The sequence below is a fragment of the Nuphar pumila genome, chromosome 1 (genome assembly GCF_984573655.1).
Source record: "Nuphar pumila chromosome 1, dmNupPumi1.hap1.1, whole genome shotgun sequence".
NCBI lineage: Eukaryota > Viridiplantae > Streptophyta > Magnoliopsida > Nymphaeales > Nymphaeaceae > Nuphar > Nuphar pumila.
Genome location: NC_143249.1, coordinates 73504134 through 73648312, shown reverse-complemented (window position 1 = coordinate 73648312; position 144179 = coordinate 73504134). Strand labels below are relative to the sequence as shown.

The window sequence follows — 144179 nt, the reverse complement described above, 5'->3', positions numbered from 1 at the left end:
TATGTGCTTGTGTTTTTCCATTGTTTGCCAGCCTCATATACCTCTCTGTGATTGAATCCATTATCTTAGGAATCGTGTAGATCTAATCTTTCTTTTCTAGGTATTTTTAGATTTAGAATGTGAACATTGATTTATGTTTTATAGATTTCTTGTTTGATGTTTGTCGTCCAGTCATGGCATTCCGAATTTTTTTAATTTTCGTTCAGCACAGAGGTTCAATTAGGTGTCTTAAGTTTTATTTACATTAAGCTTTCATTTTAATCCATTGAGTGTTATTGAAGATCAATATTTATTAAGTGGGTCTAAATTAGATAACTTAAATTTCTATCTTGATGTAGTGTTTTTTGTTGATAGAGTAGTTTGATAGATTAAATTAAATTAAGTAATTTGCTGTGTAGAGTTAGGTTTTGTTAGCCGTGTATTCAATTTAGATGATCGTTGTAGTTTCTGTTTTAGTTTAGATTAATCGATTGTAATGTAAATAATTAGAATGCATTTTCTGTTTTGGTTTAATTCCCAGCATATTCATTAGATGAGTAGTTGTGTTTCTGATTCTAAATGTCCATAGATAACCATGTGTTAGTGTAATGTAATTTAGATGCTTGATTAGATTTATGTTGTTAGGTGTCTTTAGTTTAATTTGTGTTTTCGTGTAGATTCAATGTAGTGTTTTGTCTAATTTTGTTTGGTTAAAATTCTGTAGGTAATAAAAGGTTAGTTTAATGTTGTATGCCTTATAGAATAGGTTTAATCATAGGTTAATATTAGCATGAATTAGTGTCTAGGTGTAATATAATTAGTTGTAGGGGTTTTAGAATTAAGTTGCTAATGTCGATGTTTGATGTAGCATTTAAATTAGTAGATTTTTACAATTCGTGTTTTATTATTCATGCCCTTTGAGTTGTGTTTATAGGTTAAATTAACTAGATTAATATTAGAGTAGATTAGTTCATTAGGTAGTTTTACATTTTAGATAAGGGACAATGTGGTCTTTATGTTTGAAAAGACGTTTTTAGTAGAATCGAAAACTCTCCAAATTCATGGATGGCATTTAAGGAAATCTTTAATGATTTTTATCCAGCTAATTTAGAAGGATGTCTTTCTTGTACATGTTTGGAAACAAAATTTGCTTTTAAAGCCATTTCTAAAACTCGTGTACAAGAGTTTGGGAAAGAAATTCAAAAAGAGATTTAATGTTTTAATGAGGAATCTAAAACCGTGTGGGTCCCATTAGCTGGACGGTTTTCTATTTTCTAAGCCTTCCAATTGAGTGATTAAGGTAATTATGGAGGATTCTTTATTTTCTAAATTCGTTGATTCTCATCTTTAAGCCCTTGTAGCTAACTTTCCTAGTTTGACATAACCTAGATAGGATAGTATTAATGTAGTAAGTTGAATTAGTCTTAGATTAGGTTTGAAAAAATCATGGGTTTTAAATTAGTTAAGTGTGTTGTCTTCTTTTAATATTAGCTTGTATATTATTTAGTTGTTTAAATTAGTTAGAGTAATTTTTAGTAGTTAGTATTTATTGACTAGAGTTAAGTTTACAAAATCGTGTATGACCCCTTTAGGTAGGTAGTAATATTAGTTTACAATTCATTTAGGAGTTAACTTAGGTTTGCATTCTTGTTTCAGTAAGTAATATGTATTTATTAGGATAGCTTAGTCAACTTAGGGTGGCGTGGACCCAAGTCAAAGCCCTATCCTAAACCGCCACCCTAACTAACCCTAGGCAGTTAACCGGCCCCTAGTTAAACCCTAACTACCATTAGTTAGTTATTAACCCTAGCTAACCTTAGTTAGTCACTAAACCTAGGTAGTTTATTAACCCTAGTTAGTTAGTTATTAATCTTAGTTAGTTACTAACCCTAGCCAAACTAACATTAGATAGTGTTTGTGTTTTAATTAGGTTTTAGAATTAAGTATTGATTAGCTAGTTGATTAGTTAGTTAAATTAGTTAGAGTATATTAGGATTAATTAGATTCAATTATGTAAGTGCTCTAATTAGAATTAGTCCTTAGTTTAGGATAAATTAAGATTGACGGTTTGTGTAGATTGGAGTTAATATTAGTTTGTTTAATTTAATTCCAAGTTTTGTTAATTAGTTTAATGATTTTCATTTTCTGTATTTTAGCAATAGATAAGAGTAGTTTAGGACTGTTTTGAAGTGTGAGTTAAGTCAAAGTGTCAATAGTGGATTCACATATAATGAATAGTGCACTGATTTCAAAATCTGATTTTTACCGTATCGTGCACTTGTCATTTTATGTAAATATTTTTAAAGTTTTCTAAAAATTCTTTTTCTATTCTCTCCATCTATGTGTTCACTGTCTGCAGACCAAAAATCAACAAATTTTGAGTTGATTTGGTGTGACTTTTAAGTGTTTTCCAAAAATAGCTTTTTCGGGATTTTCAGTTTCGGGTCCTGCGATTTCCAGATTTATCCTAAATTTGAAACACTTATATCTGAAGTTCCAGAAAGAATTTTTCAAATCCGTAAAAACTGTCAGATTTTTGGATCTGTCAAGAATGGAACAGAGGTGATTACGGGAAATTTGGAATTGGTTTGACCCTTCAAATCATATGTTTGCGAAAAGCTGTCAGAATCCACTTTTGCAATATTTCGGGACAAAATAGTCATTTAGTTAATTGTTTGATTTAACATAGTTCTCAGTATTTTATAGCTTGTAATTAGTGAATTAACTGTAGTTAGACTAATTAGGATTGATTTATTTAGTTAGTTTAGTTAGAATTTGTAGTTTTGGTTTTCTTTAATTGTTTAATTATAGTTTAATTTCAGAAATTAGTTTAGAAATAATTGTAGATTGTAATTTAGATTTAATTAGGCATTGTTAATAACTTTTTCTTTTCATTGTGTAGGTTGATAAGTTAGACAGATTTACAGGTGTATTTCTAATATGAAGTGCAGGTGTACATGTGGTGAAAAGACAGAATTACCCCTGGCGATTTGAAGAAGACTTAAATACTTATTTTAGTTTATTCTCATGTTTTTAGATTGTTATGAAATTAGAATTGTAATCTTAACATAGTTATAAAACTCTGTTATATTAATTAATTGTTATTTTAGATTTAATTCAGAATGTATCTCGTTCCCTGTGGATTCGACCCGTACTCGCCACTTCTGTGGAAAATCGGTTTTTATTATCTTTGGTTGACGATTTTCCCATTGTTTTTATTGAAAATATCTTTTAAAAATTACCACTCCAAAAGTCAAACCAAATTTTTTGGCGCCGTTGCCGGGGAACGGCGATTATATTCTGATTATTTCTGAGATGCCAGTTTATTAATATGTGTTTAGCTAGTGTTTTTGTTTGTTTTAGTTAGTAGGATTTAACATAGTTAGAAAATATAGGATTCACATGCTGTTTTTCCTAGGATTCACAGAATTTCATGATTCAATGAGCAATTAGACAGGTGAGTCTTAGAGAATATATTGGTGGTTTCCTGTATTTATTGATTTTGTGATTTAGAGTAGAATTGTCTTTTATTTCAGAAATTAATTAGATTGTTCTGACATAGAGTAAGATAGAATATTTGCTAAACTGATTGACTTAGATGTTGATTGATTTTCATAGAGTAATTCTGACATAGTTTAGATGTTTAATGTGTTAGATATTTTATTTTATTCACTGTTTTTTCTTTGTGTATCATATGTATACTAGAAATAAATTAGTTAGTTGTTTATGTGTTGTGTTCTAAATTTTGTTTTGATTTCATTATGGATTTCATTGTTGACATGCATGAATATCATTCCATCTGATGCTTTAATGAATGAGTCCAAGATACCAGACACCAAATAAGCCTTCAGGAGTAGACATTGACCAGATCAGCAGAAAACTATGCATTTGTACATGCATACTGGTGGTGTAAAGTCCAGTCAATTGCCAGCTTCAGAGACTCGAGCATACCAAGTTGTATCTATCCTTTCTCCCGTAGTTATTTTATTATTCTTTAGTGTGCATCTGCATTGCATGTTTGCATATTTTGTATGCCACTAGGGACAGTGTCATTCAAGCATGGGGGGTGGTTTAGATGCACAAAATTTTTAAATTTTTTTATGTCTGATAGCTAAAAACTCATAAAAATAGGTCTTTAAGAATAAGTTGTAGCACATATATGATTGTTTTCTGCATGATCTGACAATTTAGAAATTTTTTAAGCTCCATGTGAAAAAAAATTCTGATCTGATGTAAATAGAATAATTATTTATGAAATAATTCAAAGAAAAGATAGTATTTGAATGTTAGAAAGTTTTGAATCACTTTAGTATAAGTATGCATAGTATGTTTTATGAAAAAAAGTAAGCAACTGAAAGATGTTTTGAAATATGAGCTTAATAGAATAGAGCTACGTTTAGTTGTTGATGTCGTCGTGATTCCTAGTAGTGGAACTCAGACACGAGTTGAAGTGTTTGAGTCTCTTGACGAAAAGGATAACGAAGAAGATCATCTTCTTGTCTAGTCGATATCTGTGGCCTTTGTGGTTCGAGTAAGTAGAGTCTAAAGGGTGTTTTACACCTGGTGCCCTAAAGTCATCTGGTTTGGGAGCCACCGATTCGAAAGCTTGTTACATGAACTGCATAGAAAGCCTAAGAGATAGAGACATTGCACATGATGAGAAAAAGACTATACGTAACTCAGTCAAATAGAAGGTCTAGTGACTCGAGCAATTAAGTCTGAGGGATACTCAGTATCTGGTGCCCTAAGGTCGTCTCGCCTGGGAGTCACTGACCCAAAGCTCGCTACACGGGTCACGAAACTGGATATTTGAAATAGTGCTCAAGTGAGAAGAATGATCAAGAGAGAAAAATGGTGAAAAATTGAAAATCAAAAGAAAAAGAATAAGCTTAATGAGAAAATTTTCATTGCTTAAGAATAATTGTGAATTACTGTGCAGAAAAGATACAAGTGAGGATAAATGAATAATAACATGATAATACTTGACTTTCTTAGAAAATTCATAGATAATTACAGTTTTAGAAAAGTGAAAGAAAAAGATTTTTTTTGTGGTGGCAGAAAAATTCTAAATTTGTTATGAGAATGTAGATTACATGAAATATTTGTTTACAATGAGTTCTTAATTTCCTAATATTTCTGAAAAATTATTCTTGCATGACATTGATGTTTGTGGGTAGCGTCTCTGCAAACCCTCACGAGACCGTACTCGTCCACTGGGGTAACTCAAAGGTTTAAAGGGCTTGTTGCATGTGCTAAATGCAATCCTGATTCCTACGAAAGTGAGTTAGTTATTTAATAAGAGTTTGCATGTTAATTGGGTAGTCCATATTCTAATTGTGAGGGTAGAGTATATTGCTAGGGACTAGCAATTATTCTAGCATAGGGGTATTTGATGATGCATTAAATATACGTAATATTAATATATTTTCACTGCATAAATGCATCATTTACATGTTTAGCGTCCACACTTAGATGTATATTGATGTTTTGAAGTTATGGTTTGAATTCCGTCCAAATCGGACTTAAAACGAAGAAGTTATTGCATTTACAGTGTAACGGGTCAAACCTCAAAGCAGAGTTGGTTAATTTGGATCCAAACCGCCCATCTCGGCCTTGGATCTGGACTAAAATGAATCAAAATCCACTCCAGCCCAACCATTCACGTTTGTCTATAAAATATTTTCTAAAAAACCCCTATCACATGAGGCGCCCAGAAGAAAAGTTGTTTTTAATCCTTGTTTTGGAAATTTTTAAAACAAGGGCTATCGTTTAAAAGGGAAGTGACGCCCCACATGGGGGCTGTCTTTGCTTAGGTTTTCGTGCCCTAGGGGCACGAATCTTGGTCCACCATTGTCTTCCCCAGCCGCCCCTCATATCCACTCTCTTCCTCATCCATGGAAGTGCAGCAAATCATCACCTTCAATGGATCGGCCAGCCTTTTCCTCCATTCTCTTCTTTACATACCATGTCTTTCTTCTCACCCTGCTAAAACTAATCATCGAGGTTGTGTGCTTGCAGCTGCAGGTGGAGTGCATCCGCCGTGGTAGAGGTGCCGCTCTTCCATGGCCGGCCGGCCCTGAACCCCGGAACACCACCACCTGTAGATCCCAGCAATCATGCAGCAAAGAGATGTTAGACAGCATCACCGAGGTCCTTCGTGGCGCGAAACCATGGCAAAGTCCGCTCACCCACTACCTCCCTATTCGTCGAATCGCCCTTGAGGTAAGATCTTCTCATCTCTTGCTTCTAGATAAAACCTATTGTGTTGTGTGTTGTGTAAATGTTTGTTCTTTTCTATTTTTCTTTTGTCCAGCCTTAGTGTAGAATCGTGCCTAAACCAGCACTTAGATGTGTTTAGGTGTTTTCGTTTTAGTTCATTGGAATTTGCACTATAGCATTGATTTTTGGGTGTATGCGTGTGTAACTGAATTTTCTGTTTTGTGTGCTTGTGTTTTTCCATTGTTTGCCAGCTTCATATACCTTGTTGTGATTGAATCCATTATCTTAGGAATTGTGTAGATGTAATCTTTCTTTTCTAGGCGTTTTTAGATTTAGAATTTGACCATTGATTTATGTTTTTTGGATTTGTTGTTTGATGTTTGTCGTCCAGTCATGGTATTCCGAATTTTTATAATTTTCGTTCAGCACAGAGGTTCAATTAGGTGTCTTAAGTTTTATTTAGATTTAGCTTTCATTTTAATCCATTGAGTGTTGTTGAAGATCAATATTTTATTAAGTGCGTCTAAATTAGATAACTTAGATTTCTATCTTGATGTAGTGTTTTCTGTTGATAGAGTAGTTTGATAGATTAAATTAAATTAAGTAATTTGCTGTGTAGAGTTAGGTTTTGTTAGCCGTGTATTCAATTTAGATGATTGTTGTAGTTTCTGTTTTAGTTTGGATTAATCGATTGCAATATAAATAATTAGAATGCATTTTCTGTTTTGGTTTATTTCCCAGCATATTCGTTAGATGAGTAGTTGTGTTTCTGATTCTAAATGTCCATAGATAACCATGTGTTAGTGTAATGTAATTTAGATGCTTGATTAGATTTATGTTGTTAGGTGTCTTTAGTTTAATTTATGTTTTCGTGTAGATTCAATGTAGTGTTTTGTCTAATTTTGTTTGGTTAAAATTCTGTAGGTAATAGAAGGTTAGTTTAATGTTGGATGTCTTATAGAATAGGTTTAATCATAGGTTAATATTAGCATGAATTAGTGTCTAGGTGTAATATAATTAGTTGTAGGGTTTTTAGAATTAAGTTGCTAATGTCGATGTTTGATGTAGCATTTAAATTAGTAGATTTTTACAATTCGTGTTTTATTATTCATGCCCTTTGAGTTGTGTTTATAGGTTAAATTAACTAGATTAATATTAGAGTAGATTAGTTCATTAGGTAGTTTTACATTTTAGATAAGGGACAATGTGGTCTTTATGTTTGAAAAGACGTTTTTAGTAGAATCAAAAACTCTCCGAATTCGTGGATGGCATTTAAGGAAATCTTTAATGATTTTTATCCAGCTAATTTAGAAGGATGTCTTTCTTGTACATGTTTGGAAACAAAGTTTGCTTTTAAAGCCATTTCTAAAACTCGTGTACAAGAGTTTGGGAAAGAAATTCAAAAAGAGATTTAATGTTTTAATGAGGAATCTAAAACCGTGTGTGTCCTATTAGCTGGACGGTTTTCTATTTTCTAAGCCTTCCAATTGAGTGATTAAGGTAATTATGGAGGATTCTTTATTTTCTAAATTCGTTGATTCTCATCTTTAAGCCCTTGTAGCTAACTTTCCTAGTTTGACATAACCTAGATAGGATAGTATTAATGTAGTAAGTTGAATTAGTCTTAGATTAGGTTTGAAAAAATCATGGGTTTTAAATTAGTTAAGTGTGTTGTCTTCTTTTAATATTAGCTTGTATATTATTTAGTTGTTTAAATTAGTTAGAGTAATTTTTAGTAGTTAGTATTTATTGACTAGAGTTAAGTTTACAAAATCGTGTATGACCCCTTTAGGTAGGTAGTAATATTAGTTTACAATTCATTTAGGAGTTAACTTAGGTTTGCATTCTTGTTTCAGTAAGTAATATGTATTTATTAGGATAGCTTAGTCAACTTAGGGTGGCGTGGACCCAAGTCAAAGCCCTATCCTAAACCGCCACCCTAACTCACCCTAGGTAGTTAACCGGACCCTAGTTAAACCCTAACTACCATTAGTTAGTTATTAACCCTAGCTAACCTTAGTTAGTCACTAAACCTAGGTAGTTTATTAACCCTAGTTAGTTAGTTATTAATCTTAGTTAGTTACTAACCCTAGCCAAACTAACATTAGATAGTGTTTGTGTTTTAATTAGGTTTTAGAATTAAGTATTGATTAGCTAGTTAATTAGTTAGTTAAATTAGTTAGAGTATATTAGGATTAATTAGATTCAATTATGTAAGTACTCTAATTAGAATTAGTCCTTAGTTTAGGATAGATTAAGATTGACGGTTTGTGTAGATTAGAGTTAATATTAGTTTGTTTAATTTAATTCCAAGTTTTGTTAATTAGTTTAATGATTTTCATTTTCTGTATTTTAGCAATAGATTAGAGTAGTTTAGGACTGTTTTGAAGTGTGAGTTAAGTCAAAGTGTCAATAGTGGATTCACATAAAATGAATAGTGCACTGATTTCAATATCTGATTTTTACCCTATCGTGCACTCATCATTTTTTGTGAATATTTTTAAAGTTTTCTAAAACTTCTTTTTCTATTCTCTCTATCTATGTGTTCACTATCTGAAGACCAAAAATCAACTCATTTCGAGTTGATTTGGTCTGACTTTTAAGCATTTTCCAAAAATAGCTTTTTCGGGATTTTCAGTTTCGGGTCCTGCGATTTCCAGATTTATCCTGAATTTGAAACGCTTATATCTGGAGTTCCAGAAAGGATTTTTCAAATCCGTAAAAACTGTCAGATTTTTGGATCTGTCAAAAATAGAACAGAGGTAATTTCGGGAAATTTGGAATTGGTTTGACCCTTCAAATCATATGTTTGCGAAAAGCTATCAGAATCCACTTTTGCACTATTTCGGGACAAAACAATCATTTAGTTAATTGTTTGATTTAACATAGTTTTCAGTATTTTATAGCTTATAATTAGTGAATTAACTGTAGTTAGACTAATTAGGATTGATTTATTTAGTTAGTTTAGTTAGAATTTGTAGTTTTAGTTTTCTTTAATTGTTTAATTATAGTTTAATTTCAAAAATTAGTTTAGAAATAATTGTAGATTGTAATTTAGATTTAATTAGGCATTGTTAATAACTTTTTCTTATCATTGTGTAGGTTGATAAGTTAGACACAGATTTACAGGTGTATTTCCAATGTGAAGTGCAAATGTATATGTGGTGAAAAGACAGAATTACCCCTGGAGATTTGAAGAAGACTTAGATACCTATTTTAGTTTATTCTCATGTTTTTAGATTGTTATGTAATTAGAATTGTAATCTTAACATAGTTGTAAAACTTTGTTATATTAATAAATTGTTATTTTAGATTTAATTCAGAATATATCGCGTTCCCTGTGGATTCGACCCGTACTCACCACTTCTGTGGAAAGTCGGTTTTTATTATCTTTGGTTGACGATTTTCCCATTGTTTTTATTGAAAATATCTTTTAAAAATTACCACTCCAAAAGTCAAACCAAAATTTTTGGCATCGTTGCCGGGGAACGGCGATTATATTCTGATTATTTCTGAGATGTCAGTTTATTAATATGTGTTTAGTTAGTGTTTTTGTTTGTTTTAGTTAGTAGAATTTAACATAGTTAGAAAATATAGGTTTCACATGCTGTTTTTCCTAGGATTCACAGAATTTCATGATTCAATGAGCAATTAGACAGGTGAGTCTTAGAGAATATAGTGGTGGTTTCCTGTATTTATTGATTTTGTGATTTAGAGTAGAATTGTCTTTTATTTCAGAAATTAATTAGATTGTTCTGACATAGAGTAAGATAGAATATTTGCTAAACTGGTTGACTTAGATTTAGATTGATTTTCATAGAGTAATTCTGACATAGTTTAGATGTTTAATTTATTAGATATTTTATTTTATTCACTGTTTTTTCTTTGTGTATCATATGTATACTAGAAATAAATTAGTTAGTTGTTTATGTGTTCTGTTCTGAATTTTGTTTTGATTTCATTGTGGATTTCATTGTTGACATTCATGAATATCATTCCATCTGATGCTTCAATGAATGAGTCCAAGATACCAGACACAAAATAAGCCTTCAGGAGTAGACATTGATCAGATCAGCAGAAAACTATGCATTTGTACATGCATAGTGGTGGTGTGAAGTCCAGTCAATTGCCAGCTTCAGAGGCTCGAGCATACCAGGTTATATCTATCCATGCTCTCGTAGTTATTTTATTACTCTTTAGTGTGTATCTGCATTCCATGTTTGCATATTTTGTATGCCACTAGGGACAGTGTCATTCAAGCATGGGGGGTGGTTTAGATGCACAAAATTTTTATATTTTTTTATGTCTGATAGCTAAAATCTCATAAAAATAGGTCTTTAAGAATAAGTTGTAGCACATATATGATTATTTTCTGCATGATCTGACAATTTAGAAATTTTTTAAGCTCCATGTGAAAAAAAAATCTGATCTGATGTAAATAGAATAATTATTTATGAAATAATTCAAAGAAAAGATAGTATTTGAATGTTAGAAAGTTTTGAATCACTTTAGTATAAGTATGCACAGTATGTTTTATGAAAAAAAGTAAGCAACTGAAAGATGTTTTGAAATATGAGCTTAATAGAATAGAGCTACGTTTAGTTGTTGATGTCGTCGTGATTCCTAGTAGTGGAACTCAGACACGAGTTGAAGTGTTTGAGTCTCTTGACGAAAAGGATAACGAAGAAGATCATCTTCTTGTCTAGTCGATATCTGTGGCCTTTGTGGTTCGAGTAAGTAGAGTCTAAAGGGTGTTTTACACCTGGTGCCCTAAAGTCATCTGGTTTGGGAGCCACCGATTCGAAAGCTTGTTACATGAACTGCATAGAAAGCCTAAGAGATAGAGACATTGCACATGATGAGAAAAAGACTATACGTAACTCAGTCAAATAGAAGGTCTAGTGACTCGAGCAATTAAGTCTGAGGGATGCTCAGTATCTGGTGCCCTAAGGTCGTCTCGCCTGGGAGTCACTGACCCAAAGCTCGCTACACGGGTCATGAAACTGGATATTTGAAATAGTGCTCAAGTGAGAAGAATGATCAAGAGAGAAAAATGGTGAAAAATTGAAAATCAAAAGAAAAAGAATAAGCTTAATGAGAAAATTTTCATTGCTTAAGAATAATTGTGAATTACTGTGCAGAAAAGATACAAGTGAGGATAAATGAATAATAACATGATAATACTTGACTTTCTTAGAAAATTCATAGATAATTACAGTTTTAGAAAAGTGAAAGAAAAAGATTTTTTTTGTGGTGGCAGAAAAATTCTAAATTTGTTATGAGAATGTAGATTACATGAAATATTTGTTTACAATCAGTTCTTAATTTCCTAATATTTCTGAAAAATTATTCTTGCATGACATTGATGTTTGTGGGTAGCGTCTCTGCAAACCCTCACGAGACCGTACTCGTCCACTGGGGTAACTCAGGGGTTTAAAGGGCTTGTTGCATGTGCTAAATGCAATCGTGATTCCTACGAAAGTGAGTTAGTTATTTAATAAGAGTTTGCATGTTAATTGGGTAGTCCATATTCTAATTGCGAGGGTAGAGTATATTGCTAGGGACTAGCAATTATTCTAGCATAGGGGTATTTGATGATGCATTAAATATACGTAATATTAATATATTTTCACTGCATAAATGCATCATTTACATGTTTAGGGTCCACACTTAGATGTATATTGATGTTTTGAAGTTATGGTTTGAATTTCGTCCAAATCGGACTTAAAACGAAGAAGTTATTGCATTTACAGTGTAACGGGTCAAACCTCAGAGCAGAGTTGGTTAATTTGGATCCAAACCGCCCATCTCGGCCTTGGATCTGGACTAAAATGAATCAAAATCTACTCCAGCCCAGCCATTCACGTTTGTCTATAAAATATTTTCTAAAAAACCCCTATCACATGAGGCGCCCAGAAGAAAAGTTGTTTTTAATCCTTGTTTTGGAAATTTCCAAAACAAGGGCTATCGTTTAAAAGGGAAGTGACGCCCCACATGGGGGCTGTCTTTGCTTAGGTTTTCATGCCCTAGGGGCACGAATCTTGGTCCACCATTGTCTTCCCCAGCCGCCCCTCACATCCACTCTCTTCCTCATCCATGGAAGTGCAGCAAATCATCACCTTCAATGGATCGGCCAGCCTTTTCCTCCATTCTCTTCTTTACATACCATGTCTTTCTTCTCACCCTGCTGAAACTAATCATCGAGGTTGTGTGCTTGCAGCTGCAGGTGGAGTGCATCCGCCGTGGTAGAGGTGTCGCTCTTCCATGGCCGGTCGGTCCTGAACCCCGGAACACCACCACCTGTAGATCCCAGCAATCATGCAGCAAAGAGATGTTAGACAGCACCACCGAGGTCATTCGTGGCGCGAAACCATGGCAAAGTCCACTCACCCACTACCTCCCCATTCGTCGGATCGCCCTTGAGGTAAGATCTTCTCATCTCTTGCTTCTAGATAAAACCTATTGTGTTGTGTGTTGTGTAAACGTTTGTTCTTTTCTGTTTTTCTTTCGTCCAGCCTTAGTGTAGAATCGTGCCTAAACCAGCACTTAGATGTGTTTAGGTGTTTTCGTTTTAGTTCATTGGAATTTGCACTATAGCGTTGATTTTTGGGTGTATGCGTGTGTAACTAAATTTTCTGTTTTGTGCGCTTGTGTTTTTCCATTGTTTGCCAGCCTCATATACCTTGTTGTGATTGAATCCATTATCTTAGGAATCGTGTAGATGTAATCTTTCTTTTCTAGGCGTTTTTAGATTTAGAATGTGACCATTCATTTATGTTTTCTGGATTTGTTGTTTGATGTTTGTCGTCCAGTCATGGTATTCTGAATTTTTATAATTTTCGTTCAGCACAGAGGTTCAATTAGGTGTCTTAAATTTTATTTAGATTTAGCTTTCATTTTAATCCATTGAGTGTTGTTGAAGATCAATATTTATTAAGTGCGTCTAAATTAGATAACTTAAATTTCTATCTTGATGTAATGTTTTCTGTTGATAGAGTAGTTTGATAGATTAAATTAAATTAAGTAATTTGTTGTGTAGAGTTAGGTTTTGTTAGCCGTGTATTCAATTTAGATGATCGCTGTAGTTTTTGTTTTTGTTTGGATTAATCGATTGCAATATAAATAATTAGAATGCATTTTCTGTTTTGGTTTAATTCCCAGCGTATTCGTTAGATGAGTAGTTGTGTTTCTGATTCTAAATGTCCATAGATAACCATGTGTTAGTGTAATGTAATTTAGATGCTTGATTAGATTTATGTTGTTAGGTGTCTTTAGTTTAATTTGTGTTTTCGTGTAGATTCAATGTAGTGTTTTGTCTAATTTTGTTTGGTTAAAATTCTGTAGGTAATAGAAGGTTAGTTTAATGTTGGATGCCTTATAGAATAGGTTTAATCATAGGTTAATATTAGCATGAATTAGTGTCTAGGTGTAATATAATTAGTTGTAGGGGTTTTAGAATTAAGTTGCTAATGTCGATGTTTGATGTAGCATTTAAATTAGTAGATTTTTACAATTCGTGTTTTATTATTCATGCCCTTTGAGTTGTGTTTATAGGTTAAATTAACTAGATTAATATTAGAGTAGATTAGTTCATTAGGTAGTTTTACATTTTAGATAAGGGACAATGTGGTCTTTATGTTTGAAAAGACGTTTTTAGTAGAATCGAAAACTCTCCAAATTCATGGATGGCATTTAAGGAAATCTTTAATGATTTTTATCCAGCTAATTTAGAAGGATGTCTTTCTTGTACATGTTTGGAAACAAAATTTGCTTTTAAAGCCATTTCTAAAACTCGTGTACAAGAGTTTGGGAAAGAAATTCAAAAAGAGATTTAATGTTTTAATGAGGAATCTAAAACCGTGTGGGTCCCATTAGCTGGACGGTTTTCTATTTTCTAAGCCTTCCAATTGAGTGATTAAGGTAATTATGGAGGATTCTTTATTTTCTAAATTCGTTGATTCTCATCTTTAAGCCCTTGTAGCTAACTTTCCTAGTTTGACATAACCTAGATAGGATAGTATTAATGTAGTAAGTTGAATTAGTCTTAGATTAGGTTTGAAAAAATCATGGGTTTTAAATTAGTTAAGTGTGTTGTCTTCTTTTAATATTAGCTTGTATATTATTTAGTTGTTTAAATTAGTTAGAGTAATTTTTAGTAGTTAGTATTTATTGACTAGAGTTAAGTTTACAAAATCGTGTATGACCCCTTTAGGTAGGTAGTAATATTAGTTTACAATTCATTTAGGAGTTAACTTAGGTTTGCATTCTTGTTTCAGTAAGTAATATGTATTTATTAGGATAGCTCAGTCAACTTAGGGTGGCATGCACCCAAGTCAAAGCCCTATGCTAAACCGCCACCCTAACTAACCCTAGGCAGTTAACCGGCCCCTAGTTAAACCTTAACTACCATTAGTTAGTTATTAACCCTAGCTAACCTTAGTTAGTCACTAAACCTAGGTAGTTTATTAACCCTAGTTAGTTAGTTATTAATCTTAGTTAGTTACTAACCCTGCCAAACTAACATTAGATAGTGTTTATGTTTTAATTAGGTTTTAGAATTAAGTATTGATTAGCTAGTTAATTAGTTAGAGTATATTAGGATTAATTAGATTCAATTATGTAAGTGCTCTAATTAGAATTAGTCCTTAGTTTAGGATAGATTAAGATTGACGGTTTGTGTAGATTAGAGTTAATATTAGTTTGTTTAATTTAATTCCAAGTTTTGTTAATTAGTTTAATGATTTTCATTTTCTGTATTTTAGCAGTAGATTAGAGTAGTTTAGGACTGTTTTGAAGTGTGAGTTAAGTCAAAGTGTCAATAGTGGATTCACATATAATAAATAGTGCACTGATTTCAAAATCTGATTTTTACCGTATCGTGCACTCGTCATTTTATGTGAATATTTTTGGAGATTTCTAAAAATTCTTTTTCTTTTCTCTCCATCTATGTGTTCAATGTCTGCAGACCAAAAATCAACTCATTTCGAGTTGATTTAGTCTGACTTTTAAGTGTTTTCCAAAAATAGCTTTTTCGGGATTTTCAGTTTCGGGTCCTGCGATTTCCAGATTTATCCTGAATTTGAAACGCTTATATCTGGAGTTCCAGAAAGAATTTTTCAAATCCGTAAAAACTGTCAGATTTTTGGATCTGTCAAGAATGGAACAGAGGTAATTTTGGGAAATTTGGAATTGGTTTGACCCTTCAAATCATATGTTTGCGAAAAGCTATCAGAATCCACTTTTGCACTATTTTTGGACAAAAAAGTCATTTAGTTAATTGTTTGATTTAACATAGTTTTCAGTATTTTATAGCTTGTAATTAGTGAATTAACTGTAGTTAGACTAATTAGGATTGATTTATTTAGTTAGTTTAGTTAGAATTTGTAGTTTTAGTTTTCTTTAATTGTTTAATTATAGTTTAATTTCAGAAATTAGTTTAGAAATAATTGTAGATTGTAATTTAGATTTAATTAGGCATTGTTAATAACTTTTTCTTTTCATTGTGTAGGTTGATAAGTTAGACACAAATTTACAGGTGTATTTCTAATATGAAGTGCAGATGTACATGTGGTGAAAAGACAGAATTACCCCTGGCGATTTGAAGAAGACTTAGATACTTATTTTAGTTTATTCTCATGTTTTTAGATTGTTATGTAATTAGAATTGTAATCTTAACATAGTTATAAAACTTTGTTATATTAATTAATTGTTATTTTAGATTTAATTCAGAATGTATCTCGTTCCCTGTGGATTCGACCCGTACTCGCCACTTCTGTGGAAAGTCGGTTTTTATTATCTTTGGTTGACGATTTTTCCATTGTTTTTATTGAAAATATCTTTTAAAAATTACCACTCCAAAAGTCAAAGCAGAAAGGTCTTACTCAACAGAAGAGATTTCAGAAGGTGAACAAGAGATATTTTCTTACCCTGTATCTAAGAGGCAGGATAATGAGTTTTACAGAAAACCTAAAGAGCAGCCAATTGAAGATCCAATCCAGGCGCAATTAAAGGAAATGACCAGGATGGTCAAGGACTTACAAGCTCGAGACAAAGGGAAGAAAATATATACCCAGAAGGATTTCTATGTTGGATTGGATAGGGATGACAGTTTAGAAAATCTCCCCAAAAAGTTCATTAAGTTTGATGGATCTGGCAATCCCAAAGCCCACCTCTCAATGTTCTTTACAGAATATGCCAGATACATGAAAGACTATCGTGCCCTTTTCTTATGCTTCCCTCGCAGTTTTGAAGGCACAGCTGCCAAATGGTACGCTGAGCATATTACCCCATTGAATTGTGAGACTTTGACAAGGCTGTCAATCTATTCATTGAGCGATTCTTATTCAACATAGATGCCCTACCAACACTCAATCATTTGTGCAGTATCAAGCAGGAGAGCAATGAGAAGGCCAGAGACTTTATTCACAGATGAAGAACAACTTGCAATCGAATGAGGGATCCGATATCAGAAGGGGATGCATTGTTAGTGATCCTGAATAATTTATCCCAACCTTTGAGGGGCCTGATCTCTACTTCCACATTGCGATCCTTTATTGAATTTATAGAACGAGCCGAATGGCTCGAAATAGGGATAGAAAGTATGTTTATGAAAGCCTGACTCTCTCAAAGAATAGCCAAGATGCCAAAAGGAAAATGCAAGTCACTTGCGCAACAAACTCCATTGGCCAAAACAACAACAACTGCATGAAAGGCAAAAGGGGTGATGCCCTTAAGCATGATAACAAGCCTTCTGGCTCCCAGCAAAAGTGAAACACTCGAGAGAAGATAAAACACGATGGTTGAGGTTATGATCGCAAGTTCACTCCTTTAGATCAACCGCTCGAAGAAATTCTTGGATACCTGCTCGCAAAAGATATGATTAAACTTCCAAGGCTTGCCGATCCTCCAATCACCTTAGAAAAATGGAAAGATCATTTCTGCAAATTCCATCGAGCAATGAGGCACGATACTAAATGTTGATTTGTCCTCAAGAACACCGTTCAAGATTGCATCGACAAAAAGCTTCTTGTGGCAGATGAAGAGGAGGACCAGTCGGCCATCTTATCTCAGCCTTTCCCAGATCACTCTAAAGAATGACAATGCCAATGCCCTCTCATCTCTCTTATTTCTGTCATTTTGCTTTCATAGGGATGATGTAGTTCCCGTTGCTTTCCTTTTTCTCAATTTGTCATCATTTTCTCAATGCATCAATGAAATTGTCAAATTTCTCCATGTTCTGTCATCATCTTCTTCATGATTTATTGTTCAAGTCTCTTGCAATGTGTCTTTGGTGATGAGCGATTATTTTCTCAAAAATCTTTTTGGCTTCTAAAAGCTCATTACCAATCCTAATTTTCTCTTATCATCATTATATTTCTTTAAAAAGCCTTTTTTAATAACAATGATCTTGTATTATTCTTTTTTACCCGCTAAATGGGGCATTTTTTTTTTATTCATAAAAATTCATTTTTCAGAAACCTTGTATGCAGACAGGATCAAATAAAATATTTCATCATTAATTTTTGTCAAATCTACCCATTCAGGATAAGGTGTAATCTTGAAAGCAGGCCACATACAACTAACTATGATGGTCTATTCAAATCATGAATTAAAAAAAATCATCAAGAATCTTCATTTTTCCAAATCCAGCCTTAGAGTTGGTCCTTTCAAACCCAGTTTAGCACTGATCCTTTCAAACCCAGTTTAACATTGGTCCTTTCAAACCCAGTTCAGCACTGGTCCCTCCAAACCGAGTTCAGCACTGGTTCTTTCAAACCTAGTTTAGCACTGATCCTTCCAAATCCAGTTTTCATATTGGTCCTTTACCAAAATCCAATCTTCGAATTGGTTCTTCCAAATCCAGTTTTCATATTGGTCCTTTACCAAAAATCCAATCTTCGAATTGGCCCTTCCAAATCCAATTTTTCAAATTGGTCCTTCCAAATCTGGTTTTTGTACTGATCCTTTACCAAAATCCAATCTTCGAATTGGTCCTGCCAAATCCAATCTGCAAATTGGTCCTTTAACCAAATCCATTTTAGCACTGATCTTTCCAAAATCCAATTTTCAAATTGGTCCTATCAAAATCCAGTTTTTATTGGTCGGGATTATCAAAATCCAGTTTTTACTGGTCGGGATTATCAAAATCCAGTTTTCACTTGTCAGGATTTCCAAAATCTAATTTTCACATTATTTCTTCCAAATTTTAGCCAAAAGTCCCATCAGATTCGATGTTGAGTAATTGTTTCATAAAAGATTCCTGAACATTTTGCCAGTTTATTGAAATTAATTGTTTATTTCAATATTTTACTACACAAAGAATCACCTCAGATTACCTCTAGTATTCTTTCCAAAAAAGTAAAGCTTTTTGTGAAGAAGGATAAAATTTAAATATTTTCCATGTTGATCAACCAAAAGGATGAAAGAAATATCCTTGGTATGATTAGCAAAGAAATATTTAATGATGTTGAAAAGTCAAAAGCGAATTGATATTGATCATAACTATGGTGCATTTTAAAAGATGATTCTTTTGGCAAGAAAGTAGCAGAAATATCCTGAGTAATATAGAATCCACTCAAATTTCTTAATAAAACAAGTATAATTAATTATCTGCAAAAGGGATCTCTCAACTATCGTCAAGTTGAAGACTGATATGCGAGTTAGACCCCTGGGGATAAAGAAGGTTCGGATCATCTCCAAGTTGAAGGAGTGTGTGATGTATCCTTCCAGAGAAAGTATTGATCATCGCCAAATTGAAGGCCGATGTGATGAACCTCCCGACCAACCCTAAAAGATATTTGATTCATACTATCAAAAGATTTCAATCGAAAGGGACATCTTTATCAATTTCTGAGACCAAGGAAGACCTTGATCATCTCTAAGTTGAAGGAGTGTGAAGTGTTCTTGTAGGGAAAATCAGAACATCTCCAAGTCGAAGGCTGATGCGGATGAAGATATTGCCCTTATTACAAGACAATTCAAAAGATTCATCAAAAGGGGAAGATTTCAAAGAAGGGTAAAGAAAGCGGATTCTTCCAATCCCAATGAAGTCAAGTGCTTTAACTGCAAAAAGGCAGGACATATCAAGAAAGATTGTCCTCTTCTCAAAATCAAGCCCAAGGACCAATTCAAGAAGAAAAAGGCATTTCAAGCATGTTGGGATAATAGTGACTCCTCTTCCAATGAAGAATCAAATGAAGAAGTCGCCAACATGTGCTTTGTAGCACAAGAAGATTCGGTAAGTCAATTTGACTATGATGATTTATTAGAAGCATTCAATGATTTATATGCTAAATTTAAGAGTCTAAATCCTAAAAACAAAGAGTTAAAAACTGAGAATTTAACTCTTGACTCTCAAAATAAAGTGTTACTTCAAGAGATAGAAGATCTCAAGAAGGAAAACTCTTGTCAAGAATTTGAGATAAAAGAAATTAGAACAAGAACCAATATCTTACAAAAAGAAATAACTAGTCTAAAAGAAAAATCAAATGATCTTCTTTCTATAGTGACCAAATTCACAAATGGTCAAGAGAATCTAGAAAGACTTCTTGGTTCTCAAAGATGTTCGATTAAGAAAACCGGATTGGGATATAGCTTCTTTGATACTCAAAATAGACCAAACTATGTTGTGAAAAATCAAAGACAATATTCTCAATCATTTGTTCAAAGAACTAAATTTTCTAGTAGAAATGCATCTAATCATGAAACTTATAATGCTTATAAGCCTAGACATGATTACTCTAGAAATGCTAAAGCTTGTTATAGAAAGAATACTTTTTATCAAAGAAAACCAAAAATCCAAATGGATATGAGTTCCTAAGACTAACTCTCAAAGACCCAAAAATAGAAAGGGGTCAAATGTTTTGTCTTCTAATTTTGTTGTAGGTACACAAAATAAGGAGCAAATGGATATTGGACAGCGGTTGTTCCAAACATATGACTGGAAGGCCGGAGTTATTTTCCACCCTCCAAAATAAGGATAGAGAAACCGTCACCTTTGGTGACAATAACAAGGGAAAAGTAATAAGTATTGGTAATATTGGTAATCTAAAATTTTCCTTGATAGAAAATGTTCTTTTAGTAGATGGTTTAATGCATAATTTATTATCTATTAGTCAATTATGTGATAAAGGTTTTCATGTTTCTTTTGAAAATGATTTATGCTTAATTTCTGATTTTCAATCTAAAAAGATCATTTTTAAAGGTAAAAGAAGGAACAATGTGTATGAACTATATCTAGATGAGTTACCCACTTTTAATGAAAAATGTCTTATTGTTTCAAATGAAATTCAATGGTTATGGCACAAGAGACTTGGACATGTTAACTTTAAAATTATTTCCAAGTTATCCAAGAATGATCTTGTTAGAGGCCTACCTAAAATACCATATAAGAAAGATCACTTATGTGATGCTTGCCAAAGGGGTAAACAAATCAAGAATTCTTTTAAAGCAAAAGATATAGTTTCAACAAAACGTCCTCTTGAACTTTTACATTTAGATCTATTTGGACCATCTAGAATTCAAAGTTTGAATGGTAGCAAGTATGCTTTTGTTATAGTAGATGATTATTCTCAGTTTACATGGGTGATTTTTCTAAAAAGCAAAAATGATGCTTTTTCGGAATTTTCTAAACTTTGTAGAAGAATTACAAATGAAAAATCTACATCTATAATTAAAATTCGTAGTGATCATGGTGGTGAATTTGAAAATGAATATTTTCTAAAGTTTTGTGATTTATATGGTATATCTCACAACTTTACTTTTCCTAGAGCGGCTCCACAAAATGGAGCTGTTGAAAGAAAGAATAGAACTTTGCAAGAATGTGCTAGAACCATGCTTCAAGATAAAAATTTACCAAAATACTTTTGGGCCGAAGCAATAAATACAACATGTTATGTTTTAAACTGTGTTCTTATTCGACCAATCTTACATAAAATATGTTTTGAATTGTATTATGATCGTATACCAAAAATCTCATATTTCAAAATTTTTGGTAGTAAATGTTTCTTGTTAAATACCAAATATAATCTTGATAAGTTTGATTCAAAATCAGATGAATCAATATTTCTTGAATATTTCTCTAGAAGTAAAGCTTATCGTATTTTTAATAAAAGAACATCTTGCATTGAAGAATCTTTACATGTTGCATTTGATGAGAATTGTGAGCATGTTATACCTCTAAGCGAAGGAGAAGAAGTTATACTTCAAGAAGAACCCTTGATAGAGAATTCTTATCAAGATAATGTTCCTCTTCAACCAGTTTGGAAAGAAGATCCTAATCATCTACATGAACAAGTTATTGGAGAAATAAAGAGTGGTGTCTAAACTAGAAGGCAATTAGAAAAATATATTGCAAATGTTGCTTTCATATCTAAAATAGAACCAAAGAATATCAATGAGGCTTGTGATGATGCATGAAATGCACATCATGTTAACGAGTTATTCATGCATTTTATGGTGAGATTAAGGTTTAAAACCCATGTTTAGATGCATTTTGATAGTAAGGGATTGCGGTTCGAATTTCAGAGAAATTGGAGTTAAAATAAGAGAGTTATGGCTATTTTAGTGTTTGGGCACGGATTTCGAGGTGGATCGAATCCATATCCGACCCAACTAGGCTGTTTTGGACCTTGGATCAACTTTTAGAAAGCCCAAACCCCAACAAAAGAATTCATTTTCATGTCTCAAAAAGTGCAAAAAGTATATCTCAGATATCAAATTGCCAAAAATCATCTTTTCTTATGCAAAATTCTTTTATCAATATCTTTTCACTACTTGCTTTTATGAAATTAAGAATATTTCTTTCCTCTTCATATCAAGGAAATGGATAGCTTTCTTAAAGAAAATTAACAGCGTTAAAATTTGAATTTGACTCTCGAATCCATGGAGTTAACCTTGTTGGAGGAAATACTCTAGGTAAAAGAGGAAATATTTTTCGCACATACGTGCACATTTTTAAGCATTTGAATCAATTACAATTTCATCTTATTGGAAAAATTTTCTTGCTATCTAAACATGAAATAAATATTCAATGCCTATTTTGATGCAACCTAGCATTGTTTACCTACCTTATTCATTTTTTCAATTGCTCTTACAACATTATATTTCTTTCCCCTTTTCATTTTAGAGGTATTTTTGTCCCATCCAGGTCAAGGGCTAAACCTGAATTTTTTTGCATTTCAAAAGCTTATTTTGCCTCAATCTGTGAGACATCTTATACATTTTCCCCTTTTCAAAAGCTTTAAGGATTATATTTCTACAACCTCACTTCGTGAGGAACATTTCTCAAGCCAATTTTCTTTCTTCTAAATTTGGTGTGTTTTGTCTTTACCACTAAGCTCGGCTTTCAAACAGCTTAGCAGCAAAGCGGGGCATTTGTAAACACCCTAAATTTTTCAAGTTCCAAAAATTATCCTTTTTGACCTTAGGTCCCACCTTCTGAGTCATTCAGAAGGGAAATTTGGTCAATTTCTAATCATTTCTCGAATTCACTTTCTTGTTGAAGATCCAAAATCCAATTTCATTTTTTATACTAGACCTAACCTCGGATCCAGATCAGACATCCAAATCCAATTCTGAGCTCGATTCTTCTATTTTCAATCCAAATCTAAAAATCCGAAATCAATTTTCTGTGTGGCTCAAGTATTCAGATCCAATCTCTATTTGGATCCATTCCTCTCATTCTTCCTCAGTTCAAGATCCAAACTCGATCTTTACTCAAAATCTCAAATCCAGATCCATTTTTAAAATTCAATCTTTAAAATAAATCCATCTATTTCAAAAGCTCTCCTTTACAAAATCCTCAAAATTCAAAATCAATATTTTTGCAAAATCTTTCAAAATTCGATCTGGATCTCATCTCCTGAGTCACTCGCATTTTTATAATATTTTAGATTTTCTTTTAAAAAATAAAAAAGAAGAAGAAAAAAGACAAAACTCTAGAAAGATTTTTAAAAAATGGCTTTAGGTCAAATAAAAGAGGATTTTTGAACAATCTTTGCAACTAACCCCCTTTTCTAAAATTTTAAAAACTTAGAAGGGGCATTTCTAAAATTTTTAAAACTACCCTCTCCTTTAAAAACCCATGTAAAGAAGAGGGAAAGGTGTGGGAATTATTAAAAAAAAATGAGATCGATCTTTCAAAAACAAAAAGAAAAAAATGAATTCTTCTCCCTCTTTCCCTCCTCTCTTCTCCCTCTTTCCCTCCGATTTTTTCCTTCGTCCTATCTTCTTCTTCTTCTTCTTCTTCTTCTTCTCTTCTTTTCTTTCCCCTTTCTTTCTTTTGACTTTTTTTTCTTTCCTTATGGCTGAAGAAAATCGGCTGATAGGAACACAAGGAAGAGGGGTTCCTCTTCTTTCTTATCGATCTAATCAAATCCAGTAAGTATTCCTTCCTCCTCTTCTTCTCCTTCATACCTCTTCTCATCTTCATTCTGCGTTTTAGGATAGTTGATTTGAAGTAAAAAGAATGAAAGAAAAAAAATAGATTTACTTTTGTTCATTATAAGTTTTAATGTAACTCCGCTTGTGTATAACTGTTTAGTTATACACTGCCGGTCCCAAGCCCGGATAAAGGAGGAGGGTTGCGGTAGGCCTATGACAGCCAGCATAAAAACTTAGTCATACCCTATGAATATGAACCAATATAAGAATTTCGTTGGGGCGTTCCCTACTGAGCGACGCGTTGTACTCTATAGGCCCGGAGGCAGTGATAAATGGACAAGGGTTGCTAGGTCATTGCCCGGAAGCGACGCGTCACACCGGCGCCCGGGTGTGGTGTCAAATAGGCAAGGGTTCCCTCACTTTATTGGACGGGTGGGGGTAAAGAAGTTAGTCCAAGACCATAAAATTAGGTTAGCCACTTGGAACATAGGGTCTTTAACTGGTAAGTTGGTAGAGTTAGAGTTAGTAGATGTAATGTGTAGGAGAAAGATTGATATTTTATGTCTACAAGAGACCAAATGGGTAGGTGAGAAAACAAAAGTGATAGAACCTTGGGGATATAAGATTTGGTATACATGAATAAATAGGAATAGGAATGGAGTAGGGATTGTTATGAGTCGTGAGTTTATAGATAATGTAGTTGAGGTTCGTAGGAAGGGTGATAGGATTTTACTTATTGAATTAGTATTAGGTACGGATATTATTAATATTATTAGTGTTTATGCACCTCAAGTAGGTTTAGATGATTCCATTAAGCGTCAATTTTGGGAAGATTTAGATGGAGTAATACAAGGGATATCTTATGAAGAAAAGCTTTTCATCGGCGGTGACCTTAATGGGCATGTAGGCATTAGTAGGGATGGATTTGAGAGTATCCATGGAGGCTATGGTATAGGAGAAAGAAACGAAAGTGGAGAAAGGATTTTAGATTTTGGTTTGTCCTATGATATGATCTTAGCAAACACTTGGTTTAGGAAGAGGGAGTCTCACCTAGTAACATTTAAAAGTGGAGTTAATACGAGTCAGATAGATTTTTTCCTACTTAGAAAGAGAGATAGAGGTTGTTGCATCGATTGTAAGGTTATACCGGAAGAAAGTGTAGATACACAACATAGAGTCTTAATTTTAGATCTTAGAATTAGACAATGCCGCAAAAGGGATAGACATAGGATAGATCCTAGAATTAAGTGGTGGGCACTGAAAGGAGCTAAACAAGGAATGTTTGTAGAGCAAGTAGTTAAGGAAGTTGATTGGTGTCTCAAGGAGGATTCAGAATCAATGTGGAATAAGATAGCGGGTGGCATGAGAAAAAGGGCTAAGGAGGTATTGGGTGAGTCTAAAGGCGGTGCACCGCTAGGTAAGGATACATCGTGGTAGAACGAGGATGTCAAATTAGCTATTAAGGTTAAAAGAGAGTGTTATAGAAATCTAAGTAAGAGTCATGATAATGAGAATTTGGAGAAGTATATGATAACAAAGAAGGAAGCTAAAAAAGTTATTCGAAACGCGAGGGATAAAGTATATAAGGAGGTTTATGACAAGTTGGATACCAAAGAGGGCGAGAAGGATATTTATAGGCTTGCAAAGATGAGAGATAGGAAATCGAGGGATTTGGGTATGGTTAGATGTATAAAAAATGAAACGCAAATGGTTTTAGTCAAAGATGAGGAGATTAAGGAGAGATGGAAAGATTATTTTGATAAGCTATTTAATGAAAGTCATGCTCAAGATCTTGGAGACTTCTCCATTCCTTTTCATGAGATGAATCGTGACTTTATGTGCAAGATTCAAAAGAAAAAAATTGCAGAGGCTTTGAAGAAAATGAAATCAAGAAGAGCAGTTGGCCCAGATGATATACCTATTGAGGCTTAGAAATGCTTGGAAGAGAAAGGTTTAGAATGGTTGAAAAATGTTTTTAACAAGATTTGGCGGACAAATAAGATGCCTAATGAGTGGAGGAAGAGTACTTTGGTGCCTCTATATAAGAATAAGGGTGATATACAAGATTGCACAATCTATCATGGTATAAAACTCATGAGTCATACTATGAAACTTTGGGAGAGGGTGATTGAGTCTAGGTTGAGGAAGGTTGTCATGATATCGGAGAATCAATTTGGTTTTATGCCTGGAAGATCAACTATGGAAGCTATACATCTTCTTAGACAACTTATTGAGAGAAATAGAGAGAGGAACAAAGATTTGCATATGGTTTTTATTGATTTGGAGAAGTCATATGATAGAGTACCTAGGGACATTCTCTGGTGGACAATGATGAAGAAAGGTGTTTCTCTCAAGTACATTAGTACAATTAAGGATATGTATGAAGGAGTAGTAACCAATGTCCACACTTGTGGAGGGGTGACAACCAATTTTCCTATAACATTTGGGTTACATCAAGGATCTGCTTTAAGCCATTTCCTACTTGCTATAGTGATGGATGAGCTTACGAGATCAATTCAAGAAAATGTGTCGTGGTGTATGTTGTTTGCTGATGATATTGTTTTGATTGATGAGTCTAGAGCTGAGGTTAATGCTAAGTTAGAATTATGGAGACAGACATTAGAAGCAAGAGGTTTTAAGTTGAGTAAGAGTAACACAGAATACATGGAATGTCGGTTTAGTAAGCAACGAAGTAGTGATGGGAGTGTAGTGAAGCTTGGTGAGCAAGAAATACCGGTGGATGATTGTTTCAAATATTTGGGATCTATCATTCAAAAGTATGGAGAAATTGATGGAGATGTAAATCATAGGATAAAGGTTGGGTGGATGAAATGGAAAAGTGCAACTAGAGGGTTGTGCGATCGTAGAATGCCATTGCGGTTAAAGGAAAAGATTTATAGGACGACTATTAGGCCTGCTTTACTATATGGTACGGAATGTTGGGCTGCCAAAAGACATCATATCCAAAAAATGAGTGTAGCTGAGATGCGTATGCTGAGATGGATGTGTGGAAATACAATAAAAGATAAGATTCGGAACGAGGAGATACGTAAGAAGGTAGGCGTTGCACCCATTGAAAATAAGATGAGAGAGAATCGTTTACGGTGGTTTGGACATATTCGGCGAAGGTCTAATGATGCACCAGTTAGAAGGATGGAGAAATGGGAAAATATATTAGTTAAAAGAGGTCGGGGTAGGCCTAGGAAGACATGGATGGAGGTGATAGGAAAGGATATGAATGCTTTGAACCTCACCGAGGACATGGCATTGGATAAAAATGATTGGAGGAGAAGGATTCATGTGGAAGATCCAGAATGATTTTCTTTTTTGGTTCATATCGCCGACCCCAATTGTTTTGGGATGAAGGCGTAGTTGTTGTTGTTGTTATATTATAAGTTTTAATGTTTGTTGTATTTTCATTTTCTGGATCTGATCTTTGTTTTAGCATCGTGATTTCATTCATGTAATTGTGCTTCATCAAATTCATTTTGTATATGTGATTTCCTCATGTCATTGTATGCTTATGTTTCATTCATCCTCAGATCAAATTCATTTTGATTTGTTATTCACTGCATCTAAGTTATTCATGCTTCAGCATCTCAGTATTTACATTGCGATCTTCATTCGCATTGAAATTGATCCATAATCAGGATCGCATTCTCTGTTGCATTCAATTTCATCAGCTGTATTTTCATTTATATTCAATTTCAATGATTTATACATCTGTTGTGCAACAAAATATCCTACAATGCATTTACATTTTTTTTTATTTCCTGCACATTTTACAGAATTGCATCGCTTTCCTTTGCCTCTTTCATCTTTTATTGTTCATCAATCTGCATATAGCAGCATCAATCTAGTTGTTGCATATCATATTCAGCACTCCAATATATTTCATCATCTGTTTTCAACTACGTTTGATTTCAACATTATATTTTATCGGATTCACTTCTGGATCCTGTTGTTTCTGCATTTCACTCTTTGTTTTCTTACACATCTCCTCTTCTTTTGCATTTTCCCCTTTTCTCTGCAACTTCATTGATTCAACATCTACATTGTTTAGTTTTGTGGCATTTTAGTGTTACATTTCCTGTGCATATGCTTCATCATTTTAACTTTAGTTTGAGAGTCTGCATTTTATTATATCAAATAATGTTTTCAATGACTAGTTACCCAGCAATTAGCATTATTAGCTTATGTCTGGCACCAAAATCCAATCCAGCATTGGATTTAATTTAGCACCACAGTATTTCAGCATAACAATTGCACTGATTTCCTGCACTTTGTTTTGATTTCTGGTTATGTGCATCGAACTCAATCTGCACCTTCTGCAACTTTCTTTGATTTCATTATCCGCATTGCTTGTTTGAGTTAATCATTCTACATCATCTCTACATTTGATTATCATCTTCATCCTGCATCAGATCTGGTCCAGTGTCATTTCTCCACTTTGCATCTGTGTGTTCACCTTGTTCATTACATTTCCTGTAATTATATTTGTTGCATTCATTTCATTTTCTGTTTCACCAGCATTGCATTTTCACATGCCATTGCATTCCACTTGCATCTGATCTGTTCACTGAATCTCACAACACCTTGGCACTACATTACAACATTCATTCCATCTTCCATTTCACAGCATCTTCAGCACCTTTGCATTTCCTGTTTCACTGTATTTCTACACTGTATCTTGGCATTTCCCATTTCACAACATTTTTACACTTTATTACAACATCTTTACATTCTCTGTTTCATAGCATCCTTACATTTTATTACAACATTGTTACATTCCATTTGCATCTTTGCATTTTATTTTAGCGTATGCATCTGCATATGTATATGCATTTCATCTTAGCATATGCATTGCATTTTAGCATACGTATATGCATTTCATTTTAGCATATGCATATGCATTTTACCTTAGCATATACATATGCATTGCATTTCAGCATATGCATATGCATTTCATCTTAGCATATACATTGCACTTTAGCATATACATATGCATTTTACATGTTATTCATATTATATTTCTTTTATTTTACTCTGTCATTTCATTTGTTATATTCAATCTTTTATTTCTTGCAATTTAGTAGTTCTTAATCATAGTTTTCATCTTCATTCAATCTTTCATTTCTTGTATTTCGTATCTTTGCTGCTTGTATTACTTCATGTTTTACAAGGAAGCGCGGAAGATCTTGGTTTCGTTTTTGGATTAGAAGATTTGAATATTCATTTTAAATTTGAAGATTGTAATAATTTCATTTAATGAGAATTTTTATTTTTCTGTTTAGATTAGAATGGATGAGCATGTAATTGCATTTTGAATCTTCGTAATTGATTGTAGCATTTCATTTTATTTTTATTTTTCAAAAAGAGCATTATGGTGAAACACGAATGGCATGTGCATTATTCTAATAAGAGGTAAATAACCCAAAGTAGACGATTCACATTTGTGGCTATAGTCAGAATACGAATAATACTTAGGATTTTTATCTTTTATGGAATAAAATTTGACCTACACTTTAGGTCCTTTTCGAAAAACATCATATTTTCTAAAATAAATTTCCTTTTCTTCTTTTATCAGAATTTAAAATAAATTAATTTGAGATACATTTGTGGCCATAGTCATGGATGTATTAAAGATTAATTTTGTTTTAAATTCTGTAAAAATACAAAATCATCTTTTAAAATAAAATCTTTTAGATTTCTTTTATTAAATATATTCATCATAAAATTATATCATTTCATTATTTCTCATTTTCAAATTATTTTAATTTCGAAATATTCTAAATTATTTTCGAAATTCATTGTCAAAAACTTGTTTTCAAAATAAACTTAAATTTATCTTCAAAATCCAAAATTTCAATTTCAATTTCAATTTCAATTTCAATTTCAATTTCCAATCTCAAATTCTAATTTCAATTCAAATTCAAATTCAAAATCTAATTTCAAATTCTAATTTCAATTTTGGAATCTAATTTCAAAGTTTACTTTTAAATTCCAAAATTTCAATTTCTAAATTCATTTTTAAATTCTAATTTTAAATCCAATTTCAAATTCTAATTTAAATTCTAAATTTCAATTTTCAAATTCATTTCCAAATTCAAAGTTAAATTTCAATTTCAAAATCTAAACTTAACTTTCAATTTTTAAACTTCAAATTCAAAGTTCAAATCTCAATTTCAATATCAGTTCTAATTTCAAATTCAAATTCAATTTTTATTTCTATTTTCATTTTCCATTTCAAATTTCAATTTCAATTTCGAGTTTTACTTCAAATAGTATTCTAAAGTCATTTCAAAACATTTATAAACATTTTTCAAACTGTATTTTTAAACTCAATTTCGAAGTTCACTTGGAATTATAATTTTGAAATATTTTCTAAATATTTTCAAATCAAAATGATTTTAAAGCATGCATCCTATCTTAAACCTTCAATTTTCAAAGTTCATAACACAAGCATGATTCAATGTGCATTTAGGTTTTTGGAATAATCTCTTAGTCAAATTTAGGCTAGGCAAAAGGCATTGATTCGATCCTTGGTTCGATTACCTCTGGTAAAGGCGCCAGGAACGGTTGAACCTTGTACCGATGAGCGAGTCCCTATTTCTCATCTTTTTAAAAAAATGGAGGCGAGTTATTTTCTAAAAAGATTTTTTACTCAAAAATATTGAAATGCGAAAGGATCCCGCTCAAGGGAAAATTTTGCATGGACAACAGTAGTGGCTCTTTGTTGTTATATCTGAATTAACTTGCTCGAGTTGGCATATGCTGGAAGAACCATGATTGCAATGCGTAGATGCACCCTTCCACTAAGATCAAATCTCTGAGCATGAAGCGGGTCAACCCATGGTACAAGAAGGCAAGTGTGGTCATGGTGATCGAGAGACGGTTAGTCTGCCGACTTCCCCATCTTCGCAAAAGCTGCACTATTCTGATGTCAACATAGTTCTGTCTGTCCTGGATAAAGGCTAGTCCTATTGTGTACAAGGCCATTGCATGCTAAATTCTTTCTCACACGGCTCAGGATAAGGAGTCAACTTCTTTAAATGTGCCAAATTATCGGTATAACTAGAACAGGTCGGCACACTGACTCTCATATACGTCTATCAGTGGCCAGAATTTGCTTCCAGTCATGCAAGCTAAATCATCTTGGGGTGAGTCCCTTGACATTGATCAAGAACTGCTACTATAATGAATCTTTAGGCTGACTGGCTGACTCATGTAGACCCATAATCTCTGAAAATTCATCCAATAGTAGAGTCATCTCTCCCCACGGGAACCAAAAGGTACAGGTGCGCAGATTTCACTACTCTGTCAGTGCTTGAATCAGATTGCCATTAATGATCTACTTGCCAACTGTCGCTGTCAGCTCTAATCTGCAGTCGCTCAGATGGTCTGAGAACATACACGAGAAATTGTTAAGCCAGGAATAGTACTACTGGGGAAAGAAAGGTCTGGTGTTCAGAGTCTGATGTTCAAGGAGACCTTGTTGCACCTCGTAACAGATATAGCCCTCAGAAAAGACTGAATCAAGCTGTCTGGATGTCATCAGGATAGACGGAAAATAAATAAGAAATCAAGACCAGACTTGAAGAATATACATGATTTTTTGAAGAAATTGCAAGCAGGATAAAAATGAGGCTGGTAATTCGAGATCCAGGGGAACGGAAGGATGAAAATCGCTTGGAGTTTTGAGAAAAAATAGAAGATTTTTCTGAAAAATCATCCAGGGTTTGAGAAAATCTTTATAAAAATAAAGGGGAATGAAAGAAAATACATGGAAAATAAGGGATTTTGAAAATCATCTAGGATTTTCAAAAAAATATAAGGAAACAAAAGGAATAAAGAAAAATAACATTCAATCACATCCTGCACAATCAAGTATACGCATACAGCATTCCCTAAAAGGCTGACTCTAGATGCATAAATTTTGATATGGTTGTAGGACCCTAATCCTAACTCTAAAGCTTAGATCATCTGTGTTCAATCATGCTATGCTGATATACTCGAGCCGAAGCATGATGTATGTGGTATAAAAAGAATTTCTCTGATTCTAGGCTCTTATTTTTCAACATCTTTGAGCGTCTGCCGATATACTTTGAACTATGGCCCTCGGTACGTGGCAGGGGGTTCGACCCAAATAGGTGGCCCAGTTGTGAGGCTTTGTCCTGAACTATGGTTATGGAAGAAAGCCCAACAACATGGTAGCCAGGTAAAAGTAGGTGGGGTTGTTTTTGAAACATAATCAACATGCAAAAAAATAGAAGGCTCTAATGACCTAAAGAAGTAGAATTTTTTTAACATTTATGAGAAGCGCACATTGTTTTCAATCAAGTCCTAGATTGAGGAGGATTGTATTTGACCTAGGTCTAAGTGAGCATGAATAATGTCTCATCAATCGGTCCTACCAAATCACGCCTAAGGCAATCCATGTCAGTTGGGTTTGATTCTAGGCTCCTAGGTTCACAAGATATAAAGTTGACATTGTAGAATACGATTTTGACAAGTTGAATAGAGCAAAACATCAGATTAATCAGGCAGAGATATGTCTCATCACGATCGCCAAACTTGTTATCATCTCAAAATTTTACTTTTGCAAGTCAAACTGACCTTTTGAAAAAGTTTTTAAAATAATTCGTGTCCATTTTAAAAAAATTGCAGGAAAAGAGACTCGCTTGTCGGTATGAGGTTCAACCATTCCTAGCACCATAACCAGGGGTAATTGAACCAATGATCAATCTAATGCTTTGTTCTACTCAATTGTCTAAATCATGATTTTATTCCTAAATGCACAAAGAATTGTTATGAACTTTGAAAGATGCAGAATGAAAATATGATGTATGCTTCAAAGATTTGAAAGTACTTGGAAAAAAGAAGATACTTTAAAAATCGTGAACCATATCTGAGAGATATTTTGAAGGAAAATTGATTTTTGAAGAAATCCTTATGTTTAGAGAAAATCAATTTCTGAAGGAAACTTGGGTAATTTTTGAGAAAATCGATTTTTCTAGATTTAACCTCTAAATTTGAGAAGTATTGAAGCTTAGAAAATCGTGAATCTGGACTTAGAAAAATATTTGAAAAGGGAAACCATATTAAGATAATCGATTTTGAGGAAAAGCTAAAATAACATTAAAATTTGATTTTTCTAAGATTGATTTGTGAAACAACTCAACAGAGATGGGCGTGTGGCCCTATAAAATCTTTTAATGATGCAGTCTAAACCTAGATGATACATGAATATAACTTGTAAAAATATTTTCTGAAGAATTTGAGAAAAATCATTGATAAAAAAAGATTTTTTGTGCCTTATAGAATTTAGATGAAATATATTTGCCATGTATCCCTGACTATGGCCACAAATATGTATTGAATATAGTTCATTTGATTCTAAAAGGGGAAATATTTAGAAAACTTTTAAGAATATGCAATGTTTTCTAAAGATAGCCTAAGAGTGTAGGTTGTTTGTGGCTTAAAAGAAGATGATAAAACTGGATATTGTTCATATTCTAACTATGACCACAAATACAAACTCAATCGAGTTTATTAACTTCTTAGAAGCGAGTGCAGGTGTTATTCGTGTAGACCATTGTTATTTGAAATATACATGAATCATCATCCATCATACAATTAACATTATTGAAAATAAACTATATGCAATGCAACCCTAATCTAAGCAGAAAAAGAAATTCTTATTCCAATATTTACAATTTACATCAATAATAAATTAAAAAAGAGAAAAGGAAAATAAAGAAAAATACAATCTTGAGTATCCCTGCAAAATTAGCAAACTTGTTAGTGGACAAATGTTGGCTTTTTGAGATTCATCTAACATCTTAAATTAAGGGATTGATCAGGATATAAGCCTTTTTTTCATGCTTCTCTGAAATAAAAATCATTGAATAACATAGTAAATAATGTATAACTAAATAAATAACAAAAATAAACAACTTTGAAACTCAAAAATTTGGGTAAAATAACCAAAATACCCTTAAAATTGACCTTTATTGCAAAACATGGTTAAAAACAGGGTTTTTTAGAAAAGATTTTTGTAAAATGCTTAATTCAGGGATCAAACGAATTCAAAAGAAAACTAAATCGGGTGGAGAGCACCCTAATATGATTATTAATATGATCAAACCCTAAAAATATGATACTTTTCATAAAAAAATTGAAATATAAAAAAAAAAATTGCCCGTATTTCAGTTGAATCAGGACTCCGTAGGCATCCTGTTTTTATGAAATAACTAAATAATGCATCAAATGAATTCCAAAATTCATAACAATTGGCATGGACACTTCTAATAACTCTAAAATTAAAATGCAATCAAAAAATATATTTTTGGGATTATTTTAAATATGAATATTAAATAAAGAAAGAAAAATATACAATTTTACATGTGGTCACATACTTGTCACAGTGTCAGACCCTGATTGGATATCAAACAGTCATGAAAATTTATGAAATTTAAAAAACAAAAACTAGATAGATTAATGAAGATAACCCTTTTTACAGATCTGAAATATGATCTTTGGTTAGGGAGATATGATTTCAGCAATACATGCCTGATTTTGGCTTATGCATAACAATACAATAAGGACAGATCTAGTTTCAAGCACAAGAAAATATAGCAAATAGTCTTCAAAATTTATAAATTTTTACAGAGACAAACTAGAAATTACAGCAAGAAAAAACTTTTTTATGGATTGGCGATACAATCTCTGGTGAGGGAGAAATCATTCTGGCAACATGACCCTTTATTCAAATCAAGATTATCATTCAAGAAATACAGGTTCTGATTGCAAGATTCAAGAAAATAGAAATTCATAATAAAAATTTATAAAAATCACAACATAGAAAGTAGACATGTAGAAAAATTTGTTACTTTTTACGGATTATCAATACAATTTTTGGTTAGGGAGAAATCATTCTGCAAAGTTGACCCAAACCCTGAATCAAGTCTGTCGGTTCAAGAAACACAAGTGTTGTTGTTGGGTCAAAGAAACAGAGAAATCTAGAGTAGAAATTTATAAAAAATTCAAAGATTGAAGTAAACATCATGATAAATATGTTTCTTTTTATGGATCATCGATACGATTTCCGACGAGAGAGATATGACCTCAGAAAAATGCTCATAGATTTTCACAGTGTTTTTCCAACTTAGAAAACAAGTTCCGACTTTGATTTTTGAACACAGGGTTACAGAGCTCAAAAAATTACAATTTTTTTATTGAGAATCGTAGGCATATGAATGATTTCACCATAAAAAATCAGATTTTATTAACGAACGTAGACAGGTAAAATAATTGCATTAACATACGGCCAAATTTGCAAATATGTAATCTAAAACCCTAAAACAAAATAAAATTGTTTAAGCATGCTAAAAACATAAAAAAACATGCAAACAATGATATGAATCATGATTTGATGCATGAACAACTAAAATAAACATGAATATGATGAAATAAACAAAAAAAATCAGGGAAGCATGGTTGGAAATTTCAATTTAGCCATTAAAAGAGAGATTCGACCTATAGAAGGTCGAATCTCAATCTTTTTCAAGCATTTAGCATATTAAATGAATTACCAATGATTCTAACGAATCAAAAATGTGTAAAACAACATGGATGATTAATAGATCATCATTTTGAATCATTTTTAAGGATCTTGAATGGAAAGAAAGCAAAAATCCCACACATGAGGGGGCGGCAATGGAGGTTTTCAATGGGAAAGCATAGAAAACAATAAATAAAAGAGAGAGAGAGATGCTCAACTTGAGGCTGCTGTTGGAGCTTGAGGGGCTTAAAGGAGATGAGAGAGAGGGTGAGAAGACATGGGTCGACCTCCCCTATTGATCCCCTTTTATAATTTTTTTAAACTCTATTAATTAGAGAGTTCCGATTTAATCTGAACTCTATTAATTAATTAAGATAAATCAAATGGGGGCGATTTTCTAAGGATTTCTAACCTAACCAAAACACTAACTACTAACCCTAATTGAACTCTAAAAAAATCTCAAATGTGGCACCACCTAATATGGGCCCACATTTGGTTTTTCAGAAAATGATTTTAAAAACTTGAAAATAAAGGGGTTAAAAACATTTTTTTTTGAAAAAAAAAAACTTCAAAAGGACACCTAGACCCATTAATATTTTTGTATTTTTGAAATATGTAAAGTAATAAAATGAGATGAAATCAAATAGAGATAGAAAAAATAGGGTTTTCACCCCTGCGGGGTGGGCCCCACATTAAGAAAGTTGATAAAAAAATAGAAATTGATTTAGAAATCAAGTTTAAAACAAATCCAAATCATTTTTCTAAGAAAAATGTTTTTGAAATAAGGAATATAAAGCCCTGGGGGTTGGCCAAATGGCAAATGTCGATTTTAAACCCAGGTTTTTGAAATTAATTTTGAAGTAAAATTTTAAACCTCGAATCTGGATTGGAGATTTTGAAAAAACAGAGTGTTGGATCTTGAGGATGACATGCAATGCGATGAAATGACAAGAAATGACATGAAGTGATACGAAATGATATGAAATGATTACAAAATATAAACCCTAAGCAAGGGATTTGAAGTCCCGAACCCCTAGTAGAGACAAAGGATTGAATATTCTTGTTCAAACATGAAAATTGAGGATTGAACATCAGACTCGATATTGGATTTGATCCAAATGTGAATTGAGTCTCAGATATAACTAAAATTTTCAGGAAATGTATTGATCCGAGCCCAGATTAGCAGTTGTACCGGCTTAGGAAATAACAAAATGATGTTTCGAACAAAATGATCCAAGAAATGATTTTGCCCCTGCAGGGCATGGAGTGACACTGGAGAACTAGTTTGAACTGGTCTCGACTGGTTTACACTGAATCCTTGGGTTTCTAAACTCAGAGAGACTAAAAAGGCATTAACCCGACTGAATGATTGAGAAATGGTACAATTCTCAGAGAAATAGTGAGAAATATACACTGAAGTGAAGTGGACCACGAAAATGCACTAGGTTTGAGCTGGAATAAAGGTTGGTAATACTGATATAAACTAAATTTGAAGTTCAAACACTAGCTCAAATGACTAGATTTAGCTCAATTTCAGATAAAATGAGCTGAAATGGGCTAAAATGGGCTCCGACAATATGAGAAATGGATTTAAACTGGAACTGCACCACTTGAACTCCTGGTGAGCTCAAGCTAAACTCAAAGAAAAATGGTTGACTGGAATTAACTGGCTCGGAGATAATTAACTTGGATTTGAGCTAGAAATGAGCTCATTTCTCAGGAAATGAACTAATTTTAGCTAAAATGGTCGGGAATGAATGGGATTTGCTCATTGTGAGCTCAGGTGAGCTAGAAATGACAAACGTTCTAACTGTTCTGAACTTAAAAATAAGTTTGGTTGATTCTTACTCACTAGGATCTAAAGTTACCTAGGGGTAAAATGGTAAATTTTCTGACAAAATCAGGTGAAATGACACCTAAACTTGGATCGACCTAGGGCTAGACTCCTACAATGACCCACAGGAGTTGGCATCTGTTGAAAGGGGGGTGTTTGAAGATGAACGAGAAAATTTTAGGGTGTTTACACGCATAAAATAATATATTGATCCAGCATTTTATGTTAACTGCAAATATTTGTTAGGGGTTAACGTCAGTCATGTTTTAGCGTGATTGACACTAACCATTGGTTTTCTATAAGGCGTCTTGATTCAAGTGTTGCAGATCTTGTGCCATAGCAAGTTCACTAACGTAGGCAGCGTTGAGTCACTTGAAGAATCTCTGATCTGCAATCACCATTCGACCTGGATTAGGGTTGTTCATCTTGTTTCTTTTTGTTTTAGAGTCCAATGTTAAGCACGCATATGCAGTTCATGAGTGATTGACGCTGAATAACATCTATTTGGTTAACATTTTTTTAGTATTTGTTATTGCATTTATTAGTAAGTATTTTATTAGTTGTTTATTTCATGAGTCATGGACTGTATTAGTTGTTTATTTCATAGGTTGTTGTTTTGAGTAATTTATTATTTCAATAGTTTGTTTAGTAGTGTCTGAATGTTTTAGTCTGTTTGCTTTAGTTTATTCTAGCACGTTATTTTTGCACTTAGTTTAGAAAGTGGTAGTTAATTTCAATTCTCATTTTGTGTACTTAGATAAGTGTTCTTGTTATTTTGCAGTGTTAATTCATAAGCATTCTTAATTTTTTTATTCTTTTCAGCAATTAGGTTGATAACATTTAATGTTTTTTAGACCAGATTAGCTTAATTAGAACTTAGTGTAGTTAGTGTAACAATAGATTTAGCCGAATTAGCTTAATTATTGAGTTCTTTTACTTATTATTGCTTTCTTTCTAATTATCGATTTTCTTAATATTGCTTATTTGCTTAATTCGTTTCTTTATTAGTTTAATTGTTAATACATGAATTGTTTGTCATGGATTTGTCTTCTTTCTTGTTAGTAGTTTGTTATCTAGTTTATAATTAGTTTCCTGTACATAAAGTAGTTAGTTTGTTTTACTATTTTGTCATTTAGTGGTCTAGTAGTTACATGTTAGTGTAAACACCCCAATTTTTCCTCATCCATGCTCAGACAATCCTCCTCGTGCAGTGTCAACCCTGTTAGGTTAGTGTAGGAGTCAAACTCCGAGTCTGTTTCAGAAAATCACCACTTTAAGTCATCCCGGACCCTAGTCAGTCGGAGTCAACCAAGCTCGTTGGTCAGTTCAGAACAGTTAGAATGTCAGTCATTTCAAGCTCATCTGAGCTCACAATGAACAGACTATTTCTATTTCTGCCAAAATGGGATCATTTCTTCATAAATGAGCTCATTTCTCACTCAAATCCAAGCCAATTGTCTTCGAGTGAGTCATTCACAGTCAGTCATATTCCTTTGAGTCTAGCTTGAGCTCACCAGAAGTTTAAGTGCTCCAGTTTCAGTTCAAAACTATTTCCAAGTGTCCAAGAGCCCATTTTTAGCTTGTTTCAACTATTTCAGGTGAAATTGAGCTGAGTCGAGTCTGTTGAGCTAGTGTTTGAGCTTCAATTTTAGTTCATGTCAGTATTACTGACCTTTGTTTCAGCTCAAACCCAGCTCAGATTCGAAATTCACTTCACTCCAGTGACCATTCCGTGTCATTTCTCTAAAATTGGCAGCTTTTCTTGAAAACTTAGTCGGAAAGGTCAGTTGAGTCAGTGTCTTGTCAGTCCAGTTGAGTTTTGAAACTCTAAAACCCAGCTCAATCCAGCTTAAACCCTAATTTTCAGTATCACTCTAGCTCAGTAGAGCCTCAAAACCATTTTGCAAATTTTAACACTTTTTTAACTAGTACAACTGACAATCGGGGTCCAATATCCAAATTTCTTCATTCAGGGTTAGCATTTCGCATGACATTTCATATCATTTCTCATCATTTCATATCATTTCTCAGCATTTCATAACATTTCATCATATTTCATTTCATTTTCGAAGTCCGAACTCCAGTTTTATAAATTTCAATCCATATTGAGTTTTAATAGTTTTCAGACATCAATTTCAAACCCTAGGTTTCCAAAATTGATATTTTTACCCCTAGGATTCTAAATTTGGAAATATTTTCTCGAGAAAAACAATTTGGATTTCTTTCAAACTCAAATTTTCAAATTCTAAACTGAATCTCCTTCGCAACGGGGTATTGAACTTCAAATTCTGAGCTCGTTTCAAAAACTGCCAAAAAATAGATCATTTCGTCCAGAAATTTTCTAAAAAGACCATTCTACCCCTATGATTCTCAAAACGAATTTCAAATTTGAAAAATGGGCTCACTCTGGGATGGCTTATTCATTTGCATTTCTTTTTTATTAAAAAAAAATTGTTTCTTTTATTCCCTTTCAATTTTCTTTTTTATTTATTTGTTTTTTTTTATTTTATTTTGTGTTTTTATAGAGGTGGGACCCACAAGGTGGTCGACCAAACCTCCAGCCCCCTCTCCCTTCCTTTTTTTCCTTTTTCTTTTTCCCTTTCTCTTTCCTTCTCCTTCCTTTCTTTCCTTTTCTTTTTCTTTTTCTTCCTTTTCTTCTTCTTCTTTCTTTCCTTTCTTTTTCTTCCCTTTCTTTCCTTCTTCCCTTCCCTTCCTTCCTTTCCCTATTGTCCAGCCCATTCACATAAACAGCCTCTCTCTCATTTTTTAAAACCTATCACTCATTAAAAACCTAGGGATTTTCCCTATTTTCCTTAAGTTAAAACCAAAAACAAGAAAAAGACCCTCTCATTTTTCACACGGCTGTCCCCTTCTCTCTCACCTATTCCCATCTCTCTCTCTCTCTCTCTCTCTCTCTCTCTCTCTCTCTCTCTCTCTCTCTCTCTCTCTCTCTTTTCACCTCCTTACACAGCATCCCTACCACCCCTTCCAAGGCATCTCCTCCTCCAACACCATCACCTCCATAGCTCTAGCCGGTACACAAGGTGCATCCAGCCTTCCTTCTTCAGCCGACGCCATCTCCACCAAGATCAGCGGCATCTCCATCCTTCCAACCACCTGCAGCAACACCATTAGTCACTCCTCAAATCACAGCAAGATCAAGGCTACTTACCTCCCTTTCCAACCGGCCAAGGTAAGATATCCACTTTACTTTTTCCCGTTTTCCTTTGTTTCATACTTTTGCTATTGAGAGAGAAGGATCTGTCCAATCAATGGACTGAACCCCCCTTTCTCATAGCCACAAAAATAAAAGAATATGATTCATATCTCCTTAAGTTTTCATGTTTTATTCCAGCTTTTAGATAAACTTTTATGTTTTATGTTACTTATTTTAATTTATATTTATAATTTGTTATGTTCTACCTTAGGCATCTAGTCCAGTCATAATTTCATATTTGATTTCCCACCAATAAATCCTAAAAATTTTGTTGAGAATGCCTCTATTTATCTGTGATCTACTGTCAAAAATTTGATTCAATTTGGGTTTTGAAACTCTCTCAAACAAATAAAACTCCAAACTGAGATTTCATACTTCTGGAAATTCCAATTTCTGTTTTAACAGACAAAAACCTCCGGGATCTCCTAGATGGACAATCCGAATTTCCCTCAAAAAAAATACCATGAGTCGCTATAGTAATCTACTATTTTCAGTAAATTTTTAGGTTTTTTCAGCAAGATTTAAGTTCTGCCAAAAATCGATTTTCCCAGACCCCTGGGAAAATCTCACCTTTTCCTTGTCAGGGTCTAGACCGACCCTAACCTACAATGTCCGTTCAACCCATAGGCTGTCTGTCAAAACTTACAACATATAAGTTGTTCCTAACCTTTTCCTCTGTCATTTTCCAAAATTTGGAAATCTTTAGAATAGTGTAGGTATTTTTCCTGAAATTAACTTCCCTGTCTGTCAGATTCCCATGTCCGAGAATTTCAGAGATTCAGGTCTCTGATAATCATGTGCTCATTTCCAAACCATAACCTAGATCCTAAAACTGTAAAAATAGGAAAACTTCCTCTGTTTGTCAGGGATATTTTTCCATAATTTTGGCCATTTTCTCATCTTTCTGCCATTTTTTCCATAATGTTTCCTGAAACTTGTCTGTCTGCCCTAAATCCTAGAGTCGTCGGATTCTGATCCAACTTGCCGGAGCTGTCTAGCTCCGACCATAGGTCAAAATCAGAATCTATAAAAGGAAAAAATCTTTGCCTAACTATTCTCTGTCACCCCATAAAATTTGAGAAATTTTTATGGAAGTTCAGTACCCGAAATCCAATTTAGAATTAGCATTATAGGCAAAATCTTGATTTTTAGGATTTCTAGCTAATTTTCTATATTAAAAAAAAAACAAAAAATAGGTTTTCAAGCTTTATTCTATTTTTAGGGTTAGTCTAGGTGTCCATGCTAAATTTGGCTAAATTCCAAGTTCATTTGCTTTGTATGTTAGTTTATTTTTAAATTCAGAAGCGATAATCAAGTTAAATTTGATATTTTGTGATATTTTTGCTATTTTAGGGTTTTTATCATGTAAATAAGCATGTCATATCACATTAGGGTTAATTTCAATGTTATTTTCATTTCATATTTCCCATTTTTGCAAAACTTTTTTCAAAAAAACCTGGTTTCAAGGCCATAGTTTTGTTATCAGGGGCATTTTGGTCACTTTGACCTCAATTTCGAAATTCCAAACTTCAATTTTCCAAATTTTCATGCATATCATCATATTGCATCATATTATGTTTAATTTTACTTTATTTTATTTTCAAATTTTATAAAAATCCTTTTAGAAAACCCTGATTTCAAGGTCATCAGGGGCATTTTGGTTATTTTGAACCCAATTTCGAATTTTAAAGTTCATTTTCAAAATTTATTACTTATTTCTCATGTTTATATCAAAAGAGGTATGAATTTGGGTTTATATCTGAATAACATCCAATAATTTCCAATATTTTCGGATAAATTCAGAAAAACCTACATTTTTATGCTAACATTGTTTTCTAGTTTTGCAGAAACATCCAAGAAGAAGACTTAGCTATTTTCTTTTATTTCAATTCAATGTAAAGATGTAATAATTTGGAATAAGAGTTACATTTCAATTTAGAATAGGATTGCATTGCATATAGTTTAATTTCTGAAAAAATCAATATCTGATGTATCATTCATGCACATTTTTTACAAAATCACTATGGTTGACACGAATGGCACGTGCACAAGCTCTTATGGAGTTTATAAACTTGGTGGAATTAGTATTTATGACCATAGTCAGAATACAAAGAAAACCTAGATTTGTGATCTTCGTATTAGCCACATTCAACCTACACTCATACGCTAATTTCAAAAATGCACTACATTTCTCAAAGTTTCAAAAGGATTTCCCAATTCTTCAAAAAATTCTCTTTCAAATTCATTCATTCATTCAATTTGCATTATCTTCAAACTCATTTCCCAATTCCATTCCAGAGAAATCGATTTTCTCAGAACTTTCTAAGCCTTTCTCAAGAATTGACTTTCTCAATAATTATGGGTTTTCAAATGAGATCCCAAGTATTTCCAAGTTCAAATCATGATTTCCCAAGATTTCCACATTCTCAATTTCATTTTCAAATCCCAAAATCGATTTTCCCAAAGTCCTTGAATTATCTTTAAAATTGATTTTCCCAGAATTCCCAAATCCACTTTAGAAATCGATTTTCTCATAAAAGTAGTCCAAATCTCAAAATCGATTTTCTCAAAGTCCAAGTTTTCTTGAGAATCAATTTTCCCTTCAAGAATCCATTTTCCAATACAATTTCTGATTTCTAATGAGATTTAATGATTTTCTCAAGAATTCCATTTTCAAACACTTTTCCAAGCATTTTCGAAGTATATTTCAATTTTCCAAGCAAACATCATATTTCTCAAAAGCTTGCATTATTTTCAAAATTCCATAGCACATGCCTGATTCTCTATGCATTTTAGGAAAATAGAGCATAATTTAGATATCTGAGTCAAGTCAAAGCACACATTTGATCCTTGGTTCGATTACCCCTAGTAAAGGCGCCAGGAATGGTTGAACCTCGTACCGGCAGGCGGATCCCATTCCACAAATTTTTCCTGCAAATTTTCAAAATGGAGGTGAGTAATTTTTAAAACTTTGGTCGAGTTTGACTCGCAAAATCGTTTCTCTCACTCTCGCAGAGGGAGGGGAAATTTTTTTGCGATGATAAGAGTTAGTTCACGTTGGATTCATGTTAGTAGTTTGTCCCTAGATTGGTTAGATTATTATTTTGCTGAATTGGTTATTCACTAACCTCTTAGTTTTTATTTAGTCTATTTATTTTTGTTGCGTTGATGTTTGTGTGTTTTGCATGAAAGCGATTAGACGTACAGTGAGCCCCTTTTTGTACCCTCGAAGAGCCCTTTGAGGTCCTAAAAATGCCCTTCGAGCCCTTCAGAGAGCCCCTTGGGAGGACCATAATGTGATATGCAAAGAAGAAAAGCAAAACATCAAGGGGACTAAAGACTCGAAGCACTGAGGACTTTTTTCTTCTTTCTAGCTTAGGATTTATTTCATTTTATTAATTGGGTTTGTAATAAGGCACTGTTATTTTATTTGTCTCAGCCCTTCGCAGAGGGACACACTCTCTTAGTTATTTATTTAATTAATTCTTTTTATTTTTGGCAATAAAGAGTAGTTAATTGTTTGCTTGAATACAAAGTATTTTCCCATTCTCTGAGTTTGACCCGGACTCCACCACTCGTGCAAGCTGGTTTTTATTATTTGGTTTCTGACTTTCACACTTGTTTTGACTTAAAATATCTTTTAAAAAAAATGTTTTCCAAAACTCACACCAAATTTTTTACGTCATTGCCAGGGAACGACGATTGAAATATGAGTATTCACTTTATTGCCTCTTGTGTGTTCTCATTTTACTTAGGATTGTTAATTTCTTTTTTGCATAATATTTAGGAGTGCTAGTTTATTTTTCTCTTTTCATTAACTAGGCCTGTTAGTTTGCTTTTATATTTAGGATTTTTAGAACCACGTTACTTGTGAACCCTAGAGACCAATTTACTTTTCCTGGACGGCCCCCTATTAAGTTTCCCCTTAGGAGGTGACTATGCATGTTTGGTATTGTGCTTATAGTTTGCTTTTCCACAAAATATATGTTTGGGTGCAAGTAAGTGGTGCGTGTTTTCTGCTTTTTTGTTTTCTTTTTCTTTACCTGCTTTGTGGTTTGTTGTGGTTTGGCCGCACTGCACGTTAGGTAGGTAGAATGCCTTTTACTTAGGATGGTTGTTGCACCGGTCTTTCCTTAAGTGTATGCAAGGGCGACGCTTGCTTAACCCCGAGCTTGCTAAGTTAGTTGAGGATCCCGAGTCCTTTATTAGGAGAGCATGTCGATCCAGCCCCATGGTTGAGGATCAGCAGTTGACCCATCCCCTGAGGGAGTATTTCATTCCTAATGAATATACTTTCGCCTCCTACATCGCTAAACCCATTGTAGGAGCTCCACATTTTGAGATAAAGGCCAGCATAATCCAAATGCTTCCATCTTTTTATGGCCTGAGCAACGAAGACCCCTACCATTATCTCAATGAGTTCATTGATATTTGCTCCACTGTGCAGATCAATAATTTTGAAGATAATGCATTGACGTTGACGTTATTCCCGTTCTCCCTCAAGGACAATGCCAAGCACTGGCTGAAGGCCTTAGATACAGTTCAAATGACTACTTGGGAACGCATGCGACATTAGTTTCTCAAGAAGTATTTTCCAATTGGTAAGACGAACCAATATCAAAAAGGCATTACCAGCTATTTTCAGATTAAGGGAGAACAGTTTCACGAGACCTGAGAGAGGATGAAAGATCTTCTCCGGAAGTGCCCCCACCACCAGGTGCCCTGTTGGCAACTAGTATAGTACTTTTATGATGGCCTGACCGAGAAGAATATGCAAATGGTTGATTCTTTGTATAGGGGTACATTTATGCTCAAGAGCGAGGATGAGACATGGACCCTATTCAACACACTGAGCAAAAATGCCATGCACCATGCCCTATCTTTGAGACTTGATAAGACCACACATGTTCCTAGTAGTCCAAAAAAGAGAGGGATTTTCGAAGTTGGGTCTAGATATGATTTGCAAATCAAAGTGAATCAGTTGACCAGGAAAGTAGATCAATTACTGGTCAACCCAGCTTCGCTAAATCCAATAGAAAAAGTGTGTGAGCTATGCGCTAGCCCTGCACACTTTGTTTCTGAGTGTCCGACAACACCACTCTATCCTAAATTCATTCAGTAGCAAGTAAATGTTGCCCAAGGTTTCGATAGACCAGTGCACGATCCTTATGCACCCACCTATAATCCGATATGGCAAAATCATCCCAACTCTGCATGGAGAAATCCACAAGAGTCACCGCATCTGCCTCCCCAAACACAGCACAGACAGGGTAACCTCCCACAAGGTTACTCGCGACCCACATTTCCTTAGGCCCCTCCTCAGCTTAGCTTGCCTTCTCTTCAAGAGCCCACATTGAGCCCATCTTTTCAGGAGAAGTTGCTCGAGGTATTTTCTGATATTAAGGACAATCTCAGTTTCCACACACAGTCGATAGCAAAGCTAGAGACTCAGACGGGACAGTTGGTTGAGGCCTTGAGCAGACGAAGTGAAGAAAGCCTCCCTAGTCAGTCGATTGTCAACCTGAAGGGTAAGGAACCCATGTTTCATGACCTCAACCTCATTGAGTCCCGCCAAGAGCAAGTCAACTCTGTTATGACCCTTCAGAGTGGAAAGGCATTTCACCCTACTTAGGAGACGACTGGTGTGCCCACTGCCACACCTATTGACCAGTCGATCTCTTCCACCAGGCCCAAGGAGAATGGGTAGGGCCCACGGCCTGTGCCTTGTTTGTATATCCCTCGAGCCCCTTTTCCTCAAGCCTTAGAAAATCTGATCAATTTTTGCAAGCAAGGGGCACACATGCACGAGATACTTGACATTTTTAAGCAGGTTCACGCCAACCTCCCCCTGCTTGACGTCATCTAGCAAGTTCCTACTTATGTAAAGTTCCTTAAAGAACTTTGCACGCAGAGGAGAAAATCATGGTTGTTGCTCAAGATGATCTTCTTGACTAAGCAGGTGAGATCCATCTTTCGGCACCAAGCCCCACCCAAGATCAAGGATCCTGGGGCACCAATCATCTTGTGTGTTATAGAAAACATGATTATCGAGTGTGCATTGCTCAATTTTGGGGCAAATGTAAAAATATTATCAGGTTTCCTTTATGACACCTTTGAGATTGGGGATTTAAAGTCCACGACTACTGTCTTATAGTTGGCCGACAAGTCTACCAAATATCCACGAGAAATCTTGAAAGACGTGTTATTCAATGTCGAGAACTTCTATTTTCCTGTTGATTTTCTTGTTCTAGACATGGAAAGCATTGACGTCGCTCGCCAGATCCCCATCATTCTTGGCAGATAATTCTTGGCCACTGCTCATGCTCGTATCGAATGTCATATTAGGGAGATGGATGTTTCTTTTGACAACAAGCATTTGCGCTTACATATCTTTGATCTTGCCAATAGAGCAACATGACATGACAACTGCTTCTAGGTGACAGACGTCACAGAAAACCATTCTGATCCACAGTTGGATGCATATAGATGTTCGGTTTATATCTCTCCATCATTTGAGAATAACCTTCACGTGGAGACTAATCTCGTTCTTCCTGCTAGTCCAGAGAGTCATCTTAGGGTACATAGGGGTAGAGTTGAAGGAAACATAGTGTGCCGGGTCATAGATAAAACCATTTTTTATAGACCTCTCGATTGAGCATGACTTCGCGTCCATTGATCTCATGGACAATGAAGGGTCATTAGAGATCTGTCTGGCTGAGGACGTAAAACTTAGCATTTTATGAAAGATAACCCATATTTATGATATATTATTAGTAGTTTTAGTAGTTTGTCTATTTTTAAGTAGTTTTCTTCTTTCATGAGTTATATGCCAGATTATGTATGCATTGCATTTTTGGTATATTTTTATGAGTTATATAATAGGTAGACAGGTGGAATCTATGCAGAGCCATTCACATGCCATATCAGGTAAGGTTCTACAATGTCCTACTTCTCGACAAGATCTTTGCTCATGTCCTACTTCTCGACAAGATCCAAGATCTCACACTCTTCTGCCTGTGATTCATCTGAAATGAAGGGCTTGAGTCTCTGTCCATTGACCTTGAAAATACCTCATGTGTGAGGATTGTACAGGGTCACTGTACCATGCGAAAAGACCTTATGCACCACGTATGGTCCATCCCATCTTGATATGAGCTTTCCTAGGAAGAGCTGAAGACAAGAATTGAAGAGCCATACTTTTTGCCCAGGCTCGAACACTTTCCTAACAATGTGTTTATCATGAAATGCCTTGGTTCGAGCTTTATAGATCTTCACACTCTTGTATGCATCATTTCTAAGTTCTTTGAACTCACTCAACTATAATCACCTCTCCTTGCCAATCTAGGTTATATCAAAATTAAACTTTTTGAATGCCCAATAGGCCGTATGTTCCAACTCGATAGAGAGGTGGCATGCTTTCTCGAAAACTAAACGATAAAGCGACATGCCAATAGGGGTCTTAAAGGCAGTTCGGTTGGCCCACAATGCATCATCAAGGCACTGAGACCAATCCTTCCTGTCTGGCTGAACTGTCTTCTCAAGAATTCTTTTAATCTTCCTATTTAAAACTTTTATCTTTCCATTGGTCTGAGGATGATAAGGGTTGACAAACTTATGGTGAATAGAGTTTCTTCTCAGAAGAGAAACAACCTGCATATTCTTAAAGTGCTTGCCACCATCAATAATCATCGCTCGGGGCACACCAAACTAACTAAAGATATTGTGCTTAATGAACTTAAGCATTACTTTATGATCATTGATCTTGGTTTTTACGGCTTCGACCCACTTAAAAACATAATCAACCATCATAAGAATATACATATTTTTGAACGATGGCGGGAACAAGCCCATAAAATCAATGCCTCAAACATCAAAAATCTTCATTACAAGTATGAGAAGCAAGGGCATCATGTCCCTCTTGGACATGCTCCCTAACTGTTGGCAACAAACACAATATTTTTCAAACTCATGAGCATCCTTGTGGAGGGTGGGCCAATAAAATTCAGATTGCAAAACCTTTATTGTAGTCTTCCTACTATTGAAATGCCCTCCACAAACCAAAAAATGACAAAAAGTAAAAATAGACTCATACTCTTCCTCTAGAATGCATCTCCTTATCACTTGGTCTGCACAATATTTGAATAACTCGAGTTCATCCAAAAAATAGTGCTTGACCTGCGCTAAGAATCAATCTCTCTCATTCTTGTTCCAATGCGTAGGTAGTTGTATGTTCACCAAATAGTTCACAATATTGGCAAACCAAGGCAACTGCAATGATCCTAGTATCATAATCTGGTCATCTGGGAAAGAATCACTGATTAGTCTTTGATCCATTTTGAAATCCACAATCAGCCTAGAAAGATGGTCGGCTACTACATTCTTGCTGCCCTTTTTGTCTTGAATCTTGAGATCAAACTCCAGTAATAGCAAGACCCACCAAATGATCCTAGGTTTGGTGTCTTTCTTGCTCAACAGGTATTTCAATATTGCATGATTAGAATAGACAACCACCTTGGAACCAAGTAAATAGGACCTAAACTTGTCCAATATGAACACTACGGCAAGCAACTCTTTCTCTGTCGTAGTATAATTTATTTGAGCATCAGAAAGAGTTTTGCTCTTATAGTAAATCACATAGAACTTTCTATCAATCCTTTACCATAAAATGACTTCTATGGCATAATCGGATGCATCACACATGATCTCAAATGGGATCATCCAATCCGAAGACCTTAAAATCGGTGTAGTAGTCAAGACATCTTTTAGTATCTCAAATGCCTTTATGCACTCCTCATCAAAATCAAAGAGCTACTCTTTGGCCAATAAAGCACACAACGGTCTAAAGATTTTGCTAAAATCTTTAATAAACAGTTGATAAAATCCTACATACCCTTAAGAAAGAATGCATCTGCCTCACAATAGTAGGTGGGGTCAATCGTGAGATCGACTCTACCTTAGCTTGGTCTACCTCAATCCCTCTCTTGGACACAATATGTTTGAGTACAATCTCCTCCTGAACTATAAAGTGACTCTTTTCCCAACTGAGAACAAGATTTCTCTTAATACAATGTTTGAGCACTATGGTTAACTTATGAAGACAATCACTCATCCATGAAAATCTCTATAATATCATCTACCATATCGGAGAAGATTGCCATCATGCATCGCTGAAATATATTCAGAGCATTGCAAAGCCCAAATGACATACGCTTAAAAGCAAAGGTGGCATAGGAACATGTGAATGTCATCTTCTCTTGGTCATCAGGATGCACTGCTACTTGATTATATCCTAAATTGCCATCCAAGAAACCAAAATAGCTCTGTCCGGCAAGTCTCTCAAGGATCTAGTCAATGAATGGTAATGGAAAGTGGTCATTCTGCGTTTCTACATTCAGCTTCCTATAGTCCATGCAGACTCGCCACCTTGTCGTGGTCCTCATAGGAATATTCTTTCCCTTCTCATTTTCAACTGCTATGAGTTCAGACTTCTTAGGGACCACCTGAACTGGACTCACCTGCTGACTAGCTGAGACGGGGTAAATTATCCTTGCATCTAGCCACTTAACAACTTCTTTCTTGACAACTTCCTTCATCTTGGGATTCAATCTCCTTTACATGTCTCCCATGTGCTTAAATCCTTCTTCATAATAGATTTTGTGCATGCAAAAAGAAGGATCTATCCCTCTAAGATATACCACCACCCAACCTATCGCTGCCTTGTGCTCCTACAAAACCTCAATCAATCTAGTCTCTTGATCCTTTATGAGGTTTGCAGAGATGATCACATGCAAATTTATGGTTGTCTCCGAGATATGCATATTTGATTGAAGTTGGTAAGGGCTTCAACTCAAGCTTTGGGGGACATTCTATTGAAGACTTGACCAGTGTCTCAACTAAAGTAGGGAGAGGCTTGAATCCCATTCTCTAAGGAAGGGTACTGAAAACTAGCGACGACATATTTAAGGACTCTCTATCTAGGCTATCTCCTACTATATAATAAGATTCTACTGAATCTCTAATCAACAACAAGTTAGAGTCTTCTTCCATCAAATCCTGAACAATATCCACTTGGAAGCAATCCTCATCTCCAATGGGTCCCATGGCAGCATTAAAGATATTCCTTCTTACTTTCCTATTGCCAAATGAAACATGCATTGGTTGTTGCCAAGAATAGCCGACCCAAAGTGATCAAAGTCTAGCACTGGCTATCTACACCCTCCATATCCAAGATAATGAAGTCGGATAGAAAATATAACTCATCTACCTTGACTAGCATGTCCTCAATGATTCCTCTCGAAACCTTGATAGAACGATTTTCCAGTTGTAGAGTCATAGGAGTCAGCTTCATCTCTCATAATCCAAACGAATCACAAAAATGCCCTGGCAAGAGATTAACACTTGTCCTAAGATCTAGCAATGCTCGCTCAATCTAGATATTCTCTATGACGCATGAGATAATATGAGCATCAGGGTCCTTGAGTTTAGGTAGAGTTTGGTGTTGAAGCACCGAACTCACCTAACGGATCCCATTACCTTGAAATAACTCTATTTCTCTCATTTTAGTTTGGTTTCGAGTGAAATTCGAATCAAAGACTCTCTGCACCTAAAACATCATAAACATGGATACTTATGCCATAAAACTATATATAAATGTATAAATGTGTGATAAAATGATGTGCATTTAATGTATTATCAGATAACAATTCTATCTCTACCACAATAAGAAACCAAAGTTAAGAATTTACCTCTTCACCTGTAATGTAGTTAGCAACACTAGAATCAAGGTACCAAACTTCTTGCTCATTCTGCTTTAAATCGAGTTCGACAAAGGCAATGAGTAGTAATTTCTTATATATTGAAACTTGACCTTCTCCATTACTTTGACTTTCAAATTGGCTCTTGCCTTGATTATTGCTCTGTGTTTTCCCTTTATTTTTTTTAAGATCGTCCTTGAACCAACAATTCATTTTGACATAGCCTGATTTCTTGTATATGAAACAAGTAAGAGTAGGGCATCTCCTTTGAGAAGCAGTGTTAGGAGCAACATTTGGTGTATGTAGAATACTTCAACCTCCCTAATTACCTCTACGACCTCATCTTCTGCCTCTAAATTAACCACCTATTTTACAACATCGTAAAACATTAGTGACAAGAATTTCTTGAGTTTCACTAGAGGCATCAATAGAAGCCGTAATAGTCATTTCATAATGTAATAATTTAGCCTTCGAATTCGGAAATGTAGGAAGCAAGTCCAAGTATTGTAGGGTGGTAGAGATAATTAGATATCCAAGACCAAGACCGTTGAGTCTTTATCCGATATTTCATAGCCAACCATATCATGCTGATCAATAATGCTCTTCATCTTGTTCAAATACTTTATGATTGACATAGATCCTTTATTCAAATTATAAAATTCTCTCTTCAAAAAGATTATCTTGAATTTCAAAATTTGGAAATGTCTAAACTAGTCTAATCCATAATTGCAGTACAATGCAATCATTAGGCAGTCTAATGAGCATCGCTTGCGACAAAGTGAAAATAAAAATGATGTAGGCGATTAATGCTTCTCGCTTCATCCATGAAATAAAAAATTGAATTTTTGACATGAAAAGAAGAAATCACAACCCCTTTGTCATCATTTTTCTCTTTAAAAATATATTCTCGTAAAGGGGTGATGGACCCATCAAGGTATCTATAGAAATCTTGACTCCTCAAGATATGAGTTATTTGTCCTCTTCAATTTAGAAAATTAGAATTATTTAATTTTTCATATAGTAATTGGAGTAAAAAGGTAGAAGATAGGGATAATTGAAGATTTGATCCAAAACCTTTTGTCCTTGGTTATTCCTATCTTCTTCAAATGTAAGGCGAGAACCTGAACTCGAGACGATGACAAGGCTGCTTCGGTGGCAACAGACTACGGTAAATGATGCATCATCCTGTTACAACATTGCTTAGGGCGAAAACAAAATATTTGGACTTTGAAGAGTTACATTTTTGTTCTTTTCTCTAACCATCATTTCAGGATGAAAATGACGAAAAAAGATATTTAAGTCTTTGCAGTTACACCAAACTCGGATGCTAAGTGATGCCGACAAACACGGGATACGAGCCCCGCGTGCTTATATACGTCGCGCTCATTCTAAACCCGAACACGCATTGTAACAAACAGTGCCTCTTCGGGGAGAACACGCAACACCCTCTCCAAATGTACACTGAAGGCTTGAATGAACTGCCAAGAAAGGTAAGAGACCTTTCGAAATATGGTACCAAGCCATTGCATTGTCGTCTTATAAAAGCACCACTATGCTAGCAGGGATTCACCATTTCTGTTGCTTTGTAATATTGTACCAGCCAGTGTCTGATAACTTTTAGTTTTTCGGTTGCTTCAGGTTGCCTTCAGGACCAAGGTTTTCCATCCAAATATCAACAACAATGGAAGCATTTGTTTGACATTTTGAAGGAGCAGTGGAGCCCTGCATTAACCATTTCAAAGGTTTGTTCGAAGATGCATCTTCAGTTTTGTACCAATTGATTTTTGCTGTCATTTGCCTCTACATCATTTTCTCAGGAATGAGATTTATGAATGCTTCTTTTTGAAATAGTCTGAGCATTCTCAATTTCGAAAATCCAAGACATGTAGATGGTTCTTCCTTGGGTTATTTTTTACCATTCAACACATATTTGCTGATGTGAAAAGTTATTTTTCTTGATTTATTATTTAATCATCATGGGTCAATAAATGTAATGAATCTTCAAAAAGGGTCGGGAGTTTCTCCCAAACGTGAAAGCAGAATCCTGCATAAGGCCCTGGCTATTTTTCTATGTGAGACTCAGGTTAGCTAATTTAATATTAGGACTTCTCTTTGAAAATTCAGTGGAAACCTCAGGTCTCAAAATCCTCTATCTCAAAGAAAATGGACCATTAGGTCAATCAATTTTTTGGTGCGAACTCTTTTGACGAGCATCTATGGTGACTGCATCAATGGGTTCTCTTCTTTTTCTTCATCACAAACTCTCAGAGTGAGCCATCTCTCTCTCTCTCTCTCTCTCCCCCCACTTGAATGATTGTTCATTAATTCTGCTTATGATCATACTCCTGGTAATTTCCCCCTAAAACTCTAGGTTAACAAGATCGATTCACGATTCCCTATCGAAGACACCCTACAATCAAGTAGAGGGTACAAATCTTTCCCTAAAATCGGATATTGAGTCCCTTTTGCACATCAAACCAATTGCTGAAGGGAATCCAGATTCGTTCATGAGGGAAGTTAGGGATTTCTACCTTTGTTGCTCTGCTCTAGCCTCTGCTGATAACAGAAAAGGATCAACAATGTCATGGGTTCCAAAAGGCCTAGCTTCATTGGCTTATCAAGCAATTAGAGAGCTGTCGAAGGCAATCTTTTGTGATCTGGATCAGTGCGAACAGAAGAAAATTGTGAAGCTCAGTGACGAGTTTTCATTAGTTCCTGATGAGGATAAGCTAGTCTTAGAGATGATGCCAATTGTGTTGCCAATAGTAAAAGATGTGATTCGGGATAACTCTATCGATCAGATGGAGGATACAGTTGCTGCTTCTTGTGCTCGGGCTCCTGTTGGTTCAGCCATTGTTGCTGCTCATCGGCTCAGATGGAGCATTGAGAGGGTAACCTTTTGTGTATTTTAGGCTGATTTTATTATTTAATTAGACTGAGTTTTTACCTTTGTTTTGTTGGCTTAACTGATCAATTTGGCTTCAGGTTTTTCATCCTCATCTTGGAAAGTTATGTGCTTTAGTAATTCCATGCGTATTGACTGCTTTGGATCACTGGTCACCTTCCGTTAAAGTATGTTCCTTCTTTTTTTTTGGAGATGAAATTTATGCAATATGTTTGTTTCTTAGTGTATGATTGTTATACACACACACAGATCGGGTGAGGAGGGAGAAAGAGATTAATGTATATTCAACATTCATGATATAAATAAATATAAGCATGTGTGCCATTCTAAAAGTGCAAATTCTTGTAGAACAATTCTTTGCCATTCAAACAATTCTTAGTGACAATATTTTTTAAAGCAAATACAAAAAAATAAAGGATCAATATCATACTAAAACACATGGATTAGGCGTACAATGATTGTATTTATGAAATGTGAAATGTGGTGGCACGTCTATTGTTCATGAGTATCATGTCATGTGAACATCTAAACAGTTAAAAACTAGCATTAAGAGCATGCTCTTCGGTCCCCAAAACACTTTAGAGTTTCTCTAACAATATATATATATATATATATATATATATATATATATAGAGAGAGAGAGAGAGAGAGAGAGAGAGAGAGAGAGAGAGAGAGAGAGAGAGAGAGAGAGAGAGAGAGAGAGAGAGAGAGGATTGTGGTGCCCCTTTTTCCATTAGGTCATGTTAGGACCCTCCAAAAATCATAGTTTCAAGTGTTTTATGCCAGATCTGAACCATTAGATGTGTTTATCATTGCTTATTTATTAAGCATCAAGTTTTTTTTTTTGAATTGATTTGATCGGAAAACATGAATATTTTATCATCGAATTTTAGTACAATATCAATCATTGATTTTTTAACCTCTTTAACATACATATTTGAACATAAAGATGCTTAATCAAAAACATGTTTTCTATTGAATAAACAATGATAGACACATCTAATGGTTCAAATCTACGATAAAATGCCTAAAACTATGATTTTTGGAGGATCCTTACATGACCTAACAAGAAAATGAGGCCGCACAATCTCTATTCTCATATATGTATGTAGAGTAGGTGGTAGCTACCACTTTTTTAGCTTATTGGCTTTGGAAGGTTTTTTTCTATGTTTTCCTTAAATTTGACCATACAACCGTGTTCTACATGCTTGATTTTATATTCCGAAACACAGGCAGGTTTTTATAAGGTTTAAAAATTAATGATCTAAAATTTCATAAACTCTATGTATATATATATATATATAGTAATGATGGGGTGCTCCTGGAGTACCTACTCCCACTTAATATAAGCTTCAAAATTTCAAAACTTTTGAGTTTGTTTTGTTGATCAGACCCTATAGATTTGATCTACAGTCATTATTTAGTGGGGATTTAGTGGGGAACAAGTTTTAGATCATGTGATTATGGCATATATATAGGTTTTTTAAGATCTTCGAAAATCAACGGCTCACAATGTACCAAAATTTCATGACTTAAAAAAACCTTTTTTTATATCTAAAAAACATGATTCCTGACAAATAAACTAGGTTAAGTACATCTATATGGTGATTGAGAAGATACAACCTATAACTATGATTTCTAGCATGTGGGAGTAGGTGCTCCGAGAGCATGCTAGCATTTCTCATATATATATATATATATATATATATATATATATATATATATATATATATATAGAGAGAGAGAGAGAGAGAGAGAGAGAGAGAGAGAGAGAGAGAGAGAGAGAGAGAGATGTATGTATGTATATAGAGTAGGTGGTAGTTGCCTACTACTTTTCTAGCGTACTGAATTTTGAAGGTTTTTTTCTATGTTTTCCTTCAATTTGACCATATAAATGTGTTCTACATGCTTAATTTTGTAAGAATCAACTATTGGATCCTCCGATTCTGATACACTAGCAGGTTTTTATAAGGTTTAAAAATTAATGGTCTAAAATCTTAGGCCGTTAAGATTTTCATAAATATTCAAGCCTTAAAAATCATGTCTTTTATGGAAAAAACATGATCCAAGTGTCGTTTCCTAGCAAATTGACTATGCCAAACATATCTGTAGGGTCATATTTGCAAAAAACAATCCAAAAATACATGTTTGCTCGCGGTAGACAATTACCACATTTCCTATATATATATATATATATATATATCGGGATCTTGTGAGTTTATTGTTCAGGGCTTGATGGAAAAACTTCATAATTTCTAAAAGTTGAGGATACAGATCAAGAAATTAATTTTCAATTTTGCAAATCATATGAATTGGTGGAACCTTTGAAAAAAGAAAGAGATGTTGATGACGAAGGTCTCGGCCCATGGCGGACAAGGTTAGAGAACGCATACGATACATGCGATACACCTATGATACACACTCGTATCGAGATATAGGTGTGTATCATATCGATCTCTTGCATCAATACGATACGGTACGATATAAACAACATTGGTACTAAGCAGAGTTACCGAAAGCACCTAGGCATATGGGGAAGCATGCTTCCCCGAAGCGCATTTCGGAAGCGCAAAACGTGCAGGGAAGCGTTTCCTTTTTTGAGAAGCGCATTGTTAAAAATCCACCACCCGTACCTACATTGAGAAAGAGAGAGAGAGAGGGAGAGACTAAATGCAAGAACTGCGCCTGTCACGATTTCTGTATGAAATCGTGACCTAAAGGAATACATTTATAACTTTATTTTACATGGATATGGATCGGGGTCTGGTGTATCCAAACCCGATTAAGAGTAAACGTATACTCTGTACACGATCTTTACATTACATGGATTGGGTTGGGTCCCGGGTCTCGGATCCTTTTCACCTTTTTTACCCCCCCTCAAGTTGATCATGGTTTTGGACCATGAACAACTTGCCTTTAAGCATCCAAAAATGATCCTTGGTTAACCCTTTAACCCTTTGGTAAATATGTCTGCAACTTGCCTTTCAGTACTGATGAATTCAGGCTCAATCTCTTTTTCTTCAACCTTCTGTCTCACAAAGTGTTGGTCAATCTCAATGTGCTTAGCACGACTGTGATGTACGTGATTGAATGACATGTTGATAGCACTTTGGTTGTCACATAGCAAGGTAGTGTGGGAGATCTTTTCTCCTACTTCAGTGAGTAGATGCCTGATCCATGTGACTTCGGCAGTAGCAGCAACCATGGATCTATATTCAGCCTCAGTGCTCGATCTAGCGATAGCCTTTTGTTTTCTACTGCTCCAAGAGACTAAATTTCTTCCAATGAAGGCACAATATCCTGATGTAGATCTTCGTTCGTCAGGATCTCCTGCCCAGTCAGCATCACAATATACAGTAAGCTTGTGCTCATCTTTGCCATATGACTGTGGTGAATATATCAATCCATCTCCAATAGTCCCTTTCAGATATCTAAGGATTCTCTTGACGACTTCCATATGTCCAGTACGTGGCACATGCATAAATTGAGATACTTGATTGACTGAATAAACGATGTCAGGTCTAGTGAATGTGAGGTACTGTAACATTCCTATTATGCTTCAATACCTGGTGGGGTCATCACACAAATTTCCATCATCAGCGCTAAGTTTCTGATGAAGCACACTCGGAGTTCCTAGAGGTTTGCAGTCTTTCATGCTTGCCTTGCTGAGAACGTCTACGGTGTCCTTATGCTGAGTGAGTGTCAAACCATGAGCCTGGTTATCAACTTCTACGCCAAGAAAATAACGTAGAACTCCAAGATCTTTCATTTTAAACCTCTGACCTAGTAAGTCTTTGACTTCTTGAATGTGGGCTGCAGAGTTTCCTGTGATGATAATATCATCGACATGATTTTTAAAAATAAATAATGAGTGGTCCAGCATGGAACGTGAAAATCTATGTTTCTGAATCTCTAGCGAGAAGCTATCAAACCAAGAGCGAGATGCTTGCTTCAGACCATAGATAACTTTGTTTAACCTGCACACATGGGTTTTACAGTTTTGTTCTTGATATCCAGGAGGTTGCTCCATGTATACTTCCTCCTTCAAATCTCCATGCAAGAATGCATTTTTCACATCAAGCTGACTCAGCTTCCATCCATGTTCAACAGCCAGAGAAATAATAATTCGAATTGTTCCCATTCTTACAACCGGTGTAAAGATCTCATCATAGTCTTGCCCTGCTTCTTGAGTGAATCCTTTTGCCACAAGCCTTGCCTTATATCGTTTAATGGTTCTATCTGGCTTGTACTTTATTTTATAGACCCATTTACATTCGACAACATTTTTTTCAGGTGGTCTGGGAACAACTTCCCAGGTTCTACATTCATGCAAGGCTTGCATTTCATCATTCATGGCTTCTACCCATTTGGTAGAAGTCACTGCTTGATAGTACATAATGCGCTTATCTTCCTTATTGAGGGCAGTTAAAAAGAGTTGAAGATCCAAGGAAAAGTTGTTATAGCTCACCCACCTGTCAATAGGATGTCGTATGCGGTTTGATTTTCTGATCTCAAGAGTATGAGGAGTTGGATTGGTGACTGAGACATGATCTGAATGACTTGATGCTATCGGTCTTTGTCTGGAATAGACAATGCCTTTATATCTACCTGATACTTCCTTTGCATTTTGTGATCCCAACGTCCTAGTGTTCTCAAACATCTTTTCTTCTTGTGTCACGCAATTTGAGGAACACGCTTCATTGGGGCCAACAAAAAGTTTTGAATTCAACCAAGGATAGTAAACTTCCGTTGACATGTTCGTTGCGTCAGCTTCGCGATCAAAATTTTGTTCATCAAAGACAACATTTCTTGAGGTTCTAATGCGTTTGTTGATGGGATCATAACACCTATATCCTTTATAGTCATCTGCATATCCTACAAACCTACACTTCTTGGCCTTGTCCTGAAACTTGTTTCTCAGGGACTGATCAATATGCACATAACAAACACATCCAAAAACACGCAGATCGTGATAACTAGGATGAGCTCCAAAAAGACAGTGATAAGGAGACTTATTTTCGAGAACAACCATAGGTAGTCTATTTATCACATGCACGGCAGAATGAAAAGCTTCTGTACATAGGTTGATGGAAAGATTACTGTCATGAAGCATGCTCATGGCACTTTCAACGATATGCCTATGTTTTCGTTCAATAATCCCATTTTGTTGAGGGGTGTGAGGGCAAAACACCCTTCTTCCTATTCCGTTATTTCAGAGAAAGGAAATAAAATCACGGGATGAGAATTCCCCACCTCCATCACATTGGAAAAATTGAATGGACTTAGAAAATTGATTTTTGACCAAGGAAAGAAAACTTTGAAACAAAGAGAAGACTTCTGACTTATTTTTTATGAAATATATCCAAGTGTATCGAGAATAGTTATCGACAAAGATTAGATAGTATCTACTCCCGGATCCAGAGGCAATCGGGGCGGGTCCCCATACATCAGAACAAATTATCTCAAAAGGTTTTGAAGCTCTCTTATTAATGGAATGGAAAGACAATACATGACTCTTGCATGAAAGACAACTGGAACACTTATGACTGCTCTCATTCCCATTGAGACTTTCTTTTGGAATGAGATTATTAGAGACAAGTTTTTCAATAAAATGACTCCCATAATGTCCTAATCGACTATGCCACAAAAATGGCTTATTACATTCAGAAATAATAAAAACATTAGCATAAGAGGATAAACATGACTCTAATGAAGGCTTCGAATTCAGATGAACAGGGCGAACAACATGACATGGAGCTTCTTCAAAGACATACATATTGCCTCGTCTCTTTCCTTCAGCGAATGTTTCCCTCGTGCGTAGGTTCTTGACCTGCACAGACAAGGGAGTGAATTCAAATGAAGCATTATTATCATCAATAAGTTTGGAAACAGAGACAATATTTTTCTTGATGTCAGGAGCATGAAGAACGTCAGAAAGAGTAAGAGTGAAATATGGCATGGGGATGACAGTTTTTCCAACATGAGAAACAGGATGGTGGGATCCATCTCCAGTGACAATCTTACTTTTTCCAAAATAAGGAATAGGGTTAGAAATTTTACCTGCATCGCCTGTCATATGAGTTGCTGCCCCTGAGTCAACAAACCAAGTGCCTTCATCGCTCTGCCTTAATTTCAACTCTGATAAGGCAAATATCAGCAGATCTTTAATCTCTCCACTGTCTCTGGTATTTGTGAACTTTCTTTTGGTTTCCGTTTGTGGACCATTTCCTTTATTCTCTGGATTATTCCAGCAATTTGCCTTGATATGCCCCTTTTGTTACAAAGGAAGCAAGTAGGAATGAATCTTGATCCCTGCGCATGAGCTAACATGTTTGGAGTGGGAAGCAGACCACGCCCTCCTTGTCCACTTCGCCCTTGTCCTCCTCGTCCCCGTCCTCTACCATAAGACACTCTTGTGGCAAAAACTTCTTGAGAATTTGGGTGAATGTGAGTTTCTTCAGAGAATCCCTTCAGAGTCATTTCGTACTGGATCAATTTGGCTCGTAACTCATCAAAGGTAGGAAGAACAAGAAGGCACAATAGTGAAGTGACTATCATATTGTAGTTAGATCCTAATCCGCTCAGAGTTTGTTGCACCGTGTCATTGTCACTAACGGCACATCCTATAACTGCAAGCTGATCTGTGATGGTCTTCATCTTGTTCAAATATTCCATGATGGTCATGGAATGTTTTCTTAGCAACTGAAATTCGCTTTTTAGAAAAACCATCCTGGCTTGTGAAACCTGTGAATACGTCTGGACCAGTCGCTCCCAGAGTTGCAATGTTGTACAATTGTCGGGAATGACAACAAGGACCTCTTGGGCCAGGGTTGAGGTGATGTATGCAACAACAAATTGATCTTTCCTTTCCCAATTGAAAAATTCTATATTTTTGACATATACGATTGAACTCACACCTTGATCATCTTTCTCTTCTCTCTGAAAAAATTCTGGTGGAACAGGGATGGTTCAATCCAAGTGACCTAAGAGACCTTGGCTCCTTATAAAGGGAATGATTTGTCTCTTCCAAATCAAGAAGTTTGAGGTATTCAACTTTTCAGAAATGAGTTGGTTGAGAAAACTTAAGAAATATTTGATTGAAGGGAATAGGGATCCATAGAGAGTGGATTTCAGCAAAAGTGTTCACGAAATGCTCAGCCTTTTTTTTGTGGTTGTCAGATTCAGAGAATAAGAATAGAGAGACTGAACCTTTTTCTATGCTCTCCAGAAAACTGATATTAAAAGAACTTTTCCACGTTAGATATATTTTCAAACGAGTAGCAATAAAAAAAACTATACGACAAATATATATTTGAATATGTAGAAATGAATGTGTGAAAGGGATTAGACAAAGGGAGATCGAGCGGACGACAACAGTAAAGGGAGACAAGCAGGCAATGTCAAACAAAAAACGAAATAGGGCACACGATTGGTCTGATGTTTCACGTGAATCGATTTTAGCGATTCATGTGAAATACAACCCCTTGTTTTTCACGGTTTGGGTTCACGTGAACAAGATTCACGTGAACAGGATACACAAAAAAAATTCAGAGGAGGGAAAAATGGGAGAAGAATTTTATGCAGACAAAAATAACACAAGTATTAACTTCAGCAAATAAAATATTCAGATCGAGGAAGAGAAAACTGGTCTGCGTCTTTTCACGTCGGCAAATCCAACTGAAAGTCCACTTTGATTCCAGAGCGAATCAGATCGTAAAGAACAAGGAAGAAAAGAGGAGATGTTGACGGAAGAGAAGAAGGAGACGTTATCGATCTTACCAGAACTGAAGAACACAAAGGAAAGGGGGAAGAAAACGCACGCAGACGAGAAGGCGATCTCAGGCCAGGCTTCAACACTGCTCTGATACCATGTTAGAAATCCACCACCCGTACCTGCATTGAGAAAGAGAGAGAGAGAGAGAGAGAGAGAGAGAGAGAGAGAGAGAGAGACGAAATGCAAGAACTGCGACTGTCATGATTTCTGTATGAAATCGTGACCTAAAGGAATACATTTATAACTTTATTTTACATGGATATGGATCTGGGTCTGGTGTATCCAGACCCGATTAAGAGTAAACGTATACTCTGTACACGATCTTTACATTACATGGATCGGGTTGGGTCCCGGGTCTCGGATCCTTTTCACCTTTTTCACGCGCTTCCCATAAATGTGAAGCATGTTTCCCTTTTATGGGAAGCGTGCTTCCCCCTTTTTCCATTTTATTATTTTATTATTATTTTTATTTTTCTCCCTCTTTTTTCGCTTCCCCCTCGCTTCCTAAGTCGCTTCCTAGGTCACTTCCGGTTCGCTTCCGAGACGGTTCGTGATTCACTTCTAAGTCGTCCCATGCTTCCCGCTTCCTAAAATTTTGAAAGTGCCTCGCTTCCCGCTCCCGCTTCCTCGACTGGCAACCATGGTACTAAGTGTGTGTGTTTTGAATAAAATATATATATTTTGGAATTGCTTCTTCTTGTGCGTGTTCTTTGTGAGAGAGATGCTAAAGAGAGAATGAGAGAGTCAATGAACTATGCGCATGAATCCAAGCTGGAACGTCATCACCCCCGAGTGCAATCGTGTTCGTGCACGAGTCTTGGTTGACCCATGTTGGAGCTAGCCGAATCCTATCTTGTTGTATGTTACCAGTTTGTTGCATGGCCGATGTTTTAGTCAATATAGGATCACCTTTGGCGTTGATCGTGTTACTATTTGAGGCAGTGGAACTCGCTACATTAGATGTTGTGTATGAATCAATTGTATACTCATCTGAGTTATATGTACCTGTAGGGCTAATTGGGAGAACTGGAGTTACCGAAAGCGCCTAGGCATATGGGGAAGCGCATTTCGGAAGCGCGAAACGTCGCGCTTCAAAAATGCGCAGGGAAGCGTTTCCCTTTTATGGGAAAAGCGCACTTCCCATTTATGGGAAGCATACTTCCCCCTTGCTTCCCCCTTTTTTCATTTTTTTCCTCTTTTTTCGCTTCCCCCTCTCTAAAATTTTGATAGTGCCTCGCTTCCCGCTCCCGCTTCCTCGACTGACAACCATGGGGCGAACCAATATAAATATGCAACAAACTATAATGTTTGAAACATTCCTCTAATGAATTATGTGGGAACCTTTATTGCAAATGAAATTTACAGAATTGTAGATCTGCCATGGTTGAAATACCCTTAATGTCGACTTAGGTCAATCACCTCTCTCTTTCACTCAAGCTGACCCTATAGATGTGATCACACCTTGGATTGTGTTCATAACAAATTTACACTATAGAAAATGTTCCAACACCACCTCATTTGGATAGAGGCCTTTCCAAAAGAGGATCCTTCTTATCTATGTTGTTAAAATCCCATCTAGGCGAAAGTCTGGTGCCTAGGAGCTCCTAGATGCCTAGGCGAGTACCTAGGGGGGCACCAAGGTGGTCATTTTACATTTTTTTTAATAATGTTTAAAATGTGATAATCATGTTTTGATTTTGTATTTTAAAATATTGAAGTTTTTCAGTACCTTTTCTTATTTTTATGAATTTTTATATTTTTATTTTAAATAATTTTATTCTTTTGTGGGTTTCTATTCACCATAGCTAAACAAATATTTGTTTAGATGGATGTATGTAATTAAAAGCACTAGACGGTGCCTAGCTGTAGATCCCTAACAAAGCTAGTCTAGGACTAGGCATGACTAGTCAGACTAGTCAATACTCCAATTAAAAAGTAAAAAAGTATACAATATATATAAATATGTTTAATTCTTTTAGTAATAAGATGTTTTCATATCACAAGTATAAAATTACACACGCTTTCACAATATATACATAACCCGAATATATATAATTGTACACACACATATATTCAATTATTCATAGCATTTTCAGATAATCAGCAAAATATACTTTCATCCTTTCACAGAAAAATTGATTAACACACATGCACACATATATATTATATTCATAACATAATCAAAATACATATATATACATGTATATGTTTATTTATATATATACTTTCAGGCTTTCACAGAAAAAAATCACAAAATCACATAAACACGTATTACATGATCAGTAATACTAAACATGCTTTCAGGTTTTTATAGAAAAATTCACATAAACTCACACATATGTATCTCACTTTTAGACTTTTGTAGAAAAATTCATCAGAAACAAAGTAGCACAAACATATATAAAAAAACATAATCAATTAAAATTAACCATGTATAGTTTCAATGTTTCATAGAATATATATATATATATATATATATATATATATATATAGCCGTACCCCTGTACCCACAAAATTTTTTTAATTTGCCATGTCGTACTTTTAAACCCTCACCTGTACATGAACTGACACCCCGTACCATGTGACAGATTTTAGTTGTTTAGCTTCATAAACTGTTGATTATTTTGTAAGAATTTATTGTAATTTTTTTAATTATTTCTCTTTTTAGTCCCTACTAGACTGACTAGTCCGCCTAGGCATCGACTAGGCCTTTTAGGGTACTGGCACCTAGGCCCCAACTAGCACTTTTGACTACCTAGCTTATTGGACTCACGTTGTTTTGGGGATTGACTGTGATTGAGTTTGATTGACTGCTGTCTTTGGCTGATCCATATCCTTATCTTGCAAGTAATATCTTGATGGGGTGATTTTATCTCTAATAGTCCCCCTAAAAACTCAATGGGGACCATGCTAAGTTTGGATCTATGTCACATGGGTGCGGGGATGCGGCACTTTCAAAAACCTTGGGTGCGGGGGTGTGGCAAAATATATATATATATATATATATATATATATATATATATATATATATATATATATATATATATATATATATATATATATATAAGGGGGGTCCGTGGGTTCTTCTCATTAAATTCTTGTGATAAAATAAACATGATTTTTGTGATAAGCAAAAATGGGTCTTTTCATGGTTTTTCCTTAACCAATCATTTCTTTTTTATGCCTAAGAGTGTTAAGTTTGTGAAATTTCATATGGCTCGGCCCGAGTTCCAATTAAGTTAGTATTTTTCAATGTAAAAATGATAAAAAATATTATTTTAGCAGGTATGGTTTGGATCTATCATTTATGTAACCTTATAAGGTTCAGGTATGGTTTCTCTTATGATGAGTTCAATTAGACTCTAGTCCAGGATCCTGGTATGGTTCTTTATGATGGATTCCATTAAACTCAAGTCTAAAACCCGGTACCATTATCTCATATAGGGTTTGAGTTTGATTTCACTTAAATCCGAACCAAACCCAACCCAACCCGTTGACACCATGAAATTGAAAGTGGGCCTAACCACGAGCGATAATGTGGCGGGGCCAGCGCTTCGCACTCATAAGAGTAGTGATAATAATCTCTCTCTCTCTCTGACGCGATGATCGAGGTGGAGAGCTGGAGAGGTGAATTTGAAGTCTGTACAACTCATTTAATTCATGCGTGACAGAGCGCAACATTGAACCAGTCATTTAATTCATGCCTGACAGAGCGCAATATTGAACCAGTCTGGGTCACCTTTCATTCATTGCTCTCTCTATGTCGCCTTTGTTTTCGTGCTGCTTGTGATCTTTTTGCCTCCTGAGGAAGAAATATACTTTTGAGTATTTTATAGCTAAAGGAGTCGATCACACAACACTCTTTTGGCTCTCCTTCGTCAGAGAGAGAGAGAGAGAGAGAGAGAGAGAGAGAGATCCATGTTGTGAAAAGCAAGGGTTGAAAAAGGGTCTGTGGACGACTGAAGAAGACGAGATCTTGGTCGATTACATCAATAAGAATGGCCATGGCAGTTGGCGCTCCCTTCCTAAACTTGCTGGTACTCTTTAATTTCCTACTTAAGGATCTCTTGTCGATGAAAATGTTGTACTTTGTTTAGTGTCACCCGTGGTATTTCTTGAGTAAAAAGAAGAAATATATGAAGGGGCTTTAAAACCCCAAATAAGCAGTACACAGTGAATTATGTACGGGTTGTAAAACATCACTTTCACAAACACTGAACACCATAGAGTGGGATTTCTATATCGGTTTTCATTGTAGAGATTTGCAAGCATCCAAAAGGGGGATTTTTAAATTCCGCAGCCCATTTCATAGGGCAATTTTTTTTTTTAAAAAATGGACCAAAATGACCCTGGGTGCGTTGACCGCACCTAGGGTCGGGTTGACCGCACCGGGTGCCTATGTCACATGGGTGTGGGTGCGGCGCAATTTCAAAAAATTTAGACACGGGGACTCGACTATATATATGTATATTAAAAAATATATATATATATATATTTTAAATATATATAATTATATATGTAACAATAAATTAACACATAAAGATTGTAAATTTTAAAGCAAAAATAAAAAAAACATTTCTTAACAAACACAAACTTACCAAAATATAATACATAAAGAAGCTTGTGAGTGTGATAAACAACAAAACTTATCATAAATCTGCCTCATTGTTTGAATTAGAGGGAAGAACATGATCGAGGTAGTCTATGTTGAGAGTATGCAAATTATGTTCTCCTTCCAAGTCAAAATCTTCTGGATTTACATCCCAATTCTTGGATGGTCCACAACTGCATCAAAAAATGACTATATTAGTATCTAACTTAAAACTTTGAATACAAATATTTAAATACAAACTTTGAATACAAAAAAAAAAGTACCTATTACTCTTCTTTGGTGCGCCGAGAAATTAATCGTAGATTAGAGTGAACATAAACCAAATCCCCTGTTCTTTTACTAGTGAGTTTGTTTATTTTAATGTTGTGAATTTGAGCATATGTACTCCAAAATTAAGGGGATCTTCCTCGTCCCTTGCCACGAGTGCTGCTAAAGAATCAAATCTCCTAGTAGAAAACTTGCCAAACTCACTATTTACAACCTTAAACATGTGAGGATCATTAAAAAGTCTTCCTTAACATATCATTCTATTTTTTGATATCTCAGGATCTTCATTTGGAGAAACACGACCAACACCTGCTGTCAACCATTTTTTTGTATAGTATTTTGGATTAAGAGAGTGTGCCATGCAATGCAAAGGTGTATTGCTTTTATCCCATCTTCTCACTAAAATTGAATGTACATTATTGTAAAATTCTGAATCATCAAGTGCAATATCTTTCTTCTCATGTTTAAAAATGATACTTTGAACTTTTTCAATCATATTATCCCACATTTCATAAATTCTATGAAGCATGAATACATCTCTGTCAACTTCTCTCAACATTTCCCAAATAGGCTCTGTAAATTCAACAAAATATGTAATTTTATCCCACAAAAAATCATCACAGATGCATTTTTTGATATCTTGAGCCTTGACATCATCTTCAGTACGATAAAAATCCCAATCTTGATCAGCCACCATCATCATCAATGCATTTTCGAGTTGCTTAATTCTTTTCATCATAACAATAAGAGAAGCAAAACGAGTTTCAACAACTTTCAGTAACTTGAGATTAGAATGCCTATTAAATATAGAAAGGGCATGATGATGGTTTACAACAAAATTTCTAATATTTCAAACATCATGCTCTATTTCTTCAATCTATAAACACATTTCACGTGCATGTGCATCATCTTTTGATGGATTGCATATACTCTTAAGTGCCAAATTTAAACTGTGTGCTGCACAAGGAGTCCAAAAAATATGTGAATATGTATCTTCACTTGCCAAATTCATTCCTGCACGACTGCAAACTGGAGCATTGTCAGTAATGATTTGCACCGCACTTTCTTCATCCACTTCTTTTATCACTTCGATAAATAATCTCTTTAAATATTCAACATCTTTATACTCTCCAGATGTATCAACAGTCTTCAAAAAGATTGACCCATTAAGTGAGTAAGCAATGAAGTTTATCAGTGGTCGCCTTTGTATATCAGTCCACCCATCAGAAACAATCGTCACTCCATGTCGTTTCCATGCAAATTTTTGGGTCTCTAACAAGTCTTCAATTCTATTTTTTTCCTTTGCAAGAATGACTGTTCTTAGTTTTTCTGAACTAGGAGGCACATAACCCCTCAAATTACAATTAGTCAAAGATGTAATCATATATTTCCACTATGGACTTCTAGCTATATTAAAAGGAATTGAGCTTGAGTAAAAGAATCGACCAATCTTTTTATCAATTTCTGCTCTTGCCATGTTTTTGAATGACGCTTGTATTGTTTTATTGCTTTCCATCTTTCTTTTCTTTAAAAGCTCTTCTTGTACATCACTAGTAATAAGAAAAGACAGATTAATCAAATCGCTTCTCATCTCTGCAATTTTCTTCTTTTCAGCTTCTTCTTGTTTTTTCTTTAATTGCTTTAACATGTCTTTGTCAATCTCAGAACATGCCCTAATTCCTTGACCACGAATATGCAAAAGATGTGCTTTTACACGCGTATAAGAACCCGTGAAAACAGTCTTACATAGATTACAATGAAACTGCACATTCCCACCACCACTAGCTTTTATCCCTTTTGTCACAAGCCTCCAAAGTGGTTGAGAATCTTCTAATTCAGGGTTAAAACTTAAACCAAATGTATTAACACTACCGCTAGAACTCACCATTATATCTGAAAAGTGAAAACTGAAAAGAAAATAAGTAAATAAAATAAAGTTAATAAACACTTCAAAATAATAGTAATAGGAGTTCCAGGTTCGTTCCCCCTGTGCAAATCAGGTTCAAACCAGGCCCTCCTTTGCAAGGGGATGATGCAGAGAGGGGGTTCGTTCCCTCTCTGCAAACCAGGTTCGAGACAGGGGCCTACCCCCTGTCTGACGCAAAAAGGAGGGGCAGGGCAAGCCCCTGCTGAACCTTATCAATGGCAGGGGCTTCACCCTTGCCAAAAAGCCAAAGGCAGTAGGGGAGGGGCCGAGCCCCTCTTCTGCGAGCAGAGGGTGGGGGGGTGGGTGGGTGGGTGGGTGGGGGGGTTACCGGAAAATAAGAACGAGGCAGGGCCGGAGCCCCTTGCCTCGTTCTTTTTTCTGGCAGGGTAAGAAGGAGGAGTGGGGGAAGGAGGGGGTTCGGCTAACAGGCCGAGACGAGCCTTGCCCGCAGGATAGAAGGGAAATGAGGAGGGGCCAGGCCCCTCCTCTATGAATCGGAGGCACAGGGAGGGGCCGAGCCCCTCTTCTGCGAGCAGAGGGTGCAGGGAAGGGGGGGGGGGGCTGTCGAAAAATAAGAACGAGGCACAATGCTCCGCCACCTGCCGGAAAATAAGGGGGAGCCCTCTGCCGGACGAAGAGGAGAGAGTGGGAATGGGGGGCATACCTGTTGACGGAGGAAAGGGGGAGACAGTGGCTGGCGTTGTCTGCGGCTACCGTCGTCGGAGTCTGGATCGCCGGCGTGAGGAAGCCCCGGGTGATGGGGGGAGGCAAAATCGATAGGGTAAGCCCCTCCCCCTGTCGTAAACCCCTTTTAGGGTTCGAGATGAAGTTTGGATCTGGGACCCGACCCAGATCCAAAACATATTTTGAAATGGACATTTTTGGACTCAGTCAACGTTGACCGAGTCCAAAACAAGGACGGACTCGGCCTTGATTCGATGACCGAGTCCGACTCGTTGTTGACCGAGTCCGGATTGTGTCCTAAGCCGTACCCGTGTCCGCACCCGTGTCAGGGCATGTCGACTCGGGTGCGGCGCCTCTCTAGCCGAGTCCGTGTGACTTAGGATGCAGCAAGGATCGGAGTTCCGATGCTACTTAACTTGTTTATTGAAAGGAACGAATTACAATGAAGAATAATGGAGAAAATAGGGAATGGAAATAAAGGCTGCAGAAGAACAAATGTTGGCAGCAAAGCAGAAAACAAAAAACAATAAAATAAAAGGGCAAATCTTCAAACTTCTTCAACTGCACGTAACCCTAGGGTTGGGCACTTAATAGGCTGCACACTGGGTCTGGATCTCGGATTTGGAAACCCGGGACCGAGACCCGATGCTCTCAACTCTTGTTGGGGCTGTTGACGTGCGCTGCACAGTTTCCATTCTTAGCTCGCCTGGCATAAGTGCGCAGGGGCACGTCCCTGCATCGTGGCGCCGGACTCGCGCTCGGATCCATCACCTGGGTCCGATCGTCCATCCTATTGGAGCCGGGTTCCCTGGCCGTGCCTGGGTCATGCGGTATGGATCCGGGTCTGTCCTGCTCTGCATCAATATTGTGTGTAGTGTAGCCATGATTGCTGATTCATTGGCCGAATCATCAATAAACTGTGACTAGCCTCATAGATGAGTTGGCGACCATGATTTTCATTAAAAATTGTTGGTTCACCAAATCACCTGTAAGTTTGGTGTGTTTGATGTATGAGAGAGAAGGAGTTTATTCCTAATGCTCAAATAGGACCAATCAACGTGCTTTTACAAAAAAAGGTAACATGTTAAAAATCTATTACTTTATCATATAATAAAAAAAATAGAATTTATACAATTGATTAATAAAAATGATAATATTAATATAGATTCAAAATTAAGAATAATTACACAAAACAATAAAAATATCTCATGCATGGTCACCATTTTATATGGTAATGCTAATTTAATAAAGGTATCTAAATTTTGACAAAATTTTATTATATAATTAAGATATTAACATTAACATGCCATCAATTTTAAGAGCACAACTAGATAACTCTTTATTTATTTATATTTTTAAACTTTAATTGTTTATGTTTATTAATATGAAATTTATGATTTTACTGATTATTCACGATTTGTGATTTTGCTGATTAATCACAATTTTGGCAAGGAGTTCACATGTCCAAAACGAAAGTTGATCTCAATGTGTTTTATATGGGTGTGAAAGACGAAATTGGTGGAAAGATGTATAGCGCTAGTGTTGTCACATCATAATGTGGGTTGAGTGGGTAATTGGACACCACGTTCTTCAAGAAAGAATTGGATCTCCATATGAGTTCAAAGGTGGTGCTTGCAATGGCCAAGTATTCAGACTCGTTACTGGATTGGCACCATGGTTGGTTTTTGAGAGCTTCAAGAGACAAAATAAATGGTATACTTTCTAGTTGAGCATCAATCGTCTAGGCAACCAGCCCAGTGCACATCAATGTAGGTTGAGATGTGAAAGTAGAGAAGACTATTTGAGAAGCTCTTAGGCAAGTATATACTTAAGGTATCATAGAATTCATTAAACAGCATGGCCATGCATGGTAGTGGGCCGATGCATGTACTGTAAAACCTTATTGACAGCAAATGCAAGGTGAGGTCATGTGAGCATAATATATTCGAGGCCCCCTACAACCTTGTGATAAGGAGTCGGATCTAGTAATATATCCCCTTCATATAGATACCGTTTGGTGCTTCTAAAAAGTAACATGATGAGTTCGGCGTTGGTTATGCCTGTGCGAGTAGATCCACAATGTATTTCCTTCGAGTGAGTAAGAGGCTTTGGGGATGAGGTACCACTTCAACAACTAAAAAGAAACATGACTGGCTTAAGAATGTGAGAGAGAATTCATGACCAAAATGGCCCAGAAGCTAACTAACATAGGAGCCAGTAACCATAATGTCGCCAACATAAATAAGAACATAAGTGATTTGCCTAGGTGCTAATAATATCAAAAGGGAGGTATTAGACCTGGCTGCCTTCAACTCAAAATTATATAGGATTAGACTATGCTGTGATACCATAAACAAACTCAGAAAATGATATGGTTTGTGGCTTCATTAAATTCATATAGCTTTGTGTGTTACATATTGGTGTTTGAAACAAATTTACACTGGAAAACATTATATTGCCTCATTTGGATAGAGGTCTTTTCAGAAAAATGATCCTGTTGATTGGAATTCATGTTGATTAAAAGATTTCTTAGGACTGAGTTATATTAGTTGTCGCTTTTGGCTATCCATATCGTGTGAGTAATTTGACTAATTTCCTGGTGTGGAGTTATCCTTGATTTTAGCTCTAACGCACAGGTGCACACCAAAACATGGGGAACCCCTCTCTATATATACAGGCACACACTTAGGTTGTCAAGAGTGATATGAGTTTGAGTCTAAAATGCAGCCACTTCTTGCCAAAAAGTAGAAGCTTAGGGGGGCTCTAGTCTGGCCTTCCCTGGCACCCCATGGGTTGTACATAGAATTTCTCACTTGTATCCATAAATAAACAAAGAGCAAATGGTGACAAGGCAAGAATGACCAACTAACTATGTTACATAGGTGCGGGAGGGTATTTATATAATTATATATATATATATTATATTATATATATATAATTAAGTTTTTAACAGTTAACACTAGTAACACTAATGAAATAAAAAACAATTATCATAATATCATCAAATCAATTCATCATGCATGCATGCAATAAATCAAATTAACAATCTACAATTCGATTCTTCATCATAAAAACTAACACCACAATTAAATCAACCTAAATATATTATAGAAACAATCAAAAAAGTAAAACAAGAAAAAAGTAAATTATACAGTATACTAATAAAAGAAGCAAACAATGCATAATTACATACCAAAAGTATATCCTATACAATGTATATAACGATGACGTAATGGATCCTAATAATTTTCTGTTTCATCATCAAATGCTTCGTAAAAAGGAAGACTAAGCTCAGATAAGTCTATGTTTGTAATGTTAAAATCATACTCTCTCTCTAAGTCACACTCTTCTGAGTTTACATCCCAAAATTTGGATGATCATTGTCTGCATTACATCCAACAATGTCAGCATCTGCTGTGGAATCGACTAGATCCTAGGTATGCTGAGATACTAAAGCATCCATTTCTTCTTGCATGGCCAGCTTCCAGCGGTTATCAAGCTCTGCCTGTTGATAGTTAAGAGGAATAGTTTCAGCACATAAAGCTGAAATAAAAGTTTTCATCTGACTCCCAATTCTGGCATCGGAGACAAAATGAGATATGGGATATAAGGTACATTGTCGTGTCCCCTTGCGTAGAGCAATAGGCCTGTTATCATCATCATGAAGATCACTATTGTCAGTAGAACTTACTTCAGGGGAAGAAGAAGATGAAGGCTCTTGAGGAGGTGGAGCTCTACGCACATATACCAATGGAGGATTATTAAATCTGGAAGAGGATGAAGTTTGGTTCGGTAATGAGGGCACAGATTCCAAAGGAAAATGATGTATAGGTAATGGAAAAGACTCAGCTGGATCAACCTGCAGCGGGGAACCGGTACTGGAGTAATATGGAGTGGATTCCAAGAAAGATACATCCGCACTGACATACTCTTGGCGAGAAATAGGATCATAACATCGATATCCCTTTTGATTTTTGGGATAACCTATAAATATGCATTTTGTAGCTTGAGCAGTTAATTTATCACGGTCAGGGCCAAGTTTGTGTACAAAACAAACACATCCAAATATTTTTGGTGAGAAAGAAAAGAGTGGGGCATTAGGTTTTAGGATATGTAATGGAATTTGATCACCCACAGAAGACGAAGGCATGCGGTTGATCAGATAGCAAGCAGTGGTAATCGCATCACCCCAGTATAACGCAGGAACATTAGATTGAATCATAATGGTCCGGGCAACATCAAGCAGGTGCCGATGTTTTCGCTCAGCCACCCCCATTTTGTTGAGATGAATAGGCACAGGAAGTTTGGGGTTGAATGCCATGATCTTGGTAAAATTGTAACAGACCTTTTGATTTAAACTCAAGAGCATTATCAGTGCGAACAATCTTGACAATAGATTCAAACTGAGTTTTTATTTCAAGAATTAAGGATTTGATAATACTTGAAACTTCAGATCGTTCTTTTATTAAAAACACCCATGACAACTTAGAGAAATCATCAACAATAACAAGATAGTAACGACACTGAGTCCTAGTAGGAATCTTACTATGACCCCATACATCTGCATGAAGAAGTTCAAAAACTTTATTACTAGACTGACTCTGACTCGAAGAGAACGAACTTCGATGATGCTTGCCCAACTGACATGCTTCACACTGAAGTGATGTAGTGGAAGGAATTTGAGGAAAGACCGAACGAAGCTTTGACAATGAAGGATGACCAAGGCGACAATGCCACTGAACAAGACTGAATGAGTGTTCCACTGCAGCATGAACATTACCCACTGGATGATGTAGGTAGTAGACTCCATTTTCTTCATAGCCTCCACCAATCTTCTTCCCCGTCAGCAAATCCTGAAAATGACAACCCATCAGATCAAATATTACTCTACAGTTTTGTTCTTTTGTAAGGCAACTAACAGAGAGTAAACTTTGAGGAAAGTTTGGAGCATGAAGCACATTTTGCAACTGTAAAGAGGAGGATATGAAAATATTTCCCTGACCAACAACCGGCGAGAAACTCCCATCGGCTAATGAGCCTCCTCGATGAACCATAATATCCTTGAGATCTGAAAACACAAGTGAATTTCCACACAAATGTCTGGATGCACCAGAATCAATAATCCACTTACTGTCAGTCGGATGAAGATGATTTCCGGTTGAATAGGCAACACCAGCTACAGGAGGGGTGAAACTCAAAGGACGAAGAGCTATCAGCTCATCATATTCAGCACGACTGAGGGTGATACTACTGTCACTTGCAGAGATATTATCCTGTACATTTGTTGTCTCGAGAGTAGTAACATTTGCTTTAGGAGTATATGACTTTGATGAAGAAGGGGTTGGCCGACCATGCTTATCCCAGCAACAATCTTCTAAATGTCCAGATTTTTCACAGAATGTACATTGAAGCTTTCCTCTGCCTCCCATACCTCGTCCACGGCCTCGTCCTCTGATATTCAGAAAATTTTCACGCCCATAACCAGATGAGACAACTAGAGCAGATGACTGAGTCACAGGCTGAGATTGTGGAAGAGAGATTGCAAGTCTACTCAGACGATTGTATGCATCAGCAAGAGTAGGTACATCTGAACCAGTCAACATTTGGACTTTTGCAACAGAGAATTCTGACGATAAACCTGTAAGAAACCGAGCAACCATAGTTTGTTCTTGATGATCCTTTTGTTTCGAACAACAGAGAGGTCTGTGAGCATTAAGTCTTTCAAACGCAGATTTGACGGAGGCATAGTACTGGGCCAAGGTCTGATCTCCCTGCTGTAAATTATATATCTCCTGTTCAACTTGCAGGATACGACTCACATTAGTCTCTTGTGAGTACGTATCTCGAAGATTGTCCCATATCTGTTTGGCTGTATTATAGTAAATTAAACCATCTGCAATAGGTGGTTCAACACTATTCATGATCCACGACATAACTATGTCATTATCTTCATCCCAAGTAACATATTTTCCCACTTTTTCAATGGGTTCGCCTTCCAACAAGATATGTTTTCTACGATGTCCAGATACCGACATCATAAAAGTTCTGGACCACCTGGCATAGTTAGTTTCATTCAACCTTACAGAAGAGCCGTACGAAAAGGGATTGGCAAATGCCTTATACTCCCCAATATGTTCCATTTTGGAATCACATTTCGAAGTTTCAGCCATACTGAAGATATAATTCTATTTCAGCAGAGATAAAAATCTGGACAGGCTTCAAGCAACACAGGGAATAGCGTGTGACACTCACACATCAACTGATACGACAACCAGCAGCTGTTCACACACACAAAAAAAGACCACGACAGTAATGAACAACAGCCCTCAACAAGAAATTTTTTTTCCAGCACAGCAGGGCATCAAGCCTGCAGTTTCCACGACAGTAATGAACAGCAGCCCACAAACATGAATGATAATTTAAAATTTTTTCCAGCACAACAGGGAATCACGCTTGCTATTTTCATATTATGAAATAAACTACCAACTGAAATGAAACAACCAACAAAGATCCAGTGAATCACGACCAACGATAATATGCAAACGCAGAAAATAAATCACGACAGCTGCTGCTCCCAGATATATATAGCTCGACAGCCAACAAGAATACCAGTTCTTCAGGGCACGGTTAAAACAAATCAGTCATTTTTTTTTCAATCACAAGCAACAACACAACAGGTGAGATTGCTGTTTCTCCTAAACAGCAGGAAATCACAAAAAAAGAGTATCACGACAAATGAGATTGCTGCTGTGCCCAAACAACAGGATATCACGGCAGGAAAACTCGGCAGCAGAAAATCACGGCAGGAAATCCAGGAAATCACGACAAGGCTTCTCCCAAACAATAGAAAATCACGGCAGGAACAAAACATCTGCTCCCTTAGATCTGATGACAGATCTGGGTCATCAAATCCCCGATCTGTTATCAGATCTTACACAAAATAAGAACAACTGACCTGATTTGAAGATATAATTTTTTTTCGTTGGTGTAGATCATTCGAAGATTGATCATGATCGATGATCACGCTCCCACGATCGGCAGCTCTGATACCATGTTGAAGGAAAGATTAGATACACCGAACCCTAGGTAGAGAGAGAGAGAGAGTGAGAGAGAGAGAGAGACGACTGCACAAGAAAAACTCGTTAACTTAATTAGGGCAGCTACTCTCTATGTTAAATAGAGAGAGGCCTAAAAGAATAAATTACATCTAAGTCCATTATTAAATTAAAATTTCAAATAACCTCTAATCTAAGAAGGCTTAAACATAAAACCACCTATTCTCAACAGTACGTAAAATTTTGTGTTGGTTGACAACCAACTAGGGATATAAGTAGTCCGGAGGTGGATCCAGCCAATACCTTGTCCAACTAATCTGATAGAGGGTACTCAGAGTTGGAGTCTGATTTGGATCTAAGATGAGAAAATCTCATTTTTACCTGAATTCTTACAGATAATTGAATATGGATATCCATCAAATCTAATTATCCATCCGATTAGGTAGCAAATTTCAAAACTGCATCCTGATCCAATTATAATCTGATATAGTTTTGCCTTACCGATTCTGACTAAGTGTAACTGGATTTGGTTGGATGTCGGATAAAATCCAATCTGTTGACACTTGACAACAGTACATCACCATAGTAGTTGTCGGAGCTGCAATCGGGGCTAGGAAACAAGATGAGCAACGTGTTGTTCAGCTTGGCTGGGGTTGTGAAAACTCAGTTCGGCTCATTAATTGGGTTCAGTGAGCTAAGCTATAAGCCAACATGTTTAGGTAAGGGCTGTAAGGCCAAGTATGAATTGGGAAAGCTCGGCTCGTCTATATATATTATACATAAATATATTATATTTTAAATGTATATTATGTATAATATTGTATATTATATATGTTTTATACATGTAAAAACTCTTAAAGATAATCTTTTGAGAAAATGAGCCAACTCGTGATCAACTCTTAACAAACTGAGCCCAAGCAGGAATGTATCCTTAATGAGCCAATCCCAAACGGGCCAAGCTCCATTCTCTTACCAGCACTAGTTGCAATCAATATTTTAAATGGACCCTAAAATGGGTAAATATTTTTTCAAAAATGGCATCTGAATGGACCCTAAAATGCAGGCAACCACGGTGTTTTGGATGCCATCCATCGCATGGGTTTAGCCAAGATTGAGAGAGAGAGAGGCACACAGTAACTCAATGGGGAAAGAGATTGAGAGAGATAGAGAGGTAGCCGAGAAGAGCGAGAGAGACGAGGGGAGTGAGATTGAGAGAGAGATATTGAAGGAGAGAGAGAGAATGCATACCTGGGTTGGAGATGGAGAGGAGGCGTAGCCGGAATGTGGGTTGGAGACAGTGATAGCTCATCGCCGCGTTCGGGTGTTGGAGAAGATGGGTCTCAGCGTCGGGGTCGGGAGGAGAGGGCAAAAACTTTTTGCCCTAATCCCCTTCCCAACCCATTTCATTGGTTATTTTTAAGTCCAAAAATTGGACATTTATGACCCTGGGTGTGTTGATTGCACCAAGGGTCAGTTTGACCCAAGGTTGCCAAACTAGGAAGCGGAAGCGGGAAACGCTACGGGAAGCGAAAGCGAGGCATTATAAAATTTATACAAAGCGGGAAGCGAAGTTTCAATTTAAAAGCGAAATATGAATAAAAAATGAAGCAATATGGAATCAAACAAGAAACAAATAAAAATTGAAATAAAATTGATCATTCTTATATTTCATGATTTTTCTATAAAAGAGTTAAATTTTTGTTAAAATCTAACAATGATGGTTACCAATTTAAAGAAAGTTCATGGAAAGTGAGTGAAAGCGTGAGAGAAAACACATGAAAAAGATGAAAAGAAATGTGAGAAAAGTATATAGTATGCATAGACCATGTGTATGAGAAGCATAGAAGTAGCGTGGGGGAATCGAGCTTCCCATGAAGTTTCGGAAGCGAGGAGTATCGCGCTTCCGAAGCGAGTTTCTGGAAAGCGAGCTTCCCACCTACCTAAGAAGCTTCTGGTAACTCTGGTGATCGCACCGGGTGCTGCACCCGCATGTGCACCTGCGTCGCGTCGCATCGACGCGGGTGCGGCATCTGGCTGGCCGAATCTTATGTACATGTATCTACCTATGTATATATATATATATATCTTGTAATAGTCGTAGGGGTATTTTAGTCATTTTGCGCATATTCATATTATTGAATATGTTATAATTATTTTCCTTTTTCTTATTTTATTTTTATCTTTTTCTTTTTAATTTTAGGATATCATGTACCTTGGGGGCCCGACCTTCTAGTCGTTGCCCCCCTTGAACGACTAAAAGTGGAGCCCCTCTAAGGTCTCCACTTCTCTATTTAAAGGGGCTCTCCCCTTGTGTATTTTGAAAGGCTTTGAGACAAAGCCCAAGCATTATCTAATAAAGTTTTTCATTCCTTTTTATGCCTTAGTGCATTTGTGAGATATTGTGAGTTGTGCCTTTGTGCATAAGTGTTCTTATTGTGCACACGTTTTTCATCAAGAACTTTGTGTCTTGATTATAGTATCTTTTTGAAGACACTTTTATATGGTATCAGAGCAAGGTTGAAGAAAGAAGATCGTGTGGTTCCTCATATTTTTTGGGTGCCTCAAAAAATGTGCCCTCAATTTTTTGGTGATTGGTGTGGATTCTTCTCTTCATCTAATATTTTAGAAGCCTCTTTTACCAAGAAAGATCTAAAATTCTTTTGTGGTACGTATTCCTTTCTCTCATTTCTCCTCTCTAACGGGTGAAAAAGACTCCCATTTCACTCTTGGTTTTAAACTTAATGACTCCAATTATCACGTTTGTGCCAAAAACTTGGAGGCCCGTATTAAAGAAAAAGAACTTTGGGGCTATTTCCAAGGCTCTATTCCGGAACCGGAGCCTAAAATCACATTGATGGAAAAAAAAGAAATAAAGATCCTTGAAGGAGAAGAAAGAGCCAAGGCTCTTGAAGACTATAGTAAGAGACATGAAGAATGAAAGATGAGGAATTTCAAAATCCTATCATGGATCTTCTCATTCGTTGAGACAAGGATTAATGCCAACATCATCAAGTTCAAGAAAGCCTCTCAAGCGTGAGAATACCTTGAAAAGATGTACACTTCAAGGGATTTGTCCCACAAGTATTATCTTCAAAAAAGGGCCTTGACCCTTCAACAAAACAAAATGACTATTAGAGAGTATTTCACAGAATTATCTTCTATTTGGGATGATCTTGCTATGTTTGAGCCCAAATGGAGTGGAGAGGCTATTGAACTTAGGCATAAACAATTAGAGGATGATCGTTTTTTAACTTTTTGAATGGGCTTAGACCCGAATTTGAACAAATTCGATCTTCCCTTCTATCCTCTTTCACTTCCTCCTCTCTTGAAGATGTAATTACAAAACTAAGTGGGAAGGAGACTCGTATGGGTATAAGCAAAAATAACCCAAGTGTGTTAAGAATGCATGTTGTGTCTGTATATTTGTTTATGTATGGATCAGATTACATAATCTGATCTTATATCAGATCTGGAGCGGGTCTTATGTATCCTAAATTGTATTATGGGGCGACTGGGTTATGTTTGCATGTGTTTTACTTATTAAGGGCATTATTGTCCAATGTGTAACTCTATTTATATGTTATGAATAGACTACCGCAGACCTAATAGTGTAAGGTCTGAGATGCCGCAGACTCTTTCCCTCTTTCTCTTGTTTCCTGCTGCATCGACTTCTAATGCTCTACCATTTTTACATGGTATCAGAGCAAAGATCCTAAAGGGCGTCAACAGACTCTTCTAGAAAGTGCGTCCAAGAGGTTTCTTCTTCTACCGTCCTCTTACTGTTTCAGATCTGTCCTCAACCTTATTTTCTTCTCTCCTCCCTCTATTTTTGGTTTTACATCATAGTAGTGGGGTGAATATTGATTTCTCTTGGTTAAGTGTTCTTGATCAGTTTCTTCTTTTCTTCCTCTAATATTTCCTTCTCTCAAACCCTTGTCTGTTTCTTTTCTCTCCTTTCTCTTAACGTCTCTATTCCTTTCTTGTGATTCCCAACCTCGTTTTGAAAGAAACCCTATTCTTTGTTATTTTTTATTTTTGCTATTAAATTCACTATTCTTTTGGGTTGCTGTTAAATCGTGATATGACCCTATTTTGGCTGTCTTTTCATTCACGATATTTTTTGGGTTGCTGTTAAATCATAAAATCATCATATATTTGGTTGTTTCTTGGATTCTAGTCTGCATATTTTGTCTTGGGTATCTTTCCTTGATTACGTTTCACATATGTTTCTGCACATGCTTCTTGGTTCACATCACATTAATATATTATTTGAGTTTTTGGATTCTGCTAACAGCATTGTTAGCCTTCAGTTTGCTTGATCTGATCGTCTGCCAAAAAAAGGGGGAACCATTATTCCTATCTTATTTGTTTATTAATTTGGTCTCAATCCGGTCATGGACCCTTCTTTGTCTCAATCTGCTCTTTCTTCTAGTTTTTTGGGTCGACTTGTTTTAGAGAAACTCAATAATAATTTCTTGACCTGGAAAAGGCAGATAATACCTTTTATTAAAAGTCAGGACCTCTTTGGACACTTGGATGGATCTGTCCCAGCCCCGTCAGAATTTTTTATGCAGGAAATTAAAGATGCAGGTGAAGCTACCTCGACCAAACTCACTCGAAACCCTGAATTTGTTTCTTGGATGAAACATGACCAAGCCCTAGTTGCATATATTACTTCCACCTTATCTCAGTAAGTTCTGATTGCCATTTTTGATGATTGCTCTGCCAAGGAGCTGTGGGAAAGATTGGTTCATACATACTCACAAATTTCAGAAGCTAGAATCATGTACCTTAAGCGTGAATTTTAATTACTAAAAAGGGGGACTATGACTATTATGGAATTCCTAAACAAAGTCAAGAGTATCACTGATCAACTAGCTGTGGTGGGGTGTAAGGTGTCAGATCGAGACATGGTGCAACAAACATTGAATGCATTGAAAGCAAGTGGACAATCTGATTCTCATGAAGTCCTTGCTACAGGTTTTGGTTTTGGGCGAGGATGTGCAAACAACTATTTTGGTGGAGGACGAGGAAGAGAGAGCGGTGGGCAAGGAGGACATGGATTGCTCCTCACTCCAAGTGGATCACCTAATCTATTTGCAGGAAGTCAGAACAGCAAGAGTGTTCCCACTTGCTATTTGTGCAATAAGCGTGGTCACATTAAGGCCAATTGCTGGTTTAATCCACACAACAAAGGAAAATTTTAGAAAGGAGATACGCCAAGTAAGACAGAGTCAGAATCACCTAAGTTTGATAGGGATGTGAAGGAACTTCTCCTAGCTGCGTTATCAGGGCTGAATCTTAAACAAAATGATTAAGGAACGTGGTATGTTGATTTGGTAGCAGCTACACATGTCAGAGGTAATGCTGGTAAGCTTTCTAACTTAGTTCCTTATTTTGGTAGAAACAACATTGTCACTGGAGATGGCTCTCATCACTTCATTTCGCATGTTGGAAATGTTTTTATTCCACTCTCAGATTCCTCATTTTCTTTATCTAATGTTCTTCATGCTTCTAATATTAAGAACATCGTTTCTGTTTTCAAACTTGTTGATGACACTAATTATTCTGTTGAGTTCACTCCTTCCTCTGTTTATGTTAAGGATCTACAGACGAAAGAAATGTTTGCTAAGGGAGAGCGTCAAGGAAATATGTACGTCTTTCAAGAACATCTTTCTCGTCGCAATAGTCACATCTTAAAGCCAGTGCCCTCCGTTCTGCCATCATCTTAAAAATGCGTTTTTAGTTTGTCCAAATGTAATAAGCCAGATCTTTGGCATTTACGTCTTGGTCATTGTAGTTCTGTCTTCATCGACAGGTTAGTGTCAAAAGGACTGATTCCCCAGTCAAGTTCTAGTCGTGAGTCAAATGATATACTTTGTTCCAGTTGTCAACTTTGTAAGAATCATGTTCTTCCTTTCAATTCCATTAATAAAAGAGCTTCAAGACCTTTTAAAATTATTTGTTCAGATGTTTGGAGATCAGCCCCTAATTTTTCTCTCTCTAGAAGTCATTATTATGTTTCATTCATTGACAGTTTTCCCGTTATACTTGGATATATTTTATGAAAAATAAATCCGAAGTCTTTGACATATTTTGTCAGTTTCATGCTCTTGTCAAGAATCAGTTTTCTTCCAATATCATACATTTCCAATGCGATGGAGGGGGTGAGTACACTTCTGGAAAGTTTGTTGATTTTCTCCAAAGTAATGGAATTAAGCGCAGAGTGTCTTGTCCGCATACCCCTCAGCAAAATGGCATTCGCTGAGCATAAGCATCAACATATCGTAGAAAGTGCGATGAGTATGATGCATGGATGTTGACTTCCTATTGGGCTATGGACTGAGGCTTTTCATTCAGCCGTCTATGTCATAAATCGGTTGCCTATGTCTGTCTTAGATAACACATCTCCTTATTTCACCTTATTTGGAGTGCATCTTAATTATGATGAATTGAAAACTTTTGGATGTATATGTTATGTGCATGTCGATCGTTCACTGCGTAATAAGTTTAAGGAAAAGGCCCTGCAGTGCAGATTTGTAGGTTATGCAGATGAATATAAAGGATATAGATGCTATGATCCAATCAGTGGGCGTGTAAAAATGTCCAGAAATGTTATTTTTGATGAAGGCAATTTTGGAGATGGCGTGACCAGCCCTGATTGCTCCAATAAAAATGGTTCTTTCTACCATCCGTGGCTTAGTGCAGAACTCCTATCTGAAGCAACACATAATTGTTCTTATGATTGCACTGAGGGACATGCATCCTTAGGAACTGAGACCACTGATACAGTTGAAGGTTTAATGCGTCCTGTTGAGCACTCCACTGAAGACTTGCCACCTTCAGATTCAAGAAGATATAAAGGAAATATATATGTTAGAAGGAAAAAAGGGCCAGTTGCGACTGTTGATGAAGGAGTCTCCTCTACAAGAAGGTCTAGAAGGATTCGTCATCCAATCCAAAAATGGGTTAGTTATGAAAACTTTTCTATGAATTTTCAGTTATTTATGACTCAAATTGGAAAACAAGATGAACTCATCAATTTTCAGCAAGCCGCTCAGTCAAATAAATGGATAGAGGCTATGAATGAGGAAATGCAGGCTTTACATGAGTGTCAGACCTGGGAGATTGTACCACGACCCTCAAACAAAAATGTTGTTGGGTCCCGGTGAGTGTATAAAATCAAACATAAACCAGATGGCAGTATTGAGAGGTACAAAGCCCGACTTGTTGCTAAAGGTTTTACTCAGGAGTATGGACAGGACTATGACGAAACTTTCAGCCCAGTTGTTAAGATGGAAACAATTAGAATTGTCCTCTCATTGGTTGTGGAACATGGATGGGATTTGAGTCAACTGGATTTAAAGAATGCTTTTCTCCATGGGGAATTGAAGGAAGAGGTGTACATGGAACAACCGCCAGGGTACACCCAGAGTAGTCCACGAAAATATGTCTGTCATTTGAAGAGGGCCTTTTATGGATTGAAGCAAGCTTCTAGATCGTGGTTTGAGAGTTTCTCTTTAGAAATCCAAAAACATGGATTTCATCGTTCTCAGCTGGATCACTCACTGTTCTTTTTTAAAGGTGATGGTATTGTTACTTTACTTCTGATATATGTAGATGACATAATTATCACAGGAAATACTCCGAGCCATGTCCAAGAAGTGAAAAAGATGTTGAATAGAAGATTCAAGATGAAGGACTTTGGAACTCTTCGATATTTTCTTGGGGTCGAAGTTGATCGAAAAACAAATCAGTTATCTCTGACACAACATAAGTACACATTGGATTTGTTGAGCAAAGCCAAGATGACAGATTGTAAGCCACTTTCCACACCAAGTGTGATTAATCAAAGGCTTAGTTTGCAAGATGAAGACTTGTATCATGATCCCAGAGAATATCGAAGTTTAGTAGGCATGCTCCAATATCTCACATTCACTAGGCCGGACATTGTTTATGCCGTCAATTAGGTGTCACAGTTTATGCATGAGCCACAGACAAGCCATATGAATGTTGTCAAGAGAATTCTTCGATATTTAAAGGGAACCGTTGTAGATGGACTTTTGTATACTTGTACTTGGTCTGACACGCATGCACTTGATGTCTTTGTTTATACATAGGCTGACTGGGCAGGGGATTCGGATGAACGACGATCTACTTCAGGATATTATGTTTTTATAGGAGTAAATCTTGTTGCATGGAGTAGTAGAAAACAAAAGGCAGTAGCTTGATCCAGTAAAGAGGCATAATATAGGTCCATGGCTACGGCTACTGCTGAAGTAACTTGGATTCGTCATCTTTTGACGGAGTTGGGAGAATCAATTTCATGTTCTTCATTACTACGTGATAATCAAGGCGCTATTCAAATTGTCTTTAATCCTATACATCACAGTCAGACCAAACATATTGAAATTGACCAACATTTTATCAGACCGAAGATTGAGGACAAAGAGATTATACCAGAGTATGTGCCCTCCGAAAGACAAGTTGTTAAGAGCATTATTGTCCAATGTGTAACTCTATTTATATGTTATGAATAGACTGCCGCAGACCTAATAGTGTAAGGTCTGAGATTGCCGCAAACTCTTCCCCTCTTTCTCTTGTTTCCTACTGCAACGACTTCTGATGCTCTACCATTTTTACAAAGTGTTCTAGCAACACCTTCCAACCATGAAGAAAGTGAAGGTGTTAATGTCGTCTCAAGACCAGGAAACAACATGAGAACCTACAACCTCCTCACTTCAAGAATCAAAGCCATGAAGCAAGTGGTCAAGGCGAAAAGAGAGATTATAGCAAGCTTGTATGCCACTTTTGTAAGGAACCGGGATAGATCAAATCGATTTATCCAAAATGGAAGAAGTTGCTAGCTATGACTACCACATCTCAACCTTAAAAGGAAGAGTGCTCGTCATCTTCAAATGGAGCTCTTTCGTTACAACAAATTGTGGATGCACTTCAACCTCTTCTCAAGGGGGCGATTTCCGGAGCCACCATATCAACCTCTTCGCCTCCCGGTAAGACCTCTTGGCTCTTAAATTCGGGTGCTTCATTTTATATGTCCCCAAGTATTAGTACATTTTCCGAATACTCAAACAATATCTTTCCATCCTTTGTTTCAACCGCGGATGAAACTTCTCTTGAAGTAAAAGAAATTTGAAAATTTGAAAAACAAGGGTTCTTTATCCAAAAAATTAGATTTATACCAAAACTAAACTTAAACTTGGTTTCGGTTTCTCAACTCTCGGATCATGGGTGTGATATAAATATTTCATCTAATAAATGTTGGATACATGATCGCCGGTCCAAGAGGTTGATTGGGGAAAGCTCTAGGAAGGGAGATCTATACTATGTCGATTCCCTTCAAATTTCAAAGAATCCTTTTGTAATGTTGTCCAACAAAAATATATTAATGCATGACACAAGAGACTTGGACATCCAAATGTTGTAAAAATTTCCTATTTACCTTTTGTTAAACACCTATGTAAAAGTAATTTCACTTGTAACGATTGTATTTTTGGGAAAATGAGAAAATTACCTTTTTATTAAAGATCTATGTTTACAACAAGACATTTTGAAATTGTCCATTCAGATGTATGGGGACCGACACCAGTTTTATCAAAAGGGGGTTTTGCGTATTATGTAATCTTTGTTGACGACTACACAAGATATTGTTGGATATTTTTTTTTAAGCACAAGTATGAAGTTTTTTCGACTTTCAAAACCTATCATATGATGATTAAAAATCAATTTAATGAAAACTTAAAAATCTTTAGAACTGTCTCTTGGGGAGATTATCTTTCAAGTGAATTCAAAAATTATTTTGAAAGTCATGGTATTCTTCACCAAAGATCTTGTCCGAAAACTTCTCAACAAAATGGATTAGCCGAAAGAAAGCATAGACATATTATAGAGACAACTCGAACCCTTCTCATTTCTCAAAACATCCTGAAAGGTTTTTGGGCCGAAGCTGCTTTAACATCTGTCTACCTTATAAATCGGCTACTATCTAAAATTTTTAACAAAATCTTGCCTTTCAAAATGTTATATACCAAAGAACTAGACTATAGTCAGTTGAGAATTTTTGGTTGCAAATGCTTTGTTCTTACTGACAAGAATGACAAGCTCTCACCAAAAGCCATTACATGTGCTTTCCTTGGATACTCTGAAACCCGAAAAGGGTTTCGATGTTATGATGTTAAAAATGACAAGTTATATGTTTCTAGAAATATGTGCTTTCTGGAAAATGTTAATGGTTTTGAAAGAAGTGAACCTTATAAAAAAATATGGATTATTCCTTTTTATTTGAGCTGTTAGCTAAAAATGATGATAGTGATGATGAACTCACTCATAATGAGGCTAGTGATAATGAAGATGAGAAAAATATTTCCTTCCATCCAGCTACCTACCAACACTGTGATAAAGGACCATCGAGAGATCCTATAACATATACTCATAGAGACAAGCAATTTTAGAAGTGCAATTGAAAAATACAGTAAACCTAGTGGCTCCACTTCATCAAATGAAGAAAACCTACAAAGAACTGAGAGAAATAGAAATGTACCTTCTAGGTTCATCTCATACGATTATTTTACACCTAAATATAAAGCTTGTCTCAGTGCCATTCACTCCTATATAGAACCCAGAAACTTCGAAGAAGCAAAAAAGAATGATGAATGGTTAAAAGCGATGGATTGTGAACTTAGAGCCTTCAACAAGGCAAAAACTTGGGAATTCCAAGATCTTTCCAAAGGTAAGAAAACAATAGGGTGTAGATGAGTATTTAAGGTAAAAACTAAGAGCGACAAATCTCTTGAGAGATATAAAGCTCAGCTAGTTGCTAAGGGATATAGTCAAGAATACGAGATTGACTATGAAGAAACATTTGCTCTTGTGGCCTGAATGGTCATTGTCAGATGCTTCAATGGAACATCTATCAAATGGATGTTAAAAACGCCGTTTTAAATGGTGATCTAAATGAAGAAGTATATATGCATGTTCCGTCAGGAATGAAGACTCTCAAGGGAAAGGTGTTTCGTCTTCGAAAATCACTTTATGGTTTAAAACAAGCCTCCAAGGCTTGGTGTAAAAGCCATTAAAAAACAAAATGGACCTAGGTCGGGTCTGGACCCGACCCGGATTCAGACCCGGGTCCCATCCCATTGGCGGGGGCATACGGGGGGTTTCAAGGGGCGACACACAGGGGGGGAAAGGGAGAGGCCTTCGAAACCCCTCCCCCCGACTCCCGCTTTCTCCTCTCTCTCTCTCGGCTCCGACCCTCCCCGACGCCTCCCTCCTCTCGGGCGAGCTCCCATTCCGGCGACCCTCACCCATTGGCTCTCTCTCCCCCTCTGCCATCTCTCATCTCCCCTCTCCCTCTGTGTTTCTCGCTCGGCTCCCCCTCTCCGGCGAGCTCCCATCTCGGCAACCACCGCTCGACGACCTCCCACCTCCCCGACGACCTCCCTTCTCTCCGGTAGCCTCAGGTGAGTCCCCTCCCTCTCGCTGCCTCCTTTCCCGTTAGCTGCAGGCAAGGGCCAAAGGCCCCCTGCTTGTTTTTCCAAAGCATCGACAGGGGCCACTGGCCCCTGCCTCAATGACTGTCGAGGTCGACAGGGGCCATTGGCCCCTGCCCCCTCCTCTTTTAAGTCCAGCAGGGGCCGATGGCCCCTGCCCTTTTTCTCAATGACCGACAGGGGCCATTGGCCCCTGCCTCCTCTCTTGAAAACCGCATGGGGCCTTTGGCCCCTGCGCTCCCTCTCTTCCTTCTCCTATGTCCGACAGGGGGCCATCGGCCCCTGCCCCTCTCTTTGGTTTTTGGCAGGGACCGACACCCCTGCCCCTCTTTTTTTTTCTCCGGCAAGGGCAAGCCCTTACCCCTCCTCTTTTACGAGTTACTAGGAGCCATCAGCTCTTGCCTCGTTCCGTTTCAAGTCAGCAGGGACTGTTGGCCCTGCCTTGTATTTCAGAGAAGGCAAGTCTTCTCCCTGTCCTTACTTAGTCGTTTAAGTGCATGCTAACAACGTACTTTTGCAGTCTGCGCAACGGAGCTCGTACGTGCCTCGCGAACCGAACCAACGATCACCTACGCTCGTAGATGACTTCTTCCTCGCGATACCCCAAGGTAGGGGAAATTGCACAAGGACTTAAATAATTGAATCGAGCTTAAATAATTAAAGATCGAAATGACTTAATTACATATTTATATACATATACGTATATAAGTATGCATTTAATTCAAGGACGCGGTTTCGCGATCCTTGTCCTTTGCTTTCACATTTCCTGTTTTTGTTTGCCGCCGCGCTTTGCGCCCAGGCTTTTGCTTTCGTATTTACTACTTATTGTCTTTTGCTCAAGGACGCGGTTTCACGATCCTTGTCCTTTGCTTTCGCATTTCCTGTTTCTGTTTGCCACCGCGCTTTGCACCCAGGCTTTTGCTTTCGCATTTACTGCATTCTGTCTTTAGCTCAAGGATACGGTTTCACGATCCTTGTCCTTTACTTTCGCACTTTCTATTTCTGTCATTTTGCTTTGCCGTCGCGCTTCACGCCCAGGCTCTTGCTTTTAACATTATTGTCTTTCGTTTTTGCCTTGCCATCACACATGCTTTTCCCTGTTGCATTCTTCACGTAGAATTTCATGGTTTTGACCTCATGGAATGTGCTTCGGCCTTCACTACTCTAGCTCTCGCAACCGTGGTGGATTTGAGGCTTAAATGACACAACCTCGAAGTTAATTGGGTCCTTTGCGAAGTTCCCAGTTCTTCGATTGCGTAGTTTTGCCGGTAAAGTTTGAGCCCCTTCTTTTTTGAGTGATGCACTATTGCATCTAAGCCTCCTTGACTCAGCGTATTCGGGAGGAGTACCTTTTCTACTATTTTCGTATACCCGATATGTTTCGGGAAAATCCTTGATCTGGGGCAAGATCAAGCTGTTGGGCGATGAGTTCTTTTGCGAAGCTAATTTATCGAGACCAGTGTCGAGACTTGCCTAGCATCCAGACGCTGCGTTATCGGATGCGAGATTCGAGAAAATCGCATGCCATATGTAGGCAAGTTGTTGATCGTTTCAAAAGATTTAGAATGTTAAAATAACTTTCTAAAATATTATATCTTTACGAAACACACTGCTGAGGCTCCTATTGTGGACCTATACCCTTTCCTTGTAGTGTACTCTTGAACATGCGAGTCACGTTAGTACTACGACGATTGGATGAGATGGTCTTATGACCTCGATTAGTGCTTTGTGTACGTTGTTGAAAACACATAAAAAATGGGATCGCCTTCATAGTCAAGCTGCTTATTTGGTCTAATGGACCAGAGCATGAAGAATGAGGCGGCGGTTAAGAAACCCCATCGCGCTCGATTCAACCTAGCTTTGCCAAGAGAGAGGACGAAGGGTACCAACTCCGATGGACATGCCATAAATGACTATTTGCGGACAAAAGGCTCCGCTTCTCCAGTCATCGGAGGTTAGGGGATAGAGGCTACATAAGTTAGCCTAACACTTCTGCAAAAGTTGGATGCATCCCTGTCAGGCCTTTGCGGGCTTACTCTTTCGACCATCGGTCATCCCCTTAGGAATAAGATTCAGTCAGACAACCGAGGTATCTTAAAATACATAGCATAATGAACTCTCGGCTTGGTCTCGACTGTTTTGACTCACGTGCTATGTATGTACCCCGCATGACCTGTTAACAAAAAATAACTAAATTGAGCATGCTCACCTTTCAGTTTGTTACACACTCGGCTTTCTAGCTTTTAATTCGCGTGCAGTTCAACTTATGTGTTAGCTTTCATGCTTGACTTAGTTGCTTAGCTTGCTTCCTCAGTTTATCTGCTTAGCGTGCTTATGCAAACTGCTTGTTTAAGCTTTCTTGATTAACATATTTGCTTGACTTGCTTAAGTGGAATCACTTAGCTTAATTGCTTAGTTGCTCTTTTCGCTTATTGTTTAGTTACTACTTGCTGCATTAATTATTTATGCCTTATTCAGTTCTTTCTGTTCTTGTGCTCACCTACTTGTTTTTCGCGAAACTAGCCCATTTCATGGGTAAATGTGATGAATAGGTGCACAATAGGCGATGACGCGACTGCAAGATGGCCTTAGGATCCACTATTTCTGCTCGTAGTTCTTCTTTTGTACATTTTGGGTTTTTGTTACGGTTTCCCTAGAGGAATCCGGATTTTGTACAAACTTGACATTTTCTTTTTTTTTTTATAAAAGAAATAGTTTCCTAAGTAAATTGCAGATCGTCCATGGTAAATCCTTGTTCCCTTGCTAACGTGCCCAAACTTGTCCTTTTTCTTTTAAAGAAATTGTTTCCGCTGATTTTAGAAATAAGCTCTGTAAAGAAAAGTTATTTTTCAACTATTTCAAAGGGTTTATAAAGTTTGAAATTTTGGGGCGTTACAACTTGGTATCAGAGCTGAAGGAAACAGTGATTCTTGGTCATCGAGCATCCGCATCGCGCTGTAAGTAACTTAATTTCCTATTTTTTTTACTATACTATTAGACTAGAGCATACCTTACATGAGTGTTTGGGGTTTCTTGTTTAAAGAATATGAAGCCTTCGGATGGTGCGAGATTGGGACACAGAAGATGCGCACAGAAAACACGTCGTTCTGTTAGGGGCAAAAGCTCTATGGTAGGAAGACATGAGCGTCCAACTACCTGGTCAGAATGTTGGACTAATAGGCCGCCCCCTCCCACTTTTGCGGACTCTTGGGGCTTTACGCTTCCGAATGTTTACCAAGCACCGCTAGCCATGATGTGGGCAGTAGTGCACTTTCCGGAAGGTGGTCGCTTACCAAAATATGTTTTGCTCAACCGACACGCTTCTTTGGAATCCTCTGAAGCGGAATCTCCCTGGCAAGCCCAGATGGAATGTGATTTCTGTGGTGAAGAAGGGCACACAATGGATAATTGTCAACTCAAGGAAGCGTACGACAAAAGGGCGTCTGCAACACAAGATCTGAAAGACACATCATCCTCAGTCCAGGGTGCTTTAGACGCACCAACGTTTAAATGACAGTTATTTCCCCAAGAGGGTACTCAGGACGCCGCTCCACCCACTTATTTACCTCCACTCGACTCACCAATATACACACCAACCCCAGATTCACCGTAGTACATATCTGATTCTCCGGTGTACACTCCGGCTTCGCCGCTGTATATATCGAATTCTCCGGTGTACACTCCGGCTTCACCGCAGTACATACCCGATTCTCCGGTGTACACTCTGGCTTCGCCGCCCTATGCGCCGAATGCCTCACCACATTACACCCCCACGACCCCTCTTCACGGGCAAAGAGTCCCGAATGAAGATTTGCATCCTTTTCCTCCTTTGCGTGGGATGAGGCGCACAGGTATCGCAAGAGAGTACTTGAAAAAGTACTCTCATCGTCCCTAAAAAAAGAAATAGAGCTTGTTGGTTTTTGTACCCGTAGTCAGTTTGTGTTTTTTTTATTGTAAGTGCCTTCTTGCACTAGTATTGCTGGACTTTTGTAAACTCTATTACTCGGAAATACGATAACCTTTTGATATTATTTTTCTCCTCCAAGTGTTGACTTATGTATCATCTGGTCATTTTAAGGATGGTTAGAGGTTCGAATGAAGGTTCGTCTGACGAATGGTCAGATCAACGGGGATTCATCATGGATTCCCTGAGCGCATTGGCTAAATGTATGACCCGCAATTTTTTAGAAAATTTCTGAATAAAATTCATGAGGCATTTACTGGTAAAAATAACATTTTTTCTCAGAATGCGAAACAAATCAATTTCCACGAACCAGTTATACTTAGGATATTCGTCGATTCGCGAATATATGCTCAAATGCTCTGGAAGTTATAACTTCCTACCTGAACGAAATCAAGAGATTTCCTCGAGCCAACTTTCTTAGTTACGTCAATACGAAGGGAATGACGTACTCAGATTTTTTCGGAAAAAAACCCGCCGAAAACCTGAATTTTTTGCGGGACCCACAGAAAATATCTGGTGGGACCCACAAAAATATCCCATGGAATTTTCATGTGGGCCCCACACAAAAGGAACCTCTTGTCTTTAAATTAAAGCAAGGGGTAGTTTAGTAAATAGGCTAAGCCTTATCCTTTAAGAGGATAAGGCTTATCCTTTAGAAAGGCAAGGAAGGCTTGCCTTCCTTGGCCTATAAATAGAGGAGCCCCCTCCTTGAAAAATCGCCATCCCCTCTCTCTCTCCTAAACCTTTCCTATTTAGCCTAGCCCACCTGACCTGATCTGAGCCTGCCTGACCTGGTCCTAGCCCACCTGACCTAGGTCTGAACCCACTTGACCTAGTCCAAACCCAGTTAACTTGACTTGAACCTAGTTGGGTTTGAAGTCAAAGTCAAAGTCCTTTTTGGTCCAGATTCCAGTTTGGATTTCTGAACCCATACTTAGCCTACTTGGGCTGAGTTCGAACCTGCTGAACCCAGTTGACCTGGACTGAACCCAGTTGGGTTCAAACCACTTAGGTTGAGTAGCTTGACCTACTCTACCTCTTTCTCAACTAAGTCGACTTCATCTGACTTAGTCTGACCTCTCGAAGGAAGGTTCAAATCAAAAGGAGCACCCAGAGTCGTTTCTTCCACGATTTGAAGTAAGTTCACTTCGTTGATCCATCTCTCTCAAGTATTTGCTTGTTTGTATATAGCGTATACTTTCAGAAGTAGTATCTGATCCTAGTTCTTGGTTGAGCCCTTTGGGACACTCCGGTGTTTAACCGCTCGCCTCGTAACTATCGTCGGATATATATGTTGAATACGCAGTATATGCGTTTTAAAAATGGTATCTTACCCTAGTTCTTGGTTGAGCCCTTTAGGACACTTCGGTGTTCACTCGCTCGCCTCATAACTCTCGTTTGATACAAATTTAGGTGTATATCGACTGGATACTGCCGACGCGTCTTATATCACACATGTTTTGTAATTTACCATTCGCCGTCGCGTCGTACGATGCCAAGGCTCCTGCTTTCTGTAATTTCCGATTATGCGTTTACTTACGCCGTCGTGTTGAAAGACACCAAGGCTCCTACTTTCTGCAAATATATATGTAGAATATTTCGTTCAGTTACACACCCTGAACAATAGTATATGCATTTCCTTTACGCTGCCGCTGTATAAAGCACAGACTTCTGCTTATACTAAATATATGGCGCGTAAATGAGCTTTCAAATGGAGATCAACTCCAAATCGCCAATGCGATTCCCTTCTCGCTCCTCGTTCAAAATTCTGCTTGACGAATGAAGCCCCTATTGGAAAGGCTTCACTTTTTGGCAAAATGCTCTTTACGTAAAGACTAAGTCAATTACGTATGGCCTGACTATGGCCCAGGGTTCCCACAACCTTGATGGATGCAAGGTACGCACAACGGTGCACATCCATTTCCCGAGTTAAGCATCGTGATTTCTCGCCAAAGAGGGGAGATGCTGCTGAAATGGATAAAAGAAACGCACACTTTCTCCGTTAAAGAGAGGAAGTGCTGTTGAAATTTCTGAAGAAGCTAAGAATAACTCAGAAAGAACGTAGCAGGATACTCTGTCATACAGCGGAGTGCTATCTAGTTCATGAAACGCTTTCTACGATGTATAAAGGTTTGTCGCACCACTGCCGATAGAGCAGGAGAGGTGCTGATGAAATGGTTGGCAGAAGAGCTGTCGGAACCAGTTAACAACATAATGATGTCCATTGTTGGAACTATGTCAGAATGACTCGTCTCCCAAATACCTGTAAGGGCACTTTGCTCGTAAGGGCCGCTGAGCCAGAGTAGAGGTTGCGCCTTGATTAGGTTTGGACTCGTTGCGTAAAAATACGCCGAGCAGCCGATCTATTTAGATCGAGTCATATGCATGGTCATTGAGAACAGTTACACAACCAGACTCGTAAGGGTCGAAGAGCCAGAGTGTGTTGTTTCCACCCAGAAGAGTTGTGATGCTCGTGATGGCCGCAGTGCCAAGAGCGGTGTTCTGCATGCATATGAATAAGACTTAAGGTCGCACATACCCCATGGTTGAAAATCATGTTAGGGGTACTCCCTCAGTTAATGACTGTGTTGGGGCAGACTAAATGGGGTCAGGTACATACTCCCGTAGTACTGAGGCGCGGGCTACCTAAATGGCATGCATATATCTGTCCAAGTAATTGTAAGACTGACAGACCCCTTCAGGAATTATGCTCACTGTGGAATGACAGTGATGGTACAACCTTGAGTGATACGTATTTTACTTTGAACCTGATAGAGTCCACGATGACCTCAGTCACTTATGGGTTTTGGGGTCGTGGTTATCCTTAAGATCTAAGAATTGAACACAACTACTGCAAGTAGAGGATGCATCCGAATATGGGCCTAGTAGGATTCTCCCGGTTGAAAGACACCGCCCTACTATGGATAGGGTCAACAGACCTCTGAGATATCTAAAATACATAGAATAATCAATCCCCAGAACGTCGAGTTGATGCTCGGACAATTGCTTCGCCTGCATACCAAGGGTGGAAGAGGTTAATTATCGAAACAATGCATTAGCTCTAGGTTCAACGATGCTTAAATGTACGAGTGTATGGACGTTGTTGAGTCAGTCTTGCATAACCTTTGTGAAGGTGTCATGATCGGTATACGATTGGACCGACTGGGCAAAGACCCGTGTTGTATCCGTACGACTAAGCAAAGCTCGAGGAGCCGTCCTTAGATGCGTGGGATACGAATGTGCCAAGTATGAAGACTTGAGCTAGACATCCCTTTGAGACCCGGAAGAGGTCAAGGCTAAGTCGTGGAGACTTAAGCGGTTATTCTAATCACGGCCCTGAAGATGCTTGCGCTAAGTCATGAAGACTTGAGCGGATGTTCAATTCATAGCCCTGAGGAGGCTCTTGCGATATACGCTAAGTCGTGGAGACTTGAGCACCGTTATTGCGAACTGTGACCCTGAGTGATCAACGCTTTTACTTGAGTTAAATGAATATGTGATTGCTTGCTTACCAGAGCATCAGTGGTTCTGACCCCGTTTAATGGGATTTCAGGTGTTGGACCTGCGTTGCGATATGCAGAGCAAGGCGGCATCAAGTTCCAGGGTTTCTCTAGACAGATTTGTACTGTTTCCTTTTATTGTACCTACACTGCTTTTTCAAAGCAGTAATGTTGTAATAAACATGTGGTTTTCAATAAAATGGAACACTTTGGTGGTCAATGAGTTGCTTGGCCACATACCTGCAACGTGATCGGAGTTTTCTAAAACTGACGACTCATTATCGTCTGATTCCGTTGCTAAAAGCTTTTCTAAGTTCCGCTGCAAAGAAAGAAAGAAAAAAAGAAATTCATGAAAATTTCAACTTAGCTTGGTTTTGGAAATCCGAGGCGTTACACTAACGCTATGCGGAATCAAGCACCTACCCCAGAACCGAGCCATCATGCGACAATATCATATGAAAAGTTCTTAAAGTTCGATCCTCCAACCTTCGCAGGCAAGCCCGACCCAGATGCAGTTGAAAACTGGGTTTTAGAAGTGGAGCGAGTATTCCAGGTTTTGTGAGTCCCAGACGACAAGAAGACACTTTATGGTACTTTCAGGCTTAAGGGTGCTGCCCGCCACTGGTGGGACACGACCCAGAACATACAGTTTCCGACAGCTTCGATTATTTCTTGGGAAACCTTAAAAAGAGCTTTCTTGGGCAACTACTTTCCTCCTCATGGAAGGGAGAAGAAGAAGGTGGAGTTTATGGAACTTTGTCAAGGCACGTCAAGTTTGATGGATTACATCGCCAAATTTCAGGAGTTGGAGCGATATTGCCCCAACTTATTCGAAGATAATCGCGAGCGGGCGGGGAAATTCATCCGCGGATTGAAAGGACTTCGACCAAGGGTCCTTAACAGCATGCCATTGACTCTCTCCGCAGCTGTTGCTGCAGCCACTCTCCTGACCGAGGACTGGGAGCACTCCAAGAGCACCCAAAGCAAGAAGCCACCCGCTGCGGGTAGCGATAAAAAAAAATATCCCTCTGACGGTCAAGTCAAGCGGCCACCCTTTTTCGTAACAAGGGAAGGGGGAGGGAAACAATATCCTCCTTCAAAACGTCAGCGGTTAAAGGGCAACCCTCCCGCCTGGCAGTAGGCGGGCGATGTCTGCCCCAAATGCGGACGATCTCACCCCGGGCAGCCATGCCCTCTTGTTACATGCAGATTTGTACTGTGGCAAAATGGGCCACTTTGCACGCGAGTGTCGCAAGAAGGCGACCGATGACCTCAAACGAAATGGCGGAGCACCTCTGCTCCTCCGACCACCGTTGCAGCCGCAACAATAGCAACATTCTTACCAGTCACAACAGCCATAGTCCAGCGGCCAGAAGAAGGCGTTAGGATGCGTTTACACTGCCACGGTCGAACAACTGACCAAAGGCGAGCTCGTGCAAGGTACCGTCTTGATTGCTAACCAAGCAACTTTCGTACTCTTTGATTGTGGTGCCACTCGTTCTTTTATTTCTGTAAAATTTGCTAAACTCTTGCACATACCTCTAAGTTCATTGAATAACGCTCTCAATGTCTATAACCCGATTGGGAAAAACACTATTTGTGCGACCTACGTGCCAACTTTGGACGTGGTCTTGGCAGATCGGCATTTGCCGGCCTGCATTATCCTTCTAGATATGACCGAATTTGACGCCATCCTACGCATGGATTGACTGCACAAGTACCATGCCAAAATCTTTTGCCATGAGATCAAGATCGTTTTGTCTCCACCAGGGATGCCTAAGGTGGAATTCAAGTTCGCGAAGGCGGTCCGTGAAAGCAAGATGATTTCTTCGCTAAATGCACGAAACTACTTGAGAAGGGGATGCACTGCCTTTTTAGTCAGTGTCGTCCAGTCCGAGCCGACGCAAGTTTCGATCAGAGATTTGGAGGTGGTTCGGGATTTTTCAAATGTCTTCCTAGAGGAGCTGCCAGGACTTCCCCCACCACGTGAGGTTGAATTCAACATCGAGTTGCTGCCAGGTACTGCGCCAATTTCTAAAGCTCCATACCGAATGGCGCCAGCCGAGCTCGAGGAGCTCAAGAAACAATTACAAGAGTTAATGGATTTAGGATTCATTCGCCCAAGTGTCTCGCCTTGGGGAACTCCTGTTTTATTGGTTAAAAAGAAAGACGGATCATTGCGGTTGTGCATTGACTATCGAATACTCAACCATGCCACAATAAAGAATCAGTATCCGTTACCACGTATCGAAGATCTATTCGATCAACTACGAAATGCCAAGATATTGTCAAGGATCGACCTTAGGTCAGGATACCATCAGCTCAGAATTAAGGGAGATGATATCTTCAAGACGGCTTTTCGAACCAGATATGAGCATTTCGAGTTTACTGTCATGCCTTTCGGACTCACCAACGCACCTCAACCTTCATGGACCTCATGAACCGTGTGTTCAAACCCTTTTTGGACACCTTCGTGATCGTGTTCATCGATGACATTCTGGTGTACTCTGAAACCTGGAATCAACATCATGAACATTTAATCATCATTTTGGAAACCTTGCGGAAGGAGCGTTTGTTCGCTAAATTCTCCAAAAGCGAGTTTTGGCTCAAGGAGGTTATGTTTTTGGGGCATGTTATATCCGAGAAAGGAGTGTCCGTGGATCCTGCAAAGGTGGAGGCCGTACTAAGCTGGCAGCAGCCGAGGAACGTTCGGGACATCATAAGTTTTCTTGACTTAGCTGGATATTATCGGAGATTTATCCAGGACTTTTCCAAAATCTCTCTACCTATGACAAAACTCCTAAAGAAGAAAGCTAAGTTCATATGGGACGATAGGTGCGAGAACAGTTTTCGGATGCTGAAGGAGCGTCTTACCACTGCTCCTATTCTGGCCTTACCTTCGGGTCAAGGTGGATTCGTAATTTACACTGACGCTTCTGGGACAGGCTTGGGTTGCGTCCTAATGCAGAATGGTAAGGTAATCACCTACGCCTCGTGCCAACTTAAAATTCATGAGAAGAATTATCCGACTCATGACTTGGAATTAGCGGTTATGGTGTTCGCATTAAAGATATGACGACACTACTTGTACGGGGAACAATTCGAGGCTTTTACGGATCATAAGAGCCTCAAGTACTTGTTTTCACAAAAGGAGCTAAATATGAGACGACACTGGCTAAAATTTCTCAAGGATTACGATTTCACCCTTTCCTACCATCCAGGAAAGGCGAACGTTGTAGCTGATGCTCTCAGTCGTAAGACTTCTATCATTTTCGTCAACCTATTATACGTTGGTTGGAAGTTGATTCAGGATTTGGTCTCATGGAAACCGTTTGCAGTCTCACCGAATTCTATCTGTCTTTCCAATCTGATAGCTCAACCTGAGCTATTAGCCAAGATCCTTGCTGAGCAAAAGACTGATGTGTAGTACGAGAAGCTTAAGGCTCGTACACAACAGATCGATATTCCTTTCCGGCTAAAGGAGGATGGAAGCATTTGGCTCAAAAATCGTCTTTGGGTCCTAGATGATCCTGCTTTGAGAGACAAGATTCTCATAGAGGCTCATAAGTCCAAATATACGATTCACCCGGGAGGCACGAAGATGTTCAAGGACTTGCAACGCATATATTGGTGCAGCGGGATGAAGCGAGACGTGGCCAAATACATCTCTAAGTGTTTGACTTGCCAGCAGATTAAGATCGAGCATCAACGACCTGGTGGAGTAATGCAGCAGATGAAAATCCCATAATGGAAGTGGGAAGACATCACTATGGACTTTCTCGTCGGTTTGCCAAGGACGCGAAGAAAGAACGATGTGATTTGGGTGATCGTCGACCGACTCACCAAATCGGCTCATTTCCTTCCTATTCGCATTAGTTAGTCTTTAGACAGTTTGACGGACCTCTACATTCGTGAGATTGTGAGGTTACACGATGTTCCTGTATCTATCATCTCCGATCGTGACCCGAGGTTTACCTCGAGGTTTTGGGGACAACTTCAATTCACTTTGGGTACAAAATTGAAGTTTAGCACCGCTTTCTACCCTCAGACCGACAGACAATCTGAACACACAATTCAGACTTTGGAGGACATGTTGCATGCGTGCATGATGGACTGGAAGGGAGAATGAGATTCTTATACCAGTCTGGCCGAATTCGCGTACAACAACAATTATCATGGTAGCATCGGGATGACTCCTTACGAGGCCTTGTATGGAAAGCCCTATCGATCGCCTGTCTATTGAGACGAGGTTGGCGAGCGAAGGATGAAATCTCCTGTAGTGCTACAACACTACACTCAGTAGGTGCAGATGATACGAGAGCGACTCCGTACTGCTCCAAGTCGGTAGAAAAGTTACGCGGATCGTCGTCGTCGAGAGCTTACCTTCTCGATAGGAGATATGCTTTTTGTTAAGGTATCTCCCACAAAGAGCGTATTCCGGTTTTGAAAAAAAGGAAAGCTAAGCCCTAGATTTGTCAGACCGTTCGAGATCCTGAATCGAATTGGTGAAGCAGCTTACCGTGTGGCTTTACCTCCTCAGTACTCTCAGATCCATAATGTTTTTCACGTATCCATGCTTCAGAAATACGTTCACGACCCGTCATGCATCATTCATTATGATGATGTAGACATTCAGAAGGATTTGTCTTTTGAGGAAAGATATGTCAAAATCGTTGATCGTCGGGATCAAGTACTTAGATCAAAGACGATATCTCTTGTAAAGGTGCGTTGGAAGCACCATGGGATAGAGAAATGTACTTGGGACCCTGATTCTGATATAAGAGAAAAGTACCCTGACTTGTACTTTAAGAAATAAAATTAATCAAATTTCGAGGACAAAATTATTTTAAGGAGGGTAGGATGTAAAACCCATTAAAAAAAATGGACCCAGGTCAGGTCTGGACCCGACTCGGATCCAGACCCGGGTCCCAGCCCATTGGCGGGGGCTTACGGGGGGTTTCAAGGGGCGATACACAGGGGGCGCCCGTCCCCTGTGTTTCTTTTATAAAGGGCAAAGGGGGGGAAAGGGAGAGGCGTTCGAAACCCCTCCCCCCCACTCCCGCTTTCTCCTCTCTCTCTCTCGGCTCCGACCTTCCCTGACGCCTCCCTCCTCTCTGGCGAGCTCCCATTCCGGCGAACCTCACCCGTTGGCTCTCTCTCCCCCTCTGCCATCTCTCATCTCCCCTCTCCCTCTGTGTTTCTTGCTCGGCTCCCCCTCTCCGGTGAGCTCCCATCTTGGCAACCACCGCCCGACGACCTCCCACCTCCCCGACGACCTCCCTTCTCTCCGGTAGCCTCAGGTGAGTCCCCTCCCTCTCGCTGCCTCCTTTCCCGTTAGCTGCAGGCAAGGGCCAAAGGGCCCTTGCTTGTTTTTCCAAAGCATCGACAGGGGCCATTGGTCCCTGCCTTAATGACTGTCGAGGTCGACAGGGGCCATTGGCCCCTGCCCCCTCCTCTTTTAAGTCCAGCAGGGGCCGATGGCCCCTGCCCTTTTTCTCAATGACCGACAGGGGCCATTGGCCCCTGTCTCCTCTCTTGAAAACCGCAGGGGGCTTTTGGCCCCTGCACTCCCTCTCTTCCTTCTCCTATGTCCGATAGGGGGCCATCGGCCCCTGCCCCTCTCTTTGGTTTTTGGCAGGGACCGACACCCCTGCCCCTCTTTTTTTTCTCTCCGGCAAGGGCAAGCCCTTACCCCTCCTCTTTTACGAGCTAGTAGGAGCCATTGGCTCTTGCCCCGTTCTGTTTCAAGTCACCAGGGACTGTTGGCCCTGCCTTGTATTTCGGAGAAGCCGAGTCTTCTCCCTGTCCTTACTTAGTCGTTTAAGTGCATGCTAAAAACGTACTTTTGCAGTCTGCGTAACGGAGCTCGTACGCACCCCGCGAACCGAACCAACGATCACCTACGCTCGTAGACGACTTCTTCCTCGCGATACCCTAAGGTAGGAAAAATTGCAAAAGGACTTAAATAATTGAATCGAGCTTAAATAATTAAAGATCGAAATGACTTAATTACATATTTATATACATATACGTATATAAGTATGCATTTAATTCAAGGACGCGGTTTCGCGATCCTTGTCCTTTGCTTTCACATTTCCTGTTTTTGTTTGCCGCCGCGCTTTGCGCCCAGGCTTTTGCTTTCGTATTTACTACTTACTGTCTTTTGCTTAAGGACGCGGTTTCACGATCTTTGTCCTTTGCTTTCGCATTTTTTGTTTTTGTTTGCCGCCGCGCTTTGCGCCCAGGCTTTTGCTTTCGCATTTACTGCTTTCTGTCTTTTGCTCAAGGATGCAGTTTCGCGATCCTTGTCTTTTACTTTCGCACTTCTTATTTCTATTATTTTGCTTTGTCGTCGTGCTTCGCGCCCAGGCTCTTGCTTTTAACATTATTGTCTTTCGTTTTTGCCTTGCCATCACACATGCTTTTCCCTGTTGCATTCTTCACGTAGAATTCCATGGTTTTGACCTCATGGAATGTGCTTCGACCTCCACCATTCTCGCTCTCGCAACCATGGTGGATTTGAGGCTTAAACGACACAACCTTGAAGTTAATTGGGTCCTTTGCGAGGTTCCCAGTTCTTCGATTGCGTAGTTTTGCCGGTAAAGTTTGAGCTCCTTTTTGAGTGATGCGCTATTGCATCTAAGCCTCCTTGACTCAGCGTATTCGGGAGGAGTACCTTTTCTACTATTTTCGTATACTCGATATGTTTCGGGGAAATCCTTGATCTGGGGCAAGATCAAGCTGTTGGGCGATGAGTTCTTTTGCGAAGCCCATTCACTGAGACCATTCTCGAGACTTGCGTAGCATCCAGACACTGCGTTATCGAATGCGAGATTCGAGAAAATCGCATGCCATATGTGGGCAAGTTGTTGATCGTTTCGAAAGATTTAGAATGTTAAAATAACTTTCTAAAACATTATATCTTTGCGAAACACACTGCTGAGGCTCCTATTGAGGACCTATATCCCTTTCCTCGTAGTGTACTCTTGAACATGCGAGGCATGTTAGTACTACGACGATTGAATGAGATGGTCTTATGACCTCGATTAGTGCTTTGTGCACGTTGTTGAAAACACATAAAAAATGGGATCGCCTTTATAGGCAAGTTGCTTATTTGGTCTAATGGACCAGGGCATGAAGAATGAGGCGGCGGTTAAGAAACCCCGTCGCGCTCGATTCAACCTGGCTTCATCAAGAGAGAGGACAAAGGGTACCAACTCCGATAGACATGCCATAAATGACTATTTGCAGTGGATGTATCCCTGTCAGGCCTTTGGGGGCTTACTCTTTCGACCATCAGTCGTCCCTTTAGGAATAGGATTCAGTCAGACAACCGAGGTATCTTAAAATACATAGCATAATGAACTCTTGGCTTGGTCTCGGCTGTTTCGACTCACGTGCTATGTATGTACCTGCATGGTTGGTTAACAAAAAATAACTAAATTGAGCATGCCCACCTTTCAGTTTGTTACACACTCGGCTTTCTAGCTTTTAGGTCGCGTGCAGTTCAGCTTATGTGTTAGATTTCATGCTTGACTTAGTTGCGTAGCTTGCTTCCTCAGTTTATCTGCTTAGCTTGCTTATGCAAACTGCTTGTTTAAGCTTTCTTGATCAACATATTTGCTTGACTTACTTGCTTAAGTGGAATCACTTAGCTTAATTGCTTAGTTGCTCTTTTCGCTTACTGTTTAGTTACTACTTGCTGCATTAATTATTTATGCCTTATTCAGTTCTTTCTGTTCTTGTGCTCACCTACTAGTTTTTCGCGAAACTAGCCTATTTCATGGGTACAGGTGATGAATAGGTGCACAACAGGTGATGACGCGACTGCGAGATGACCTTAGGATCCACTGTTTCTGCTCGTACTTCTCCTGAACATTTTGGGTTTTTGTTACGGTTTCCCTAGAGGAATCCAGATTTTGTACAAACTTGACATTTTTTTTATAGAAGAAATGGTTTCCTAAGTAAATTACAGATCGTCCATGGTAAATCCTTGTTCCCTCGCTAACGTGCCCAAAGTTGTCAAACTTGTCTTTTTTCTTTTAAAGAAATCGTTTTCGCTGATTTTAGAAATAAACTCTGTAAAGAAAAGGATTTTTTTAACTATTTCAAAGGGTTTATAAAGTTTGAAATTTTGGGGCGTTACACTTGGTATGATAGATTTAATTCTATAATGTTAGAAAATGGATTCTCATCCTGTGACATTGCTTTGTTTGTTAGAAAAACCATTGCAGGGATAATAATACTGCTTTTATATGTGGATGATATGCTAATAACTGGAAGTGATTCTAAAGGAGTTAAAAGCATAAAATAAATTTTAAAGGATAGATTTGAGATGTTTGACGGGATTTCTAACCTATTTTTTGGGTATTGACGTAGCATACTCTCATATAAGGTATTTTTTATCTCAAACTAAGCTTGCCTTTGAGATTCTTGATAGGTTAGGTATTACAAATACTAAAGTTTGTGAAACTCCTGCTATAGTGAGAGCCAAAATGAAAATTGATGATGACACTCCTCTCACAGATCCCATTCCCTACAGACAACTTGTGGGATCGTTGATGTATCTAAATATTATTAGACTAGATATTTCTCATGCAGTTCATACTGCAAGCTAATTTCAACATGCACCAACATCTGTTCACATGAGTGTCATTTTGCGGATCATCAGATACATAAAGGGTACATTAAATAAGGGTTTTTTCTTATCCTCTTCCTCTAAGTTGAAATTAATTGCTTATACTGACTCTGACTGGAGAGGTAACCCAAATAACCGTCACTCCACGATTGGTTTTTGTGTGTTTTTAGAAGATTCGCTGATCTCATGGAGATGTAAGAAGCAACAAAAAGTGTTTTTATCCTCTATCGAAGCTAAATATCGAGTTATGACAACTACTATCATGAAAATTGTATGGATTCATCAACTATTAGAAGACATGAGGATCAACGTAGAAGGGCCCACCAAGCTATGCTGTGATAACAATTGTGCAATTTATGTTAGAAAGTGACTTTGAATATATTAGGTTCAATAATGAACCCATACACATGCACATGAAGTGCGAATAAACCCACTCAATGGAACAACACAACCACATCATGTGCTAATACATAAACCCATAAAAGGGGTAAATATGACTTAAAGTCATAAGTTGAATATTATTGAAGAAAAAGGAAGAAGAGGGTAAAAAACCCTATACAATGGAGCAAACGCTCCTCCAAGGAGTGAAGAATACAAAGGGGGAGACCCCTATTTATAACACAAGAGAGGAGCCACATAGGGGGCTCCCAAAGGAGTCGTTGGGAGCCCCCAACGGTCACATTTGTGACCGTTGGGGGCTCCCCAACGACTCTTTGGGGGAGCCTCCCTAGGTGGCGCAAACCACAAAAAATAATAAAAAAAGAAACTAAAAATAAAAGAAGAATTACATGCATATTCCAATTGGAATATGCGTAAAATGACAAATTACAAGAATACCCTTGAGGGTATTTTAGGAAGAGAAAATATATATATATATATATATATATATATTTATATATATATATATATAAATAGAAATACGTATACATATATATATATATGTATACGTATCTTTATATATATATATATAAATATATACATGTACATTTAAGGATTATATTTCAACATACATATATGTGTACGAGTACACATATTTTAACACCCCCCCTCAATCTTTGCGGGGAAACGAAAAGATTGAACAAAAAGGCGCAAGACTCCAAGTGGCTTCCGTAAGGATGCTATTGAAACTTGTAAATGCCTTCTTCCAATTGCCTTCTAATGGTGAACATATGTCCCGATCCATCCGGGGTACTTCCTTTTATCCTATCTCCAAGATCCCGTGGAATAACAACAAAGAAACAAGTAAAACATATCTTTGCACTTTACTCAAATGGAACATTTCTAACAAGATTAATTGAAACCATATCGGATGACACATCCGCAAAACAATGGTGCAAAAATATAACTTATGCATAGAAATTTGAAGCACATGATAGGATAATTATTTTAGCATGAAAAGTAAATTTAGAAAACCAAAGTTTCAATATCATACATCATGTTAAAGAGTGAGCGGAAGCAAATTATGCGAAAATGAATTGCAAGAATGCATAATGCATTCATAAGGTCCAACATTGGACAACCATAACCCCATAATGGGGAATAACACACTGGTCCCCTAAGGGACACCACAGTAAGCCTACGAAGAGGCATAAGTTACATATGCTTTATTGAATGAGAGCCTAAAAGGCCATAAAGAGCATATGCATATACTATCATGAAATGAATTAATACTTAAAGGAATCATTAATGAACATGCTCCAAACATGTAATGAAGTGCCAAACAAGAGAAACGAAGTCTCCAAGCATACTTTAGACAAAATAAACACAAGAGTTCACAAGGTTTTAAATCCATTTACGAGGCAAAACGAAGAGTGTTATTTGAGTAGAGAATCTTACCCATTTAGGAAAATCTCACTCAATTGACAAAAAACACATTTTGCATACAGAAGTGGCAAGAAAACCATAAGCACTTAATATATAGATTAAATACCAAAAAATCAATTTGATTTTAGAATATGCATATCAAGGATATGATTCACTTGAATATCTTAAAACACAAGTCATGAATGAAATTTTGCAAATTTCAACAATAGTTCATCCATTACAAGCAACTACCTCATTAGTCCTCCAAAACTCATAAATCAAGTGTATAAGCTACTAGACCAAGAATATAAATATAATGTCATTAAAGGCTCAAGACACACACAAAGGTGTGCAAAAGAACCTCTTGTCTACATATAATAATACTTGAAATGAGTGCATCTACGACAAGAACAAGAAAATACACGCCAACATGGACCAAAAACATCTCTTGTCTACGTAAAAATACACTCAAAACCAAGTATGTTCAGCTACTAGAACAAGAGTATCAAGCCAACCATGGGTTAAAACACAATACATCTCTTGTCTACATAAGATGTCACTTGAAATGAGTGAAATAAGCCAACCATGGGCATACATCTCAGCGACTAGAACAAGGACACAAATGCCAACATAGGCTAAAATCACACACCATGGTGTGAATCAACGTGCCTTGTCTACATATAATAACACTCAAGACAAGTGTGTTCAACTACTAGACCAAGAGAGCAAAAACCAACAAAGGGCTACCAACACACGAAGGTGTAATAAAATTCTTGTCTACATATGATGACACTTAGATAAGGGGCATAAAAGGAAAAGACTTTTGATGCAATAAAACTTGTAATAAAAAACATATAAATTAAACCTTGAAATAATATTCTTCAAAAAGAATACCCATAACAATATCATTTTGGAATAAATGTGTGAATATACACACACCAAGAACACTTGTGCACAAAAGCACAAAACATAAATGTGCAAATGCACTCATATGATACATAAACAATAAAAGGTTGGGCAATAATCCCCAAAACCTTGATTTTAATATACCTTAAAACATTTAAGGTTTCAAACACCATATATCCATCACATTTACATGTAAATGAGAGCATCCATTAGATCAATGGCCAAAAGAGAAAAAATGAGTGACACACTCATAATTAGAGATCATATAACAAATCATTTTAGAGTCCCAAGGTGCCCATAACTCACCTCAACAACCATCTATAATATGGTAATTTGGACAAGCTAAAATGACATAACACAAGGTGCCCTTAACTCACCTCAACAAACATCTCTAATATAAAAATAAGGCCATACAAAAAGGATTGATGCATCATATAACTTGTGATGGATAAAAATAAATGTCATAAAAAGGCAATGGACACTTAGGGAATCATTTTTCAAAGAAAAGAGGACCGATTAAAAATTGAATCAAAGGTTCAATATAATCAATCACAATAATATGCTTTATAACAACAATTTTGCATAAACACGAATTATGCTTAATCTTCAAAAGAAGTCATTTATACAAAAAAGACTTATTACGCAACTAACACAATTATGAAATATTAAGCAACATCATGCGTAAGAACCGATTTGGAATAATCAAAAAGTCAAAAACAAGCCTCAACTATGATAAATATAAAGTGCAATTAAATGCACACCAAATGATAATAGATGCACTTTTATGCAATGCAAGATTTTTAAATGACAATAATCTTGAATGAGCAAATAACAAACTTAGGCCAATATAGGCATTCATAAAGATGGTGAAGTTTGAAAATCTTATGAAATCCACTATTGTAACTTAAAAAATGATGCTCACAACCAATCTTCTCACAACAACCATGAAATCTTCATAAAAGAGTATATACTCACAATAAGATTATAAGGACCGAAATGCTCCTTAAAGAGAGCTCAAAAAACACACAAAATTCCCAAAGAAGTGGGAAACTCCACTAAAGTGAGAGAAATCCCAACAAAGAAGAATAATAGATTTGTTAAAAAACCTTATGATAAAGTAAGATTGTACTATGACATAGATCTATAAAATTAAACATTTATTGAGGAAAAATTCAAAAGCTCTTAAGTTTTATCAAAAAACATGACTTAATAGATTATTACCAACTTCTAATGTAATAAGTACGCAACAAACATTAGTGAAGACCATAAATTTTATAATGAGACAAGCTCTTTAAATCAAATTGAACAATCTTTTAAGAGTATAAAGATGCAAAGAAAATCACCATATTCCATAAGACTATTTCAACTGGAATTATAAAAATAAAAAAAAAACTTTCTTAATTAAATGTTGCTCATATAAAAAGGATACATTAGGTAAGTGAATCAAAACTTATTAAGGAATTTTTCATATATGCCAAGCATTTTTCGAAAAACTACATCTCACAAACATTTTAATCTTAACATACCTTTCTTTAAAGACTTATCATATATAAAAGGTATTCTTATAAACAAAGTTAGGTTTAAAATATAAATTCAAGGCTTCAATGGTCATAAATTTTTACCGACCCATTAAGTTTTGAGCAATCATATATCTAATTTTTCGCCAAACAAGTTATCATTTTAAAATTTTTCAAAGAAAAACATACGAAAAAGTATGTATACGAAAAAGATTCAATAGAGTATCAAGTAACTTAAATTTTTATAAAAAGACATAATGACAAAGAGTACACATAAAAAAAGAACATATTAAATTCTTCATACAATACTTAAAGAAATAGAATGCATACCGAATAACTTTAAGAAAGAAAAGAGAGAGAAATGAATACTTCACCATTTTTCTTTAAAAAATTCTTGAATACCACGCTTCCCGATGCACCAAAGAGCAACTCGATCTCAACCTCGCTCTGATACCATGTTAGAAAGTGACTTTGAATATATTAGGTTCAATAATGAACCCATACACATGCACATGAAGTGCGAATAAACCCACTCAATGGAACAACACAACCACATCATGTGCTAATACATAAACCCATAAAAGGGGTAAATATGACTTAAAGTCATAAGTTGAATATTATTGAAGAAAAAGGAAGAAGAGGGTAAAAAACCCTATACAATGGAGCAAACGCTCCTCCAAGGAGTGAAGAATACAAAGGGGGAGACCCCAGTGACCGTTGGGGGCTCCCCAACGACTCTTTGGGGAGCCTCCCTAGGTGGTGCAAACCACAAAAAATAATAAAAAAAGAAACTAAAAATAAAAGAAGAATTACATGCATATTCCAATTGGAATATGCGTAAAATGACAAATTACAAGAATACCCTTGAGGGTATTTTAGGAAGAGAAAAAATATATATATATTTATATATATATATATATATATATATAAATAGAGATACGTATACATATATATATGTATACGTATCTTTATATATATATATATATATAAATATATACATGTACATTTAAGGATTATATTTCAACATACATATATGTGTACGAGTACACATATTTTAACAATTTATATTGAAAGAAATCATACATTTCATGAGCGAACTAAACACATTGAGATAGACTATCACTATGTTCGAGAAGCATATCCGAAATGAGTCATAGATCTTCCGTATGTAACTTCAAAATATCAGTTGACAAATTTCTTCACCAAAGCACTGCGTTCTTCGCAATTCAACTTCCTTCTTAGCAAACTTTCGGTCATCATGCCCTAAGTTTGAGGGGGGTGTTAAATTGTAATACCAAATCATTGTAATTCTATATATATTTTATTTTATATATATAGGAAGATACATGCACATATATATTTCATATATATGTACATGTATCTACCTACGTATATATATAATATATATTTCTTGTAATAGTTGTAGGGGTATTTTAGTCATTTTGCACATATTCATATTATTGAATATGTTGTAATTATTTTCTATTTTCTTATTTTATTTTTATCTTTTTTATTTTATTTTAGGATATCATGTACCTTGGGGGGCCCACATTCTAGTTGTTGGGCCCCTCCAACCGTCCCAAGGACTAGAAGTGGAGCCTCAAGGTCTCCACTTCTCTATTTAAAGGGGCTCTCCCCTTGTGTATTTCGAAAGGCTTTGAGACAAAGCCCAAGCATTATCTAATAAAGTTTTTCATTCCTTTTTATGCCTTAGTGCATTTGTGAGATATTGTGGGTTGTGCCTTTGTGCACGAGTGTTCTAAGTGTCCTTGTTGTGCATTTGTGCACACTTTTTTCATTGTAGTGTCTTTTTGAAGATACTTTTACACTAATGTACATCCAGAGGCAGATACTAAACAAGTGAGCCTTTTCTTCTTGGTACTGACCAGGCATGAAAGCTGGCAGGTCAAGGGATCCCCAACATTGGGAATGAAGTTGTCACTGAAGTAAGCATCCCGGGGAGTGGCTTAGTGGTTAAAAACAACAGACTGTAACTAGGTTGAAGCTTTTCTACATAGGTTTGAATCTTGCTCTCCCACTTGTTGTAGACTTCAAGGAAAGGAGACACGGTGGTTATTTCCCTAGTTTCCAGACACAGTGTACTCTTGCCCAAGTTAAAGTTGCTATTCGACCCTAAGATGGATCAAAGAAGAGTAAGGAGGTCATAGAGTCAGTTCCATAGCATGTTGCATTGTTTTCTTCTAACTTGCCTAGTGGGATTAACTATAAGAATTATTTTCTAGACAAAAGCTAACTCAATACAGCAATAACTAAGCAGTTCTTGAATCCTGCCCCTCCCACTTGTTTTTGGCTACTTCTGTTATCATCTTTACTATTTTCTTGATTAATTGTCAACATTGGTCTTGACTTCCTAGAAGTATGGCTCACAGTTGTTCTTGATTTCAGGGCCAGGCCATGATTAGTTTTGTACATATATCAAAGAACATGAATGCAGCTGAACTTGGTTGGTATGCAGATGTAATACTTGATGCCTGCTGTCGGAATATTGCTGCTAGTGATGAACTTTGGCATCATGCTATTGAGATGTCTGTGCTTTTGGTGACATGTACACAGCAAAAAAATCCTTGCAGCAGTTGGTATGTGCCAACTTTTCATTTTCTGATATTGTTTAAACATATAATTGCAAAAGTTCTCAAGGGACCACCTTAAGCCATATCTATAGACAAAAGCACTTGCATGCATGAGGGGAACATACACCAATACTTTTATCTTCATATTCATATTTCAGGTATTTCCTTCAAAACCTTAGTTCATGCTTTTCTATACACCTTGGCCATTCCCTGGTCTGGGAAATTAAGTTGATCCATGCACTCCCATAATCCACATTAGCTCTGAGTCACATGCACAACAATGCAAGTACTTATTGTTTAGGCCACCTCAAACACTCTTGGAAAAATCAAGAACTTGTATTGGTCATATAACTGAACTTCATTTCTGCTACGACATCATCTTCCTAACATAAAATAGCTGATTCAAATGCATATGATTATGAAGTCAATGAAAACAATTCAATGTTCAGTTGACTCACCATTGTTTTTGGAAGAACACAAGTTGTTCTAAAATATATCCCTATGTGATCTCTGTTAAATTATAGTGTATGTATATATCTATTTACATATATAGAGAGACATTTATACATATATTATATATATATATGTATGTATCTCTCTCTCTCTCTATATATATATATTCTCACTAGGGTAAAAGTGTCTTTTCACACTTTCACGCATTCTTGTATATAATATTTTTTTCCTTTTATTTTTTCCTTTTTCTTTTTTTCTCATGTAAGTGGGCCCACATATGAACGTTGGACCCTCCAGCGTTCATATGAGAGCCCCTCCAAGGTCCTCTCTTGTGTATAAATAAGGGGATATTCCCCTTTGTATTTCAAGCTTCTTTGAAGCTATTCTTAAGTGAATGCTATACATTTTTCTAGCTCCTCTCTCTTTGCTCATTTGCCACTTTGTGGTTTGCTGTAATCTTACCCATTAGTGGCTATTTGTTTGTGTATGCATTTGCTAGTCTCTTTGAGACATTTTTTTTTTCTTAGCATTTCGTGACATGGTATCAGAGCCTTGGTTGTGAAAGCATATCATTGGCTCCCCTCTTGCTCATATTTGAAGATAATTGTATCACTCTTTTGCTCATCATTGATCTTCTCCAAAGATGGCCGACCTGGATTCAAAAATAGATCTCTCATTTAAATTGAATGGGACAAATTATCGTATGTGGGCGGCCGCCATAAAAAATAACCTCAAAGGTAAAAAACTTTGGGGTCATGTGTGTAAAACCATTCTGGAACCACAATTGAAGCTTACAAAGAATGAAGACAATGAAGAGAAGGCCTTAAATGAAGAAGAGAAGGCCAAAGCTATTCAAGAATATCAATCAAAATTGGAAGATTGGGAAAGCGAGCCGGCCAAGATATTGGCATGGTTAATGAATAATGTGGAGCTAAAAATATGCGCTAATCTTGCTAAATTCAAGAAAGCCAATGAAGCTTAGTTTTTCATGAAAGGTACGTACACCCAACGTGATCTTGCTAGACACTTCTTTTTACAAGAAAAGGTAAGAGGAACTAAGCAAGGACACATGAGTATTATAGGGACTATTATAGTGCCATATCGTCATTATGGGATGAACTTGCCCTTCTCAAACCATAATGGGAAGGCAGTGCTATTGCCATGAGGCAAGAGCAAATGAAAAGATAAAGATTTTTCCAATTTATTCATGGGCTTCGTCTCGAGTTTGAACAACTAAGAGAGTCTCTTCTCCATAGGTTTTCTACTCCTCTTAGTGAAATTTTAACCGATTTGTGCCAAGTAGAAACCCACTTGGCCTTGAAAAAGGATATTGGTGAAGTACATGCGGTATCAAGACTGGAAAACAATGTTAGGCCATATAAACCACCTCATTTTTTGAAAAATAATAATGGAGGTGGAAGAAAAATTGTATGTCACCATTGTAATGAACCAAGCCATATTCGGCCGGATTGTCCTAAGCTCAAGAAAATGGTGGTTTTCGTTGGAGAGACTCCAAACAATTCAAGTGAAGATTCTAAGAAAGATGGAGATATAAAAGACTCTATTGCACATCTTACTGAAACTCCAACAATTCATAAGTATGAATTCTTCTACACCTTTCACCTCTGGTGCTGCAATATCTTCCATCCCAAGTATGTCCTCTTGGATTCTTGACTCGGGTGCCTCTTTCCATATGATTTCAAATGCATCTCTTTTATTAAAACCAAGTCTCAATACCTTTGAATCCTTTGTTTCCACTGCCAACGGAACATCTCTAGATATTGAAGGAATTAGAAACCTTGAAAAAAGTTTATAATCGAAACAAAGAGTTTTGGGTTCCAAAAATAAGAATTATTCCAAAATTTAACTTAAATCTTTATTCGTTCTCTCAAATCACCGATTTTGGATGTAGTCTCTTTTTCACCTACCCATTGTTATGTGCAGGATCTCTGGTCCGGGAAGCGGATTGGGCAAGGCCATAAAAGAGGAGACCTATACTATATGAATTTTTTGTCTTTTCTATCTAAATCTTTTTGTAATCATGTTCAATCCAAAGATATTGAGACTTGACACAAGAGGCTTGGACATCCTAGTATTTTCAAGTTGTATCTTTTTTCTTTTTTTGGAAAAATTTTGTAATGAGAACACATTTACTTGCAATGATTGCATACTTGGCAAAATACATTCACTTTCGTATTCACATAGTAACTTTATTTCAAAAAGACCGTTTGAACTTGTGCATTCTGATGTATGGGGACCGACACTCGTTATGTCCAATAGAGAGTATTCTTACTATGTTATTTTATTGATGACTTTACTAGATACACATGGGTGTATTTTATTAAGAACAAATTCGACGTCTTTTCTAATTTTAAGGAATTTCATGTTCTTATTCAAAATCAATTTCAAAACAACAAAGCTATTTTTAGATCCGATTCTGGAAGAGAATACATGTCAAAAGAATTTCAAAACTACCTTAAACTAAATGAAATTATACACCAAAGATCTTGTCCGAAAACTCCTCAACAAAATGGTCTAGCCGAAAGGAAACATTGGCATCTAATTGAAATAACAAGAACTCTTTTTGTTTCTAAAAATATTTCTAAATTTTTTTGGACCGAAGCTATTCTTACCACAACTTATCTTATAAACCGTATGCCCTTTCTTTAAAAAATGTCTCCCTTTATGAAAAATTATTTAAAATATCTGCAGATTACAATAGACTGAGAATTTTCGGATGCAAATGCTTTGCTCTCTTTCGAGGACAAGATAAATTATCACAAAAAACTCTTGAATGTGCTTTCATTGGCTACGGTGAAAATCAACATGGTTATAGGTGTTATGATATACAAAACAATAAGCTTTATGTCTCAAGAAATGTAACTTTTCTTGAAGAACAAAATGGTTTTGAAATTTACAGACCTAAAGAAAATATTAATTACTCATTCCTATTTGACTTAGTACCTAGAACTAAGTCTCAAAATGATTTAATTTGTGACAATTCTTGTAATGATACTTCACATCACAATAATGATGTGTCACATATTATTGATGATTCTCACAATGAGAGTCTTAATGATATTAACGTTTATACCTGACATGAGGGAAATGAACATCAAAATGCTTTTGAAAGATATTCTCAAGATTTCTCCTTAGGAGAACAAGTTGAAGAAAACCAACTTAGGAGATCTTCTCAAAATAGTAGACCTCCACAAAAATTCGTGTCATATGACTCCTTTTCTCCTACATATAGAACTTGTCTCATGATGATACATTCCTATTATGAGCCTTTTACATTTAAAGAAGCTAAGGAACACCTGCATTGGATTGAAGCTATTAAACTTGAGTTAGAATCACTTAACAAAGCAAACACTTGGGCCATTGTAAGCCAACACTTAGGTAAAAAGGTTATTGTGTGTAGATGGGTATATAAGGTCAAAACTAAGAGTGATGGAACTCTAGAAAGATACAAAGCTAGGTTAGTGCAGGGTTACCGGAAGCGCCTAGCTAAAAGGGGAAGCGCGCTTCGGAAGCGCGAAACGTCGCGCTTCCGAAGCGTGGGGGGAAGCGTCCCCCTTTTTTGGGAAGCGCGCTTCCCTTTAATGGGGGACGCGCTTCCCATCACGCTTCCCCCTCGCTTCCCCCACGCTTCCCCCTCGCTTCCCTTGTTTTTTTCATTTTTTGTATTTTTTATTTTTTATTTTTATTTTTTTCGCTTCCCCCTCGCTTCCGAGACGCTTCCTAGGTCGCTTCCGAGACGCTTCCTAGGTCGCTTCCGAGACACTTCCCGAATCGCTCCTAAGTGGTCCCACGCTTCCCCGCTTCCTAAAATTTTGAAAGTGCCTCGCTTCCCGCTCCCGCTTCCCGTATCGCTTCCCACTCCCGCTTCCTCAACTGGCAACCATGGGTTAGTGGCTAAAGGATACGCCCAAGAATATGTGATTGATTATGAAGACACTTTTGCTCCGGTAGCTAGGATGACTAGTGCACGAACTTTGATCACTTTATCATCTATTAAACAATGACCTATTTATCAACTTGATGTTAAATATTTTTTTAAATAGAAATCTTTGTGGAGAAGTGTTTATAGATCTTCCTTCGGGTCTTGAGATTGGTAAAGAGAATACTCTAAAACTTAACAAAGTTCTTTATGGCCTTAAACAAGCTCCAAAGGCTTGGTATGATTTATTTAGTAAAGTTATTCTTGCTAATGGTTTTTCTTTTTGCTATACTGCCACTGCTTTATTTGTTAAGACTACAAGACAACATATAACAATATTATTGTTATATGTGGATGATATGATCATTACTGACAATGATAAAACATACATTGAGCTTATTAAAAATATTGTAAAAGATAATTTTGATATGTCTGATCTTAGTTTTCTAAGGTATTTTTTAGGGATTGAGGTTGCATACTCTCCTAGAGGATATGTTCTTTCTCAGATGAAGCTTACATAAGACATTATTGCTCGGTCTGGGTTAACTGACCACAAGAAAGTCGAGACTCTAGAAATAATCAACGCCAAAATAAGAGCCAATGATGAAACTCCTTTAGCAGATCTCACTCCTTATCGTCAACTGATTGGTTCTCTAACTTATTTATCTATCACCAGACCAGATATTACTTATGTTGTTTACCGTGCAAGTCAATTCCAAACCGCTCCTACTTCAATTCACATGGCAGCAATTATGAAAATTATCGGATATTTGAAGGGCACAATAACAAAAAGACTATTCTTATCCTCCTCTTCATTTCTTAATTTACTTGCTTATACTGACTCTGATGGGCAACCTTGATGATCGTATTTCTACAACAGATATTGCGTTTTTCTTGGGGAGTCACTAATTTCTTGGAGATGTAAGAAGCAACAGAAAGTTTCTCTTTCTTCCACGGAGGTAGAGTATCGGGCAATGACTACCACTACTATTGAGCTTATCTGGTTAAGAAGTTTGCTTAAAAATATGGGCGCCATCTTCTCTACTCCTTTGAAGTTGTGTTACGATAACAAAAATGCTATTTACGTTGCTAGCAACTACACTTTCCATGAACGAACAAAGCACGCAGAGATGGATTGCCACTATGTTCGAGATGAATACTTACGGGGTATCATTCAACTACCCTATGTTACTTTAGGGTACTAGCTTGCGGACTTCTTTACCAAAGCCTTGCCCTCGCCTCGCTTCTACTTTCTCCTCAGCAAACTCTCGGTGATCTCATCGTGTGTTTGAAGGGGGGGGGGGTTGTTAAATTAGTGTATGTATATATCTATTTACATATATATATATATATTGTTGAGAATAGGTGGTTTAAGTTTAAATCTTCTTAGTTTGGAGGTTATTTGATATTTTTATTTAATAATGGACTTAGATGTAATTTAGTCTTTTGGCCTCTCTCTATTTAACATAGAGAGCAGCCCTAATATGAGTTAACGAGTTCTATTTTTGTGCAGCCGTCTCTCTCTCTCTCTCCCTTCCTCTCCTCTCTCTCTCTCTCCACCTAGGGTTCAGTGCATCTCATCTATTCACTTGTTTTTTCAGATCTAAAGGATATTAATGCTCATCGAGGAGTCTTATTAGCCGATGGGAGTTCCTCCCCGATTGTTGGTCAGGGAAATATTTCTATATCCTCCTCATTACAGTTGCAAAATGTTCTTCATGCTCTAAACTTTCCTCAAAGTTTACTCTCTGTTAGTTGCCTTATAAAAGAACAAAACTGTAGAGTAATATTTGATCCGATGGGTTGTCATTTTTAGGATTTGCTGACGGGGAAGAAGGTTGGTGGAGGTTATGAAGAAAATGGAGTTTACTACCTACATCATCCAATGGGTAATGTTCATGCTGCAGTGGAACACTCATTCAGTCCTGTTCAGTGACATCGTCGTCTTGGTCATCCTTCATTGTCAAAGCTTCGTTCGGTCTTTCCTCAAATTCCTTCCACCACATCATTTCAGTGTGAAACATGTCAGCTGGGCAAGCATCATCGAAGTTCGTTCCCTTCGAATCAAAGTCAGTCTAGTAATAAAGTTTTTAAACTTCTTCATGTAGATATATGGGGTCCTAGTAAGATTCCTACTAGGACTCAGTGTCGATACTATTTAGTTATTGTTGGTGACTTCTCTAAGTTGTCATGGGTGTTTATAATAAAAGAACGATCTGAAGTTCCAAGTATTATCAAATCCTTAATTCTTGAAATAAAAACTCAATTTGAATCTATTGTCAAGATTGTTCGCACTGATAATGCTCTTGAGTTTAAATCAAAAGTTTTGTTACAATTTTACTAAGATCATGGCATTCAACCTCAAACTTCCTGTGCCTATTCATCTCAACAAAATGGGGTGGCTGAGCGAAAACATAGGCACTTGCTTGATGTTGCCCGGACCATTATGATTCAATCTAATGTTCCTGCGTTATACTGGGGTGATGCGATTACCACTGCTTGTTATCTGATCAACCGCATGCCTTCTTCTTCCGTGGGTGATCAAATTCCATTACATATCCTAAAACCTAATGCCCCACTCTTCTCTTTCTCGCCCAAAATATTTGGATGTGTTTGTTTTGTACACAAACTTGACCCTGACCGTGATAAATTAGCTGCTCAAGCTACAAAATGCATATTTATAGGTTATCCCAAAAATCAAAAGGGATATCGATGTTATGATCCTATTTCTCACCGAGAGTATGTCAGTGCGGATGTATCTTTCTTGAAATCCACTCCATATTGCTCCAGTACCGGTTCCCCGCTACAGGTTGATCCAACTGAGTCTTTTCCCTTACCTATACCTCCTTTTCATTTGGAATTCGTGCCCTCATTACTGAACCAAACTTCATCCTCTTCCAGATTTCATAATCCTCCATTGGTATATGTGCGTAGAGCTCCACCTCCGCAAGTGTCTTCCTCTTCTTCTTCCCCTGAGGTAAGTTCTACTGACAATAGTGATCTTCATGATGATGATAACAGGCCTATTGCTCTACGAAAGGGGACACGACAATGTACCTTATATCCCATATCTCATTTTGTCTCCGATGCCAGAATTGGAAATCAGATGAAGTCTTTTATTTCAGCCTTATCTACTGAAACTATTCCTCTGAACTATCAACAGGCAGAGCTTGATAATCGCTGGAAGCTGGCTATGCAAGAAGAAATGGATGCTTTAGTATCTCAGCATACATGGGATCTAGTTGATTCCCGAGCAGATGCTGACATTGTTGGATGTAAATGGGTATATACAATAAAGTACAAATCTGATGGTTCTATTGAAAGGTACAAGGCCAGATTAGTAGCAAAAGGGTATACTCAGACATATGGTATTGATTTCTTTGAAACCTTTTCTCCTGTTGCACGGATGGGTACCATTCGTCTTGTTCTCTCAGTAGCTGTTCAGTATGGTTGGAGCTTGTACCAATTAGATGTGAAAAATGCATTTCTATATGGGGATCTATCTGAGACCGTTTACATGCAACAACCTCCAGGATTCGAGGTTGAGGGGGAGTGTCAGAAGGTATGTAGATTGAGAAAGGCGATTTATGGCTTGAAACAAAGTCCTCGTGCATGGTTTCAAAAGTTGTTTGAAGTGATGTCCCGCTTTGACTTTAATAGGTCAGCAGCAGATCATACACTATTTATCAAGAAAACTAACTCTGGCATAGTTGTTATGGTGGTATATGTGGATGACATCATTCTTACAGGAGATGATGTGAAAACTATTGAAGCCACAAAGGCTCATCTTCAAAAACACTTTGTTACAAAAGACCTTGGTTCACTTAGATATTTTCTGGGTATAGAAGTTGCCAGGTGTAACGCCCCAAATTTCAAACTTGCGAACCTTTTAAGAAAAACAGGCAAGAGACTAGAAATATCTCTTTCCTTCAGAGTTTGTTTATGAAATCAGCGGAAGATTTTCTCTTGATAAATCATAAGGCAAGCTGAACACTTTGGGCACGTTAGCTAAAAGAACCAAAATTTACAAGATTCGGATATCCTAAGGGAAATCCGATACAAACCCAAACGTCCAGGACGCGAGCTAAGAGCAGGAAGAAGAAGTCTTGAAGCCATCTTGCAATCGCGCCATCGCCCGTAGTGTACCTAATCATCACCTGTACCCATAGAATGAGTTAGTTTCGCGAAAAACTAGTAGGTGCACAAGAGAGACTAACAGGAAACTGAATTAAGTACATTTAATTCAGTAGGTTACGCAGTTTAAAGCAAATATGCAGTTAAACAGGTAAGCAATGCAAGCTGGTGAATAGTGCAAACACGTAAGCAGTACAAGCGAATAAGGCGTGCGAGCGAGTAAGTAGTGCAAGCGAGTAAGCAGTGCAAATGCGTAAGTAGTGCAAACAGTAAGCAGTTCAACGCAAGTAAGCAGTGCAACTGACCAACGCAGCATACGATCCATTTGATCGTAAGCTGTGAACTACTACGCAACAAGCTTGTCCTCGTTCCTAGAACGAGGTCTCTGCATCTAATCACCACCAGGACATAGTTTGTCACTCGCTACTTCTAACCAACGCTTTGTCCTGAACGACCTTAATCTATCCTCATCTCTCAAAGTCTTACGCGGCTAACCGTCACCCGTTATGACGCACTAAGGCATCATACCTTCTCAGAAAGCTCACCCTTCCATAGAAGGTCCAAAACATGATCCCTAACTCAAATCGCTAACGATCTGATTCTCACACCTGAGTCAAGCATGTAATCATGCTAAAACAGAAAGCCCAAACTATGAATTCATAGTTGGCTATCACAAACAATCTTAGAAGATCGTCACAGCTTACCATAACTTTTTATGGTAAGCAAAAACACAAGATCCATGTCGGATCGTTCGGTCCGAGAGATATACGACCGGACAAAGAATTTCCGCCCTAGAGGGTATACCTGATCTTGGACCCTACACTCCCTCACAGGAGTTCACCGTCTTTGCGGCTACCCGTTCGTGGACAGTGTACATCCTCACAGAGATCTCCTACTCTAGCCGGGTCACCTGATCTGGGAAATGTATAACCTCACAGCGAAACCTTTGGGAGATCAGTCCCTAACAAATGCCATATCCAATGAAAATCATTGCGATACACGCATCCACACAAATGACCGCTCTCAGGGTCGATAGCCACTAATACAAACAACAAGATCAACGCCCGGATCACCTGGTCTGGGACATGTATAACCTCACAAGGAATTCCGCCCTAGAGGGTATACCTGGTCTTGGACCATACACTTCCTCACAGGAGTTCACCGTCTTTGCGGCTACCCGTTCGTGGACAGTGTACATGTTAATTTTACCTATGAACAGACGTGTTCTGTTCAGATCGAGAGAGAGAGAGAGAGAGAGAGAGAGAGAGAGAGAGAGAGAGAGAGAGAGAGAGAGAGAGAGAGAGAGAGAAGCTTTTGCAATCGGCAGCCTCAATTAACTTGTTAGCTGCAGCAATACATCATTAGGTTTAATAGGGTTACAATAATTTTACAATGACGAAGGTGCCCTTCATTAGTTGCACATGTTACATTTAAAATACAAAACAGAACTCGTGAATGGATATGGATCCTTTATCGGATCCATATCCATTCCATATTCTAATACCCTCCCTCAAGTTGTGCATGGGAGTGAACCATGTGCAACTTGTCCTTCAGATTCCAGAAACAGTGCCTGGTAAGACCTTTTGTAAACATATCGGCAACTTGGTCTTCTGAAGGCACATAAACTGGTTCAATCTCTTTGTCTGCTATCTTTTGTCTGATGAAATGTTGATCAATCTCAATATGCTTAGTCCGACTGTGATGGATAGGGTTGAATGCAATTTGTATAGCACTTCTATTATCACACATAAGTGTCGAATTTGAGATATCCTCTCCCATCTCTGCAAGTAGATGCCTAATCCAGGTCACCTCTGCTGTGGCAGCTGCCATAGATCTATACTCTGCCTCTGTGCTAGATCTTGCCACAGCCTTCTGTTTTCTGCTACTCCATGAGACAAGATTTCTCCCAATGAAAACGCAGTATCCTGAAACAGACCTTCTCTCATCTGGATCCCCTGCCCAGTCTGCATCTGTATAGGCCAGTATGTCATGTTTTGGTGTCTTCCATGAAGATTGAATATATATGAGTCCATCACCCACCGTTCCTTTTAGATAGCGAAGGATGCGTTTGACAGCATCCATGTGACCAGTTTTTGGTTCATGCATGAATTGAGACACTTGATTAACAGAGTATACAATGTCTGGTCGAGTAAAAGTAAGGTATTGCAACATACCCACTAAACTGCGATATTTAACTGCATCAGGATATAACTCACCATTACAAATACTGAGCTTTTGGTTGACAACACTGGGTGTGGGTAGAGGTTTACAATCTGTCATTCCTGCTTTAGCCAGAAGATCAAGAGTGTATTTGTGTTGAGTTAATGACATTTTTTCATCTTGTCTGTCCACCTCTACACCAAGAAAATATCTCAGTTCCCCAAGGTCTTTCATTTTGAACCGCATACTCAACAAAGCTTTAATTTGTTGAATGTGGTCTGGAGCATTACCAGTGATCACAATATCATCAACATATATGAGTAAGAAAACCACAGTGGTACTATTCCTGTATATAAACAGAGAATGGTCAAGTTGGGAACGAAAGAAACCATGTTTCTGAATTTCTAAGGAAAAGCTTTCAAACCATGACCTAGAAGCTTGCTTCAACCCATACAAAGCTCTGGTTAATTTGCATACATATTCTTTTGTGTCTCCCTCTGCATAACCTTGAGGTTGCTCCATGTAAACCTCTTCCTTTAAGTCCCCATGAAGAAATGCATTCTTAACATCAAGCTGACTAAGGGTCCAACCATGTTCAATTGCCAAACCAAGAATAATGCGAATAGTTCCCATTTTTACCACTGGGCTAAATGTTTCATCATAATCATGACCATATTCTTGAGTGAAACCCTTGGCAACAAGACGTGCCTTGTACCGTTCAATACTACCATCCGGTTTATATTTAATTTTATATACCCATTTGCATCCAACGACATTTTTATCTGGAGGACGGCCAACTATCTCCCATGTTTGACACTCGTGAAGTGCCTCGATCTCCTCATTCATCGCTTCAATCCATTTGTTGGATTGGATAGCTTGATGAAAACCAAGTGGTTCATCGTGTTTTTCAATCTTGGATAGGAAAATTTGAAAGCCCATAGAAAAGTTGTCATAACTAACCCATTTTTCAATAGGATGCCTTATCCTGCCTGATCTTCTCGGTGCTTCTCTGTTATTGGACGATGCAATGTGTTCTTCAACAGGTTCATTTGTTCGCTCTCTGGGTCTCCTGGTATACACATTACCTTTGTATCTCAGACATTCTGTTTGTGATGCATCATCCGAAACCGTCTCCCCATGTATGCTTTCAGGGGTTAAAGTAGTATGTTCGGCAGTTTGTGAAATAAGTTCTGCACTAAGCCATGGGTCATACCAATCAGCAACTGCACCAATATGTTCACGATTGGCGTCTGCTTCTTTTCCCAGAAAACTATTTTCATCAAAAACAACATTTCTGAAAATTCTTATCTTCTTGTTGACGGGATCATAGCACCTGTAACCCTTGTATTCATCTGCATAACCTACAAATTGGCAAATAGAGGCTTTGTCCTGGAACTTAGTCCTCATGGATTTGTCAATATGTACATAACATGTGCATCCAAAAACTCGTAACTCATTATAATCGGGATGTGCCCCAAAGAGAACATAATAGGGAGATTGATTTTCAAGAATGGGCATAGGAAGGCGATTTATCACATGAGTGGCAGTGTGAAAAGCTTCAGTCCAAAGACTAATGGGTAAGTTACTCCCATGTATCATACTCATTGCGCTTTCCACAATGTCTGTGTTTACGTTCAGCAATTCCATTTTGTTGTGGAGTGTACGGGCAAGAAACTCTACGATGCATCCCATTATTTTGGAGAAAATCAAAAAATTCTTTGGAGAAATACTCACCACCTCCGTCACATTGGAGAATTTGAATATTTTGAGAGAATTGATTTTTAACATAGGCATGAAAGTGACGGAAAATGAGAAAAACCTCTGATTTGTGTTTCATGAAAAATATCCAGGTAAAACGAGAGAAACTGTCAATGAAGGATACATAATATTTACTTCCAGAAGAAGAAGGATTGGGGGCTGGGCCCCAAACATCTGAACATATTATCTCAAAGGGCATGGAGGCTCTTTTATTTATTTGATGAAAAGGAAGTACATGACTTTTGCAAACCTGACAACTAGGACATATTTTATCCTTCACTGAAGGTGAAACAGACTCTGAAAGAAAACCATTTGACACTAACTTTTCAATAAAGACTTGACTACAATGACCAAGACGAGAATGCCAGAGATCTGACTTATTGCATTTGGATGTACTTAGGATGCTTTTAGAGACGAGATCAGACTTGAGCTTCATGATACTGGAGGCTGGATCTTCATTAAAGACATACATGTCTCCACGTCGCTCTCCTTTAGCGAACATCTCCTTCGTTTGAAGATCCTTGACAAAGACATAAGTAGGAGTAAATTCCACAGATGAATTGGTAGAATCAACAAGTTTAGAGACAGAGACAATATTTTTCTTTATATTTGGTGCATGAACAACATCAGATAAAGGGATAGATGACTCAGACAAAGGAATGAGGACGTTGCCTATGTTTGAAATAGGGTGGTGAGTCCCATCTCCAGTTACAATATTAGATTTTCCAAAATATGGAGTCAAAGTAGAGAACTTACCTGCATTGCCAGTCACATGGGTTGCTGCCCCAGAGTCAACATACCATATTCCATCATCATTTTGCTTCAGATTCAAGTTGGCCATTGCAGATAGTAGAAGATCCTTAGCATCATCACTGACCCGAAATGTACCTGCAGTTCCTGATGTACCAACATTTCTAGTGTTTTGCATTCTATTCCGATTTTGTGGGTTGAACCAACAGTTAGCTTTGATGTGACCTCGTTTGTTACATTGGTAGCATGTGAGAACATTCCTTGAAAAACTAGCAGTGGAATTTGGTGGTGTAGGTAGTAACCCACGTCCACCCTGGATAGGATTTCCCTTGCCTCTGCCCCGTCCTCCTCGTGCACGATCAGCTATCACCCCTGTGGCAAGAACCTCATGCGTAGATGATTGTCCTGTTGAAGCTTCAGACATGCTTTTCAGTGTCATCTCATACTGAAAGAGTTTGGCGCGTAATTCCTTAAAACTGAGCAACGTAGGCAAGCACAATAAGGATGTAACAAGAACATGATATTCTGAACCCAGTGCATTTAGTGTCTGTTGCACCTTTTCTTTATCTGATACTGGATACCCAACCATAGCTAATTGATCTGTGATGCTTTTGACTTGATTCAAGAATTTAATAATGCTCATTGTACCCTTTTTTTAACATTTGAAATTCGCGTTTAAGAAACAATACTTTAGCCTCTGATATCTGAGAGTAGGTCTGAGCTAAAGCCTCCCACAAAACTTTAGATGTGCAATCATCAGGAATGGAAATCAGGACTTCTTGTGACAATGTGGAAGTGATGTACGCGACGAGGGCCTGATCGCGCTTCATCCAAGCAACAAATGCAGGGTTGCGAATAATCTTCGGCAATCCTCCATCATCTTTGTCTTCAGTTGTGAAAAATTCTAGAGGCATTGGAGTGGATCCATCCAAGTGGCCTGAAAGATCTTGGCTCCGAATAAAAGGAGCGATCTGCCTTTTCCAAGTCAGATAGTTGTTGGTAGTTAGCTTTTCTGAAACTAATTGCCCCAGGAAACTGGAAGAGAGACCCGAATTGACGAAAGAGTCCATTTGAAGATTTGTTGAATGGAATGGAAAAGAAAAACACTAGTGGCTGAAGCTGGCCTGTTTTATCATAAACTGACAGTTATGACAGAATATGTTGGGACAGACGTGGCAGCAGTAACGACAATCAGATCTTGGCAAGTGAGAGTGAAATCAGATCACTAACGTGACATATAGAAGCAAAGAAAATTTTAGGGCAAGAAACAGAAATGAAAGAATGTTTTAGAATAGGCGTGACGACAAAATCCAGATTAACACTAATGTGAATCTGGTTTCTTTCGTAGGAGAGTGGAACCAGATTCACTCAGGAAGGGACTTGGGTTTATGAAACTAAAGGTGAACCTGACTTTTGCAGGAAAGGGAATCCAGCAATTCCAAAACAGCTGTGACAGAATTCCAAAAACAGCTGAAGATAAAAAGTAAGAAGAATCCAGCAAAAAATGGGGACAGGAAGAAAATAAAAGACAGCAAAGATATTTTCAGAAGAATATCAAGAATTCCAAAGCAGCTGAAGATAGAGAATAAGAAGAATACCAGAAAATGGGGACAGGATGGAAGTAAAAACAACAAAGAGCAGCAAGGAGAAGTCGACTTTTACATCGACTGGGCAAGCCTGTCACGCAGCAGAAGTTTCGTGGCTCATTGACGATAAGAACTCGATCTTCACGTCGACTGAGCAGAACCCTTCACGCCCAGAGGAAAAATCTGTCACGCAGCAGAAGTTTCGTGGCTCGTTGACGGTAAGGAGAACTCGATCTTCACGTCGACTGAGCAGAACCCTTCACGCCCAGAGGATCCTCTGCTCTGATACCATGTTAATTTTACCTATGAACAGACGTGTTCTGTTCAGAGAGAGAGAGAGAGAGAGAGAGAGAGAGAGAGAGAGAGAGAGAGAGAGAGAAGCTTTTGCAATCGGCAGCCTCAATTAACTTGTTAGCTGCAGCAATACATCATTAGGTTTAATAGGGTTACAATCATTTTACAATGACGAAGGTGCCCTTCATTAGTTGCACATGTTACATTTAAAATACAAAACAGAACTCGTGAATGGATATGGATCCTTTATCGGATCCATATCCATTCCATATTCTAATAGTACATCCTCACAGAGAATCTACCACTCTAGCCGGGTACCTGGTCTTGATCATACACGTCCTCGCAGATAATCCTTTGGAGATCAGGTGCTCGACAGACACCCCACTCAGTGATGCATGCATTAATAATCGACTTCTCTAAACCATTGACCGCCTCGGGGTCAGTAGCCACAATATGGGCACAAGCATGCATATCAGCAATGTGCATCGTATCACTTCACATAGAAGCATAATATCCTACGCATCGTGTTATTGCCACAAGGAATATTGCAATCCTCAAATAGGCCCTCAAAGCATGTGTAAACGACACATGAGAACGCACAAATATGGGAATTCAGTTGATTCTATGGGCGAATGGTAACTAACTCTACCCGTCAGCCAAACAAAACAACTGAATAAGACAAGCACTCATAACAATGCTCGTAAAACATATAATTACCATAAAATGGCTCAGTCCATAAACAAGTAATTAAATTAATCGTAAGGCATAAACCATTACATCACAAGCCATTCATAAGTAATCATACGGCAACAGTTATATCACAATATGTAAGCAGCTTATAAGACAAGCAGCCACATCAATCCTAGTTGCCACCAGTTCGTAGATTACGAGCTGTATGCAATCACATCAATCATAAGAGATGCAAGCCAACAAGTGCTACGCTACAATAAGCACCAAACAGTTCGACCAAGGGATAAAGCAAGTCACATGCTAATATGTAGCAACTGGCATAATGCTATTATTATAAGCATTTAACTAGTATGAGAAACTCCTTATTACTCCGCAAAGAACTGCGTAAGCAGTTTAACCAACTAGAGTAACGCCTTGACAGGCGTGCACAGTTTAACGAGTAGCATACTGAACTATCGAGCAAGCAAGCGAATTAGTAGTGCAAGCGAAGCAGTAGTGCAAGTGAATCAGTAGTGCAATCGAATCTCACGACCCACGACCAGTGTGAACAGACCTTATGTTTCGATAATTACTGGCCTGCGGGTACGCGCAGGCAAAACGTAAAAACAACTGAGACTAGTTCGGGCGCCTGTTATTCTATGTATTTTCAATAACCCGAATAGCTAGTTGAGTCCGCTCCAAAGGGGACGACATTAGCCGAGAGAGGATTCTCCAGAGGCTGAAAAACAGTGCCACGGATGCATCCAACTTCTGCAGAAGTGTTGAGCTAACTTGTGTAGCCCCTATCCCCTAACTCCAATGACTGGGGAGGCCGGATCTTTGCCCGTGGGGTGGTTGTTAACAACCTGTCCATTGGAGTTTTTGTACCGATCTGTCCTCTCCCTTGACAGACAACCAGAAGTGAACGGGTGCGTTAGAGGTTGCTTAACTAACGACCCATTCTATGTTGTGGTCTTTAAACCACTCGAGCATCTTGCCTGTGAAGGCGAATGTGAGGCCATTTATGTGATTACAGCATTTTGCATTTAGCGCTGTTCGAGGTCGCACGACCGTCTCATTCGATCATCGCAGTACTAGACGTGTCGTGCACGACTACAAGTACTCTAGGATGAAGGGGGTATAGCTCCTCAATAGAAGCCTTAACAGGAGTGTTTCACAAAGATGTAAAGTTTATCAACTTTACTCTATCTTTTGAAACAACAATACCTTGTGCCAACATTATACATGTGACTATCTCGAATCACATCCGCTATCGGGGTATCTACATGCCTCGCATGACTCGATACCGGCCTCGATAGACGGGATACGAGTTTCTCAACAGGACACCCGCTAAGAAGTTCGGTCGAACCCCCAATTCGGGATCACCCGAGATATGCCAAAAAGGGCGAGCAGAACCGGCCAGTCACATCCTTCCAAATGCTTCGATTTGGAGCAGTCTTTGATGCCTTTGCGCAGCTCCCTAAAATCTCAAGTCGACTCTGTAGGACTGCGTACACGAAGAGCCACGATCCTTGCGAGGTATCCCTCTCCTTAAACGGAGGTGTATCGCCTGCTCCCAACTGAACTCTTGTCGCAAGAGTGAGTGATAGATGTCTCTTGCATCCTCCACGAGGATGCCTTTAAGGCATACGCAAAGAGTAAGAACCTGCACGTCATCTGCAAAAGCAAGGCAATACCAACACATATGCAAAAGCAAGAGCCTAGGCGCAACGGCAAAGTAAAGGCGGTAAGCAGAAGTGCAACGCAAACCCTCGCACAACACGCGACGGCAAGTAAAAACTGTAAGCAGGAGTGCAACGCAGAACCTTTGCACGATGCGCAACGGCAAAGTAAAGGAACTGTAAACAGGAGTGCAACACAAAACCTATGCGCGATGCGTAACGGCAAGTAAAGGATATGGATCGCGAAACCGCGTCCTTGAGTTAAATGCGTACTCGTATAAATATATATGATATATATGCATATATATTTATTTAATTGTCCTTTTTAGTTAATTGAACTCAATTCAATTGTCCAAGTCTTCTGTGCAATCTTCCCCTACCTTTGAGAGTTGCAAGCTTGCTGTCGTCCGCGGATGTACGCGATTGGCGGCTCGGGTCGCGGAGTGCGAGCAGGGTCCGTTGTACGAGCTGCAAAAGTAACGATCTTAGCAAGCTAATACCAAAATTGAAAGTCAGGGGTACTATCGCCGTCCTGACGTAAGGGAAGCAGAGGCAGGGGCATCGTGCACATGCGCACCTGCTATAAGCGCAAGAAGCAGGGGCAGGGGCTGCGAGCCCCTGCTGACTTGCTGTCAGCGGACTCCGAGGAGGCAGGGGGTTGCACCCCTGCCCTCATAAAGCGAGGGCAGGCAGGGTTGCGCCCCTGCCTGACAAAGCAGAAGAGAGGCAGGGTCAAAGCCCCTGCCTGTCAACAACGAACGGAGGCCCGCCTGATGCCAAGGAAAGGCGAGGCGAGGGGGCTTGCCCCGGCCTACCGAAAAACAGCGAAGGCAGGGGCGATGCCCCTGCCTAACGAGAAAAGAGGTATAGGGAGGGCTCGGCCCCCTCCCCGGCCGCAACAAGGAGCAGGGAGGGTCTCGACCCCCTCCCCTGCCAACACAAAGAGCAGGGAGGGGGCTCAGCCCCTCCCCTGACATAACACGAAGCAGGGAGGAGGCTCAGCCCCTTCCCTGCCATGATAGGGAGCAAGGAGCAGGGAAGAGGGGCTCGACCGCTCCCTTGCCGAACAGAGAGGAGGGGGAGGCGAGCCCCTCCTCTGTCGTAACAAGAGGCAGGGAGGAGGGCTCGACCCCTCCCCTGCCTTGACAGAGGAAACAGAGAGGAGGGGAGGCAAGCCCCTCCTCTGCCGTAACAGGAGAACAAAGAGGAGGGGGGGCGAGCCCTTCCTCTGCCGGAAGAACCACGAAGAGGCAGGGGCTCCGCCCCTGCCGAAAAATCCACAAAAAGGCAGGGGGCAAAAGCCCCTGTCGAAAAGATGGGCCGACACAGGGAGCTCCGCTCCCTGCCGGCGAAACAAGAGGGACAGGGGGAGCGGAGCCCCCTGTCGACACGGCAAGTGGCAGGGGGCTGAGCCCCCTGCTGAAACAACAAATGACAGGGGGCAGAGCCCCTTGCCCAAAACAGTAAGCGACAGGGGGTGGAGCCCCCTGCCGACACAGTAAGTGACAGGGGGCGGAGCCCCCTGCCGGCGAATGGCGACGACAGGGGGCTCAGCCCCCTGTCAATCGACCCATAGAGAGGGACAGGGGGGGAAATCCCCTGCCGACGACAGGGGGCTCAGCCCCCCTGTCGGCCGATCCTGAGAAAGGCAGGGGGGTAACCCCCTGCCGATGAGAGGCGACGGCAAGGGGCTCTGCCCCCCTGTCGGTCGACCCCTCACCGAGAAGAAGAAGTGAAAGAGGAGGGGGGAAGGAAGGGAAAAGAGGGGAGATGGATGCGTACCTGGGGTCGTCGGAGCGGAAGGCGGTGGCGGTGGGTCGCCGGCACCTTTGTAGCAGAGAGGGAAGGAGATGGCCGGCACCTGAGGTTGTCGGCTCCCTGCAGCACGCGGGATGAAGGCGGTTGCCGGCGGCGAATCACAGGCGTCGGTGGCCGTAGGGACGAACGAGGGGGAAAGAGTCGGTCGGGGGAGAGAGACTGAGAGAGGAAGAAGGGGTGGCGGGGGTTCTCTTTGAAACCCCTGCCTCCCTGTCTTAAAAACACGGGAGGCGGTGCCTCCCTTTGGGTCTGGGTCGGGTCCGGGTCTGGATCCGACTCGAATCCAAACTTAATTTTTTTTTTCCGTTTATTACACCAGGAGCCGTGAAGGGATGGTTTTGTCTCAACGGAAGTATGTTCTTGACTTATTAAAGGAAACAAGAATGTTAGGAGCTAAACCAGCAAATATTCCCATGGACCATAAAGTTCAGTTGTTTGAAGAAGGGTCAAAACCGGTTGATAGCAAAAGCTATCACTCCCTAGTAGGGAAGCTACTGTATGTAACTGTGACCAGGCCGGATATTGCTTTAGCAGTAAGCAAAGTTAGCCAGTTTATGGACAAACCAACTGAGGTACACTGGAATGCAGCTATAATGATTCTCAGATATCTAAAATCTTCTCCTGGAAAGAGGTTATTGTTCAGGAAAGGTGGAACTCTGGAGATAGTGGCCTATTCTGATGCTGACTATGCAGGATCTGTAGTGGATAGAAAATCTACCACAGGATTCTGTGTGTTTCTGGGAGACAACTTGATTTCTTGGAGAAGTAAGAAACAAAATGTGGTTTCTAGGTCGAGTGCAGAATCAGAATATCGGGCTATGGCCCAAACAACTGCTGAATTGATGTGGGTTCGTACTTTTCTTCGTGATCTTCAGGTGAAGGTTTCCTCTCCTATGACCATGATGTGTGATAACAAGGCTGCAACATATATAGCGAACAATCATGTCTTTCATGAGAGAACAAAGCACATTGAGGTTGATTGCCACTATGTAAGAGATATGGTTCAAGCTGGACATATCACTACCAAATATCTAAAGTCGGAAGATCAAGTTGCAGATATGTTTACAAAACCCCTTGCGAGACCAAATTTCTCAAAATGTTGTGACAAGCTGAGCATGATTGATATCTATGCTCCAGCTTGAGGGGGAGTGTTTAGAATAGGTGGTTTAAGTTTAAATCTTCTTAGTTTGGAGGTTATTTGATATTTTTATTTAATAATGGACTTAGATGTAATTTAGTCTTTTGGCCTTTCTCTATTTAACATAGAGAGCAGCCCTAATATGAGTTAACGAGTTCTATTTTTGTGCAGCCGTCTCTCTCTCTCTCTCTCCCTTCCTCTCCTCTCTCTCTCTCTCCACCTAGGGTTCGGTGCATCTCATCTATTCTTGAACATATATATATATATATATATATATATATATATATATATATATATATATATATATATATATATATATATATATATATATATATATATATATATATATATTCTCACTAGGGGTAAAAATGTCTTTTTACACTTTCACACATTCTTGTATATAATATTTTTTCCTTCTTTTTATTTTTATTTTTTCCTTTTTCTTTTCTTTTTTTCCTTTTTCTTTTTTTCTCATGTAAGTGGGCCCACATATGAACGTTGGACCCTCCAACGGTGCCTGTTGGAGGGGCTCTAACGTTCATATGAGAGCCCCTCCAAGGTCCTCTCTTGTGTATAAATAAGGGGATATCCCCCTTTGTGTTTCAAGCTTCTTTGAAGCTATTCTTAAGTGAATGCTATACATTTTTCTAGCCCCTCTCTCTTTGCTCATTTGCTACTTTGTGGTTTGTTGTAATCTTGCCCATTAGTGGCTACTGGCTATTTGTTTGTGTGTGCATTTGCTAGTCTCTTTGAGACATTATTTCTTTTTCTTAGCATTTCGTGACAATCTATTGTTTCTGTTAAATTGCACACTCATTTGATTAGAGAAGCCCCATATGGTTGAATGTTGGTATAGATCAAATGCATCCTTTTGGTAATTGGTAATTCCTACACCTTTCTTTTAGGTACGAGAAAATGCTGAATGAGATGTTGGGGCATTTAGAGCGCCATCCAAGGAGTAAAGAGCTTCGAGTTTCATGGCTGCAACTGATTGAACCAGTCTTCAATGCTATGGGGCTTGTTATTGTAGCCCATTTTAGGCACATTTTTCCGCTTATATTTAAATGGCTTCATGCTGATGATGACAAAACAATTCTACTGGTGAGTAGCTTCTACACTCAGATGCCGTTAGGCTTTCATTTATTCAGAGATGATGTAAAAAAGCGAGTTCATTCTGAAGTTTCATGTGTGTGCTTCTGAACTTAGTTATCCTGCATAAATAAATCAGTTTTTTCCAGAGTATTTATTACCTAGTCCAGTTTGTACATGTGATGGGCTTTTTCATTCATGTTGTTTTTTTTCTTCTAGGTATATGACTAGTCTATTGTGTTCTTGCACATAGAACATAAATTGGTGGATGGTTTCTGTGGAAAATTATAGATTCAGTCTTTACACAAGATAGATGCAAGCCTTTTTGGTAATGCCTCATTGATCTGTATATCATGCCATCCTTCTCATCAATTGGGTATGGTTGGGTTGAACTGGTGCAATGGGCCTTTCTAGGATCCACATAGGTCTTGATAGTTTATAGTAACCAAGAATCAAATAGAATGATTGCTAGACTAGGCTTGAAAGATCTTATGATTCAATCACAAGCTGATGCTATGTCACAAAGACACGTGGACACGAGGAATGCGTGACACGGGTTCGACTCGCAAGTTCGATTTTTTTTGGGAAAATAGGACACGGGGACACTGAATTTTCAAAAATTATAATCAATAAACAACTAACTTTTTTGATGTTTTAATGTTAAAATTGCATTTTTTTATTGAAATAATATCTTAAAAGTTAAACCATAAAAAAATAATAAAATAACATTAAAATATTATCCATGTGTCAATGTCCATGTCCACGTGTCTGAGTGTGTCTGCTTGTGTCACCGCGGACATGCCACCAAAATGGCATGTCCCTTTCACATAGAGCTGATGTGTACAATGTTTAGATTCAACTTTATAGGACTTCTCTAGCTTATTCCTCTCATTTTCACTGAAATCGATTCTGTTGTGGTTCTAGTGTTGCCTCTTAAACTTTGCTATTAATTATTTAATACCAATTCTTGGAAACTCATAATCCAATACCATTGATCCCATTGGTTTTACTGAGAACTTGTATGGAATTCCATGCAACTCCAACTGGTTAAGTTTTTCAGGGTTGCTCCTCCTGCAAGGTCTGATAATCCTTGATCCAAATTAGGAAGTGTAAACTGTGAAACCAGAATTTCCATATAGCTTTTTATGCAAGCAATTGAGATCTAAAAATAATGAAAATGAAAGAATCCAAGCATGCTGGCATGTCTTATATGGTGTAGCACTTGAGTACAAGCTACAAGCATAGTTGGCAAACTTGTGACTCAGATTCGGATTGCCCAACCCTTGACTCGTGATTCAGTGGGTCGACTCGGTAACTCGGATCAGTTAGGACTATGCATTTTCTATTGTTAAGATATGAAAAAATCAAAATCCATATTGTATAATCACTAAATTTAGTACGCGACATCAATGACTAAGCTATATAAGTATTCAACTATACATAATTGTTAATATTTATGATTTTAAAACATATGATTCTTTATAACAAGTATTCTTTTATGGGCATTATGCATAAAAATCACAAAATGCATGAAATAACACATGAGAGGCTTGTGGATTGGCAGTTTTGAATCAGTGACCCAGTTGGGGTCTGATCCGGGTTGACTCCGGTTATTCCTGGGTCGACTCGCCAGGTTTGCCTACTATGGCTACAAGGTGTTGATATACAAAATTGTAGCTTCATATATGCACTCCGATTTGAAGTTCCTATGATTTCTCAGGTACTTGAAAGGCTTCAGACAATCTTAAAGTTGACTTGGATGCGGAATACATTATATGTGGAACAGTAAGCTTCTGTTATTTTTTTCTTGTATAGATGTATTGGATTTTTATTTCTTGTTAGTAGGCATGATTATTTTTCGTGGCACAAACATGACTAAATCATGAACACTGGGGATTACTCATGACCAGTCACCTGTATTGTTCAAGGTAATTTCTCGCTGAGGGTTTTTCTTTGGGATATTTTCAAATTTTCTTGGGAAAATCTTAGAAGTTTTAAATTTGAAAAATATGAAAAATAATAAAAAATACGAAATAATAGATTTTATAGTATTTTCTTGCAAAAATATAAAGAAACAATTAGAAAATGTTTTTAAAACATAAAAGAAACAAAAAAAGGCGCATACTGAAAATATATAAAAATGTTGTTTTTTGAAAATCTCAGGATAATATCATGATATTTTATCTCAGGAAAATATTGGCTGACCTTGAAATTCCATTAATATTATGATATTTTCTAAATATCAATGACTATGCTCAGGAATAGAAGGGGGCCTATATTGTGTCAGCCCCCCTTATTGCTGAATCTTTCAGCTTGACACCAGAATGTCAGTCCACTGACTTTGTTGGGCATCCAAACCTGTTATGTCCTTGGTGTAATTTGTGTCAAAGTTGATTTTGCAAGGCTGTGAGTATCGTACAGAGTTACCAGTCGGGGAGGCAGGAGCGGGAACCGATACGAGAAGTGGGAGCGGGAAGCGAGGCACTTTCAAAAATTTAGTAAGTGGGAAGCGTGGGATGACTTAGAAGAAAATTACGAACCGTCTCGGAAGCGACCTAGGAAGCGAACCGGAAGCGACCTAGGAAGCGAACCAGAAGCGACCGGGAATCGAAAAAAAATAAAAAAATGAAAAAAATGGGGAAGCGAGGGGAAGCATGCTTCCCATAAATGGGAAGCGTGTTTCCCTCAAAAGGGAAACATGCTTCCCAAAAAAAGCGTGCTTCCCCCAAAAAAAAAGCGTGCTTCCCTGCACGTTTCGGAAGCGTGACGTTTTGTGCTTCCGAAACGCGCTTCTTCATGCACCTAGGCGCTTCCGGTAACTCTGGTATCGTATCATAACTCGTATCGGTCGGGCTCAAAATAAGACACATATCGTCTCGTAAAAAATTGTAAATTAAAAAAAAATAGAAAAAACAGAAAAAATATTTAAAAAAAAAAAATCATAACACAGAAAACAATAATGAAATGCACAAAATGCAACCATAAAATCGCATATGAAGCATTTATGTTTCTATGAGCTATATATGACATCATCAAACATCAACTATCTCACAAGAACAATGCAAAATATTAGATATTTTGCAATTAAGAACATGCCATAAGACTCATACTTCATATTACATAAACAAAAATATTATGGCAATAGTTGTAGTTGATTTTCAATCGGTTTCTGCTCGTTACTTGAGTGATCAATTGTCATCTCTTTTTTGGAGTGTGGAATCTGATTTCTACCTTTATAAATATTTATTTTTTGCTGATCCAACTTTGTAGTAAGTTGGTGGGGGATTGTAGGGGGCAGAGCCCCCCAAAATGGAAATTTTTTGGAGAGTAACTTTGTAATTTTACTTATACTAAAGATTTTTTTACCTTAACCTATTTTCTTGAATGAAAAAATGATGGAAATGTACTTTTTTACGCACATGACGAAATCACGAAAGCCCTCTTCCCGGTTCAAAGATTGGCCCCAAAACGGTCTCATGGCTCCTAGGGTGCGTGGGAAGCTCTCTTCTATACGAATGAGGGTTTCGGCCCTTAAACACTTTTTAAATCCCCAAAACATAAAAGCATGTTTTTGCCTATTTTAAGTCCGCAGGCACCGTATCGTATGATACATGCAATGCACACCCGTATCGAGATATGGGTGTGTATCGTATCGATCTCTTGCATCGATATGATGCGTATCGTTCCATATCGTATGATACGGTACGGTAGACAACATTGTGATTTTGAGTTGCTAAAAGTGATCATTGTAACTGTGTTCAATTTCTGCAGATCCTGTTCCATTTGATCTGATCCACCTTTTCAAAATGTCTCACAAGAGTTGAACGTGTAATATGATTGGTTGGTCTGTATCTTCTGTTTTTCTCTAATTTTCAAATATTCCTGTTTCCACCAATCTCAGACTAGTGGATGAACTTGCTTTGACATACAAGGAAGCATCTTTGAGAAAGGAACGAGAGATCATCCGTGGGCATGTCCTTCAGATATTTTCCTTGCTTCAGAAGTAAGGAATTAGCTCTTTTGTGTGTTCTCTTTTCTTCCTAATCCTCCTGGAAAAATGGTTATTAATTCCTTCTCTGTTGCAAAGATGCAAGGGCATGCAGTTCAAAACAGCTTGGGCCAAGCATAAAGATGATCCAAACCTAACTGGTCTTTCATCCTCTTTTGGTCAAGAGGTTACATCCGTAAGAATCTCTCTGCTTCTAGCATGAACTAGGTGATATTACTTGAATATTCGTTTCTGGGGGATATCTCATCTCAGTAGCTCCGGGGGATTACTACTGGACATATTTTCTGGTGGGATTGGATACCTGAGGATGGCAATCACAAGAATATCTGAAATCTTTCATCCAAGTCCTGGAGAACTTGGCGTCTTACAGTGTCCTGAGTTGGGTCAGCACCCATCTTTTGCATTCCATATTCAAGAGGGGCTTTGCTATGAAGCACCTCTTCTGCATCTGGAACTGCACAATGATGTCAAGGAAGCTTCTTGAATTGGAGTTCAGTTATGCTTATTTCTCTAGGTGACTCTGATGACTCAGCCATTTAAATGCCTTGCTGTTATTATTCTCTTGAGATAGTGTCTGCTTACAGTCTTGTCAGCTCTACTAATTTGAAACTTTGAATCATGATAGTTATTATGTTAAGCGGTTGATGTCAGATTTGAGCTGCAGCAACTTGCTGTGAGCTGCCTAGGTTATCAGGTCATAGGGCCCTATGAAAACCACGTTTAATTTCCATTGTTTTTTAAGAGAACTGGCTAGATCATCTGCTTCAGCCTTTCAGTGCACATGGTTCTGGGCACTGTCAGGTTCCAGATTCATTCTCAAGAAATACCTGTCCTTATTTCGGATCTGGATTCAGGTTCAAGGTTCGGACATGATCTAGGTTTGACTTGATTAGTTATATGAATGGCGTCTTCTTCATTGTCCAACCCTCTGCTTTCCATTAACATCTACTTCACATGATTCACTGTAATCTGCATTTGACTAATTGCTTATTTATGCAGGCTTCTTAGTCTAGCCAGCACTGATTCAGTAGTTCAGGTTGATGAAACAGTTGGGTGCAGTTGGTGTTGGACAATGAGGGGGGAAGGAAATCAGTTTGTAAGTTATTTTTTCCTTTCATAATTTTGTAACTCGATTTGCTTCTTTTGGAAACTGCAGAATGTAGATATATGTTGTACGTTGGGCACCTTTTATCAAATGTGACCGTTTTTTTTTTGAGAAAAAGTAAACTTTTATTGAAATTAATTCAGAACAAGTGAACAAGATGTCCCCAAACAAGATCCACGATCAAATGATCCCATACAACCTCGAATTCACCACTTCCATAAAAGGTCTTTATGCAGCCGTGTATTTCTATCCTTGGTGTTTATATCTGATACTGGACGTGTACGAGTTCCGGCTTGATTGCTTGGTAAGTGTGATCACGTTCATCCACTCCACTGTTTTCTTATGAATGTAGTCTTAAGCAGTCTGTTAACTGTACAGGCATGCCAACAAATGAATGCGACAAACTCGATTTTTTTTTACAGACGTACATATATGCAATAGCTTGAGCCCTTCTAAGTACAAGACAAATGCAGTGGATTGTTTCAACAAAAGTCTGATTTAGAAAATGTGGGGAAATTTGTGAGAATTAAGGGTGCTGGATTTATGGCTGATTAGGGAAATGTGCATTCATTATGGTGTGAACTGTAAATTTACATGAAGAGAAACTGTGTAGGCTTTATTTATTACATGAACATGGTTCACTTTCAGGGGACTTGGTATTGGATTGGTCGCATGCGACTCGGTGGCTTGGATAAGTCATCCTTTTCTCTAATTTATTAAAAATAAAAACAGTAAATACATAATTGTAATACAAAACTTAAAAACTTAAACATGTGTTTTATTATATATAATAATAATGTATATAACTTGAATTTTTTATATAAGTTGTTTAGAGTAATGGGTCCGGGATAAACCCATTTGGTGTTAAACCACATGCTAAATGGGTTTTTCAGCTTCTCTGGTGCTTTTTATGCGGTTTTGGCGCTATAAATGTGTTGGGCATGGTTGATTTACTAAGAATTTACACCTTGATCATGTGTTTTCGGTAAAAAAAAATGATGTTTGGATCCTAACAAATTTACAAAGATTTTGGACCGTTGATTTTTTTTTTAACTTTATAAAAGTTCACCCATGTATTTGGAATCAAACGCCTCAAGAGCTGATCCCCATAAAATCAAGTACATAGATCGCATCTGTGTGGTCAGAATTTAAAAATAAAATGAAAAAAGCCTGAAAAACTTATTTAGCATGCGGTTTAGCACCAAATGGATTTAGCATGGACCCATTACTCTAAGTTGTTATATATATATATATATATATATATATCAGAAAATGACCTTAATATCCTTGTAAAATAGTGTGGTCTCACAATTTGTTGAAATCTTCTCTATGCCCAAATTTCAATTCTCAACCTTTTAGGACATTTTTAACATTTGCAACATATTTGTGCAGGGTAAAAATGGCCGCAGCTGGTTTAAGTTCAAATCCTATGGGTGTCACCCCACAAGCCAAAATGTGGGGACTCACGGGGGGCAAGATGTAAGCTCGCAAAGTTTTATCTTGTTAGGACAACCGTCATAAGTATGACAAGCAAAGCTAGTGCGGGTAGGTTTCTAATCTTGGGGGTGGTTTTGTTGTGTAAATATCAAAAAAACATATTTGTGCTGACCTCTTGATGTTTGCACAAATATGTTGCTAACCTCCCAACGTTCATGTGCTAATCTCCTGACATTTGTATAAATATGTTACGAACATCTTGACATTCACATGCGAACCTTTTGACGTTCGTACAAATATGTTGCAAACCTCTCGATGTTCTCATGCGAACCTCTTAATATCCATAAAAATATGTTGCAAACCTCTTGACGTTCCTACAAATATATTGTGAACCTTCTAACATTTATACAAATATATTTTGAACTTTCTAATATTCACATGCGAACCTTCATACATTTGCATAAATATATTGAGAACCTCTCGATGTTCACAAAAGTATATTGCACAAATATATTGCGAATAATGTATGTTGCAACATATTTGTGTGAACCAGAGGAGATACACACAAATATGTTGTAAAGAATAAAAATGCCATAAAAAGATTGAGAATTGAAATTTTGGACATGAGAATTTTGGTAAACTTTAAGGCATTTTTGAAATTGTGTTATTTTATAAGGATGCCATGGGCATTTTCCATATATATATATATAGTACTCCAGAAGCACCTACACCCACGTAGTAGATGCATGATGGATTATTTGATAAGAATCATGCCCTGAATCATATTTTTGGATACAAAAATTAGTCTTTCTAGGTCTTCTTCCGGCCAATAGAAGAAGAATTGTGTTTTTTTTCTTCTTCATTTCATGAGGGTTATGGAAGGTTGTCAAGTGGAGCTTTTTGAACGTTGGGGCAACATAGATCTATGAAAAAGCCTCGAGCCTGTAAAATGAAAAACATAAAATGGAAAAATAGCTCAGCATTAGGAATCGTCTTATTCAACTCTAATTATGATATCCTGTCTTTCCCACTTTACACCTCGGAAAATGAATTATTTCTTGTAGAGAGAGTTTGGGGTTGTGGAGCAAAAAGAAAAGTAAAGTTTTTCTTAAATAAAAAATTGTGCTGCAGTGATGAGGGAAGGATAGCGGAGAAACCTCGAGTAAGCCTGTTGAAGGATCAAATGTAGTTTTTTTTCTTCTTTGTAACTTTCTCAAACGAAAACATGTTTTTGATTGTTAGGAGATGTGCAAATACTGCCATTTTCTTCTTCCAATATGAAAGATGGCAACCAAAAGCCATTTTCAAGGAACAAACGTATATATTTAAAGAAGAACGAAATTCCCATCTTATTCGAAACGCTAAAAGGAGTTCTTTGAGTTCTCAATGCATGCTTTGATCTTAAAAGCTTAATTTTTATAAAAGATTTGGATTCCATTTTCAATTGTTAAACAGAGAGCATCATGTACCAAAACAGTTGGCTCTGCGCAGGTATTATTTGGACTTAAGTCTGGTTTTTGCTTTTAGGCATTAATGACCAAGTCTGACATAATCAGGCTTGGCACAATCGTGTTTTGGAATCAGGTTGGATCTTAAATAAGACTAGGGATGCAAATGGGCCGGATCAAGGATGGGTGTTTTGCAATTTTTAGCTGTTCTGGATCCGATTCCCATCTGAATCCTCTTCATGCATTTAGCCGTTTCGGATCTGAACCGTTTGCATCCTTTGATAGGAGTGCATGCCTATAATATGAATTAGCACTATATCCCAAGGGGCCGTTTGTATGACACAGAAGAGGGCACTGCGTGGAGCCTCTTCTGCAGAAACAAAGCCGGGGGCCCGCGGGAACCGTGGCATTTAGTTCACACACAACGTTTTTGCACAATGCAAACGTGCAAGATGATTATTCTGCATGTAAAATGGTTGGAAACTAATGCAGAGAACTGGTGCTTAATCGGATACAGATAGTAAAATTCAAAAGCAAATCTAGATATTGAAGGGGCTTTCAGTATCTGGATAATTGGTATTCAATTGGATAACCGAATATAGATATGAAATTCTAAAGCAAGTACGAGGTTGTTGGCAAGAGGACAGCTGATTCTAGTGCCATCCTGAAGTGTAAAGTGATGGTTTTATGCGACAATTCAGTGGTACAATTGTGGATGCAAATAAGCTTAAAAGCCAGTGTGATCTAGTGGGTTGCATGTTGGAATGTAGGTCAATTCATCGAGTATATCTTCTCTCAGAAATAGCTGAATTTGAGACAGAGAAGAGAATTTCTAAAGCATTATAATTTCAATATATCATACCATCCAATAAAGGTCAATGTGGTTGCCGATGCCTTGAGTAGAAAGGCTTCATTTTTATGCTTGATCAATCAAGATTGAGATCTTTTGCATCGATTGACAGTCATTCATGGAGAGTTCTTGTCGTGTTTAGTGTTTGATTTTGGTTAGCAGGCCAAAGATTCTATACAAGATCGCTCTTACTGAAAAAGCGAGTCTTGATTTTGGCAAGTTTGTGGCAGAGGCCAGTAAGGCCAATTCTCATTTTTCATATAGTAGTGATGTTGTTCGATTTATGAAGACATTATGGCTTCCTAGCGTTTTTACTTTGAGGGAAGAGATTTTGTCAAATGCTCATCGATCGAAGTACTTTATTCATCTTGGGAGTACGAAGATATTTAAAGATCTTCAAAGAAGTTTTTGGTACTGATTTTATTGTGAGATGTCTCACCTGCCAATAGATGAAGATAGCGCATCAAAGATCTGAAAGTCTTCTGCAGCCTTTGGCTATCCCGAAGTGGAAGTGAGATGATATCACCATGGAACTTATTGTTGGTCTGTCGAGAGACCCTAAGAATAACGACACAATTTAGGTGATTGTGGATAGGCTGACAAAGTCAACTCATTTTTTACCGATTAATAGGAGTAGATATTTGGAGAAGATGGCAAATTTATACATTGATGAGATCGTTTATTTTCATGGTGTTTCATGATACGTAATATCATATCATGATTCAAGTTTGACTTCTTGATTTTGGCAACAATTGCAAAGCATGCTTGGTAAGAAGTTGAGGTTCAGTACTACTTTTCATCCTTAAACAGATGGTCAGTCAAATAGGACTATTCAGACCTTGGAGGATATGTTTCACGCTTGTGTTTTGAAATAGTCCAGAGAGTGGGATAAGCATGTTAAGCTGACAGAGTTTGCATATAACAACAACTATTATGTGAGTCCCCAGATAGCCCCATATGAAGCTTTGCATGGGAGACCATGTCGATCTCCAAACTCTTGGAGCGAAGTTGGAGAGAGAGCTCTTAAGTCACCAAAGATTATTCAACATTATTCAAATCAAGTACAGATGATTTGTCAAAAGATGTTGACAACTTAGAGTAGGCAGGGGAGTTATGCTGATAAGATGCACAAAGATCTAGTTTTCGTAGTAGAAGATCACATCTTTGTGAAGATCTCTCCCATTCGAAGCATTTTTTGTTTTGATAGGAAGGGAAAGTTGAGCCCTATGTATTTGGACCTTTTGAGCTATTGAAAAAGATTGGTGCGTCAGCTTATCACGTGGCCTTACCACCATAATTTTTGCCAATCCACAACATGTTTCACATTTCAATGCTGAGTAAATATGTCAGCTATCCATCTCATGTGATTCAACTTGAGGATATTGAGGTATATGATGATTTGACAATAGAAGAGAGCCCTATTGAAGTTGTGAACCGTCGAGATAAGGTCTTGATGAACAAAGTGATTTTGCTTGTCAAGGTGAGATTGTATCATCATGGCATTAAAGAATGCACTTGGAAGCCAGAAGCCAATATGCATAATCGATACTTACATTGTTTGCTTGAATTTTGAGGATGGTTTTTTTAGTGGGGTAGATTATAATATCCGACTTCTTTTGGTATTCTTATAGATTTATATAATATTTGGATAATGAGAATTTTAGAGACATATTTTATGACTTTTGGGTCGTGTTTGCATCAAAATTTCAAAGAGAACGATCTTTATTTCATAAAAAAATGAAACATGCTCAGTAAGTTTCAAGGGTATTATAGTCATTTTGAGAAAGTTTCAAAGGTATTTGTGTCTCGAGGGACATTGTCTTCTAATTCTGTGTTGACCAGCCCAGTCAATAGTGAGAAGGCCATTTCTGGCAAGTCTCTCTTGATTGGATGGCATCCATGTTATTTAAGGGTTTAACGAAGGTTATTTTTTAGGTTTTGGAGGACCTAATGGGATTTTAATTGCTTTTGAGGGAAATTTGGTCCTTTTGATCAGCCCCAGCTGGCCACATGGTAGCTGGGACCCAGCCAAGTGTCTGGGTCCCTTTGGGGACCAGGTTTCAATAACTAGTTAGCCATAAAGTATTAACTGGGGCCCAACTCAAAATTTTTTAGTTAGGGTTTGGATGAGATCCGACCTAGATTCGATCCAGAGCTGTTTCATGGGTTATAAATACCCCATCCACTTGACGTTAACCCACACAACGTTAGGTGCCTTCCCACAACCTCCCTCTCTCACCACTTGGTTCTTCTCCCTTCACCCACCACCTCTTCTGGCTACTGCCAGTACCACACCATTGATGGCCACCTCCAGTGACCCTTACTGGACAACCCTCATCGGTGCCACAGTTTTTTCGGCGACCCCTGGACTCGATTTTTGTCCTCCTCCTCCCTGGTCTCGCTGGAAGGCCAACACCACCCCCTTCTTTGGCCAACCTTGTCGGCACTTCCCTTCTTCTCACCCTATTATTTTTGGCGAAACTACACCATGTTTCTCCCTCTCTCTCTTCTCCCATTTTCTTTCTGTCAGCAGGAGGACGACTTTATCCAGCGTCTCTCTCTTCTCGTGGTTGCAAAGCGAGGGTGGCTGAATCCTTGCTCACCTGAGCTCAGCCCTCAGCAGGCGCCCGACCAAGGCTCACCGAGCTTGGGTTTCTCTCACCAGAGCCTACCATCCAAACCTAACATTGCTCTCTCTCTCTCTCTCTTGGGTTTCGTGCCACCATCGATGGCGACCTCACCACTTTCGCCAGAGTTTGGTGCTTCCCTCCTCTATTCACCGCCACAGGCCCCACTTCGTAGTGTAACTCCGCACACACTTTTCTTTGCTTTTGGTATGGGAACCGAGGCACTATCCCTCACCCATATTCATGAACACCATTAGATCACCATTTTTGTTTGGTATTCTTTCCCAGTATCTTCAGAGATCTATTCCCACTAGTATGCATTTCTTGAGAAGGACTAACCCAGGAATGAGCGTGTTTGTTATTATTGCATTTTTTGAAGACTTCACCAGTCGAATTTGCGAAAAAGGTGTAGGAAAAGCATATGAAGAATAAAATGTCAAAGGAAAAACTTCTATGTATCTCATAACGTTAAAACATACAACTTAAATAAAACAAAAAAACAAACACTTGGTGGGCATTCTCACTTAGCCACATACGCACCATCTTAGGAGAGTGGGCATTCCCACTTAGCCCCTAAACCCACCTACACACCACCACTAACTCAACTTCCTAGAAAAACTCCAACTAA

The 144179-nt window shown here is 37.8% G+C and overlaps 1 protein-coding gene across 2 annotated transcripts; it reads left to right on the top strand.

Annotated features, from left to right (window-relative positions):
• The first annotated feature begins 52554 nt into the window (after positions 1-52554).
• LOC149849033 (ARM repeat superfamily protein) lies at positions 52555-138988 on the top strand. 2 transcript variants are annotated; one of them, XM_090013231.1, is made up of 12 exons: positions 52555-52690; positions 53085-53217; positions 53320-53839; positions 53934-54020; positions 110420-110610; positions 131892-132087; positions 133796-133860; positions 135977-136078; positions 136163-136598; positions 137084-137180; positions 137333-137493; positions 138582-138988. In XM_090013231.1, the coding sequence occupies exons 2-9, from the start codon at positions 53165-53167 to the stop codon at positions 136284-136286; spliced, it is 1338 nt and encodes a 445-aa protein (XP_089869357.1). In that variant the 5' UTR covers positions 52555-52690; positions 53085-53164; the 3' UTR covers positions 136287-136598; positions 137084-137180; positions 137333-137493; positions 138582-138988. The 2 variants fall into 2 exon arrangements, with proteins under 2 accessions (XP_089869357.1, XP_089869361.1); XM_090013235.1 differs by lacking the exon at positions 137333-137493 and having other exon boundaries at positions 136163-136259.
• The last annotated feature ends 5191 nt before the right edge of the window (positions 138989-144179 follow it).

Coding starts and splice junctions, on each gene's coding strand:
- LOC149849033 (XM_090013231.1), top strand. CDS start 53,165: ATGGTGACTGCATCAATGGGTTCTCTTCTTTTTCTTCATCACAAACTC. Junction 54,021..110,419: donor ACTGGTCACCTTCCGTTAAA/GTATGTTCCTTC, acceptor TCTTGATTTCAG/GGCCAGGCCATGATTAGTTT. Junction 132,088..133,795: donor ATGACAAAACAATTCTACTG/GTGAGTAGCTTC, acceptor ATGATTTCTCAG/GTACTTGAAAGGCTTCAGAC.